At 42.5% G+C, this 144,179-nt stretch overlaps 2 long non-coding RNA genes across 8 annotated transcripts; both read right to left on the bottom strand.

The window, feature by feature from the left end:
• Positions 1 to 23,267: 23,267 nt before the first annotated feature.
• On the bottom strand, positions 23,268 to 107,258 carry LOC128846356 (uncharacterized). 6 transcript variants are annotated; one of them, XR_008446769.1, is made up of 10 exons: positions 107,165 to 107,258; positions 53,105 to 53,256; positions 40,366 to 40,450; positions 37,245 to 37,317; positions 35,782 to 35,934; positions 33,968 to 34,005; positions 32,900 to 33,191; positions 31,811 to 31,941; positions 26,231 to 26,378; positions 23,268 to 24,826 (listed from the first exon to the last, which is right to left on the bottom strand). It is a non-coding gene; the product is annotated as an uncharacterized LOC128846356 (long non-coding RNA). The 6 variants fall into 6 exon arrangements; XR_008446768.1 differs by having other exon boundaries at positions 23,268 to 26,378; XR_008446770.1 differs by lacking the exon at positions 107,165 to 107,258 and adding an exon at positions 60,807 to 67,930 and having other exon boundaries at positions 23,268 to 26,378.
• Position 107,259: 1 nt separating this feature from the next.
• On the bottom strand, positions 107,260 to 111,107 carry LOC128846357 (uncharacterized). Of its 2 annotated transcripts, none has more exons than XR_008446774.1 (3): positions 110,939 to 111,107; positions 110,468 to 110,626; positions 107,260 to 107,328 (listed from the first exon to the last, which is right to left on the bottom strand). It is a non-coding gene; the product is annotated as an uncharacterized LOC128846357 (long non-coding RNA). The 2 variants fall into 2 exon arrangements; XR_008446775.1 differs by lacking the exon at positions 110,939 to 111,107 and adding an exon at positions 110,824 to 110,932.
• Positions 111,108 to 144,179: the final 33,072 nt, after the last annotated feature.

A 144,179-nucleotide genomic window follows, 5' to 3' on the forward strand; every position in this document is an offset into this window, starting at 1 on the left:
CAAGGAGTGAAGTCATCCCAAGCTGTCTCCTATACATTTGGCAGAGTTTAGATGTCTTTGTCTCTGAAAAAAGCAACAGAGAGTCCTGTGGCATCTTTAAGACTAACAGATGTATTGGAGCATAAGCTTTCGTGGGTGAATTCGTCAGACGCATGTAATGGAAATTTCCAGAGGCAGGTATAAATATGCGGGCAAGAATCAGTCTGGCAATAACGAGGTTAGTTCAATCAGAGAGGGTGAGGTCCTCTGCTAGCAGTTGAGGTGGGAACACCAAGAGAGGAGAAACTGCTTTTGTAGTTGGCTAGCCATTCACAGTCTTTGTTTAATCCTGATCTGATAGTGTCAAATTTGCAAATGAACTGAAGCTCAGCAGTTTCTCTTTGGAGTCTGGTCCTGAAATTTTTTTGCTGTAAGATGGCTACCTTTACATCTGCTATTGTGTGGCCAGGGAGGTTGAAGTGTTCTCCTACAGGTTTTTGTACATTGCCATTCCTGATATCTGACTTGTGTCCATTTATCCTTTTACGTAGTGACTGTCCAGTTTGGCCAATGTACATAGCAGAGGGGCATTGCTGGCACACGATGGCATATATAACATTGGTGGACGTGCAGCTGAATGAACCGGTGATGTTGTAGCTGATCTGGTTAGGTCCTGTGATGGTGTTGCCAGTGTAGATATGTGGGCAGAGTTGGCATCGAGGTTTGTTGCATGGATTGGTTCCTGAGTTAGAGTTGTTATGGTGCGGGGTGTGGTTGCTGGTGAGACTATTCTTAAGGTTGGCGGGTTGTTTGTGGAAGAGAACTGGCCTGCCTCCCAAGGTCTGTGAAAGCGAGGAATCATTGTCCAGGATGGGTTGTAGATCACTGATGATGCGTTGGAGAGGTTTAAGCTGAGGGCTATAGGTGATGGCCAATGGAGTTCTGTTGGTACCCCTCTGATATTTGTCTCTGAAGTAACTTTTTTCTCAGTTCTCACTTTGTCTCACTGATACTTCATCTGTGTCTTTGCAGTTTCTCTTCCTTTTTTAGTGCCAGGTTTTTCCTCCAAAGATAATGAGAGTATATGTAATATAGAGGGTACAGAATTCAGGGGGAAAATACATGAGACGAGAATAATAGCAGCAAAATGTCATTGCAAAGAAAGATCATATTTATGATTAAACACCCTGCAAAATAAATAACCCACAGAAGACATGTGGGGAGATAATGTTTGTGTTTTTGTGTATTTACATATGTCTGAGTAGGGTGGGCAATGTCATCAACAGTCCCTGTCTATGCTGTTTTCTGATAATTCAGAGGTCAAAAGAACATCCTATCATGTAAATGAATTGTAAACATGGGATGTCTCAGTATTCATCTCTCTTTGAAATGTACTGTGAATGGTGGCGGAACAAGTAAATGGCCTTATGTTAATTCGTATAGCTAAGTACCAGTGATAGACCTCCTTCAAAGTCATCCTAATTCCCTTTTGTTCCCTGAGGAATTCCAACTTGTCAAAAGACATAAAATTGTATAAAAGATCCTTGAGTCCTGATTTTGTCATCTCAGATCTGCTTAGACTTCATCAGGGGAAGTTTGAGTCACAAGACTGAGGTCCCAGTTATGCTGGTACACCCTGAATATGAGGTCATAGAGAAATTTCTGACTACCTTTGAACATCGAGGTGAAATTCACCATATCCCAGAGGATCAGCGTATGCCTGTCCTGCTGACCAAATTAACTGGGAAAGCCAGGGAAGCGTTCAGTGAAATGGGTATGAATGAAGTCTTGAATTATGTAAAATATAAAGATACTGTGCTAAAACATTTTAAGTTTACCTCTGAAACTTACAGGTTGAAATTTCTAAATTTCTAAATGTCTAATGGTATTTCTTATGTGGAATGTGCTCATAAACTGTTAGGTTTTGTGAGGAAATGGATGACTGATGAGAAAGCTTGGGGTAATTTTGAACAGTTCATGCAATTAATTACACTTGAACAAATGTTAAATTTGGTGCCAGATGAGGCCCGGGCTGCTATATGCAATGGAAACCCAATTCTGTTTTGCAGGCTGCTGAAATTGCAGATGAATTTGTGCAGAATTGAAGTCATGACAGAAGTAAGCCCCCGGGAAAGAATAATCACTATTCACCCCAGTTTAAAAGAAAGGAAGGGTCTAGGAGTAAACCTAACCCCAACATGGATAAAAAAGCTCATGGAACCCCTGCTCCTGACTGCCACTTGCCGCCCCATCCAACCCCCCCTCCTTTCTGACTGCCCCCCCCAGGAACCCTGCCCCCATTCAACCCCCTGTTCCCTCCCCGACCACCCTGACCCCTGTCCACAGCCCTACCCCCAACTCCCCTGCCCTCTATCAACCCCCACCCCGCTCCCTGCCCCCTTACTGTGCTGCCTGGGTAAGCAGGGGAGGGGACAGCAGGGGAGGAGCCGGGGGCTAGCCTCCCAGGCCAGGAGCTCGGGGGCCGGGCAGGATGGTCCCGCGGGCTGGATGTGGCCCACGGGCCATAGTTTGCCCACCTCTGATGTAGGGGAAGGACAGAGTCTCGTGAATTATGTCAGAACTGAGTCTTGGAAGGGTAGTGATGAGTTTATTAGAAACGCAAAGGTGAATGGTGCGGATTGTCGTGGTTGGTGCGACACAGTGTCAGACATTTGGTTAAGGAGTGTTGTGTCCGAGAGAAGGACAAACTGTCAGGCAAGAACATAACTAGACGAGTTTCCTGTAACTGCTCCTTTAGTTAAGATCCACCTGGAGTGGGGGGGATTTTAGTGGTGAACTGACGGTCGGCATTCGAGATAAACTTCCAGCAGACGTTCTGGTAGGGAATGATATTATGACTAAGTTTAATATGGTTAATGTCATAACAAGGTCTCAAGGGAAGTATGGTGCTGACGCCTCTAGTTTTGCCTGATGTCAGTGAAAAGAGCTGCAAAGGGGAGGAGATGCCTCCAGCTGGCTCCCCACTAGGACCCCGGTCACACCTACTAGACTCTTTTCTGTATGGCTTGATCATTTCAGCTCATATCCAAATGTATTTATTAACTTTTGAAATGTAGATGTACTGCACTCAATCACGCTGTGTCTTGGCAATGGGTTTTTAAAAAATGTAAAGCCCCCAAGAGTTGGGGGAATCAGCTTAAAGACGCCTGTGTTCTACCTTGAGCTCTGCCTTAGCCTCACTGTGGGATTTTGGGCAACTCTGTGCCTCACATCTAACCAAATACAAAATGAGGATAATAATGTGGCCTCTTCTTTCAGCACCAACAGTGTCCCACTGTTGCCACCAGTGCTGCCACTCTGCCAAACTATAGCAGAGTTCTGGGTCCTTGCAGGCCAGCTTCCTAGTGGAGGAGAAATCAATGACATGGAGTCTGGGTATACTCTGGTTGTGACGTGCTTTATTTACACCACGGGCAGTTGCAAAGAGCATGTCGGCTTTCTTCTTTTCCAGAAATCGCAGCCACACACCAATGCCTGGGTCCCAGGAAGCCTCTCTCTCCCAAGAATGGCCTCCAATTAGACAAAATAAAGCATTTTGGGTTCTGACAAATTGACATATTCATCGGAGAGTTCCCCGCCAGCTCTAATCATAATATACATGATTCAAAGCAGCTTTGGCAGAGAAAGGATGATCCCAGGGCCGGCTCCAGAGTTTTGGCCGCCCCAAGCAGCCAAAACAAAACAAAACAAAAAAACAAAAAAAACCCCAAAAAAGCCGCGATCTGCGGCGGCAATTCGGCGGGAGGTCCTTCACTCCCAGGCGGAATGAGGGACTGTCCGCCAAATTGCCGCCGAATACCTGGACCTGCCGCCCCTCTCCGGAGCGGCTGCCCCAAGCACCTGCTTGAGAAGCTGGTGCCTGGAGCCGGCCCTGGATGATCCTGTAGGGAAGTCACTGGAACAGCACACAATTCCCAGCTCTGCCACTGACTGTGTGTGTGATCTTTGGCAAATCACTTAATTTCTGTACTATGGAGAAAATAACCCTTCACCACACTGAAGAGCCTCCACTATCTACGTGAAGTAGTCTGACTCTACTGTGATGCCATCTTAGTGATTCCACTGGAAAGCACACAGTATTATCCTAGCCAGCGAGGGATAGTGGACTCCTTTAAAGGCATGCGTTTGTCCGTGAAAAGAGCTTCCATGCAAGAGCAACAGTCTCAGTGTAACAAATGAGATGCCCTCCTTCAGAGTCAGCAGATCATATGGCGTTAGTCACATGCAATGATTACTGCAACCCAGATGCAAAATGATCCAAAATCCCCTTAATTATTAATTATTTATTATTAATTAATAACTCTTAATTATTCCCTATTTACTCCATCAATCATTTCCTATCCCAAATGCCAAGTCAGGAGTTGGCCACCTGCACAAATAGACCCTGCAACCACCTGAGATAGTCTTGTGAGCGTCATGGTAACCATGTCAGCCTGTGCGGACGCACAGGCATCACCTCACCATAACTGGAGGCAAAGAGAGTTTCAAGGCACCTTAGCACCTCTCCAGAACTGTCCCTGGTGCAATTTAGAGCATCCATAGGGCTACACTAATTAGGGTGACCAGACAGCAAGTGTGAAAAATCGGGATGGGGGTGGGGGTAATAGGAGCTTATATAAGAAAAAGACCCAAAAATCAGTACTGTCCCTATAAAATCAGGACATCTGGTCACCCTAATGCTAATGTACACTGGCTAAAATGTTAGACCCGCAATAGAGGTCTCCTTACGGGATGAGGAGCAAGCAGATACTGGACACAGTGTTGGTATACAATACTCTACATGCTCTTTATTGTTTACAAAACAAACCTTACTCACTCCACATTCACACCCCAAACTATACCAAAGTCCAAAGGTCAGAATGGTCCCGATGGCTAGTCGAGTTTCCTTCTGTCAGGATAAGATCATAAGATGTGGGGAACCGGTAAAACCAGATCTATATTCACATGGGACTCTGGATCAATAAACGACTCAGACTTGCAGAAATCATAGGCATCTATTTATAGTCCATTCCGTTGCGTCATCGGTTCTTTGCCTTTGCTTCCTAGGCCTTCTACCCGCACAATTCCAAAGAGACAATCCTGGGCGGGCCGCCATGATCCAAGGCGTGCCATTTCCTCCAATTCTTATACAATTTTATACCAGCCCAGCTGGGGTTATTTCCTTTTTTTTTGATGATGATTTTTGATATTTTTCTCAGAACATAAGATTGTTTTTGCACAAAAGAGTTCTAATAGTCCTTGACCTTAAGTCCTTGTTTCGGTGGCTAACTTGCAACGCACACATTCACGTCAAGCATGCATCATTCATACCAGGCCTCAATGACCTGTAACGTATCACATGGATATATAAATCACAATGTGTGTGTATATATATATATATATATCCCAACAAAAACAGTCCCCTAGAGATCAGTCCGCTGGTCAGGGATCAACGCATTGTGTTGTCCCTACGGCCCAGGCAGCCTCAACATGCCTCCTCATCCTTTCCACCCCTCCAAGGTGCTGCTCTGCCAGCTTTACGCCTCCAGAGCACTGCCTAGCTTCATGCCAAAAGCATGGGAAAATATGACCATGTAAGATGGCACCGAGTCTGCAGATAAGGCTTGCGAATGTGAGCTACCCTTTCAGTGAACTTGAGCTCCAAGTCTCAGGTTTGCAACAGCACACAAAATCAGATGAGCGTCACATGGCGTTGGAATTTCATCGTGATCACACAGGAGCGATGAAAGGTGTATTTTGGGTGTAGCACAAGGAACCGGATCTAAGGATTTGGGCTGTTCCAGCACGAGGCTAATCAAAGAGTTTATGTGTTCCTCAGCTAGTGATTCAGAACGTTACCTCAGGTGTGCATGTGTCTGCCTGGGAACTCCATTCACCACAACGCTCTGCATCAAAGGGTTTCCCTTATTCAGTGCAAAAAGACCACTGTGCTCTAAGCCGTTCTGAGAATGGCTCTGGCAGCCCTGTCCTTGAGACCAAGCGGTGAAAGCAGAGGCTGTTGATAAGAGGCACTAGAGAAGGAAATATTATTAAGGCTCCTGGACTTTCTGATAAATAGAAGTTATTCATATATACATGAATAGGCAGGAATGCACATTTCAAACATGAATTTCCCTGCTCGCCCACCCTCCACCCAAGGATATTCGTCTGATTTTTGGTTTTATCCAATAAATACTGATAAAACACCCCCCAATACAAAGAATAATAATAATAATAATAATGAAATCAGTGTTTATCCAATAAATGCCAGAAAAGTACTGGAAATGTTAACTTGTATCTAAGGGCTTGTCTACAGGGAATAGTAATACAGACTATGGGGGTGTGATTTCTTATGCGCACTTATGTGTTGAATATTAATTGGTCCATGTAGACCCTGCTGGGGCACACTAAAGCTACTACAATTGCTTTAAAGCATACTAGGGAACTTTATAAAGAGATCTCTCATTACAGTATATAATATACATTACTTATTGCCATATATATAAAGAGAAAACCCTTCATCATCCCAATGTTTTGTCTACATAAAACTAAAAAATAGCTTAAAAATAAACCCTGAAAAATGAAATTAACAAATCCTGAATAACAAAAGCCTTATTCATAATCACGTTTTCTGAGTGCAAATGAAACTTGCTTAAAATATCAGCTGCACAAATGTGTAGCAGTCCTAGGCAGCAATTTTTCTTTCATAACTATGCACTCCTGCAGATACACATTCCCTTTCCTAAGTCGGTGGCCAGCAAAATATGCATAGCAGTAGGGCAGGAAATTCACGGAATAACTGGATAATCAGCCTAAAGGGTGAGTGGAGCCCTATGTGCTTCTCTGATACCTGTGCAAATTACTGACGCGTTCCAGCCAATAAGGCCCTCTTGGGTACTTTTCTCAATGCTCATCTCAGCTAAGATTTTTAAGGAAAAAGAGGGAAAGAAGGAAACAGCAAGTCTCACTGCTCCACCTAGTGGAGATGAAAGGGAAGTTGATTCATTCGAAAACAAGCCTAGCTTTTGTGGCGTTTGGGAGAAAAACCAATCTGGAATGCTCTATTTATTAACTATTAATTATTAATTATTAGTAGTATTAGTAGTAGTAATAGTAATAGTTCTGAAGTGTTAAACACTTTCCTGCTTCTGTAGGCTGAGTTCATTGTGCATCTCAGGGGCTCCTTGCATTCCTCTATTCTCCCACTCAAGCTCCCTGTGGGTCACCCTCTATTTCAGGGACTCCCTGAACCTCCACCCCACCCCCCCCCGATCCATCCCTTCTCCTTCCTCATGCCAGGGGCTTTACCCTCCTCCCCACATTTGTTCCTTCCCTCATGCCTGGGGTTGTTGTTAATTATGGTTATTATTATTGTTGAGCCTAGAGGCCTTAATCAAGACTGGGACCACCATTATGCTAGGTGCTGTAAAGAAGGTGAAGAGCTTTCAGGAAGCAGTGGAAACTCCTGAGAAAGGAGCAAAGTGCAAGGCTGACAAGGACCTGATCTCTTATGGCAAATTGCAGGCTCCAGACTTCTTAATGAGTTTTCCTGTTAGCTGTCTCATAGATCTACTACCTCTCCACAAATATATGGGCATCCCCTGTTCGAGCAGTGCTCTGTAAATGAGAGATGTCTGCAAATAGCTTATAGGTAGAGTGCCAGTAGATGGAGTTCAAGAATATGTTCCTGTTTTTTTGTAGGACTTATTGACATTTTTTATTTAGCTCTTTCCACCCGGGAGCCAGCCTGGCTATTCAACAGTGCTCCATGATTTACCTTAAAATAATACCCTCTACTTTTCTAGTTTGGTTTATTTGGTGATCTGATGGTGCTTCGCAACCATTTGTTGACTACTCCTCACTACACAGCAGCCTGCTTATTCAGACAGCTGCTTTCTGCACCAATTAGAAACCTCCATCTTGTCATCCTCCAAACTTAGCCCTAACCAGAGCGCAGTACAGTGGATTACCCTGGACTAGCTCAAGCAGATGTGAGGGGTACGATCCACTGTCAAGTTTCTCACCCACATGGCTATGCTGATCATGATCACTCAGGAAATCCCACCTTTTGAAATATCACATCCTGAAATAGCTTCCTGTTGATTCGACATAGGATTTATTCAGAAGAAATGACTAGGGGACCACACGCATCTTACTCAGGAAATTAAAAGTCAAATGTAGAACCCTGACCTTCTCATGACATGTCTATGTCAATTCAATTTAGTAATCAGCCATCCTGGACACACTCTCACACACACCCAGTTGGAACTCCAAACATGCACACAATGTACCCTTCTCTGTGAGTCATTTGGTAAATTCAACCTTCTAACGTTACTCAGTTACAATGAAAGAACATGAACGCAGTCCAGGCCTTGACAGAACAATCCAGGCCAGTGAGGGAAGTCTGCAGTCAGCTGCCTATACTTTGTAAGTCTACATTTGATTTTAATGCAGCCGGTGGAGCCCTGGAAACCTATTTATCTTTTCAGGTTACGACGTTTGCCGAAGCAGAGTGGTTAAGCCACAAAGGGAGCAGACTATTCTAGGCCACATCACAAAAGCCAGAGTGGCAGCCTCCTTCCTCTTTCCTGTTGTTAATATTAAAAATTATTTATGTAGCACTGTAAATCTGTGGAGTGCTTTACCAATAGTCAGTCACCTGATGTGCCCTGGAAGAGTCTGTAATCTGTGGACCTCATCCTGAAAACGCTTGTCCACATGCCATTAATTTTTACTTGTCCAAGTACTAAAGAGAACAAAATCTGTGATGGTGGTGAGAACATTAGACATGGCTAAATCTGGTTAGCTAGAATGAGAATATGAACCAAAACAGACCAAAGAAGTTCTTTTCAGCCAGGCTACTTGGATTCCTAGGGACACTCAAAAGAAAATAGTAAAAATATATTGATGGACATGGGAAACCACAATCTTGATTCCAAACCTTTAGTCAGTAGGAGCCAGGGAACAGGGCACTGGGCTACGAGTCAGGAAGCCTAATCCTGGCTTGGCCACTGATTTGGAAAGTCACCCTCTCTGGGCCTGAGTTTGCCCATCTATAAAATGGAGAGAATGATGCTTATGCAGCTTTTCGAAGTACTTTGAGCTCTACAGACAAGAAGTGTTAAATATCCTTATCACTAGACTGTATTGTGTCCAGACCCTGTTCCATTACTTTTTTGCTTGTTTATTTTCAGATACAGATAAAAACCATTTGTATTACAATCGTTATATCCTGAGTGCTAGGTCAGGCCAATTTCACCAAAGACCCTTTTCTTTACACAAATAAAGATGTGTTTTATAGATAGGAATATACACAGCGCATTACACCTGCTCTTCTATTATGTTTCTACTTTCTGTTAACAGAACAAGCGGTCACTGGTAAAGACAGGACCCCTCATCAGTATTTTGTTATAATCCAAACCCTTCCAGCCACTGCCACTAACAATTTAGTGAGCCCTCTGCCTGCTGCTCAGAGTGTGAGCTTGACTTACGTGGCAAGTTCTTATGGACAAGGATCATCTTTTTGTTAAGGGTTTGTACAGCATGAAGCACAATGGGGCTTGCTTGATGTCTGGGGTCTGTCACAAGACAGCTGGCGGAGAATTAACCAACCTATGACAGGCTCCACTAGGGAGAACGAGCCAACCCAGATCCCCCTCTGGCTAGTTAATTGCCTGGGCCTAGGAAAGGATTAGGAGGGCTCAGTCAAGAGGAGAGGGACTTCCCAGAGGACCTGGTTAAGAAGTTCACTGTCACACTGTCTGGAGTGGCTCACGACTGTGGGTGCCAACCTCAGGGCAGATGGTCAAAAGGCAGGGCAGACACACCAAACCGGTTGTGTGTTCTATAATTAGGTTCCAGCAACCTAGTAAAAAGCATGAACTCCTAAAGCACTATAGCAATCTTACCATGGAGACACAGACAGTCCCCTTGGGCATTCCAGTCTATCTTGCCACACAGGCAAGCTGGACTATCACAACAATTTCGGGGTTACTCCCAGTCCCAAAGGACTGGTCACTTACCCCAGGTCTGTTGTATGCAGATCTCAAACCAAAGACAACACCTGTCGCCAATCCTGTAATAAACTAAAGATTTATTGACTAAGAAAAGAAACAAGAGAGTTATTTACAAGGTTAAAACAGGAAACATACATACACAAATGAGTTACAGTCTTAGATTTCAAAAGGCAATATAAATTTCTATAATAAGGAGCTCTATATGTCCTTTAGGACTGACCCAGGCCAAGCAGCACGGGGATCTCTTGCTTATGTTTAGGAATCTTTGCAGAAAGAGACCTCAATTTCTTCTGGTTGGAGATTTTGATTCCTTCCTCTTCCCCCCGCCCCACACCCCTGTCTGCGCACACACTCTCTAGAGTCCAAGCTAATGCTGCAGGGAATCTCTTCATGGGTGGGACGGGGGAGCAACTGACAAAGTCTTTGTTTTCCAGTGGCCCATGATGAGCAGTAGATAACACCTCTTCCGGTGAAATAATATTTCACACTTGGAAATGCTTCTCCCCTGACGGTGGGGAATTTACAATGTTAACAAACATTTGTATAGTTATGGAGCAAACATTTCAACATTACCTGAGAACATGGACTAAGCAAGATTAATACATGAGGCATTCTACAAGCATTTCATAAAGTCTAAAAATTAAACACATTGTTATAACTCTAATATCCATTCTGATAACGTCAACGCACAGGAAAGCCAGACTGGTTTCCAGCTATGCATTCATAAGTGTTCAGTGAGGCCTTGGTATGAGCTGGCACCTGGTCTCCCAGCGTCATAGTCACCAGGAAAGGGAACCTAGGAAGGATACTCCTAGAGGGCAGAGGTTCTGAAGGGGGAGAGCTACAAGTGCCAAGCCCTACGGAGACCTGGTCCCAGCAAAAGGTCCTTACCAGCTAGCAGCATGTGGTCCAGATTGTAGAGGAACTACACGCTGCTCCGGAGAAGAGCTGCAGTGATTTGACCTGGGAGGGGGCTGAACCCAGAGAGGGAACACATCCCAGGTGGTAGCAAGAGGCTTGACTCCAGAAGAGGGCCCGGATCAAGAGGGCTTTGCTGGTCACCCATATAGACATGCGCAGATACTGAAGCTAGCCATGGGAAGGGTAAGGTCAGAGGATAGGGGGATATGTCACTGGATAGCTGGCCCTCTGAGGGGTCTGGCACCCAGCCTACCTGTGACAGGCTTTGTGAAGGGGAATGAGCCAACCCAGATCTGCCTGTGAGTAGCTAATTGCTGGGATGAAGACTTGTTTGTGTATCATGTTTTGGCCTTCAGTTAAGTAAATTAAAACCTCATTGAAACCTACATTAAAACCTAGTAGGGGAAACTGAGACAGGGATGAGTGGGCTGCCAAGGGGTACTCCAGCTGTCTGTCATAGCAGGGCCCTTAGGGGCTCATGCAGTACAAATAAATAATAATAATAATTAATAATGATAGCATTTGTTACCATTAATTCAGTCGTTTGGTGAACAGTCCGAAGCAGTGGGCTGTAGCCCACGAAAGTTTATGCTCAAATAAATTTGTTAGGCTACATCTACACTACAGGGGGGAGTCGATTTAAGATACGCAAATTCAGCTACGTGAATAGCGTAGCTGAATTCGACGTATCGCAGCCGACTTACCCCGCTGTGAGGACGGCGGCAAAATCGACCTCTGCGGCTTCCTGTCGACGGCGCTTACTCCCACCTCCGCTGGTGGAGTAAGAGCATCGATTTGGGGATCGATTGTCGCGTCCCAACGGGACGCGATAAATCGATCCCCGAGAGGTCGATTTCTACCCGCCGATTCAGGCGGGTAGTGTAGACCTAGCCTTAGTCTCTAAGGTGCCAGTCTAACAGTTAAGCTCTCCTACTCCATTAAAGAATGCTTTAAATATTCCTCGATGCCAGAAGAGGGCACCCTTGACTACAGATGGGCACATCCATTGCTAGAAAAAAATATACTTCAAGGGCACCCCAAGGAAAGCCCTGCCTATGAAGCACAAGACGTGTTACCTGGTCCTGGCAAAATAAAACTAAATAAAATAAAAAAATAAAAAATAAAATAAAAAAGCTTTGAAGAACTTGCTGTAATATGTTTTCTCTCCATTTAAAAGACACCTATATGGAAACCAGGGGCTCGGGCAGCAAAAGCACTGAAATAAGGCACCTCACTTTCAAAAAAGACCAAGTCGTTGACATGGATTAACTACGGTTTAACCCAGAGCCATGAGGAAGTTTGGTAGAAGGATGTGATTTATTAGATTGTGTGGCAAAGATAAACGACTACCTCTGGGATGTTTTTCAAAGCTCCAAATTGTGTAATTAAAAAGCAAGACTCTTTCAGCTGTGCTTAAGATATAGAGGGATTTCTCTCTCCATTTTCTTCTGAATTTCTGCAAGCCTTTGTATTAGGAGGTCATCATAGAGTAATGACCCAAACCTTTTCCAAGCTCCTTGCATACAGGCTGCATGTCTCTCTTCTCTCCCTTTTTACTTGTCTCCTCTCTAATGCTCTAAACAGTCACACACTCTTCTCAGAGAGACAACGTGGGTGAGGTAATATCCTTTACTGGACCAACTTCAGCAGAGTTGGTCAAATAAAAGATATTACCTCACCCTCCTTGTCTCTCTAATATCCTGGGAGCAGCACGGCTTCACCTACACTGCACACAACAATCAATTCTTGCATGGAAATCTCCCCACGTCTCTCATGCTTTTGTCACCTCTCCCTGCTCTTCCTGATCTATCGTTTTTGAGATAGGGTGACCAGAATATATATATTGTAATCTCTTATTTCTCCCATCATAGTGGAAGGAAAAAATAAGTGCCTGTACAGAAGAGAGCAGATGATCACTGTATACGGTGATGAGGACAATAGGTTTTCAAGACTTCACGCTCTCTTTCTCCCCTTCTGTCTCTAACCCTTCTCTGAAGAAATTCACAGGACAAGACAATATGAATAATTATAGCTAGAAGTTTAGAACCTTTTAGTCAAACAGGACAGGCATTGAGAAATCAAATTGCTTCTCCTATTGTGTTCACAGTCCGAATCAAGTGTTTGTAAGGTACGTAGATATACAGCTGGGCAGAAAACTGTTTTCCTGTCCTTTGAAAAAGGTTCAGGATTTCAATTTTTTCCTATTCTGCATTGGGATGAAACCAAGGCTTTTTGAAATTTTCCATGAAAAATGTGAGCCCCCCTCTCTAACAATAGCCAGGTGGTTAGAGCACTCAGCTAGGATGTAGAAAGACCAAGTACGAGGCCCTGCTCTAGCCTGATTCATTACTCTCTCTCTGTGGCCTAATAAATATTTAATTATTCGTACAGAGTGGAACAGCTCCCGCAAAAGAGATGGATTCTATTGCTAGGTGATTAGGATACTGAATCAGGCAGAGCAGGGATATGAACCCCTAGATCCCCGACTGGGACATTCTGGGGTGGGTCTCATTGGTTCTTTCTTTCCCTGGCTTTGAGCAGAAATTCCTTCCTGGACCCAAGAAACCTTCCCAACATGTTTTTTCCTCAAAAAATTCCCAACTGGCTCTTCTCAGATGCCACAGAGACAGGCACTGTATGAAACACTACACAGACAAATATGCTGCTCCTAATAGGCTGCAAGTGATTGGAAGTGTAGGTGAATTCTTATCAAACATTTCAATAGTAAAGAATAATAGTTTAGACTAAGCTTTTAAAAACTGGAATCCTTTTGGAATTGTGGGTGTGATCAGGCACGTAGACCTCCAAGCTGACCCGTAACTGTACCTACTTTGTACTTGTAGAAACAAAAATGGGGGGTTAGTTAAGGCCAAGTTGAAAATTGCATTTACACAGTGCCTATCATTCTGAAGATCCCCTGAGTGTGTCATAAATTACACATAATTCTCTGGTTCTGCATGTGAACGTCTTCCTCTAGTGGCCAGCCCAAGCAACTACAACAGCCTGCTACAGACTTCCAGCTGACGTGGGTTGCTTTTTCTTAGCTGATGCATTAGAACTTTGCGATTTTGGTGTGATTCCCTATGGTGGCAAATATCTGTCTTTCCAAAATGGCACCTCATATGGGACTTAAACTCCCATGGAGCTTAGGTTCTTGGGATGAGCATTTCCTAAGAGAGGACGTATATGATGAACTGGCTTAGTACTTACAATCATGTCTCTGTAGTTGGTGGATAAGACCATGCTACTTAATAACATTTAATGGAGTTGTTCCTTTAATTCAAGTGGCAGGAGCTTGGGCTTTTAGTGCAAATGGTCCTGAGTTCCGTCTCTATGCACACAGCTGTAGCATGTTATATACAACTGCACTGAAATGCAGCCACCTCTGGCCGGGAGCATGACCACTAAGCAGCACGCAGCAAGTGAGAGGAAATTTTGCCAGGGCAAATGGCTGCTGATGAAAAGTTCCAGAAAACCTCCCGTCTCAGTCTACACAGAGTAGAGTCTTTTGCAAGGTTTCCTGCGGACACCCCTCCCCCTGCCTGCTTGCTCCTGCCCCTTTCCGCCAGTGGGCCCACAGGGTCAATCTTACTGGGATTCTAGTCTGTTTGGTTCCAGGGAGTGTAGGGAATTCCAGGCCTGGGCTATAATAAGCAATTGATGTATCCTCCACAGTCAGTGGGAATAGCCACCATTTTACCATTTCATGCTGTTTTGTATATGTGTCCCTTCTGCACCATTTACCTGGCCAGGGAGGAAGGGAATGAAGCTATGAGGGGTGTATGGCTATTAACCTTCTGCCTTGGACTGGCCACATTAGCTATTCCTCTAGGCCAGGTGAAATGGCACCTGAAACATCCTTCATGTCCATCAGCTTGAAGGTTTCAGGGACTAAATCTGGGATCTCCCCATTTCCACTCTCGTGTCTGTCATTGGTGCCCATTGGGCAGGAGGGCAGAGCTAACACAGAGATGAAATGAGGGGCACATAATAAGGGAAGCAGCAAACCCGCTCTGAGCCCTACACTGGCAAGGACCCTTAGGAGCTGGCAGGGGTCCCGAGGTGTGGAACACTGCAGCCATGGTTTAATGGCCTGACTAGCATCGAAATGCAGAGTCATAGTGAAGTCAGTGTGGCAGAAAGGACTGGCAGCCTAGGCAGCTGTGTCCAGGGACTGGAGCTCTGCAGAACTGGTTGGGGTTCTGTAGGGCTTTGGGCCAGAATTTCCCAGAAATCCTGAGCCCCTTCAGCTCCACCGCTGTCCTTCCTACCTCTCTGCAGGGAGGGGGCACAGATCAGAGCACCTTAAAGCCATTGGGAGCTTACAAAGCTGAGTTCTGAGACCTTCAATTCCCACCTTCCCTGCAGGGGAGTTCCACTGAAAAGCACTAAATTCCAGCAGAAAAGCTACACCCTCACCATAGGTTAGTGGGATTTTAAGACCCCTAGAATCAGATTCATCCACCACTGGTAGCTGTCATGGAGCAACTTGTATCTGTGGGGCTGGAGAATATGACTTGAGCATCCCTCCTGCCGCTGCAAAAAAGGCAGGGGTAGAGCATGGGAAGGAAGCCCTGGCCATCAGCCCTTCCCTTCTCTTTTTGTTTCAGAGACACAACACTCTCAGAGCATGCTCTCCTCTGTCTTATGGAAGCTTCCCATGTAAGTGGTTCGCTATGGGCTAATCAGGGTTCATGCTGTTTTTCTGGGGCCATAACATGTTTTTCCTTCTCCATCACAGCTTTTCCATTGGCTTTCAAAGAACATACACGTGTAGTGACACCAAACTCAGACGTGCTTGCATTAGGTATACATATGGAGGGTGGAGCAGCTGGCGTGACCCAGATGAGATGATTCTGATCTTGGACCTCTGGCTGATGGAGCTATACAATCTGTTTGAACATCCCTCCATTTGCCGGGAAGGTGTGGAAGTAGCTAGATCAGTAACAAATGGGATTCAAACTACATGCTGGCAATCAAGAATCACAAGTAATGCTATAGCTGTGCTACGTTGTTTGGGCTGCAAAGAAAATGAGATGCTGTTTTGCTTGCCAGTAGAGAAGACACCAATGAGAATTATCTTCTCCCTCTCCAACCAGCGTCATATAGTTTCTTTTTCAGTTGCTGCTGACTTGCTCCCAGTGTCCAGCTTTTTGGTGAGGATAATGTGATCACCTGGGAGCTGTGAGGTTCCCGGAGAGAAGCGCCAAATCCACAGATCAGGATTAGCGATAAATGCATGGAAAAAAGGACTTTCCTGAAAAAGCATGTGAATGCTCTTACTGTGTGACTAGCTAATGAAGATCCTCTTAGTAGTCTCTGCACATTCTTCAGCTGCAGGGTGTGTTCATTGATTCTGTGTCTCCGGCTACTTTAGTCTTCTTTGCTTATTGCATCCAGGTTAAATTAAACAGACAAAAGGCCACTGCTGAAATGCTAAGACCCAATGGGGATTGCATTAATGGTCACCAATTCCAACTGGAAAATTGGTGCTTAGATTTTTTATAGCCCACCGCGTGGAGCTATTTCATCCAGCAGCAATAGGTAGGTCACCTCTAATTACCAGGGGTGAAATCCAACTCAGTGCGCCTTGCTCTGTCTCATTAATAAGGAATGAATATGAAAATTCATGGCTGGGAGTTTTCTCTTGGGAAAACACTTAGGCACACATTTCTATGGTTTATTACAATTCCCTGCTAAATTGAAGACTTTGGAGTTATAAGCGTGTCGATCCAAACTCTTCCCAGGTGAAGCTGGTGCTGGAGTACCCCAGCAACGAGTTAGTAACTAGAGCGGGTGGAGAAAGGTCGTTCTGGTTCACGGAGGATTTTCGATAGGTCAGAATCTGGTTTTGTTCGGACTTGGAATGCAAATCAACAGGTTTTAAATGATTGGTGAAAGGGAATGGAGCTTTGGCACCAGAGTCGTCCATCTGGAAGGCTGCCCCAGAGACGCGGACCCTTGAAGCTCTGGGCGTCTGGGCTGCTGAGGAGCCGCAAGCCTGGGAGCTTGGGAGTCATGGCTACCAGGCATGGCACACCAAGCGGGCTGCCAAGGAGCCAGGTGGCTGATCTAGCAAGAGGCCAGGCAAGTTTCATTAGGGGCCTGGCGGGCAGGGCTCCATCACATCTTCATTGAAATGGAACCGTCTCCATGGAACATTTCGATTATGACAAATCAGCAAATTCAGATGAAAAAAGGTTTCAGTGGCATTTTTTCACCCAGCTCTAATTATTAGTATTTGTATTACAGTAGCACCTAGAGGTCCCAACCGACGGCCTGAGTGTGTGTGGTGCAGTACATACACAGAACGTGCTAAATAGGCAAAGGGTGCGAGTGGGGAAACAAAGAGGGGAAGTGACTTGCTTTAGATCATACAGCAGATCAGTGGCAGAGCCAGGCCTCTTCATTCCCACTCCAGTGCTTTGTGCACTAGGCCACGCTGCCTTTCCTTCGGAGTATGGTTCTCTTTATAACTGCCTACATGGATAGATTAGATAGGTTAGCCAAAAACATTAGATAGGCCGCTCTTCAGGGAACAAACTGGCTCTTTGTATGTGTTTGCACAGCTCCTAGCACAATGGAGTCCCAATCCTAATTAAAGCTCTGAGTGCTAAAATAATATAAATATTAAATAATAAGACAGATCTCCTAGAATTACACTAGGGATGAATTTTGATCCTTCTGTGGTATATCGAGAGGCTCATCATCTTTGCTATGTAGACTGAATGGCTGCTGATACAGGGGCTCTTTGACTGGTGCCATTCAGGTGAATGCATGGCTATTCTTAGCTTCACTTAACTCAGTAATGGAGAGATGTGACTCATCTTTCAAACTGTGTTGTCCCTGGTCTATAATTAGTTCACCAATAAGTGTCATGTGCTCTATTATAGTTAGATCATAAACTCTTCAGAGCAGGACTCGTTGGAACATTGGGCACTGGGCACTGTCTAGCTAATCATATTTGGACCCTTTTCTCTGAATCAGAGTGATGGCATCTCATATTGAAGAAAACAGGAATCCAATGCACTCAAGGTGTCAGATCTTTCATTCTGAAGCAGTTATTCACTACCCGTTAAGAACACATGAGCAGATCATGGAAAGCTGAGGGTGGCCAGGGCAGATGCCTGTGAATTCTGTGACCGGCACTGGATATTTACTTCCTTTTTTGGCCAAATTCCTTCCTCTGCCTTCTGCAGAAGTCTCACTGCAATGGCTGCTGCTTGGTTTTTATTGCTTTGCATCCCATTTTTTCAGAGGCAAATCCTTTAATCATCAATAGTATCAATGTCTGGGTGGGTGGGGTTAGTTCAGGAACTCTTAACACACCTTCATTTCTCCTGCCATGGTCATCTTCAGTGTGTGTCTCCACTACTTTCTCTTACACTGCAGAGCTGCTGTTAGTGCCATGCTAGCTCTGTCTGACAGCCTCTTCTCTGCTATAAACCTCTACTTTCAGGGGTTTATAACTCAAACATCAAATACTGAAGCCTAGCTCACAATTTTCCCACTTGCAGGAGTCTATCTCAAAGCCATATATTTCACCCTGTTTTTATTACAAATAGTACTTAGCACTCAAAGTATGGCTCCAAATGCTGGGCACTGAGGAAGAGATGGGAGGCAGATCTTGAATTCAGTGGAAATGAAAAGGTTAAGATGGATGTTACAAGGATGGACCGAGTTCAGAATAAATGAATTAGGGGAAGTGGAAGGTGGTACCTATTATAGACATGAGGGGATTCTGGCTTTCATGGTTTGGGCCTGGGAAAAGAACATCAGAAGAATATATAGGAAATAGGGTTTTAAACTTAGAAGTGGAGGGTAAGAGAAAGGTTTGAAGACCCAAAACTGGATGGACAGATGTCATACAAGAGGATTTTGATTACCTGCGGAGTTTCCGAGGAACTGCTTCAAGACCGACTGGAATGGAGAAGGAGGACTCGAAGAGCTGACCCCATAGAGATGGGGCTAAGGCTAGAAGAAGAGGAAGAAGACTTAGCACTCAAAGTGTTCTACAGATAATAACTAATTAAACCTCACTGCTACCCTGCTAGGTAAGAAGGTCGGTGTAAGTATGTTCCTCCCATATCCTAGAACTTTGGATGGACACACTGTAGGTAAACTGAAATAAATAAAATACCCCGATGGAAAAGTTGTATGGATTTTAATAGGTATGCAAGCAATAGAGTTCAACAGAAACATGAGGCCCGGTTCTGCCAACTTTGTGCATGTGGGCTGGATCCAAAACCGACTGAAGTCATTGGAAAGACACCAGTGGGCTTTGAATCAGTCTAAAATTGGAACATTTCTATGGGCCAGGCCCAAAGCTCATTGAAGTCAACAGGAGTATGTCCATTGACTTTCTAGGCTTTCAATGAGGCCCTTATACAGAACATGATGGTAAAGCTACGACTTTCTATGAAACTATAGGATGGTCAAAAACAACATACAGAAAAGTTATTCTTTTCTAATTCTATGGGATTTTCCCTACAGGAAGATAAGGGATATTAAAGGGATCAGAAAGGTTAAAGGACTCGTTCTTTATCTTTAAGGTTCCATGGACTTGACCCCTCAGTGTGGTTTTATGCCAGTCCCAGCAGCTAGGCTGCCTCTAAAGATATCCTGCGGTGTTCACCTTAATGGCCTAATCCTAAAAGTGAGCCCTTTGGACTCAGTGCAGGCCAAGCAGGCACCGTCATGACTCACAGGATCAGGGCCTGACGTTACTACTCTGATCTCAACCCGTGGCATTCTCTTAGCCTTTAGCGGAGACATTTCAAAACAGCTACTAGTGAGCATACCTTACTGCACTCTATTTCTTATGAGGGAGTGAGGGGAACACTTTCTCTTGATAAACTCGAAAATATGGGAGGGGTTAAAAAAAAGTCCCGGCAAACAACATTCGAAACGATTTAGAACAGGCAATCCATCGTTAGTGACCAAGCAGTTACTTAGACTGTACACTCCTTGGGCCAGGGATCATATGTGTATGTACAGCGCCTAGCACAATGGGGCGCTGATTCGCAGAGGGTGGCTTGTGGCTTCCACTGCCATACATATAACATATAATTATTATTAAAAGTTCTCTTGAATGTATCACCTCTAAAGAAGAGTTTCCATTTCTCCTGCCTCTCCTTTTCTCAGCTCCTCATCCTAAGGAGACTGCTCCCTTTTTCTAGAGAGAGGTTTTCAGCTGCCGAGGAAGCTCTGGTGAAAGAGGTGGACAGGTGCCCATGGCAACAGGATAGCTAGTGGGCCTGACAAAGTCCTGCTCCATCACAGAGCAAAAGCTTCTGTAATCAATTATCAACAAGCAATCATTCATCTGCAAGTCTGGCACCTACCCTTGAGAACTGACTTTCTTCTCTGAAAGGATTTCCTTTTTCAGAGGTCTCCTCTCAGGACATTTATAGTATTTTTCCCTTTTCAACATCAGGCCTTGTAGGATACTCAGGCTGTATTGAAGGGGCATTTGCTTGAAAGACTAATTGTCAGCTTTATGCTCCGGAGTTCATCTAGCCAGGCTCTCCCTTGCTTGTTCCCTGATCCTGCACATTTCTGAATTGGATTCAGATTTCAGCTCTGGCCAGCTCCTCCAGATCTAAACCAGCCACATCCCATTCATGTCTCCCCAGACCCACTGCTTTCTGCTCTCCTGTCCCTGCTTTGGAATATCTCGGTTTTGAGCACATTCACTCGTCTTTTATGTAATTTGTCTTTCACTCTCCGCAACCCGTTCTGATAGCTCTGACCCTCATGGGCTCTGTATTCCAGCAAATGCCTGGCTCAGTCCCCTCAAGCCAAAAGGGGTGCTTGTTTTAACAATATAGCTTCCTCTGCAGCCCCAGCCATTCAAGTAGAGTCCATTTCCCTCCCGCTTTCTTCCCGGGTTGCTTTTCCTCGTCCAGTGGTTTTCCTTTCCATTTTTTCCGTACAAGACTCATTGTTACCTCAGGCATCAATAAATGCTAGCAGAGGTCAAGGAAAAAGCCTTCTACAGGCCTGGTAGCCAAATTTGCTCTATACTAGTTATTCATGTTTCTCTGAATTGTTCTGGTCCATCCCCCCACCCCGCCCCCCAGGAAGCTGTGAAAGGTAGAGGCTGTTAGCTGTACCATGCTGGGCTGTGAAACTCCACAGGGCCAACCTGTGGCTCTGGAGCGACATGCAGCTCTTCAGAAGTTAATATGCGGATCTTTGTATTGGCACCGACTCCAGGGCTGGAGCTACAGGCGCCAACTTTCCAATGTGCCGGGGGGTGCTCACTGCTCAACCCCTGGCTCTGCCACAGGCCCTGCCCCCACTCCACCCCTTCCCACCCCCTCCCCTGATCCTGCCATGCTCTCGCTCCTCCCCCCCCCCAAAGCCTCCTGCACGCCACGAAACAGCTGATCGGGAGGTGCGGGGAGGGAGGGGGAGGTGCTGATTGGCGGGGCTGTCAGAGCGTGGGAGGTGCTGGGAGCGGGGGGGGGAGCTGATTGGGGGCTGCTGACGTATTACTGGGGCTCTTTGGCAATGTCCATTGGTAAATTCTGGCTCCTTCTCAGGCTCAGGTTGGTCACCCCTGCACTAAGCAGTTGAAATCCTTAGCAGAAAAATCTGTCCTGCACATGGCTGAAAATGCCTTTAAAATTGATTATAAACTCATTGGACCAGAGCCTCAGCTGACGTAAATCAGTGTGCTATTATTTATGTGTTTCTTTTTGTATTACCACAGCGTCTAGGAGCCCTACTCGTGAACCAGGACCTGACTGTGCTAGGTGCTGTACAAACACAGGACACAAAGATGGCCGCCCTCCCAAAGATCTTACAATCTCAGACAAGAGACAGACATGGGAATCCAAGAAAACAATGAGGAAAATATTGGTCCACAGGATAAACAGTGGTGTCAGCACACCAGCCACCTAACCATTGTCAAGTTTTTTGTAGGCCTCATGGCAAAGGTGTGGTTCCATTAGCTTCAATAGAGCCAGGCCAATTTATACCAACTGTCGCGCTGGCCTGCTGTTTTTAATTGTGTTCCCAGCTATATGATATTATTCTTCACTAAGGATGAGCTACACACATAGGAACACTGGTTCGTTTTGCTGGGTTGGTGGCAAGTGGTCGAGGTGCTCCAGTGAATCTGGCCCATCATGCTTAGCCTTCCAAAAGAACAAAAAGCACCATGGAGCTGACACAAAGTGAGGAGAATTTCAACCCAAAGGGAGAGTTTCTGGGAAAATGTGTTAAATATATTCATTAATGAACTGGAAAAATGGAGGGGAGCAGTAAGGTAGCAAATGAAGAGTGAGCTAATATGGTTAATTAGCTACAGGATCAATTAACTAGAAAGCCTGCAGCTGCAAATGCTATAATATACAGAATGGTGTGCTTACCGCTGTAAATATATAAACCTGCTGTGTAAGGACTCACTCTGCCCTGGGGCTGATCACTTTCAACTCCCGCTGTGTATAAGGACCTTGGCAGTTCTCAGGATCAGGACCCAATTACAGCTTGACACAAATAACTTTGCCATTTCTAGTTCATCACCAGTCATTGTTTCCAAAGTAGCAGCAACTGTAAGCGAAATACCCTTCGCTCCCCCTTCCCCGCACTTAGCATCAGCCAACTGGGATTCATTTATTTGGCATTTCACTGTTAATTCAAAGATGCAACCACTGGAAGTGTTAGAACTTGGAAAACAAGCACTCCACGGGCTTTGGCTTTGAAGATGGTTAAACACCTTACGCATGTAACAGGTTACACCTCTGAGATTTCTCAAATCAACTGCTATTTAACAACAGCGTACAGAGAGGGTGAATACTAAACCAGGCTCTCAGAAGGAAAACAGGCGACAGTTTTCAGGAGGCAAAATCTGAAGTAACATTTTTTTAATTGCGTATGTGTGTGTGTGCATAAGTTTGTGGTGTGCATGTGTACGTATGTGTGTGCGCGCATTCACGCGTGTGTTTATGTGGGGAAACCTCTTCTTGTCTTCGGTGGGGGCAGAATCAGCGCTAAGGTGTGTGTAGCAGGACATTTTCACTGACAGCTGGGCAGATGTTCAAGGTCCAGGTGCTTACAAGAAAGCAGCTGCCAATAAAATGAATGCAGCCTGTTGAGGAGAGCAATAATTCTGATTTCACACAGTTGTGATCCACTGGTTGGATGTTAAAACAATCGACCCCTGATTCTCTCTGTGGCTTGAGTCTAATCGTTTTGTTTTGTTTTTAAATACAGTAACTAAATTAACGAAAAGATATGCCACTCGTAGTATGATTCCAGCAGGGGAAAGTCTGGCAATCCTTAGGAGGAAAAGCTATAGGTATCGCAGGGAGGATAACCTCAGTAATAATAATAATCCCGAGATCTTGTACAGCATTTTAATGAAATAAGACAGCAGAGAAAGGATCCTTTCCTTTGCCTTCTCCATGTAGCGCTTAGGTTCTTCAGTGCAGGAATGTCTGTGCTACAGCAGCACGGCAGTACTCCAGTCATGGAAGGGCTGTAGAAAATCCACTCCCTTGAGAAGTTGGGGGTTACACTGGGGGTTGGGTGGTAATATCAGGGCGTGATATTTTTCAAAGTCCTGAGCAACGTAGCTAGGTTAACTAAAGTTTTAGATATAGACCAGGCCTAAGTGTTTGTACAGTGCCTATCATAACGGCCTAATCACATTTAGGGCCTCTACTAACCATTAAATACGACGAACAATTCTGTCTATACAGAGCTTTCGGTGATGACAAACTACAAAAGTCCTCGGGCAAGTCACTTAACCATTCAGTACTCAGTTTCCACATGTGTAAATGGGGACAATAATACTTCTTATGAGGCTGAATTAATTCATATTTATAAAGCACGCTGAGCTTAGATGGAAGATGCTATATAACAGATACACAGGCAAAGATTATATATTAATGATGCATTTTCAGTGGTCACCAACAGTCCTTGGTACAATTATTCCTTCTACTGTATCTCATTGCAGTCTCTCTAGTCCACTCTGCTTACATTCTCTGGTGCAGTCTAATGGTCCTTATTTGCTGTAGCTACTCATAAGTCCTTTGCTATCCACTCTTCATTTATTCTTACCCCCCTCAGTAAACTGATTAGAGTTTAATCGTTTGCTCACCAGTTTTAAGTCACTAAGGAAAATGTTGTTATTACTCCACCTCTATTTTATGTTCTTTTAATTATTTCCACCTCTGTGATTACTCTAATTAGCTAACTGGTTTCTGATGGCTGTACAGTAGCTGGGATTATATTTTCATTAATCACCGTGTTAAACCCGTCCATTTAGAGTCTGTGATTTTGTGCATTATGATTTGAAATAAGTCAATACCAAAGTAATCTGAAAAGGAAAAAAAATCCATACAAATAGACATTATATTAGTCAGCAGGTTGGCTGAGAGACTAATATATTTAGAAATGTTATGATTTACAAGCACAAACAAGCCATTTATTTATCTCCTATAATAAAGATAAATCAGAAGTCTCCATTCATACCTATTTAAGGTGACTTCTTTGATCCAAGTCAGATGATTGACGGGTTAAACTGGGATCAGAAATAAAGAAACTGACAATACATTTCCTTTATTCCAATAGAGGCAACAAAGAACTGGGCTTCATATACAGTTTCTCTTTGTCATGTGAGAAACACAGAACTGCAGAAATGAAAGTGTATTCTTCATCATTGGGAGACTATTTCTTCCCAGGCACTCCAAACATGGAGTTTGTGAAACCAACATTCACAAAGTAAATTGATATTTCATGATAGTTTACAATAATCAAAACAAATCGAGGTTGCTTGACCTTCATTGTTTAACCATAACTATGAGGGAATATTCCTCTCAGTTGTGAAAAGCGACATAATGAGACTTAGTACGTATACAGCTCTCAAAGTCCTGGACCAATGCTGGCTTGAAACACCCCTGTGAAGTAGGTAGATAATTATTATTAGCTGGAGACATTGAGGCAGAGATAAGGTGAGATGCCCACAAAATCACAGAGCAAGAAGCAGAACTCACTCTTGTAGGCCAAGCTGCTTCTCATGGTTTGTTAACATAGCACTGCGCTGACACAAACACCACACATTTAATTTCACACTTATGTTCTACGGGTGGAAGCCTGGCTCCATTAAAGTCAATAGGAGTTTTGCCATTGTCTTCAACGGGGCCAGGATTTCTCCCAATATCTCTGCCATAGACTTGTTCTGTCACCTTGTGCAAGTCACTTAACCTCCCCACATGTCAGGCCCCCAGGCCCACCTCTCTTCAATATCTTTGAAATCCTCAGATGGAAGGTGCTATGGGAGTGCAAAGCTTTGTTATTATGGATACCCACATGGGGATCACAAAGTGCAAACACTCTGAGCTCTTCATAAGGCAATGGAGACACAAAGGAGAAAAGAAGAGAACTGTGGAATTTTATAAATCAGAGCTATTTTAGTTTCCAAAGGCTGAAAATTGATTACGCTCTGAACTAGCAGAGAAACTACAGATCTGTTTAGACTTTAGATTCTCTCCCTTTCTTTTTTCTAGGCCAGTCCTGCATATCATCAGGTTCACTGAAAAGCAATCTCCTTACGTTTAGCATCATTCAGTCTGTTTGAGGAATGATACTCACTGTAGCGAGCGTCTGCCGTTGCTGCTTGGCGGCGATAGGATCGGGCAGTGCAGCGGCTTGGGCTGAACACAAACACCTGGGCTGGGTCCAAACCAGGCAAGTGAAATGGAAAGGGACCATTTTCTGCCTACTTTCTGCACTACCCAGAAGCATCTCCTGCAAAACAACCTATCCCTGTTTAAGTGGGGGCATAGAGGGTAATGTGCTCCTGTTTCTTGTCCGCCACACAGCATCAGGATTTACTAGAAATGTCTCTGCCCAAGGCAAAGCTTCCTATCTGTTGTTAGGGAAGGGCCAGGCCAGAACTAAAACCTTGAATCCAAATCCCCCTGAACTTCAGGATAATGTGGCCCCTGGATCCGAATGTCTGCTTGGGATCCAGCCCAACAGCTGTTTGCTGTTCTGCACAGATCTTCAAAAGATCTTCTTTATACCTTCGACAAGTGTTTCTAGCCACGACAGACAACTGGCCGGCATGATATGTATTCCCACACTCAGCCCGTTAGTGTAGTAAAAGATAGCTGATCTTAGCGCAAAGCGGAGTATATTACTCTCAGTGTGTCACTAAATGAAATTTCTGGGAGCGGTTGTATTTCTTTTCGGCTCTTTTCAAAAATTGCATCGGTTCTTTTTCATGGTGGCGCGGACAAAGAATGTAATGTGTTTTGTAAAATGGGAATGGATATGAAAATCTTGAAAGAGCTACTAACCTTTTATAAGTAATCCACACAAAATGGTGCTTCTCTTCATTTTACCAGCTTGTATTTCTCTATGCCAACTCTTTCCTGAATTATAGTTCTGTTATCTGACTTTACGGTGATGGGTGTGTCTTAGAGGAAATATATCCTTCCAGTTAGTCTGCAGGTAAGGGGAAGACTTTGCATTAGTAATAATAGAGGCTACTGTTTTAAAAAAGTGACTTTGTATAGAAGTTTAGGTAAGATTCTCAGTTGGTGTAACTAAGTGTTGCTCCACTGACTTCAGTTCAACAGAGCTTATAGGTATTTACATCAGTTGAGACTCTTTCTCTTTATATTTAAGTCACTAGTCTAATAAGAACATTTTCAAGATGCACAGGAGAAAAAAAATGATTAAATAATGTTAAAAACTGTTTTCCATAGCCGTCTCTCTCCTCCCCCTCCCCCCCCCCCCCCCCGTTGGAATAACTGAAAACAATCCAATATAAATTAATCAAAGCCTGGAACACCAAGTAACTGTAAAAAGCTGTTGTCTGTTTAAAGCTAGCATAGGTATTACAGATGTTATAATTAGGTCTGGTCAAAAATTTTCCATCAAAACTGGGTGTCAAATTGAGGTTTTGTGTGAAATGTCTGCTTTCTGCAGAAAATTTTTACTTTTGGCAAAAAAACGGAACAACTGAAAACTTTCTGGTTTTTGTCCAAAAACGGAAAAATTTCAGCTGAAAACTAATTAATTTCCATTGGAAATTTCACTCCAGGTACCTCATGGGAATTGGAACTTGAGTGCCTCATGTCCCCATTCTACTCTATGAACCAGGCTACAGTCTACATCTTCCACATCTTCCACAATGCACCAAATCATCTCACATAGATAGGATACCATGGTGCATCATGGGAAATGTAGTCCAGGCAGGGAAATCTAGCCCATAGAGGAGAAAAAAATTCCAACCAACTCTAATTACAGTAAGCTAGAAGGCTAGTAGATAAGCTAGATCCTGATACTCCAAAGATTGACATGAAGCTGGATTTTAAATATTCTTCAGTGATCAAGAATGAATCCCTCACTATTTGCTGGGAAAGTTTGGATCTGGATGCACACTTGATGCCTTGGCCAGTTCTAATATCCTCAATGAGGAGAGAAAGCAAACACAATCAACCAAAGTGCCTTTGACTGAAGAGAGACCATCTGACTGGAACCCAAATGCTTTACATGCCAAGACAGCATAGCTTCTGACTCATTAGTCCTTTCATCAAATGGCTGTCCTTTTTCTGCTAACTACTCAGGATAGGCCGTTTATTAAAATGTGCATACAGAATCATGTGCAGACTGGAGAATGGACTACCATACCACTTTTTAAAATCATCTATAGACAACATAGGGGAATGCTTTCTAAAGCCAACAATATGGAGTTGTGAAACAATCTAGACATGTCTAGTTTAATAAATTGGCGTGAGTTGTTTCCTGCATAATCTTGTCAGATTGTTTCAGGCTTCCGTGGTCTCCATTTGTCAAAAGTTATGACCTTTTTGTATCTGAAATATTTCAGTCTTTCTACTTACCTAGACGCCAGTTCAGCAAAGCACTTAAGCACATGCTTAACTTTGAAGTCAACGGGAGATAAGCACATACTTCAGTGATTTGTTGAACCGGGTCTTAGACAATAATTGCAGTATCTCCACTACCACAGTGGGATAACTACTGGCAAATGTTGACTTTTTAATGGTGCCTCTGTATCTAGTTATCTCAGTATCCCTTAATCTCATACCACAGAGAATCAATCTACAGTATGGGCCGACAGCTGAAGAAGTGCATCTAATCTGTGTTATAAGGCGAAGTCTTGTTCTAGGTTTCTCAGAGTTTGGATAGAGTGAGAGGGACTTTGAAAGAAGCTACAGTAGAGTCACTACTTAAGGAATTAATTGATTTAAGGCAATATTTCTGTACAGTGTAACTTAATGAACCACGTAAGTAATGCTCATAACTTTTCAGTGTAAGGGACAAAAACCAATGTTGCATTTAATTTTTGGTCTAGATGGGCTAAATCAGTTCCAAAACCAGCAAGTATGGAAATTAAATTTATTCTGGTATCCAGGACCACTTTCCTGTAATGGCTGGGTCAGCTTTGTCAAAGGGTTTAAAATAATGCTTTCAATTTGCCTTTGAAGCCTGTGATTTTTTGATCACCTTCACTGCTTGTGTTTGGCTCCGGCAGAGATGGGAGAAATGGGCAGTTATTTCACATGAGAGATTGAGAGGATGAGGGAACTGACATCACAAGCTACCCTTCAAACAGAGACAACATTTGGAATGAAGTATTTCTTCAGGGAAACATCTCAGCTTGCTTTAGCCCCAGATTCTGATATTGTACCCCAAATAAAGATTGCACAAAAAGGCATTTGCAATTGTGCAGTTGGATGATACACACATGCAACTAATTGCATTTGCAAGGGGGAAAATTAGAGGACATGCCTAAAAATACCTCCAAAATCATTTGAAGGTACATTTTCTGGGGGTGAGAGGTTGAGCTTCCAAGAAGAGTGAGCTCCTTGGGCTAGATCTGTAACTCTTTTCAAGCATGCTTCCAAGGTTCATTCCCCTCCTTTTGTGTCTGAGTGATGGTCACCATCTTAGCCAACACCCTGGGGTCTGAATTGGGGAACCTCCAGAACTAAAAGGACGAGCAGCCTCAGCTCTAGCTCATACTGGAACAGAGTTGTATCTTCTGCAAACTGGGCTCGGGGGGTGGAGGGAGACATGTAGCTCATGCCAGTAGCTTACACATACAGTGGATGGCACCTGCATGTGTGGGCAGATGTCCGTTTCTCACATACCCGAGTCTGGCAGTTTATTACCTGCTGGTGCCTGGAGCCGCCCCTGACAAATGTAAAGGTAAACTGAAGGCCATTTCAAAAGATAGTCGTTAGAATCTCTCTGCAGCTAGCTGCCCAGAAGGGAGAGGAAACCCTTTAAAAAACAGGGTTGAATCTAAACCAGTCATCAGTAATGACACCAAATAAATGTAGGAAATAGCTCCATAGACAGTTGAGATGTGGAGCTCTGAGAAAAAGAAGATCCACGTTACCATTATGACTCATTTCGCTCTGTCTGGTTGCTTTTTCTTCCATCTCTTCTATGACATAGTGTGTTTCTTTGCTTCATGCTATAGCACCAGTGCTGATAAAACAACACTTAGTCCAACACCCATTACTCATCTTCATCTCATTTTTGCAGGTGTTGAAATACAACTGTAATTAATTCAGGTGCAAGGCAGATTGAGTGACTCAGCTATCCCTGGAATTTTTGGTGCAGTTTTCAGGTCAGTACCAGCTTCGCTCTACTTTATATAACTTATTTTCTCCAATGTTTCAATTAGGGCTATCAATTAATTGCAGTTAAATCAAGCGATTACGCCAAACAAATTAACTAGATTTAAAAAAATAGTTGCCATTAATTGCAGTTTTAATTACCCTGTTAAACAATAATAGAATACCAATTTACATTTATTATACATATTTTAGATGTTTTTCTACATTTTAAAATATCTTGATTTCAAAGTAGACAATGCTCACTTAATATTATTTTTGATTACAAATATTTGCACTGTAAAAGAGAAACAAAAGAAATAGTATTTTTCAGTTTACCTCATACAAGTACTGTAGTGTAATCTCTTTATTGTGAAAGTGCAACTTACAAATGAAGAATTTTTTTTTACATAACTGCACTCAAAACCAAAACAATGTACAACTTTAGATCCTACAAGTCCTCTCAGTCCTACTTCTTGTTCAGCCAATCACTAAGACAAATACATTTGTTTACATTGATGGGCGATAATGCTGATACCTTCTTATTTACAATGTCACTTGAAAGTGAGAACAGGTGTTCACATTGCACTGTAGTAGCCGACGTTACCTGCCAAATATGCTAAACATTCGTATGCCCCTTCATGCTTCGACATATAGATTGCATTATCCTTTTAAATTATTTTTTACAGTGAAAATATTTGTAATACAAAATAAACTTGAGCGCTGTACGCTTTGTATTCTGTGTTGTAATTGAAATCAATATATTTGAAAATGTAGAAAGACATCCTAAATATTCAGAATACATTTAAATTGGTATTCTATTATTAACAGTGTGATTAAACCGGCGATTAACGGTTTTTATAATCTCGCGATCAACTGCATTTATTTTTATATCCTTTGTCAGCCCTAGTTTAATCAATGAGAACTCATCTACTTTGATACAACCATGTCTAAGAAACAGTCTCAACTTATGATACACAAAGAGCCTGAGTCTGATCCAACTGACACCAGTGTAAATCAGGATTAACTTCAGCTACGTCACTTTTGCCCCAGTGTTGAGTATTAACATGCGACTCAGATAACAACATACGCAGATTTGGCTTAGCTGTGCAGATAATTACCTCTTTTGCACATGCAGTTCTGGTAATTAAATAAGCGCAATTGCATGTGCATTTGCACCTCTAGTTTTTTTGTTTGTTTGTTAGTTGTAAATCTGGCTCTAAAAGCACTTAGAAATGTGATCATCTCCCCAGTCAGCTTTTATATGTCTTTCACAGTGCTGCACTTGCGATATTACTTTCAGGAAACAACCTGCACTCCAATCCATTGCCCCGCCCGCCCCCTTTTTGCCCCCCGCCCCCTATAACACACACGGAGGAAAACCTACTTTGTCAGAAACTAAAGCGTTTTGTGAGATTAAAATGTAAATGTTATACTCCACTTTTCAAAATATGTTTTATATTTTACTTTTGACTGCGTGAGGAAATAGAATTTTTATAACCCTGTGAAATGATTGCCACCCAGACACTTTGGCAAATAACTAAAAACCTTAATAAATAAATCCTCTGTCAGCTAGGGCTGAAAACCAAGTTGCTCGTGGTTTGCCGGAATATTGTGAATTACAAAGCAGTCTCATACAATTGGACTAGTAATCACAGGAGCACGTATTGGGCTGACTTTGGTTTCCCTAGTTGGGAGAGGGAAGGGTGAGTGTACAATGGCTCATTCAACAGGACTAAAAATAATCAGTGTAAATTAATTTTTGGTACATTTGCTGATTTGAAAAAAAAAATCAGCAAAAATTAATTTACAGCAAGTATTTCTAGTACCAGGCCAGCGGCAATGCTGGTCCGCAGAAACTGGAAAATAATTTAACCCTAATATGTAGCTGGCACTAAAATAAATAGGTACTAATATAAACAGGTTTGCAGTCTATCTGCATCAGTATATTTACAAAGGTAGATGGCTGATGCTGCAAAGTAAGTCCCTGGCAAGGTAATCGCTTTGACATGAAATTACTAGCCCTTCCTGTCACTGAAAATATCATGAAGTAGCAGGATAAATTAGGTAAGTACCTTGGTAAATGGACCATATGATTACAGGATAAATGTATATGAAAAAATACATTAGTCCACCACCATCTTCAAATAACTTCAGGTATTTTCAATACCTTTCAAGATCTAGTTTGAAATGGCCCTCATGGTATCAATAGGGTTTCCATAGATTCCTTCCACCCCTGTCTTTCTCAGCTATCCTCTCCATTCCCTCTACTCATCTAATACCTACCTCCAAATCTGTCACTTCTGATAATCTTCTCATTGCTGGTGCAAGAGCCTTCTCCTCTGCAGCTCCTACCATCTGCAGCTTCTGCCTCACTGAATCTCAATCATCAGAGGGGTAGCCGTGTTAGTCTGAATCTGTAAAAAGCAACAGAGGGTCCTGTGGCACCTTTGAGACTAACAGAAGTATTGGGAGCATAAGCTTTTGTGGGTAAGAACCTCACTTCTTCAGATGCAAGATGAATCTCAATCATTATTCATTATTTGCTAGCTGGAGTAATGAATAGTTGGCATAACAGTTTGTAAACATTTATATATATCTTCATCCAAATACTTACGAATGAAAGCATCTGAATAAAATCAGGATCAGTTATCCAAGATCTTGCTATGCAAAAAGAGGGCTAAATTCATAGCCCAAAATATTTCAAAAATGATCATGATTTTGGCTACCTACATTTTTGGGTGCCCTTTGGCATACTTTTCAGAAGCCTAAAAATTAGGTCACTTGAAGCATGTCTGAAGCTGGGTACCCAAACTAACCGACACACCCCAGCTCACTAGTGACTTTTGAAAAGCTTGCCCATAATAAATATTCATAGATCTGCACATGTTTAAGGCCAGAATGGACCATTAGATTATCTAGTCCGTCCTCCTGTATAACATGGGCCATGGAATGAGTATTAGGACTGAACAGTTTGACCAGCTGTGCTCACAACAGATTGCTCGTGCATGATGGGCAAATCAGGAATCATTTGGTGAACAGTTTCAAAAAAACAAATACATACAACATAATAAACAGACAATTCACCAATAGCCAATGAGGCTGACCTGCGAATTTAATTTTTTACTATGAAGTATTCGCGCAGTTCTATCCACTAAATAAGCTATTAATAGGGACATGTTTACAGTGGACTTAAACAACCATGGTGATGTATTTTATATCAACAAACTTGTCAGCACTTGAGTGGAATCCTACAGGGCGTACAGTACCAAAACACTGCAATGATAAAGACCATGTGGCTAATGAGGCTTGGTGAGCTGTGAGCCAGCTGAATATCTTGCAAATGAACGAACATCGGCTAAAATATGGGCTTACCATCAACTTAGGATACTGCTTTATTGGCCTCAGTCCTAGCCCAAGGTCGTTGACTGAGACCAGTCTGGGCTTTTCAACGCCCCTTGGCATCTTTAAACATTCCCTCCTTTCACCAGCTTGGAACTTGGTCAGTTTCATTTTGATGCCATTTGCTACTTCTCTGCTCTTTTCTCCAGTGAGGTCTTTTTGTTTGTTTTTATTTAATGGTGTAAATCTCATCAGCTTCTAGACCTTTTCGCTGGCCTGCTCTCCCAGCAGTGCTTCCTACGGGATCACAAATGACGTATTGCATCTGCATTAAAACAAAATGAGTTCATCCCCATTTTTAGATAAGGGTGTCATTTGTAAATGCTTTATTCATAATTAATGAAATTATTACTGGATGCAGCCACATTCCTCATCCGTGTATAATAAGATACTTTGTAAAGTGCATTAGTAAAAAGCTTACAGATGAGGTTATGACAAACCTACTGTGAAACATATTCTATGGCGTACTGCAGCTTTTGTTCAAACAATCTATGTGCAAGCTTGTGAATGATCAGTCTGGCTAGATGGTGATAGATGGTGCAAATGTTAATTAATAATAGGCTAATGTTGATAATTAATAGTAAATCATGATGATGGGATTTTGTTAGTCAGTGTTATGATAATATTCATTTCACAGAATCATATAATCATAGAAGTTAGAGATGGAAAAGCTCCATTTAGTCATCTCAGTCTGTCTTTCTGCCAGTGCAGTACCATTCCTTACAGAGCATTTACTGCTGGGTAAAAAGTCTTGTGATCCCAGATTCATCCAACCAGGAAATATGGAGAGGCCTATTAATCTCAATGCAATTTTTATATAGTATTTATGAAAACCCTGATGCATTGTTTGACTTTAGAACATGAAGAATGAGTCATACCTGTCCTCTCACTAAGAGCTATCAAGAGGTTATGGTGATAAGAGACCTATGAATCCATGTAACCTACGGTAAATATGTGAGGAAATAACAACGTAAAAGGTGTCTTCACACATATGATACGCGGCTTCCTCCAGCAAGTTCAAGACGACATCATACCTCTTACCTTTGGTATAGAAAAACTTCTTGTACTGTTGTAACAACCTGCGATACCAAATAACACAAAGAGAGACACTTTAGAAAACTGCATGTACTTTAGAAACAACAGAACAATGTTTCCAAGTTTTTCAGCTGACACTACATTTTCCTGCCTTATATATACAGGACTGCATCACTCCCGGCACTACATCATGTTGCATGAAGTGAATGAACATTTGCCCTTGGGCATAGGCTGCCCGGAGGAAAGAGGAAGTTCCACGTCACTGTACATTATAAAATCTGATGGACAAGGCGAGCAGTATCATGCAATGACAACTAGAGATGGCCACTTAACTCTCAATTCAAATACCCCCAAGGGAGTCCCATCCCATTTATATTGCTGCTAGCCGCTTGTGAGGCTATTCTTACAGCTGGCAGATTTCCTGGCTGATTGGATGACTATCACACAATGGTATCATGGTGTATGGAGGAACGTGTTGGAATTGCAAGCTATCGCTTTAAGAGTGTGGGAAGGTGGGGCTTCCTGGTCCTGCTTGCAGACTCAGGGGCTCTGTAGTGAAGTGTGCGATCAGAGCAGTCTAGAAAGAACCAGATGGAGTGGGCTGTGCCTCTCTGCTTTAGAGAGAAGCCTGCTTTATCCATCTCTCGGCTTTTGGTTACTGTGGGTTATTATTCTGGAATCTAAGAATAAAAGTAGTGATACATTGCACCCTTCCAGTAACACTATTTTAGATACGGGGTATATATATTTTTAAGCTAACTTCTCTGTGTGTATGCCAGGAACATAACAGGTAAGTAGGAGCCTAACCATGATTGGGACTGACACTGCCTGTTAAGACATGGTGCAGTGGAATTTTCAGGCTGAAGATAAAAATGGGGTGACTTGAAGAATTGCCGTTCTTTGGAGAAAACAGATCAGAACCTCAAGAGACTAAATTTTCTGCCAGCCTCAAGAAGGGCTGATTTCACATGCCTTGTTTTGCATGCACAACTGCACCATGCAAAATCCCCATTGGCAAATACGTCAGTGCCCTTATCTGTCAGCAAAAGTGGCTGGTGGGTAAGCAAATACAGAGATCCAGGGCTGAAAATTGAACCATGAGTGACATTAAAAATGAACAACAACAAAACACAGCAACTAGAAAAGACCCCATCGTTCAAGTCATTTATAAACAGATGGGATAAAAAATATATTGCAGGGAACAATTCTGGTTGGCCTATCAGGACGGGATATATTTTCTATGCTAAGATGTAGGCTAGTTATTCACTAGTACCCAGATATTTCATAAGTAATCTCAACCAAAGGCATAAAATTTACCTAGCTCACTGCCATCTTCCTATAAGCAGGATCTCATGTGTTGAGAGGTACATTACATTTTGCTGATCCCTTTCGCACAGCTCTGTTACTTACCACCTTTATTAAAGTCCTAAATCCTTAAACCGTGTTAATACCTATACAGCTTTCCTGCCTCTTGCAATCCACGCATACAGCTTATTGACTAGAGCAAGAATAATGTTCACCAAAAGCTAAAAGAGACAAGTGTTAATTCTGGAGTTCTCTTGGTAAGGAAATTAATAGTAAGGCTTTCTTTGGACAGTAGAGTCCTTTGAACCGATACACAAATGACCTCTGCCCCCCTAACCCTTTCTTAACTTTGTCTTTGTTTGGTTTTTAACATTTTCATTTCAGACAAATCTGAACCAGGATTCAGTCCATTGTGGCCTCGCAGACAGACCATCTCTTATCTCACTTACGTTAGTAGCAATTATTTACAGCAGAAATGTTTAAGCATGAAAGTGGGATTACAGACAAAGTTGTACCTTTGCTACGGCAATGTGCATCTTGCATTGTTTTCAACTTCCTCAACCGCTGGGCTATTTGCCTTTCCCCATCCGGAGCCATTGTCCCGCACTTTGTTCCACCTTTCAGGCCTTCAAGGTCAGAGCTTTCATTGGGCACTCGTGACCCGTGTTCTTTGCAGATGTTAAGAAGTAAATAATAATAAATAATAATGGAGATATCCCATCTCCTAGAACTGGAAGGGACCTTGAAAGGTCATCGAGTCCAGCCCCCTGCCTTCACTAGCAGGACCAAGTACTGATTTTGCCCCAGATTCCCAAGTGGCCCCCTCAAGGATTGAACTCACAACCCTGGGTTTAGCAGGCCAATGCTCAAACCACTGAGCTATCCCTCCCCCCCAGTAGGAGCAAGTTGAACACTACATGAGGCGAGGGTGGGGTTCAGCAGTATTAATACTTGGTAATAACATAGCTATTGCGACAGCTTTTAACACAGTGTTTTCTATTAAGGGTTCCTTCTTCAGTTGTAAGTACTCTTGAAATTGTGGAATTTATAGCATTGACCTAAGCCAGGCACAGATCAGGCAGGCACTATGCAAGTTTGCTCCCAAGATCAGGATCAGCTAGTCCCAGGATCAGGGGGTTGGGAGACATAAAGGTGGCATATGCCCATATTTACCTACCCTGCATGGATTTTCTGCTCTAGCTTTGCAGAACCTCTGGATTGGGCCGAGGGCATTACCGTAATTCCAGCCCTGTGGCCCTGTCTATATTACAAAATCTCTATGCACTCAGCATGTCAAGCATCTTTGTTCCCAGTAGCTTGGGCCTTGTCCTTAGAAAGGAAACCCGTGTTTGCCTGTAATATTTGATAATCTCTTATATTACTGAGCACATAAGGGATTTGCAGATGAACAGTATTTAAACATGAATAATTAAAATCGGAGTTAAATGAAGATATTGTACAGCTCAGTGCAGTGTAAATACACTGACTACCTGGGCTCCATTCAAATATATTCATTACTATGCCACTTTGGATCCAGACAGGTAAAAGCTTTTACTTTCATTACTAACTACACCTGATTAAAAGTGATTATGCTCTTGACAAATTTTCTTGTGTCAGGCACTAAATTAAGGGGGGGAGACGTATTTTTCCAGTTACGATCAATATTGTTCTGATAAAGTCCTTCTCAAGTCAGAAAAGTTGTTCTCTGCTTAGGTTAACCTGCTTAATAAATGGCATAGGGTGTTCTCAGCTCAGGAATTATAGCACAAAGCAGGTGGAGCAACCTTAAAATCTTAGCTGCAAAGATCTCGTCACATATATTGCTTGATCCCAATGTGAGGATACAATCAATAGCCACAGGGCAGAGACCAGCAGAAGTGAAGCATGCCAGGGAGTCAGCCTGCTGGGTCGGTGTATGACAATTCAGTTCGGGAAGAAGGCTGTTGGAATGCTTCTACTCTCTATGAATTTTCCTTACCTTTAAGACCGCAGTCCTAGATCCCCTGACCATAAAAGATCTGACAACTTTTGGTTTCTTCTGGCACTTTTTACTGGTGAAAAAGTTGGGGATGGGTTGGGGGCGAGAGAAAAAGAGAGAGAGAGGAAGAAGAAGAAGAGAAAGATTGTTTTAATTTTGACCTCCTGTGACTCACTTCATTAACCCTGATTCTGCTTGACCCTTTTACAGCCCAACTGTTTATTTTCTTCATGAATCTAAAACCAGATCAATCAACTCTTCCTCAAAGCCCTTTATGAAACCTTGGCTTCCAGTCAAAGTCCTGCTGCTAACAACAGACCTGATGCAAATTGAATCTCTGGGAAACAGGATTGTTCAGTGCAAACACCCATCAAACCTCCCCGTTCCTTTTTCTCCTCAAAGCCTCACAGGTCAGTCCACTGAAAAGTGTGTGTGTGTGTGTGTGTGTTTCAATAATCATGTCTTGCTGAGGATTTAAATATTAGTCTTCCAAAGCTAGATCTGTAGCACCAGATTTATTTGTATGAAAAAAACCTTCCCCTTCTTGCTTAAGGAAAGATATTAATTATAGATGCAAACCCATAAATCTTTGGGCTTTAGGTGAGGCATTTGCTGGATTATAAATATAAATTGGATATAAGGGTCTTGATCTTCATATTATTACTATTATTACTTACTGTTTATTTATTTTTTTCATACGATCAGGATCTTCAGATGAGTCAAACATTTCTGGGGAATGGCGAGCAAAGCTTTCCAAGGGTGCAAATGTTGAATTCATTAAAAGATTTTCCTTTCTAACCTGGCTCTCCACTGCATTTCACAGTCCAGTGAGTCATTAAGCATCTCGTTCAGATTCCTCCTCCTCCACCCCACCCCGGTCCAGCTCCAATACTTGATTTCATTATATTGCTTCTGCCAGATCATATCAAGCCTCCTAATGTTTATTAATAATGTCCGGTGTATCTTATTGACAATGTGCCATTGTTTCTCTAAAGTCCTGCTTCCAATACAAGCCTTTGAATGTAGCTTGAAAGGTCCGCAATATATCCCAGCTCTTTGTTGAATGTGACAATTTTCTTCTCCCTTGTTTATTAGAGTAGACCCGTGGTGTCCAGCACTAAGCCACAGGGCCTCATCCAGTAAGGTGCTGCGCATCCTCGACTCCCACGGAAGGCGTTTGCTCCACTGCACTTGGCAGGATAGTACCAAGTGCTTAGATGTGGCAAGTATCGATAACTGGGATCAGGGCCGGCTCCAGGCACCAGCCTGGCAAGCAGGTGCTTGGGGCAGCCGTTACAGTGAGGGGCGGCACGTCCAGCTATTCGGCGGCAATTCGGCGGACAGTCCCTCACTCCCGCTCGGAGCGAAGGACCTTCCGACGAATTGGCACCGCAGATTGCGATCGCGGCTTTTGTTGTTGTTGTTTGGCTGCTTGGGGTGGCCAAAACCGTGGAGCCAGCCCTGACTGTGATGTATATATATGTAACTTTTCTGCCAGGGGAATCAGCAACAACAAGGGTGGGTTGAATATCTAGGGGATTCCTCTTAACAATACAAAACAGACCCAGTTCGAGCCCCCACCCAGGAATCTGGGAAAACTAAACACCACCCCGAGGTGCCTCGAAGAGGCAATACTTCCCCTCTCACAAGCACTGAGTCTGTATAATAAAGGGAAAGGGAACTCAGCATTAAGTTGGGAAAGCACCACAACCACTTTCAAAAGCATGTGACTATACACAAACACCCACCCCTCAGTACGTTGAGCAGTGAGAAAGTCTGAACAAATGTTCTTTTAACACCTCTTTCCCCCTCCCCTCTGCTGCACCCCACTCACAATTGGTCCTCCTTGGTCAGCGAAGACCCAGAGTTCAGAGGTGCATACACATGGGTCCACCTTCCACCCCTGAGTGGGGCCGGAGGGGAGGATGTCGAGCAATACCTCCACTGCAGCTGCCACCTCTGCAACTGACACACTGCCGCTGCTATCTCTGGTGCTGCTCGACACCGTTATCTCTGCCACCGCTGGCCGCTCACTGCCACCTCCGCCACTGTTATCTCTGCTGCTTGCGGCCACATTCTGAGCTTCCCCCACTTAGCCCAGTTCTTAGTAACCTCAGAGGATAGCAGGGAAACTCTGTGCTGTCTTTCACTGCTGCGCTGTTCTCATCCTAGGTCTAAGGCTTAGCCCTAAACCTTCTCATCAGTGAGCTCAGCTCTAGTCATCACTGGGCAGAAACAAAGACTCCCAGTTGAATCCAAACAGCTCTGTCTTTAAACACTAGAGAAAGGAGGGTCAAAGGGCATCTGGGATTCTTTAGACAGCAGCCATACCATCAAGTAGGAACCCCTGTCCTCATCCCCCTCATCTTCAGTTGGATTTGGCATCCCTACCCTCTGCTTAGCTAGCGAGCTTCAGTTAGGGTGACATCTCAATCCGGGCATGCGAAGTACAGGTCTGCTGCCCTTTACTCCTACAGGACGGATAACAACATTTCCTTACCCCTGCGTTCGATACTAAAGTGAATCGTAACCCCAACCCAGCCAAAACTGATCACTTTGGCACCGCAGGTCTATCTGCTAACCACCTAGGTAGAGTAGGGAGGGAGGTGTGTGTGTGTGTGTGTGTGTGTGTGTGTGTGTGTGTGTGTGTGTGTGTGTGTGTGTGTGTGTGTGTGTGTGTGTGTGTGTGTGTGTGAGAACTCAGTCAGAGCCTGCTTACATCTTCGGGGGATCCGACAGGATGCACCGCGTGCAAGGGGAGCTGGGAGTGCTCAGCACGATCTCAAGAATAAGGCCCATTGATTCTAGCCATGTGCTGGAAGCTTATAAGAGCTCTTTTTAAATCGATCATTCAAAAAATTCAGTTAGTTGCAATGAATCTTCCAGCCATTAGTGCATACAAACATTCAGTATTTGTAAAACATCATTAGTGCGATAAGGGCTAAGTATCATTATTATTACATTGAGTCTAAATGTCTGGCTTCCAAGCTCACTGCATTTTTCACTGAACTCTGAATCTCTAGTAGACTCTGAAGCTGCGGCTCAAATCAGTTTCTTTATGTCACATCTGGGATGACCAAGGTAACAAAATCATGTCAGAGACAATGAGCCGGATGCTCACCTGGAGTAAATCACTGAAAGGCACAGAGCTATGCTGATCTACACCAGCTGCGGCTCTCCAGGTGACCGTTCACTGCAGCAACAGCCTGATGCGACAATGCAGAGAATTGTTAAACAAAATGAAAGCATATAAAGAGCTTTAGAACGAAACGCATCGAACGCCTTACACGGATACTAACAGGACATTTTACACTGGCATTGTGAGCACAGCGCATGGTTCAAAGTCTGCTTTTTTGAATTAGACTCTCTTGCTTAAATAAATGGAGACTTCAGTATATTAAATGATTTAATGCAGTCTGAGCTTTTGCCAGGGATTTCTAATGAAAATGCTGTCCAATATAAAATGCTGGCTAAATTAAACTGTGAAGGGTTTTAATAAACAGCCTGTTGTTATGGTGAACTGTATTAAAGTAATATTTATCTTCATGGTAATGATGTTGCCCTGGGTTTAAACATTTTTATTCGGTTTGAGTTTTCAGATAAAATAGAAGTATTGCATTTAATTTGTCCAGATCTGCAGGGTATGTTCAATGATTGGGCCCAGCCTTTTGCTGGGCAAGTCAGTGGAAGCCTTGGCATTGATTTCGCTGGGAGCAGGATTAGACGCGGTATTTGTTAAGCCTTGGCAAAGAGTTCAGCACTGTGCAGAACACGGAGGGAAATATAGTCCCAGCCTAAAGGGGTGCACAGAATGAGCTCCCAGTCCTGCAACTGTGTCAGCAGAGACCAGTGGTCTCCAACTTTTTGAATTTAAGGGCAACCCAGGATCTACCCTGCCCCTTCCCTGAGACCCCGCCCCTTCCCCAAAGTCCCGCCCCACTCACTCCATCCCCCCCCTCTGTCACTCGCTCTCCCCCACCCTCACTCACTTTCATTGGGCAGGGGTTGGGGTTTGGCAGGGGATGCGGGCTCTGGGCTGGGGCCGAGGGGTTCACAGTGTGGGAGGGGGCTCTGGGCTGAGCTGGGAGCAGAGGGTTGGGGTGCAGGAGGGGTGAGGGTGTAAGCTCTGGGAGGGAATTTGGGTGCAGGAGGGGGCTCCAGGCGGGGGCAGAGTGTTGGGGTAGGGAGGGGGTACAGGGTGCTGGCTCTGGGAGGAGGCTCAGGGTTGGGGCTTGGGGTGCAGGAGGGGGCTTGGGGTGCTGGCTCTGGGATGGGGCTTAGGACTGGGGGTTGGGGTGCAGCCTCCCATGGGGCAGCACTTACCTCCGGTGGCTCCCAGTTGGCGGCACAGTGAGGCTAAGGCAGGCTCCCTGCCTACCTTGGCCCCATGCCGCTCCTGGAAGGGGCCAACACACTCCTGTGGCCCCTGAGGGGTGGGGTGCAGGCGGTACATGGCGCCATGCACTACCCCTCTCTGCAAGCACCACCCACGCAGCTCCCATTGGCCACAGCTCCCCATTCCCAGCCAATGGGAACTGCGGAGGCGGTGCTTGCAGGCAGGAGCTGTGTACGGAGGGAGCCCTCTACCCCGCCCCACCCCTCCCCTGGGGCCACGCTGGCCACTTCCAGGAGTGGCATGGGGCTGGGGCAAGCAGGGAGCCTGTCGTAGCAGCAGCCCTGCTGTGCCGCCAGAGATCGTGATCAACTGGGAGATCCTCTAGGATCGACTGGTTGGTGACCACTGGCATAGATGGCTCCTCTTGTTGAAATGTTTCATAGATTCAGAAATTCCAAGGCCAAAAGGGCCATTGTGATCATTTAGATTGGCCTCCCATATAACACAGGCCATAGGACTGTCCCAAGATAATTTCTAGAGCAGATCTTCTAGAAAAACATCCCATCTTGATTTAAAACGTGTCCATGATGGAGAATCCACCAGAGCCCTTGGTAAATTGTTCCAGTGGTTAATTACTCTCACTATTAAAAATGTACATCATATCTCCAGTCTGAATTTGTCTAGCTTCAACTTCCAGCTGTGTTATACCATGCTCTGATAGATTGAGGAGCCTATTATTAAATCTTTGTTCCTTGTGTAGGTACTTATAGATTGTAATCAAGTCACCCCTTAACCTGCTCTTTGTTAAACTAAATAGATTGAGCTCCTTGAGTCTATCACTCTACGGCATGTTTCCTAATCCTCTAATCAGTCTCATGGCTACTCTCTGAACCTTCTGCAATATATCAACATCCTTCTTGAATTGTGGATCAGAACTGGACACAATATTACAGCAGCAGTCGCACCAGTGCCATAAAATAACCTCTCTACTCCTACTTGAGAGTCCCGTGTTTATGGATCCAAGGACTGCATTAGCCCTTTTGGCCACAGCGTCACGCAGAGCTCACGTTCAGTGGATTATCCACCACAGCCCCCCAATTCTATTCAGAGTCACTGCATCACCCCAGGATTGAGTCCCCCATTGTGTAAGTAGGGCCTACATTCTTTGTTCCTTGATGTAGACATTTAGGGTACGTCTATACTTACCCGCTGGTGCGGCAGCAAGCAATCGATCTTCTGGGATCGATTTATCGCATCTTGTCTAGACGCGATAAATCAATCCCGGAAGTGCTTGCCATCAATGCTGGTAATCCTGCTCCGCGAGAGGAGTAGGCGGAGTCGACGGGGGAGCCTGCCTGCCGCGTGTGGACCTGCGGTAAGTACCTTTAAGTTCGAACTAAGATACTTCGACTTCAGCTACGTTATTCACATAACTGAAGTTGCGTATCTTAGTTCGAACTGGGGGGTTAGTGTGGACCAGCCCTTACATTTAGCCATATTAAAATGCCTATTGTTTGCATGCACCCAGCTCACAGAGCAATACAGCTTGCTCTGTATCAAATGCCCTGTTCTCTTCATTATTTACCACTCCCCCAATTTTTGTGTCATCGGAAAACTTCATCAGGGAGGATTTTATGTTTTCTTCTCTTTTAACATTCCTGTTGTGTGGATCATCCCACCCAGTTTCAGAAATGCCAGGTCAAATTTATGCTCATCCATAAGCAATTCCAATTCCTCTAGTTTGTTACCCAAGCTCCTAGCATTAGTGAAGAGGCAATTAAAGAATTTCTCCTTTTCGTGTTCTTTGGTTAATGTTGGTCTCAACATCTCGATTTCGATTGGCATGGAGCCACACTGAAGTCAGCTGGGCATTTGAGGGGCATGAGAGTCTCTTTGCGTTGTTCCAGTTGCAAGAGCAGGCCCAAATATTTTTTACATCTTCCTTTTCTAAGGGCCACACCTTAGAGCAAGGGCTTCATGGTTTGGCCCTATGTATATAAGCCAATAATAGTGCAACTCAAACAACTTTAATTGGTCCTGATTTCTAGGGTTCAAATCTTATTTAGCCAAATGTATCTGCCATAATAATGGTTCTTTTAAAGAGCAATTCTTTCATTAACTTACCTGTATATTTCTGGAATAACTACCTGGCACTCAAAGAAACATAGGGGATGGGTGGTTGGTACCCATAGCAACTGGAGACACACTCTTCCACCTGGCATGAATGACAGAGGGGATGAGTTGGGGAAGGGCTGAGGGGGGGATTGGAACCAGACTGTGAACCCCTTTGCTCACATGAGAAGTTAATGGGACTGTCCCTATAATTGCTTGTCAATGCGAGTAAGGTGCACCCAGCCTGGTCCTCAATTTCTTACGTTGTTAGTGCTGCTTTGTGCAATCACCTGGTTTCTGCATTTATGGAAAGAAAGCAACATTTGCCATGGGAGCTGATAAACTGGGTATCTCCCAAACTGCGTAGCTGAAATGCTGCAGACGTGCAGCAAAAAAGTGTTTGACAAGCTTGACTGTGTGAGATTCTGATGATCACTCTACTTCCATCATTTCCAAGGTGCCTTATCGAGATATTTTTTCACTTACTGTTTTAGGGATTTTCAGGTGATACAGATGAGTCTCTTCCTTTCAAAGTCCATAAAAGTCAGGCATTAGATTGCCTGAGGGATTGAATATAGGATATAGAGCCTTTAACTCACAGACTGGGCTTGGATTCAGCTAGCGTGAAGCAGTGTGGTCTGCTGGCACCTATCTCAAGCTGCTATCTTCTCCAGAATTTCAGCCTTTTTTCTCTCTCTCTGTCTTTAAGGCTACCTCTACACTAGCACTTATGTCAGCAAAACTTTTGTCACTCAGGGGTATGAAAAAGCACACTACTGAGCGACATCAATTTTGCCAGCATAAGCACTCGTGTGCACAGCGTTATGTTGGTAGGAGGCACTCTCCTGCCGACATAGCTACTGACGCTCGTTGAGCGGGTTTTATGATGTCGACTGGAGAGCTCTCTCCCATCAGCATAAAGTGACTACATGAGGACTCTTACAGTGGTACAGCTATGCTGGCACAGCTGTGCCGCTGTAAGCCTGTAAGTGCCGACATGGCCTAAGTGTCTAGCTGTTCTGGTTGTAAAGGAAACCTTATAAATGTGAACTGAGTGTAACCAATGCAGAGGTATCCGGGTGAGTCTGCAGAGAGCCTGGAACAATAGCTCCAAGAGGTGTGAACTGCCATAATTCATCTCAGAGAGGTGTTAACTGGGATGCCTAGTGATGGTCACTTACATGGCAAGATTGTTAACTCTTTCAGAAGGAAAGGAGAGGGAGGGTCACCAGCACCTCCCCCTCTCCTCCAGTGCCTCTCTCCTGCCGCCATCAGCTGTTCTGCGGTGTGCAGGAGGCGCTGAGGGGGAGGGAGGAGGACTGAGAGCAGGCTGCACTCGGGGGAGGGGGCAGAGTGGGAAGAGGCAAGGTGGTGTTGGGGCTTTGGGGGAAGGAGTAAAGTGGGAGTGGTGTCTGGGGTGGAGATGGGGTGAGCACACTCCCTCCCCCCGGAACATTAGAATGTCGGCGCCTATGCACAGACTTGTGTGATTTACTGTAACCGACTTCTCATTTTGCTGACAGAAATGTGTGGTACCCTTGGGACATACCACCACTTGCTTTTATCCCCCGTCAAAAAGGAGCACATGGGCACATTCCCGCCCCAGAGAGGGGAAGCCAAGCCCTAGGAGGCCAGTGGAGCCCAGTCCTATTCTGAATATCTGCACATACTACTGTGAGCAATATCTCATTTTGATGACTCACCTGGGCAGAGCTGATTTTTGTGGGTGGAGCCTGACAAATGACCTGTTTTTCCCCTCAATTACACCCCGGCTCATCAGTTTGAATCCTGGTAGACTCAACTGCTTTACCAAGCGGTGGCTGTCCGGTGGCCTCAGGGAAATGAGGCTGGTGAACCCAGTCCAGTTCCTAATACACACCTACCCACAGAATCATCACAGAAACCACCATCGCCATATGTACCAGCTGGCATCTGTACTGACTGTCTAAGCAGGGAACCCAAACACAGAATGGACGTGGAGTCTAATCTGTCACCGAGAAATCACAGCTCCTCTGTGTCACAACTGAGGCACATCGACAAAGAGGTGTGGGGAAGCTGCCCTGCCCCCGAGGGATCTGTGGATAAAAAGATGATCCTCATCTGCAGTTCTGCGAATCTAGCACTTTTCAAGACCGCAAACGGCAGTGCGGAGGGGTTACAGTCTGAAGTTGCAGGGAGCAATTTTGTATTTTTCTCCAAGAAGATCTTTGAAGCAAGTAGGCAACTGGTGTGGATGGTGCCTTTTACCTTTCGCTCTCACACTTATTATCTTGTGTAGATTGGTATCCTCTAAGTGAGTGTATTGAGCCAATGAAGTATTTGGAGGTTCGACTCATTAAAATAATCATTTTGTTTGGGGGCTGAACTACGATGATTTTAACAGACCCTTGTTAAAAAATTATAGCAATTCTGTCTTTTTGTTCTGTGTTTGTACAGCGCCTGGCACAGTGGGGTCCTGGTCTCTGACTGGGGCTCCCAGGTAGAATGGCAATACAAATAATCATCATTATAATTCTGTTGCTGAAGGTCACAAACAGTTTGTGGCCAGGGCACGGAACAAGAGGCTTTATAGATTTTTTCATGAAGCTGATTTATTAACAGCTGGATTGCATGTAATATTAAGCTAAGATGATGCTCCCGTACTCATATAGCAGCAGCAGCAAAATAATACAACTGTCCAGATCCAACCCTGTGAGCTGGGTGAGTGGGCATTTCTCACTCGTCCCTCTCTCCTCAAGTAAACATCTTCTTTTTCATTCCAATATAGTATTTTGGGGAGAATGGGAAGAAGAGAAGTACAAGAGAACAGGACCTACAATATGTAAAATTAGTTACACAATGGCCTTGGGCTGCTCTAAATTATGCATCTTCATTTCTGGGAAAATGTTCAAGTTTGTCTTTATCCTTGAACGACTCCTTTGCAGCCTTCTTCCCTTTCTGAGATGCCTCTGCTGTGAGTTTATGGGTTTCCTCTCCTTGCTTTATGTCATTCTCTAAACAATTTTGAGGCTTTTTAAAATCAGGACACTATGGGTGAAATCACTGATGTGCAGAGGAAGGATTTGGGGCTTCCATTACTGTGTTACCTGTGCACTTCACAATTTTTAATGTAATTATCCTCACAATACCCCTTTGAGCTAGAGCAGTGCTGTTAACCCCATTTTACAGCTTGAGAATTGAGGCACAGAGAGACTAAGTGCCTTGCCTAAAGAAGTCTGTGGTGGAGCAGGAAATTGAAAGGTCTCCCAGGCCAGCACCCTACCCACTAGATCGTTCTCTTCCTCTACTGGCTTTTTTTCCCAGGGAGAAAACTAAGCTATTATGTGAGAGTTTCTTCTACATGAGCTTTGTAAGTGGTCTTATGGTTTTGACCAACAAAGCTGGGGAGGCAGTATAAATCAGACCTAAACCTATCAGAAGTGAACTCTTGGTGAGATCAGTTATTCTCTTCATCTCTAAGCTCGAATGTGCTCGGCCATAAGAAATGGTAAATGAATTTATCAGGATGGCTATGACCAATTCCAATGGAGGGCTGGGAATATGGACCCTGTATTCAGTGGAGACCCAGTGCAGAGAATGGAGCGCAGAGGTGACATGTTTGTGGCAACTTATGCAACTCAGCAGGCAGACTGCTGCATTTTGGCCCAGTTCACAACGCATCTACAAGATCATGGTTTGTTTGACTTTATTATTCATATTTACCCCCTTTTGTCTAAATGGGCCATTAAGGAATATTCTAAATTCAGACTGGGTTGCTTAGTGTGTTTCACCAGATAAGTCACATTCTGTTCCAGCATGAATACCGACAGTCACATGCACACCTGGAGGGGCCCCATCATGTAGGGAGCTTCGAGAACTGGGGGAAGTCACCACACTTCAGGACATTCTGAATGCAGAGCTCACAAGACTTGTCCACTGGAAGTAGTTGTAACTAAGGGTTTCAAAAACTGAACCTAAGAATACTAAAGCAAGGCTGGGTGTCCCTTATAATCCAAGGAACTCACTGGCTCCTACCATCATTATTTTGTTGTTCCTTTCGTTTTCTTGCTATTGTTATTCTGATCCCATTAAATCCATTGTAGTTAAATTACAAGACTTTATTGCCTGATTGGGCATTGAGACATAAAACACAGGAATGAAATGGCTAAAGTGAATTCCTTTAAAAATGCCACTAAGGGTCTATCTTCACTACAGAGTCACCTTGTGTTATCTACACTCCAGTTACTCCTGTCCCAAGGGGCCACGCTGCAAAATACTACTTGATTTGGTGTGTCTACACTGGCGCTACGCTCGCTTATGTGTGGCAGTTATACTTCTGGGGGCATATCCCATGATTCTTTTGTGCGGCAGTAAGCTGAGCTGTTCTGTGAATCCTTTCCCAATGAATTGTGGGAGAACGTATCTGTCCTTTCTGGGTGCACAGAGAATTATGGGAAGGCACTGGAGTACTAGTGGGACTCAAGTGGAGCTAGCCTGTGTCCACATTTCAGAGTCATGTTAGCAGCTGAAGAACTGTGTTAAATCAAGCTTTAGGCTATACCCTCGGACAGGCCAGCCAACTGGAGTTAAAAGCACCTCCACACTTGACTAAAGGGGTTGTGTGTTGCATACGGGACTCAAGTGCGGGGCAACACTTGAGTTGTAACTCGAGTTAACTCTGCAGTGAAAACAAGCACTGAAAAAAATAGTTTGCATCATTCTCTCAGCTCCAGTTTCCATGTCCAAGCCCTGAACTAGACAGACTTCCTAAGGGTTCAGATTCTGTTGCAGCTTTCAGGTTCTGGGGCACCCGGTATTGGCCACTGTCGGAAGACAGGATACTGGGCTAGGTGGACCTTTGGTCTGACCCAGCATGGCTGCTCTTTTGTTGTTTTTAGAAGACATGTTTGCACACTAAATGCAGATCTGTTTGCATCCCATGTGTAACAGATGGGAAGAGTGTTTGCAATTCAGACAACAGCGCTTGGCAAAATCCCTCTCTCATTCCTAGAGAAGATGGGGAGACAGTACCAAAGATGTATAAACCTTGTGTCCATGTTCAGGGTAAATCAGATGGATCAGCACTGACCTTGCTTGATATAGTAGCAAATGTGATAATGATATTAGCCTTTTCTTAATTAAAACACTTAAGAATTCTCTAGCATTTTCCATCTTTATGACACTTTCCAGCCATTAACTAATTGATCCTTACCACACTTCTGAGAGGCAGGTGTTATCCTCCATTCAACAGAGGGGGAAATTGAGGCCCAGAGATACATAAAGTGACTTATTCAAAGCTACAATGAGGATCAGCTTTAGCGCTGGTATTAGAATTTAGAGGCTCCTGGCTCCCAGGCCTGTACTCAGCTCCTACAACCAACCCCCTTTCTCTTTTTAAATTGTTCTTACTCTTTTTGAAAATGTAACTTTGCTTCTGTGAGCAGCAAACCACATGTAAGTGTGGGCTCACACCCCTCTAGGTGCTGCAGTAGATCTATTTGCCAGCAGCAGCAGCTACTAACTTTTTTAAATAGTTAAAACAACAACTCTGTCTTGCGGGCTAAGGGAATAAACAGGAGATCAGAGTCTATTTGGGTAAGGATAAGGGAGCTTTGAAATTAAATCCATAACACTAAGTTGTTATAACTTCTCTAGATACTATTAGTTCTAAGAAGAGCACCTCAATTTGGATGGGTGGATAGTAGCAGCTGCTTTAGGAAACAAAATACCCTGGTGGCCTTAATTTATAGGGGTGCAGGGAGGGCATAGCTAGCAACTGCACTCTGCATTGGTCAGCCCATGTATCAGTCTCTCCTGTGCCATGCACCATAGAGTTGAGCAAGGTAGTTACAGAGGATTGCTGGAGGATTGGGAATTCTCCAATTGCAGTAAGGACGGGGGTGGGAATCCATTCTGAGTTTTTCCAATTGTGCATGTTTATATAATGCTTCTAGCAGCCCTTGGCATTCCTGCGAGTATAGCTGGTTCTTATATGAGGAAACTTTGTCAGATAAAAACAATTCAGTGTGACTGGGTTGTAATTAAAATATAAACCATTTCATGGTCTGAATGGTTTCTTCCTTAAGCATGGGTATAAAGCCCCAAACCCAGGCTGACCCCACCAATTTGTTTTTAGAAAAGGTGGGAGGGGAGTGTCTTTATTAGATGTAAAAAGGGTGGGGGAGAGGGATAGCTCGGTGGGTTGTGTACTGGCCTGCTAAACCCAGGGTTGTGAGTTCAATCCTTGAGGGGACCATTTAGGGATGGGGGCAAAAATCTGTCTGGGGATTGGTCCTGCTTTGAGCAGGGGATTTTGCTAGATGACCTCCTGGAGGTCCCTTCCAACCCTGATATTCTATGATTCTATGAAATTAGAGGTGGCTAAAGTATCTTCTGCAGAGCAGTTGCTGCTGGTCTGTGGAGAGCTGGCTGGTTGCGTGACTCCTAAAGTTTACAGGTGCTGAACTTCAGCTGGGGGTGTGCGGATTCTCAGCACAGCTGAAAATCAGGCTTCTGAGGCTATCTATCCTCCTTGTTTGTAGTTGAAAACCTGCATTAAAAAACTCTAATGATGCCTCTTAAAACTTTCCTGAGGCTTTTTATCCATGTAGGCAGTCCCTGGAGTCAGGGCTGGTATGTAATTAGAACTGGGAAAAGAGATGGTCCAAGTGACTGTGAGCAGGCAGGGAAAGAGCAATACTACAATCTCACTATGAAGATGGGCACGAAGTCTGAGAGCCCTGGCTCAAGTGCTTTTTGCTTAATTGATATGATTTGGTGTTTGCCATCGCTTTGTCCATGAGGGCCTCGTTTTTCATTGAAAACTTTTTTTTTTTTTTTTTACAAAAGCCTTTAAATTTCATTAGTTTGCACTTAAAAAAATAAATTTGGCATAATCAGGGAGCTTTTATGGTCTGGCTGCGATAGCGTGACCTGACTGGCAGCAAATCAGCACTTCCACAGACTTTGATGATTAGGAACTTGGGTTTCAAGTTTTAAAAAAAAAAATACATGAGTTGACTTTCAATGTAATTCCTGCTTCCTATTCATTTCTGAATCATGAGTCATTAACCATGTATTTCTACGGCTGACAATTTTTCATCGGGCCTACCCTACTGACACAACCCTGTATTGTCATATTCCTGGAAGATTCTGCCTTTGTTGACCTACGCACACTTCTCTGCGGTGTGGGACATTTGTATAGCATGGGTCTGGGATTCTCTAATTAGGCACATCCAAGTTCTTCACACAGAAAGGTCACAGTCTTGAGAAAGTGTGACTAATGGCATATAAATGTCTCATGAATGGTGACTTATGTCATCTTTTTACATTAAAGCATCTCCTTGTCTTATATAATATTCAGGTTTGGTTTTTTTCCTCCACTCTTTTTACCATTGCAGACAGCCAAAGGTTAAAGTATGGCAGGATCCAACCATTTGCTCAAGTACCAGTAGGGACTTAAATAAATGCCATTTATTTTCAATTTAAGGTGAGCTTTCGCTCAATGTGAAAATACTGGCAATTTCAATAATAAACCTATAGCCAAGTAAAAGAAAGTGGAGTCAATTCTGTTCTCTGTGTAAATCTGGAGTGACTCTGTGCCCTGTCCTGGGAGGTGCTGAGTTACTTGTGCTCAGCACTAATTGGGGAATATGGGAAAGTTCTCAACAAACACTCATGATGGCCATCAGTCCACCATCTTGAAAAGCAGCCCAAGCAGGGAGGCTGCTTTAATAGGCTTCAGAGTCTTATTTATATTCCCTTTGAATAAATGCAGCTGATACTTAAAATCGACAGATTTAATGACAGCAGGCTGGCAAAAGGCCAGAACTGCAAATAGTGCCACTAAAAGTCTTCACTGCTATAAAATTTGTTTAATGTAAGAAATCATATTGGGCCGTTTTTTGCCTGGCATTTTTATAATTAGCAGGAGAAATCTTCATCTCATCCCTCAGGAGCAGCCAACGTTTTATGGGATGCTGCTGTCTTCCAATGAGAAATGGAGGAACAGATTTTATTTTATTTTATTTTTAAGGGGAAGAGGGAATGTTAAGCACAGCAACTTCGGAGGAGCTTTAACCATATGTCTTTGCCCAATCCCCACACTTTTCAGGGGAGGTTATGGAAAATATGCTCTTACTTTACATCCCTATGTGATTCCATGTGAATAGCTGAAAATATCTGCAGGAAGATATTGGAGTAATGGCACTGGAGTAATTCCATTTACACTAGAGTAAATGAGCAGGGTCTGCACCATAAACATTGAACCACATGCTATGCTAATCATTTTCAGTGTTTTTCCTTTTCTCCTACTTGCCATGTGTAAGAGGGGTTAGTTTGCAATCCTTTGTGATATTTCCTCCCTTCATCTTAGTTATGCGCAATGTGCCTCAGGGGGCACGAGACCAGGATTCATCACCCAAAGTTCTTCCGCTGGTTGGATCATTCGTCTCCCCTGGCTTGGGCTGGGTACTGATGGGGAGTGCAACGTGAATGCGGATCCATTTCCTCCCAGTGCAGCATTCTATATGGCGGCCATGCATCATGCTGCTACTGCCAGTGCTTCCCCTGAGCAGGTGTGTATGTTGTGGCTTCATAGACTGAGTTAATTGCACCTTCCTTTGGATTGCTTTTCCGGTGTCCCACCCACCACCTCTTGGGATCTACCCCTGCATCACTGACATCAGTGGGAGCTTGGCCATTTATTTCAGTGGGGGCAGGATCAAGCCCCTTGATATGTCAATAACATTCCTTTTGCCCACTCACTGAATGCCAAAGCCGTGCGTGTAACCACCAGCCCCATCTATAGTATGTCCATCATGGGTCTGATCCACTGGAGTAAACAGCAAGAGTTCTATTGACTTCAACGGGCTTTGGATTAGGCCATTCGAGACCAGTTTACATTCAAGCTGCATTTAACCACTGCAAAATTTGGCCCATTGCATGGGTGATAAAACACCTAATTCATTAAAGGGACCATATCACATTTTTATATCTATTCCTTTTTAAAAAAATATCTCCACTGTATGTGATGTCATCTGAAAACTACCTATAACAGGTACCTAAAATTGCCTATTTTGTGCCTTTTTCAGATTTTTTTTCTTCCTAAAATGAGCCCGGCTGTTTTGTTTTTCTCTAAATACAAGAATGATAAGTTCCTCTGACAATATATAGTGCAGCCTATTGCACCTTGTGGCTCAGAATCATCGGAGAGCTCCCATACCATATCCCACAGGACCCCCATCTTCCTCTGCAATATGAAACTGGTCCCAGCTATGCGCTTCACTGTTTTTTTAATAAGAACTAGTTCATCCATCCCTAATGTCCATTACACAGACCCTTGTCTTTCCCTGGCTCATTTGATCAAGAGCCTGAACTACTTGAGAGTCCTCCATTAAACTGAGCTGATGGTTGTTAGCGCTACTGTGCTTACCCCTCTCAGGAGTGGCAGTCACAGCCTTGCAACCGTGGGGAGGCTGATGGGTCCAGAGTTTCTTTATATATGATGATGCGCAGGCATTCTTCGGGGTCCTCTTGTTGAAACAGCTTTGTCAGCTGGGTGCCACACTTCAGGAAAGAGGTGGACTAGTGGAAGGAGAGCAACAAACATGATAGTTCTGGATTTCTAAACCCTTTATGAGGAAAGACTTTTTAAAAACAGGGCATGTTTAGACTTGAGAAGAGAAGATTGAGGGGCGGGCCTGAAAGTCTTCACCTATGTTAAGGGCTGTTATAAAGAAAATGGTGATTAATTGTTCTCAGTCTCCAGTGAAGGTAGGACAAGAAGCAATGGGCTTAATCTGCAGAAAGGGAGATTTAGGTTAGATATTAGGAAAATCTGTCTTATTATAAACATGGTTAAGCTCTGGAACAGGCTTCCCAAGGAGGCTGTGGAATCCTCATCACTGGAGATTTTGAAGAACAAGTCACCCAAACACCTGTCAGGGTAATTTACTTGCCCATGCTCTTTCAAGACATAGGCACCCTTGTATGCAGAAATGGCAGAGTACACTATATGCTTTTTACTGAAAGATATGCCAGTTGACTTAGGGCAGACTTCTCAGGATGTTGGATTGAGCAAGGTGATACATGCTGTACACGTGGGTTGGCCCAACCCAGTCCTTAAGTAAACATCATTTACATTCTACAAAATGTGTTCTGAATTCCGAGTGAAGACGTGCTTCTCGATGTATCTTATGCAGAGGAGCATGGGTGCTAATTCCAGCAGCAATGCAACAAGCAGTCCTGGATGTGGCTTATGAAGTTCATTTAGAAGTTACAAAGATGGAGGAATTTCTGCCTAGTTTTGCTTGGTGGCCAGGGCTGCACTAAGACATTGAGCATCATATGACGTCATGCTTAGCCTGCACAATGCATAGAACTACTGTTCCTCTGGCCCCTTTGAAACTGGTAGTCATAGACAGCCCATAGCAGAGAATTGCAGCTGGGTACAACTGGCACCTTGATTGTTGACTGTTACCCCTTTGCACTCATAATTTCACAAGGCAGCTCAAAGGAGCTCATTTCTCGCCTAATCACTTTATTTTCTATGTTTGGCCTAGCAGAGAGCCTTGTTTCAGATAATGGGATACCTTTTCTATCAGGAGAGTTTGAAGGCTTTCTGACAATTATTGATACAGTACATTACAAGTCTGCTGTGTCCATACCTAAGGAAACGGGATAGTGCAGAGACTGCATGGGACTCCAAAGAAGCATGTTGCTTGCATACTGGAGGAACATCGAGATACACCTCTCCCTCTTGCATGAAGTTATGCTTTATATGATATTCAGACTATACCTTATGAAAATACTGGAGAAACCCCATTCTATCCGTTCCTCAGCTGACCTGTGAGGACCAAATTGTCTATGCTGATGAACCTTTTCCATCGCACCCCTTTGTCATCCTTGAAGCCTATTGCTTGAAGCCTTGATGTAACTAGAAAATATGTGAGTTTCAACAAGTATATCCATGCAAGACTCCAGGCATTCTATCGTGTACAAGCAGGGGATGTTAAGTGAGGGCCTGGAAGCATTTTTGATACTTGAGGTGCAATCTTGTGGGCTGCAGGGTAAGGCATGTGAGGACAACAGCAAGACATACCGCCTACTGAAAGAAGAACAGGGAGCAGGAAGATGACAGACACACCAATCTTCACATATGCCCAACTGCTTTGTTCAATCGGTCCCTAAACTCACACCATTTATTTTGTTAAAGCAGAAGAAAAATGGAGTAAGAGAAATAAAAATATTTAACTGGTTTATGATAAAAGCGGGGGGTGGGGGAATGCTGACAGAAGTTTTTCTCTCTGTCTTTTGTTCTTTCAACTCTTAGTCTTTCCTTTTTTCAGATACATCCCCCCCACACACACATACACTCCCCAAAGGAGCATGAAAAATTGAAAGCCTGGGGAATGCAATATCTCCCCTCAGACAGAAGTGAAAAGTACAGATGCAGACATTTATTTACCGAAACTGGGATAACTCGATCATAAAAAAGTGAGTGTGTCTTGTTCAATTGCCTCAGTGCACACTGGGACCTGGAAAGGCACAGGAAAGCCAATCCTTTGATATAGTTTTGAAATCATATCTGATGCACATGATGTATGAAGCTGCACAAAGAATCTATTCCAGTGGATGCAGGCTGCTCCCACAGCTTAGCTGCACCATTTCACTGCGGAACCATGTAGCCAGCATGCAGAAATTGCCTGGGCTGTGCTTTCCCAGGGTCAGGAGAAAATTAAGCCTATAAAGACAATAGTTGCCATTTGTCCTCTTTCAGGGTTATAACCAAGTCTTGTGTAAAAGAGGCACCTTTGTTTGCAGTATGTGCGTTTCGACTTGTATTTCACCCTTCCTTCGTTTTAGGCTTCCCCGAAGGCTCCTTTGTGCTGCTGTGGAGTTTGACCTTGCAAACTGTTTGCGGATGTTTGTTGAGGAGTGAATCTGAAGGCTAAGTATCTGGCTACAGAGGTTGTGTGCAGCTGCACTGTGCCCATTGGGACACTGCGCGTGGAAACAGCAAAGGCCAAGGTCAGGTTTAAAAGGATTTGGGGGAAAGGTTAGCATTGCTTAGATGCAGACATTTTTTTGGTGGCATCTAGGAACAGTGCCCCTGAACCTCTGAATTAAATTAACCCTGTGAACGAACACACACACACACACACACACACACACACACACACTGCACTATAATAGAGTTGTATGGCTTCTCTTTTTACCATCCCTCTTCAAAGCAGGAATTTCTTACTATACAATTGTAGTCTATGTATGTATTTCTGAAAGTAATAGTATATGCTTATTGCTGAATTCCAACCCTGGAAAGGACCTTGAGATGATCTGGCTAACCTCTTTAATAAAACAAACAAAAACCACAGGGCCAAATTCAGGACTGCAGAAAAGCAGGTACAATCCTGTGCACTGAAGCGAGTGGAATTGCAGCCACCAGTTGTCTCCCAGCTACTGTTGCCAATGCAGAAGTTTGGGTCCTTGGGTTTGGACTATGTCGTTGTTTGGGATGGGGCAACAATGGTTTGATAATGATACTGTCTGAGATTGTTCAGATCCAAATATATTAGATTCAAAGCAGTCAACATTTCCACTCATTTTATTCCTTCATGATAAAAAGCAACCTGCCAGTATTTTGTCACCTTGAAAAATAGCACAGGCAACATAAAAGGTGTTCAAGAGCTTACAGGAGCCCTGTTTTGTGTGTGAAGGTGAGGGAGGAGACTGGCCAAGAGTCATAGGAATTTGAGCTCTCCCCATCCTTTTCCAGGATAGGCTACAAACCAAAGTCTAGGTCATGTGAGGGCCTCATGTTTTCAATCTTGCTTTCATTCTAGTACACCTCTACCTCGATATAGCGCTGTCCTCGGGAGCCAAAAAATCTTACCGCATTATAGGTGAAACTACGTTATATCGAACTTGCTTTGATCCACTGGAGTGTGCAACCCCGCCCCCCAGAGCACTGCTTTACTGCATTATATCCGAATTCGTGTTATATTGGGTCACGTTATATCGGGGTAGAGGTGTACCACCAACATAGGTTGGTATGTCCTGTAAATCTCTGATTAGCCAGGCTTGCAAATGGCTAAGGCTAGCAAAAATGTTCCTCAGCTGCCATAGGAGTGCTATTAGGAAAGATTGCCGGAAGCTCATAGATGTGGTTTTTCAAGGAATTTCAATGGGAACTAGATGCCTAGCTCCCTTAGGTTCCTTTGAAAATCCCAACTTACGCTTCCTACTTCCAGAGCCCAAATATTTTCCTCCTCAACCGCCTTAATGCAGCAGAAGGAATGTGGGGTGTGGAGAGGTTGGGGGTCCCTTGAGGGAGGCAAGAAGACTGGATCAGACAAATAAAGCTTCAGTAATAATATAAACCATATAAACAAGTCACTTTGATATGGGAAAGTTTGGTTGATTCTAGTTCCGCAGCTGTCCAGAAAATGTGTGTCACTGGAGCTGTCTACCCGTATTTTACAGCAAGAACACAAAACTGGCCTTTTTTTCCTTTCCTTTCCTTTCTAGTAACCTGCTCCTATGGACCAAGGAACACTATTGTGCTGTAATATAAAAAGTGAAGAATTGCTTATTGAGTGCAGAGCCAGGTGAACAATGCAACACTCTATTAATGAATATTCAATCCAATTTGAATGGCAATTTGATTCTGTTGCAACCCTTTCCGTGAACGTTTGAGCATACATGATTTACTACAATGAGGATGTAAATATACATTCAAAGCAAATTCTGAATTGCACAATTAACTGATAACAGTGAATTTTTGAATTGTGGATTTCAAAGTTTACGCTTGAAAAAGCAATTTGAAATTGAGATTAGTTACATACAGCAAATTGTCCAGTCGGGGGAAAGAAGCCATATCATGTGAGTCATGGAAGCAATTGAAACAATGTGAATTTCTAATAATGACTATTCACAATGCACAAACAATCTGCAGACTAAGAATTATTTGCTAAAGTAGTCAGCAAACAATTTAGAACAATGAATACATTGGAGGATTTCGCACTGTGCTTGCAGAGAATTCACAAACAGAAAAGGAGGTGAAACTCATTGAATAAGGTTGAAACTTTTAAAGAGGCCCAAATCTAATTGGCCTAAATTATTAATTACAAATGATTCATCCAACACTAATTGAATGTCCTGTTTTGCTGAGCTAAAACCAACTCTATAATGTCCTGTTAACCTACTGGGCTCATCTCCAGAGCAAGTTGTACTGTTGTTTCCTCTCTCATTTCTCCACTTCTCTTTGAGTCTGTCTTCCCTTATTCTTTCTTTACAGAGAGAGAGAAAGAAGGGGATTTTCAAACCAGAACAAGTTTGAGGATTTCTTTTTTTCCTCACGTATTTGATATGAGAAAACTAAAGAACCTGAGCTACAACTGAGAATACTGCTCAAATTATCATATAATTGCTTGAAGAAAGATTTAACAGGTAGTTCTGATTGCAGGTATCTGTACCTGTGACAAATGATTTCTGAAGTTAGATTCAAGGAACATCAAACTTTCAAAAGGTCACTTATCTAGGGCTTTTATTTTATTTCCATATGCAAAAGAAAGTTGTTTTTTTTTTAAAGTTAATTTAAGGCAAAATATTCATGAGAGAATTGGAAAAAGATTGAAGTGTTTTGTTTTAAAAGGACTGATTCTTGAAGCCATAAAGTATGAAAGAGAGGAAGGAAAACACTTCAAGGGGAAGACCCACAATATCATCTTAGACTTTAAAGCTGTTCCAACAGGCTAAGCATTTGAGGGAAAAATAGAGCACAAAGCTGTTTGTGATAAGTTGCACCTCTTATCGGCAAACTGTCATCTGTCTGGAGTGAGAACATTTTGTCCACCCTACCAAAACGAGTCAGAAAAATGGGATAAAAACAAAAGTATAAATCAGAATGGAAGCTGGACACAGAACTTAAATGACAGCAATTGGCCAGCCAGGATCACTGTACAACTCAATGTCAGATGTGACAGAATTATATTGTCGACTTTAGGTTAGGAATCATGTGTGAGCATATGTTGGACATAAGGACAGGCACCCAGATGCATTTCCACATTCGCTACTCGGTCAGCTAGAGGTTGGGGCCTAGGCACCCATATACGTGGCATCTGTAGGACCACAGAACGGTACCATGTTTTGGAGCGGAGGAAGGTGTTCCTGGGTATTTCAATTGGAAGGTACCTTTCAGCACTGCAGGTTGTTTTATGCCACGGGCCCACAGAATGTTGTGTTCCTTTGCAGACTGCAAAGTGGTACAAAGGTCAACAGTGCAGAGACAAACTGCATCCTGCATTGAGCCCAACTCTGCAGCCTCTGCATTACATAAATCTCCCCTTGATTTCAGCTGGAGCTGCATGGGTGCCATCGCTGCCAACTCAGGCCCTTTATGTTTACAGAAATAAATAAATAAATAGACGTTCTGAGAGATTCTTTAGTGCAATTTCTGAGGAGGGAGTGAATTGACCTGCTGCAGTAGCCCTCTTGGTTGCCGTGTCTCCCTCCCTACACCCCCCCTTCCACAGGACAAATGGTTTCCTGGTGGATACGCACAGCCATGGATCCATTATCCTGCCCATCTCACCCTGCTTCCAAAACCACCCTTTGCACTGGGGTGCACAGAGCCCTCCTGGAGCTGTGCTCACTGAAATGCAGGAAGTACAGGTCCCTGGAGCAGGATCTTCATTCCCCACCGTGCACGTGTGCACACATGCACACAGCAGAATATTGCATTGGTCCCATGCCTTCTGTGTCTTCTATGAGAAGAAGCCTTCTGGGGGTTGTGGGAGGAAAACAGGGCACGATTTATTCCCATGGTTTATTGTCCTCCTCCATCCATCCTCCAGGAGTTCTGAGCCTTAAAGGGGCCAGTGGTTGGATGACCCTGGTCAATAGCATATTGTGTCATGTAGAAGATCGTGGGGATCAGGCTACGTGGAGGCTACCACGGTTATATTTGTGCTTCTGATACATGGAAAAATACCTCTGATTCACAGACATGATATTGTGGTAGCCTCTTGGTATTTCAGCTGCAGTGCAAAGCAGTCGCTCTGAAATATCACTGGGGATCAGCAGTATTAATGCTCCCCCAAACATAACCCATGATCTCAGCAATACAAAACCACTTATAACTGGAGGCATGCACCAAATTTAGAACTTTGGAGCAGTGGGTTGCTCAAGCCCCTTAGTTTAGATCCAGGAAGGATGAAAGAGACAAGAAGGTGCAGAAGATACTGGCACAGTTTGAGAGTCTATTAGCCAGATTGCACCTGATGTTCTTAAGTGCTATCCTTCCTCACTTCAACAGATTTAACACCGTGTTCCAATCAGTCAGCAAAGTACACATTGCCATAAGCAAGACCTGGATCACTTCCTGAAAAATTAGCTATTCAGATTCATCAAGCTCCTTGTGCTTTTATCAGCATTTAAGCCACTTAAACACCTAACTACATTTGTAGACACAAGAACAACGAGGGTAGATTTTTATGGTGTCCTCATAGGGGGGAGAGCCTTTTTAAAAGGCACTTAGGGACCAAAAAAGATTTATACTGGAGAGGAATGAGGAGTCTAATCCATAAGGTCCCTCTTGAAGATCTGGTAGGCATCCATGATGTTGAAAAGCTCTGCAGTCTGATGCTAGAAACATTAAATCTATACAAATGTGCCAGGATGGAAACCTAAAGTTTCACTTGTGAGTTCCCCCATGTGAATGAGGGGTTGAATGATTGGAAGAGGAAAATATTGAAAAATACCAGGGAACTGTTCATTATAAAAACAAAACAGCACCTACCAGTAGACTGGCAGACCTTCAATGTCATTGTTCAGAGATATTCTGCAGTTCAGCACAGGGGCAAATTGCCATACTGTTTAGTTAGGGGGGCTCGTTTCAAGGCAAACTCAGAAGCAAAAGTCAGCAGTCACTTGCCTGTGTTTTAACCCCAATGGTAACAGGTTGAAAGCCAAGACAGTCTTTGAAGACTGAATACGAAAGAAAGCATGCAGCTAAGAGAATTCAAACACAGTAAACCATTTCATACCTGGCGTCACCTCATTGGCTTCGGGAATGAACTTAGCTCCATCATTATAACATCAACATTTGAATTAATTAATTTGATCTATCTACTCACATTAACGAAGGGCAGATCTCAAGCAATTCACTCCCTATGACTCCCCGGGGTCCAAAATAGCCTCAGTCTGATGACATTCAGGTCACACTGCAAAGCCGTCTTCTTCCCCAGGCATTTGAAACAGGAAGGAATGGTAAGAGTGAGGAACCATTGGAAGAAGGGGATTTGAGATTCTGAGTTGGCTGGTTTGCTGCTGCTGGATTATAGTATTTGTTTGGATATTCATTTTGGGGCAGTCTTAGGTTATGGCTGGGGCATCTAGAACACAGAGAACGATACTTTTTTTTGAGGGTGTGTGTAAATCTAAATGAATAAATAATATCCAAGCCTTCACTGTAGCCTCTCAAAGGGTAAAATCAAAAACACAGGGCCCTGAAGCTGAATTGCCTGGATTAAATACGACACCGTTAAAAATATTTTGCCAAACCTCAGCACTTGTGTCCAGAAATAAGTTCTGCTTTCAGAAAGACTAACCTGTTGTCAGCAGCAACAGTGAAGGGCTGGGATAAGTGATAGGAATTTACTTTCCCGCAATTGGCTTCTGCTGGTGGGGCCCTGGCTGGAACCCAAAGCTGCCCATTTCAGACAGAAGCCAGGAAGAGGATGGTGGCAAATAACAAAGTGTCATTCCTTGCATGTCCTCTTGTGACAGCAGGGGTTAATCAAGTCTATGGTGTGTATAATGTGTCTCTAGCATATATGCAGCAGTGTGTATAGACATACAGCGTGTGCTGGGAGAGTGGGAAGGATACCTCTCGAGGCTATCTTCTCTCAACGTTATGTGGAGTGGGGTGCCACGCAAATTCTATTAATGACTTCTCTGGAAATCTGGGCAAGCCCAGGGGAGTCGGCAGTTAATCAGCTCTGTACTACTGCACACCCCCCCCGCAGGTAATGGAGCCTTACTGCAGTCTCGGGGAGACGTGTGGCAGCGTCAGATCATAAAGAAATGCGCTATCCTATGCGCGTATGCACTTCGTCTAGTTTGTAGAATGCTAATCTTCTCTCTTAGACCTCATTTGCATATTTAGCCCTTTCTGTGTGAGGGATTCCTGGGCTCACTAATTAGACTGTTTGTTTATTTCAGGACCATTTAGAAGCCCTTTATTGGCCTTTTGCGTTCTCATTTAGCTTTGTGCACTAATCTAGCATTTTTTACTGAATAGTTTGAAGATCAAACTAAGGTCATGGTCACCGTGTCTTCTGCCTTTCTCAGCCTTCAGAGACACTGGGGAGTTGAACTTATGTTTTTTGTTGTTGATTGGTTTGGGGTTTTTTTTTTAATAAGCATTATCATATTCTATGCCTACTGACAATAAATCCAAAGGAACCAGGTCCGGAATTTTTAAAGAGGTTTACCCAAGGGAATGTCAATTACCTCTCCCTTCCCACACTGCAGACATTCCCTAGCACTTACAAATTCAGTTTTTGTTTTGAGACATGCAACCAGCTTGGCTACAGTTATTCGTCTTGCACTCTAAGGTGAGCAAAAAAGACTTTAATCAGTAACCGTTGAAAGACAGGGGATGGGAGTGCAGCACCGTGGTCCCAGTAATGGAATAAAATTGTGGATTTCAAAAAGAAATTGTGTGTGTGTGTGTGCTTTAAAACACAGTGGGCCAAATCCTAAAGTCCTCACTCAGGTCAAACTCCCTTTGGCTTCATCTGGAGTTTGGCCTTGCTTAGGAGTTTAGGATTCGGGCCAGTGTTTGAGAAATTAGTTCCTCCTTCACATTTGGTGATTGCCAAGACCTGAGTCCACATTTCTGTGTCCCCTCTTCAAGAGCTGATTACATCACTGGCAAGCACTAGGAGCAGGACGTTCCGCCGCACTCCTTGTTCTGTGGGAGAGGTGTTAGTGCTGTCCTTGGATTTGAAGGGGAAACACAAGGACCCTGAATTCAGGCAGGTGAAGGAGGAGCTTTTTCTAGTATTAGACCCGGTTTATCCCTGTAGCTGTACTGAATCCAGCAGAGTCACCAATGGGATGAATTTGGCCTATGTTGCCTTAGAGCGAAATAACGTTGCCTTGAAGCAGACGCTTTTATTCCTGATCAAAGGCGCACCCGAGCACTCCGTCCTCCACTCTCCTCAGCTCCCTTTTCGTACAAAACATCTCTCTCCTTGTGTGTTTGATGGTCTTTCTTTTGCATTTAGATCCACGGCCCACGTTACCCTAAGCTAGCCCAGTTTTTAAATGTGGACCTGTAACAAGGTATATTAACCTTTAAAGAGTAGAGGGGGCCAGAAGACCCAGCTCCAGGGGTTGGAATGAACAAAGGCCCAGGAAATGTCCTGGTAATGGAAGAGAAGAAGGAGTTAGGGAATTAGGAGTTGGCTGAGGGGAAACCTCAGGATGCTGTTTCTTCAAGGGCCCAGGATTGGAAGCCCTGTGGTTTAGGATGGGTCAGGGCTCCCCTTATTCCAGCCAGCCTGGAGAGGGGCAGTACGCAGACCGCCCTCGCCCTCAGAACACGGGAGACACTGGCAAGAGCAGGCAGCTAGAGCCAGGAGGCTAAACGGCAGCTATGAAAAGTGACCCCTGTGATGAGCAAGCTGTGGCAGGGGAAGAGCTCTATGGAGATGGCAGGAGAGCCAGAGGTGGTGTATGAGCCTTTGGATTGCAGTGATGGACTTTTCTGGTGGGACTGTTTGGCACTGTTTGCGGGCATGAAGCCAGCTCCAAGTGGAGGCCGGAGGGATGTATAAGAAAGGCTCTGGGGAATCTGTAAGGGCCCGGAAGAAGAAGAATAGAGGGAGATTGCTGCAAAGAGAACTCTGGCCATGAGGGACCACTCTGGAAGAGACAGTGCTGTTGCAGGCAGCCTTACTGGGATGTGAAAATCCCACTGCTCAGACGGACACACAAATGCCCTTTTTAGGCACCCAAGTGCCAATGCGAGGATCCAAATGCAGAATTTTAACATCCTTTGAAAGTCCAACATCTAGAAATTGGCCTAGGATGTCCTTTAAATCTTATTTAGCCTTGTTATTTCTCTTCAATCTCTTTTTGTTTTCTTCCTTGGGGATTTTTCTGTTCCTCTAGGCAATAGAGATCTCTGATTTCCTTCTCTCCGCCCTCTTTCTGGGACCCCTCACTTCTCCTTTGGCTCTAACTTTCCCACTTTCTGGCTTGTCAGTTTCACACAAGTCAAAATACTCCGAAAGCAAAATCGAAGGAGATTCTTCACTCTCCCCAGATGACAATCCAGACACAAATAAAAGCTCCGGTTAGAAGAAGGATGGAGTTAGTCAAAGAGATTTGTCCACTTTTAAGAGAAACATCCTGGTATTCTAGCCCTAGTGCAGAGTTATACTGTCAAATGCACACATGCAGCTGAGCTTATCTATGAAGACTGATTTAAGAGAGGTCTGTTGGCTGCTAAAATGCTTAACTGGTGCTCTTGATATTCTTTCATCATATTCCCAGACAAGCTTAACTCTGGATCCTGAAGCCTGCTGCTTTTCAGAGAGTGGAGGGCCCCACGAGGAGACATGATATGGACAAAAAGAAGCCTTCCGTTCATAACACAACACAGTATGCCCATTTAATTTCTCCCATTAAAGTTGTTGCAAAAGCACAGTTTTTTCCACACTTTTGATAGGAACAATTGGCATTCTGCAGACATCTTTATGTAGGCAGCTGGCCAGCAACACGTGTTTTGTAAAAATAGATCTGCTAATGTTAAGTTCCCACTGAAAGCTTCTGCATTGGGGACTCTGCATGGATTTTGGACAATCCCTGCAAGATTATTGTTCCATTTGAAAAAAAATAAAAAGTAATCCTGTGACACATAGTGCAGCTCTTGTGTTTCTTAGTATTTGAAAGGAAAACATATACCCGTTTGCATCAGCCTGTCTCAGGGCAGGTCTTCACTACAGCGGGGGGTCGATTTAAGATACGCAAATTCAGCTACGCGAATAGCGTAGCTGAATTCGACCTATCAGAGCCGACTTACCCCGCTGTGAGGACGGCGGCAAAATCGACCTCCGCGGCTCCCCGTCGACGGCGCTTACTCCCACCTCCGCTGGTGGAGTAAGAGCGTCGATTCGGGGATCGATTGTCGCGTCCTGACGAGACGCGATAATTCGATCCCCGAGAGATTGATTTCTACCCGTCGATTCAGGCAGGTAGCGTAGACCTAGCCTCAGTCTGAAAGCTCAGAAACTAGGTGCTACCGCTCAGCATGAACAAACTTCTATCTATCCATCAATCTAGCTTTCTATAAGTACATAGGAAGAGTAATCTGATACTGTCTTTGGAAATGTCAGATTTCATGGGTGAGTAAAATAGTTTGTTTTCTTCTGTTTATCAATATTATGTGAGAACAGATTTGAAATTGCTTATAAATGGATAGTATCCAGTGACATGCAATCCATTTGCTACCCGGGCATATGCCCAGCAGCACATGCATGCATGCACACACATACATACACACAAACACACACACCGGGATGGTAGCCACAGCAGACATACGCATAGTGCATGGGAACAGTGTATGAGAACTGAGTAATGGAAAAACCAATACCAGACATATACAGAAAACAATGGTCTGAGATGCAATATAGTTTGCATTGATCACTCTGCAGGTACCTATCTATGTCCATGCACTCTGGTTGATAGTCCGGGTCTTGATATATTGGCCTCAGTAGGGGAAAGATCAAGTCCCCAAGAATCACAACACATGAAACAGATAAACCCCACATATAACAGTTCAGCCATCACCATATGTACGAGAACTTGTATTCCCCATATTATGGTTAATGTCTGTACCCCAAGGAAATAGTGAGGCTGGGATATTGAGATATGGTTGTGTCCTAACACTTAAGGCATTTTGAATGTTATAAAGAGCATTACTTGCACATTTCCTGAGCTAAGCAGAGTTTATTTCGTGGCAGCCTGGAGCCCTAGGCATTCATGTTATACTCTTGAAAAAGTTTTTTCTTTTTTCATCATCTTTGAACACCCTCAAAATGCAAAACACATGCTAGATTTCTGGTAGCGATGGGCATCAGCAAAAACCTTAGATCTGAACATTCCCTGAACATTGGGAACATTTGACATCCAAGTTGGATCCCTATCTGAATTTCACACGTGGCCTGGTCTGAGACAAAATCTGACATTTGAAGGGTTTGATTTCTGGATCCAGACTAACCAGTTAAATTCGGTTCTAGTCTGGAATTTTGTTAGGTACCCCAGAAATCAGATCAGGTTCGTTGGAAAGATCATTAGGGCCTATTTCAAAACACGTGGGGCTGATTGGTGGTTTTGCATCAAAATCATTCAGAATTCATGGTTTTGATGGAAAATCAAGTGAAAGTCAGTGATATGACTGAGTTTCACTTTGTGATTTGGGGTTAATTTGAACCCCAAACTAAAAGCAAACCTCTGGGGGAGTGAAACTCGGATTGAAACTGAAGAAAATATTCACACAAAACCCCCTGTGAAGGAAAAAAAACTACTGAGCTCTACATTTATCCTTGTCATGGAAAGTCCTGTTCAATCATGTACAGAGTTACACATAATAGATTTCTTTAAACCAGTTAATGCTATATTTACTTAAGTGTCAGAATTGCCATCCAATAGAAATCTAAGCCAGGTCAAAATCAAGGACCACTTTGATGCAGGAGAGGATGGATTCAACATGAGTGGAAGAAAATGATTTCTGGAAGGAATTTAGAACAGTAGTGGATGAACTTTTCAGATAAATAATAGCCTAAAAGAGATGAAACATTATAGTTTCAATTACAATTGTGCTCAACCACCCAGGAGATAATTCAAACAAGAAAAAAATCGCTGGATTGCCATCCTCAGTACAGACGTACAATTTAATTCCACTTACTGTAGGTTCACTGCATGTATTTTGAATGAGATACATTTGTTAGTGTGCAAAGATCTGAAAAATGTGTGTCCCTTTTATCAATGTGACAGCAAAAATCTAAAGGAAAACCCCCTTATCTTTAGATCAATCTGCCGGTATTGAGTTTATTTACTGTAGATATTTCTTATTAAATATTTTTGTTCACCAGGATCATCTCTTGAGATGTCCTGTCTCATTTTTTCAGGGGATACAGAACACATAGCCAAATCCACTCACATATTCCATTGTTCAGACTTAACAAATGAATTACACAAATAAGTTAGGCACTTTCATTAGAATAATTAAACCCTTAGTATAATTGCTACATCTAATATATAATATTATAGCACAACATGTATCTAATTAATTATACAACATAAAAGGTTTCACATCCAAACGCTGTCTATTTTAAGGGGACACACTGTCATTTTTCAGATTATTTGGGCCAAATTCTGCCCTGTGAAATCTTAATGAATGCACTTGAATTTGGCCCAGCAAGAGGAGAATTTGCCACAACTCTATTTAATCTGAAAAATAGGCAGATTATGTATTCTGGAGAAAAAAGGAGTATATCTTCACTGAAAACTAACTCCACCATAAAGTATGTGGACCTAATTTGCACAAGTGCAGCTGAGAACAGAATGCAACACTATAATTCCAATTCCAGAGACAACTTCTCTATTGCCAATGCTTTCAAGCCATTTGAATCATCTGAGAATCATCCCTGGGATATCTTAGCCCAACCTCTGACATAGTTGTCCTCAAAATAATATGGCGGCAAATGAAAGAGGATTTCTATTATTTGATAAACCCCTCTCCTCTACACAGCATTTTCCAGTTTCTGAGGTTTTTCTTGAAACTGTGGAATACATATTGGCTATTAAAAGACCCCTAAACCATCCAATCACACTTAGTATTTGCAAACACATTACAGACAGGTTATGAGGCATATAGACAATGAGAATCCTTCCTTTCAGTTATCCCAGTGTTGAGAATTATCCAGAGTTCTTCTGGGCCCCTTAGCACTTCTCAAATTTTAGCCCTGAAGTCTTTGAGTAAGAAGATGCAGCCTGCCATCATTCTAACTAGAGTGGAATATAGGAATGTTTGCTTCACCTTCCGCATCCAGCCTTTAATCCAGGACTCTTCCCAGTGGCCCAGGAGGTGTGGTCCCTAAGTGTGAAAACTTGATGAAGAAAGCAAGAGTCTTTTTCCTTTGGAGGCCAGGACTCAAGTCCACCTGACTGGCCAAATGAATTTGTGGTCTCATTTCAGTCCCTCGTGTAAAATAATCCACATCACAACGCTTCCCCCCTCCCCCCCCCCCCCGCATAATTTAAGAAGGATGAAAGTTCAGCAGAACACAGAACTAAGGTGAAAAGGAAACCAAGTAACCCCTCGGCCCAAAAGACACTTATGTTCCTAAATCAGGGTTAATCTCATAGATGTGGGGCAGCGTGAGGAGGGTGAATTGCGTCTGCTTATAACAAAAGCAGCCAGTACACAACTAACTGGCCTTACTTTCCAATAGTGCTTCGAAGCTGAACTTTCCTCAGTACAGAAAGTCAGCAGAATGTGAACATTAATTAAAAAAAAAAAAGGAGAGAGAGAGATTGAGAGAGAGAAAGGACCAGATGGTACTTTGGTTCCTTCCCATCCTGGGAATAGGACTAGCAGGCCCAGCCCCTTGAATGCCGGCATAGTCAGAATGTCTCAGTCCCAGCACAGTCCCAGTCAAGTGCCTTAGCCACAAAAACATCCTTCCTCTCATGGGCTTATTGCAGCTAGACAGTTTCAAATTAGGAAGTTCCTGAATCAGGCAACAGAGTTTCCTTAATTTTATTTGACAGTTGGCAGCCATACAGTATATCTGTGCTTTTCCAAGACAAGTTCAGTTTTGCTATCCCTATAGTTTCAGCTGCATAAGGTGTTCACTTTCTTTCCCAAGCTTCTCTGTTTTGCTGTTGTGCATTCTATTGAGTTTCAGTCCTGAGACAGCTGTATTTCAGTCAACGAAACACAGTGGATGGGCAACATGATTCTTTTATATATGGTTTATGAAGTGCATTTGGATCCTTCTGGAAGAAAGGCACTGAACAAACATAAATTGTCACTATTATTATTATTATTGTTTGCAGTGTTGCTTTAGCCGTGTTGGTCCCACGATTCATAGATTCATAGATTCATAGATTATAGGACTGGAAGGGACCTCGAGAGGTCATCGAGTCCAGTCCCCTGCCCGCATGGCAGGACCAAATACTGTCTAGACCATCCCTGATAGACATTTATCTAACCTACTCTTAAATATCTCCAGAGACGGAGATTCCACAACCTCCCTAGGCAATTTGTTCCAGTGTTTAACCACCCTGACAGTTAGGATGTGAGAGAGACAAGGTCGTAAGTAAGATATTATCTTTTGTTGGACCAACTTCTGCTGGTGGAAGGTCCAAGTTTTTGAACTACACAGAGTTCTTCTTCAGGGCTGGTTATATCTTACTGTGTTGACCAATATTGCTTTAGCAAGGAGGCACTGGGATCATTGGCACCTGGCCTAAAAATATATGCCACCTTTGCTATGGGACCTATGCTCCTCCAGAGAGAGAGGCTCATGCTCCCCCAGCTTCACAAGCTGTAGATTCATAGTTGAATATTTCTGTGCCCAGAGCAAAGTTTTGCAGTTTTAAATTGTAGAAAGCTAATTTCGTGTTCCCAACAAACATTCAGTGGCACAAAGGACCACAGGAGCCTCCAAAAGAGTATTTCAGTGGGGACTTCTCAGTCAATGCTTTATTTAAAAAAAAAATACTGCTTACCGTGGGACACAGTAGCAGTTCAAGCGCTTGAACTGAAATATCCTTATGAAGTCCTCATGATAGAAACTGATATGTGCTGCAATGGATAATGGATGAGTTTTCTTGGACAGCTGATACATGGAACAGACCATCCCTAATTTATTTATTATGATAGTGTGCAATGGTGGGTGACTTAAAAACAAAAGGGATGGGGGAGACTTTTTCCCCTATGTAGATGAAGACACAAGTTCTGTTATTTATGATGATTTTATTATAGGAGAGCCTAGAATTCTCAACCAAGATCAGGGCTCAGTTGTCCTAGACACTGTACAAGTATACAATGACAGACAGTCCCAACCTCCAAGAGCTTATAGTCTACATAAACAGGACGGGTATGAGCGTAGGAAAAGTGACTTGCCCAAGGTCACACAACAGGTCATTAGCGGAACCATGAGTAGAGAAGTCTCCCAACTCGCAGTCCAGCCTGGTCCACTGCCCCACACTGTACTGTAGACTTAATATAGCTAAAGTATTGCCTCATGCATGTAACATGGGGGGGAAAATAACACCAAATCTTCCAATATATCCAGTTTCTGAGACCTATAGAACTGGTGTTGCATTGCCTGATCTGGTGAATTAAAACAAACAGAAAACTGGCCCTAAATGGGATTCTGCGATTTGGGCATTTTGCAGAATTTTATTTGGTAGACTTTTTTACAACGGCATAAAGATGATGGGAAAAACTTTGTGGTGCTGTTCTGCTTTTCTACGCAAAACCTAGCTTTGTCTTAAGAATAAACAAAGTAGCACAGCCCAATTATGCAAACCTTCCTCAAGTTTAAAAAGAATGTATTACAGAAGAGAAATGGACCTTTTCATGAAACTGCACTAGCCCCTTTGATCTAGTTGAGATGACATTAAAGAGCATATTGTTCAGATATAATTTCACTGGCTCCTGGATAGGTCATCTGACTGGAAGATGAAATTTTTAAAAGCTTTTCTTCTCCTGCTATTCATATCATTGCAGGTCACATTTCCCTAGAGGTTAACTCTGTTGGCTCAAGGACACAGGCGTGCAGTAGAATGAGGGGAGTGCATAGGGAATGAAGGGGCAGTTGGCCCTTGACATATTAAATTGTTAAAATATCTAGAATCCATTTTGGAAAGATGGTCTGAGGCAATAGCTATCCCAGTGCTAAAATAACTCCATGACATGAGCTGATTTCAAAAAGTGGCTGTTAGATACAGGGCATTCTTTTGCATGCACTAATACAGGTAATTAATATAGAATAGGAGTCAGTAAAAGTAAGTCATAGTGGAAGGAATATTTTTGTAAATACTACATGACTTCACAAAAAATACTTTTAAAAATTAAAAACGTCCATGGAGGGCTGGATTCTGCTCCCATTACATTCCATCTCAAAGCTCCCATTGATTTACTGGGAGCAGCATTAAGCACTAGTTATCTTCTTTTACTGTAGCTTCTGCTGAAGAATCTTACGAAGTACGGGCTTTCCCTCACCCCATTGACCGGGGTAAGTCTGTTCGCCTGTAGAAAGGACCTTTTGTCACAGTGTCAGGATTTCAGGGGCATATTAGCTGATCTGTGGCTTTTTATTTGTGGCTTTGCTCTGAGCCATCATTTTTAACTGATATTCCCACCTTGCGTGCCTTGGCTACAGCTGGGATTGTAGACTGCGCCATGCTAGTTAGAGGGGCAGTAGTGTTCCCTGTGAGACTCCACTGCCTCCCTCACCAGAGAGGAAAGAATCTGAGAACAGTTCCCAGCCTCAGGTTGCTTCTCTACTCAGTAATTAAGCAGCAGTATCCATTAAACCACACCACGTGCCCCCTTGTTAGAGTTACTTGTCTTACTATGTACTCCTAAGTTATTTATATTTCCAGCAGCTATAACTGAGGAGTCTCTTTCGAGCTAGAAGCAGAGATCTGGAGAGCTATTTTACACACCTCATTATAGATTACTTCCCTTCCCTTTCCCTGCTAAATCATTAAGGGCTAATCCTGAGAACCGGCTAAGCACCCTGAACTCTCATCACTTGTCTTCACTAGTGTTTTTTTACCCTGCAATAATGGATTGCCAGTTAACTCAAGGTCATTCACGCCTTTGCAAAGTCTAGTCTGGACACTCCCCAAATGAAACAGTCAGGCAGGTGGATGGAATTTGAGGGCGCTTATTTCATCACAGTCCCAATCCAGCAAAGCACTTAAGCATGTGCTTCAATCCCATTGAAATCAAGTTTAGTATATTCAAGTCCAGCACATATTTAGGTGCTTTGCTTAGTAGGGACCTCGACTCCTTGCAGAATCTGGTCCTAAATGTGTTCCATTTCTCTTTAATTTGGGAGTAAACCCTGCTCACCTTGCCGTTGTGAGTAATCCCATGGGCATGAATGGTGGTTTTGCTCAAAGATGATGAACAAGATTTGTCCCTCTCTTGGGCATTTAGTCTCAACATTTAGTATGTAATTTTAAGCCTGAATTTCATTCGGTATCAACAGAGGAGCAGTACCAGCTTTTATAAGAGCTTTACATAGTGGGAGGAGTGATAAAGTCCAGCAAACCTTACTCTTACGTTTGCAGGAATTGGACAGGAATATTATATGTATTAGTGCTAGGTTTCTGCTGCCAGCATGAACAGCACTTCCCGTGATGTATGGTCCTATCAAATGTACTGTAATACATGCATCAAATACGCTCTCAGAGTAAATAGATATTGTCTAAAGTACATTACCTCTGTGCTTTCGTGTTTAATTTAATGTAAGTGAATGGCCTTAATTTCTTTAAATTGTAATAATAATCATAATGCGAACAGTGACATTACTAATAATTTATTTTGCACGTCATTAATCAACAATGAAACATTTTAATTACCTGTTCAGAAATGTCACACTGTAAATTAAATCTATGTAATTATATATCTGAATTCCAAGGCTAATTAAAACGAATAAACAATCACAGTCAATGGATCAGTACATTTGTAAGGGGATCTGCTCCTGCCCTGCGCTTCAGGATAGTTATGCGGGTTATACACAGCACAAGAAGAATTAGACTCCATTGCTTTGCCTGAGCCACTTGTATTCCTTAAACAGTGTGTTACTAGGTTAAAGTAGCAAATTGCATGGCCCATGGGGTACAAAGAGAATTGCATATGCACAAGTCTGTAACTAATGTGAAGTTGGGTGTAGATCTTTGATGATTGTTTCTCTTTCAAAGTGCTAAACACAAATAATTTTGGCTTTTAAAGTGTCTGTCATGCAGGCACCTCAGGGCACACTGGAAATAACACAAACATGAACTAGAACAAAATCAGAAACAGACAATAACACTTTCACAGTAATTAGGTCAATTGCTTTTTGGGGACAAGTGCATCAAATTACCAGCCTGAGTGACAGCTCAGATTTTCACGGCAGTACTTAGCTGCAGTATTCTGCTTTCCTTTTAGGTCATCATTTCCATGGGGGATGGATAGCTTAGTGGTTTGAGCATTGGCCTGCTAAACCCAGGGTTGTGAGTTCAATCCTTGAGGGGGCCACTTAGGGATCTGGGGCAAAAATCAGTACTTGGTCCTGCTAGTGAAGGCAGGGGGCTGGGCTTGATGACCTTTCCCAGGTCCCTTCCATTTCTAGGAGATGGGATATCTCCATTAATTATTATTATTATTATTCCACTGACATGGGAGTAAGAGGTTTTACTTTTAAGAAGAGCCTGATATTAAGATCTGTCAGTGCACAATGAATTTTGCCTCATGTGGGCCAGCTTGTGTCCACCGTTACAAGCTGATGTAAAAAGCTACACAATGGAAGCAATTTGTAATGTATTGGTCCTATAAAGCCCAGAAACTATGCTAGGTATTCTTGAGCATCCTCTACTGCATCTTATCTATAACCAAGCTATTTACATAGGTACAAACATCGGACACTCTCGTTAACACCTGCTGCCTTCCATTCAAAGGTTGCGCTATTGAGGCTTGAAGGTGGTGAGTGATAAAACTCCATTTGCAGCTGAAATGAACGTGCGTGGTGGATTTGCACTGAGGCCCAGTCCTTTGGCTCCGGTCACTGAAGTCTGGTCCTGGAACATTTATCAGTGGTTTTGATACCTGCAGCAGATCATTCCTTTAACTGGAGTTTATAGAGAAACAAAGTTAGCCTTGTTGGTGGGTGGGGAATTGCAGGCGAGTGAGTTCCTAATTGAAGGGTCGAAAGTGCGGCAGACCTAATGGTTTATAGAAGCAGCTTTGAGAACAGGATGATAAATGAGAGCAATGTCATGATGAGTACAGCAACTAAGTAACGAGACCTTTATTTGATACATAAGACCACAGGGAGCTTCTGTGCAGAGAATACAAAGAATAGGGCTAAGTTTTGCAGATTTTGGAAGGCATTAGTAAGGGGGAAAGGAATGCTGACACTGCAGTCAAACGCATGGATCAGGATTTTAGTATTTTTCAAAGTAAGCATGGGACATAATAATTTGCTCATATATTTTCAGATGGCGGACAGGTATCCTGACTTTTGATTTACTATGCTATGTTGCTGTAGGGAATGTTCTGGGTTTAAAATGAGGTGTCCAGAGCCCTGATTTGATCACCTGATCGCTGAGTTCCAGCTGGGAGATGAGGAAGTCATTGTACACATAACAAGAACCTCCAGCCAAAAATTTCCTCTGTTTTCAATTGAACTGGAAGAAGCTGCTGATAGGTTAGGGCTGGATGTCAGAAACACGGCAGTTAATGGTAAAGATGAATGAGAGATTGAGAGGTGATAACTTAGAAAAATCAGTGTGTCATCCATATTAAAGAGACAGCTTTCCGTGTGTTACTGCTGGACAACACGAGTGGTGGTTCATATATGTATACTAAACTACATTGGTCCTAAAGATAAATCCCCAAGAACCATAAGAAGTAAATCCAGAAACCCTTAGTAAAATCTGATGCACATTGTATAATCTGTCACTGTACACTATGTTCTCCATATAACTTCTTAAATTTGTGAGACAATTGTAGAGAAAATGATACTGCAATCTGTAAAGCAGTTTCTGTAGTGGTTTTATTCGCAAGCTCAATGCTATGCATAATCATGGCCAGAAACCTCTCCAGAGGTGTGTGCATAATAGAGGAATATCAAGTCAATGAGTCAAGACACCAAAAAATAAAATTCAGATGAACATCACATTCAAAAAATTATATAATCTGTCATTTAATGCTATCTTAAAACCTCCTTATTGAAATAATACATCTGATCATAAAGCAACCTGGGGCATCAATACCATATTGCACTGCATTCAGAATGCATGAAGAGTCACAACATTCTGCAACTATAGTTTGCTGCCAAAGGATGATGGTAACTAACTTTTTAAATCTTGCAATGATCTTAAAATGAAATTCCACAATGCACATGAATTGTTCATAGCTGGAAAATGCAGAGATCTGGTAGGGATGCATAGAATCTTTTGTCTTATGTCCCCTGTTCAAATCCAACCTGGGTTGGTAGTCACCTTACGGCATTATCAACTGATGACTTATGTAAAATAGGTTGTTTCTTAATTATTTTAATGTTATTCCCAGATGTTTAAGTGACCAATTGGGGTAGTATAGTGGAATGCTTTACATGGCTTAGATTGCAGGAGAGATGACGTATTGTACCTCAAAAATAAACAGCAAGAGCAAGTCAGTCCAGATCTTTTCACCAGCACTACATTCACTGATGAAAAAAATGTTTTTGAACAATTGTATAAAGCCCTGAAGTGGCATCTAGAATCTTTTACGTTCCAATATATATGAAGAATTCTATTTTTATTTAGTGGCCCAATCCTAACTGTGTTCATATATGAGTAATGGACTTATGATCCCCTCTAGATTTAGTTACAGATCTGAGGAACTTACATACAGCAAAGGTCAGACACACTGGTGTGGTGGGAAATAATGTTGTTTCCACGCACACTAGTTCCCAATAAATCTGTTGTCACAAGGAAAGTATCACAGAACTGTTTTTTAAATTGGTTCAGTACAGGGATGCTGGAACAATTTGTATAGTAGGGATGCTGAAAGCCATTGAACCAACTGTAAACCCTGTATGTGATGGAAACCACTTCAAGCCAGGGGGTGCAGTAGCACCCCAAGTTTCAGCAGCTATGGTTAGGCATGCAATTTTATATAAGTAGTTCTCATGGTTGTGCTAAAAAAACAGGTACTGTTGTACACAGTTATCTGATCTGCATGGACAAACAGTAATTTTAGTTTGCCTAGACATATTAAAATCAGACCTCAAATGTTCATTTGACTGATTGCTTAGTTAGGATATTGAAAGGGAATTGATTGGCAGAGGTGGGTTGGGTGTTGTTTGCTTTGTAGACTTTTAAATCCATAATTAGATTTTATTTTAAAGGCAGTGTTCAAATACAAATTTCATTTGTATTAACTGAAACTACATTACCTTGGGTTTGATTGTTCATTCCTAATGCTGGCAAAATGCTCATTGATATGAGAATTTTGCATGGGTAATCCACTGGGTAAAACTGCAGGATTGGGTCCACTGCATCTTTTAAAAGTGTACTGTAATTTTCATGTGGCATTGACTGTTATCCTCACCTTTGTGATAAACAGGGGCCAGAATTTGGAAAGAGCAATTCACAATATGTACGGAAAACGGAATCTTGTAATAGCGTTCTGGAGAGATTTCATGAGGAATAAGGAAAGTTCAAAGAAAACATTACTGTTCTCTTTGGAAACTTTTTTTTTATTCAAGGTTTTTTACATATTATGTAAAATCAAAACCTGCTGTATTGTATAAACGATAACAAACAGTTGGCAAGTTCATTAGAATTTCCCACATGCTCTTGGTCCTTTCTATTGAAATACTGGTGTTTTGCTTCGTTCTTCTTGGAGGCTATACACTACATGCCTGGCTACCTTATACCAGTTCTGATTAGCACTCTCCTCACCTTAGTCTGGTTCTGATTCTCTGCAGATCCAGTCTACTGTGGGCCAGGCAAGGGTACATTTCAGATTTATGGTGCAGCCTGCAGGGAGAGTGAATGCTTCTTAATGAGCTTGAATTGTACAAGTGTAGAACAGTGAACAATGAGCCCCTCGGCTGGAAGCAGAATCAAAAACTTGGGCAAGCTTTAACATTTATACAACAAATCACTGGGGTATGCACGAGTGTTCATTTTTCACTGGAGAACACCAGTGAAACTAATGCTGTGATTGCTTATCTTGTCATCACTCATCATTATTTCAAATACCTCCTTGCCCTTTGTTTACTTCGAGAAAGACTTTTTGTTGAATATTCCACCTCTCTAGTCCGAAAGGAGCTTCATTTTGCTCCATAAAAGCATCATTTTGCTCCCCAGAAAGATATGCTTTTCCATCATTCACATCTAAAGAAATGCTTTCAATCCTTTAAAGAGATAGTCTCCGCTAAAAATCAATAGCCAACATTGTCTTTAAATAGTCTGACATTTACCTTTAACATGGCTTTCATTTCTTCTCCTGGTTGAGCAAACGTTTGTATTATCCATCCACATTTTTTATTTCTCTGCCTTTAGCTATTGCTTGAGTACTCGTCAAGATCACAATTCTTGTGTCAGTGACATCGGCTATCTATAGAAAGCGTTGTAGCAATATACGTTAAAGGGACTGGAACTCACTAACAGAAGCATTGTTCACTAATTTACGGAAGGCATCAAGTCAGAATAATTACAGGCAAAAGGGTAGTGTAAATCCCTAGGGGAAATATATTTTGGATGCTTGTTTTACTTACAAGCAAATCTGAATGCTAGCCCAAAGGTCAAAAATAAAAGACCATGTGCTTTATTCCTCTCAAGTCATCCACCTTCCTTTCTCTTCTCATACATGAAATTGTCTAGGGGTTCATTTCGAAAACTGTATTTTGAGAGCCGGGCTGTTTGCAATCTGGGAAAGTTAAGCAAATTAGCAGAATTATTAGGAAAAGAGCCAATTCTCTACAGCCTGCAAAGCAACCGTTTGTTAAATTGGCTGTCATGAGAGAATTGCATTGATCGAATGATGGTTGCAGTGCTTTGGGAGGGAGAGCTATGCGGGCCTTTTTGGCAATAATATTGCTGTATAATAAATGAAAAATAAACAGGGAGTCTGTAGATTCCACAGCAAAACTTTCAGTGATTTCTTGGAATGAGAGAATTAAAACGTGGCTCTGCTCTGCACACACATTCATTTTATGTCTGCACCTTGGGGGGGGGGGTGGAGTTTGCTATGTGTTTCTAAAAATAGAAAGGGTGGCAGGAGGGCTGACTTCAAGAATCACCTCAAACCAGGTGGCTGGTTACACCTGTTTCCCCTGTGACATCGTGAGGACATCTGCAATTCTGCTAGCTCACCCTCCTCGCTCAACTTCTGAGTTGAGTTTTTTTGGAAACAGAAATCTGAATCCAGTAAAAAGCCATTTAAAGAGATTGCTCTCGCACTGTTTCTAATAGCTCATCCTCATTTTTATATACCATTTTGCTATTGATTTGATATTTTTATACATTATAAGGGGCACTTAGCAAAGAAAGAATGGATTAGCAGATTAAATATGCTTTATTAGCGGATATCTGTTGGGAAATTATGTCCGTTTTCCATTTAAAAGATGCATCAGATTTATTCAGTTATTGAATCAATTTATTCATGCTTGAAAACCTACTAACGCTCCACTTAACTATTTCCAATGTCAGGTTTAATACTGGAGAACTGCGCTTAAGGAGAAAAGCTAAAGAAATGAAGAAAATGTACAGCAGGGCAGTACTTTGCATTTCTACCGCAGATGGGGAATTAAGCATGTTATATATGTCACGATAAGTGAAGCGAGGGTAGGAACTCTGGGCTTGATTCTGATATCTCTGACATCAGTGTAAATGAAGTGTTACTGTACTGAAATCAGTGGAATCCATGTAGCATTGTTGCAAATGAGATGGGAAGCAGGGCTGTCTTTTTTCCAGACACAGCCTGACTTTTCAGAAATGCTGGAAACACTCAACTCCAGCTGAAGTCAAATTATGGGTGCAGAGCACTTCTTAAGGTATGGGCCAATTCCCCATTAATTGCAGAGTGTAATATGGCAAAATTTCAAATCTACACATGAAAGGGATTATCTAGCAAGGGGACTGTCGTTAATATTGGCCATATCCTGCAATCATTGTGCCTGCAGATTGATGTGGAAGGTTCAGCATTGTTTATTAGCACCAGACCTACTCTTCGATTCTGATACAGGTAAGATTCCTATTGACGTCAGTGGAGGTGTTTGCCAGCATGAAAACTCCAACATCAGGCTCGTTATATTTACCAAATAAACCCTTTGAAATTACCAGAGAGCTACATTTTGGTTCCTAATAGCTTTCCATAATTGTTCCTGGAGTCACATTTCTATAGTATGTTTCACATTCTGTTCTGCTCTTTTAAAAGAAAAGGACAAAACATTTACGCCTGTAAGATGTCTGGTTTTGGGCCAAGGACATTAGGCTCAGTAAGTTCTATTAGTTGATTTTGTTATTGTGACTTTATTGACTCAAATGTCAGCCATAACGGATGGTACAAAATGTGGTAAGAATCTATATCCTTTCTCATATTCATTTCAAGTGAAATTCACCCGAACACTCCCCTTGATGAACAGTTACGAGTAGGGGAAATATACTAAGACTGCTGAGATGAAATCTACCTTCCAATCCACCGCTGGGGCATGGGGACAGCCCAGTTGCAACTGCTGCTTTTGCCCCTGGGTTAAAATAGAGGGCTGTGTCCCCGACATACACCTTATGTGGGGTTTTGTGGCCAGTGAATCTGTGTAATCGTAGCCCCAGTAGCTATCTCCATGGCCTTACCCCTACCTTTCCTGTGAGTAGGGGATGCAGATTCCTCTTAGCGCTGTCCATCTTTGTCTACAGCAACAATGGCAGAGCCACACTGTAAGGGACTTAGGCCGCTGGGTGAATTTCACCGTCAGTGAAAAGCATGTATTAAAAATAGAAGCTCGGAGTTTGGATAGTTTTGTCTACGAGGCCTTTCTTAAGGGTTGGATAAAGAATGTCAGGCTTAGACAATATGAATGCAAAGTGAGGAGCAATGTGGAAAGAGGATGGAAGCAATTTTATTGAGAAACAATCTGTCACATGAGTCAAACTCTTCTGATATTTTCAGCATGTTAATTCCATTTTAGTTACTTGAGCATTCAGAAAACATCATGGAGCGCATCCTGCAAACCCTCATTCGTGCTAGTACTGCTCTTTGTTTCAGTGGAGCTCTGCATGAATACACACGTTTGTACTGTAGGGTCCATCTCCGCGGTCCCTTTCATTTCTAATGACATATTTAAAAATCCTGAGTTTTAATTCCAAATGGTTATAACATAGGTCTGTCCTGCAGCTGTTATCCCCGGCCAATAGCTCTGCAGAAGTAAATGGGAGTTTTGCATGCCTAGGAACTTCAGAGACAGAGCCCCATATGGGATTTCTGCATTAGTAATATCGTAGATGGTTGGGAAGAAGCCCCTAAGAAATTTTAAGTACAAAAAGAATGGAAAGGCCTCAATTTAAAGAGCTCCTACCGCCTGTTAAAGAGATTTGATTCACCAGGCTTGTGGAAAAACTGGACAAAGTTCCAGTGCTCACCCATCATAACAGCCAACGCCTGTAGTCAGTAGTGGACCAGATCCCCCATCTGATATAAACTGACCTTGAATTAATCTAGCTATGTCCATTGACACCATCTGTTCCAGTGTATCCAAGGGTGGCTCTGGTACATGGGGGGCATGCAATGAAGTTATTCTTGGAGCTTCCTCTCCATATCATTCTTCCCTTCCCCTTACAAATTTCCTCTTCTCCTATCACCTCTCTCCTATTTACTCTCCAAGAGTCTGATCCAGAGCCCAATGAGTCAATGAGAATTCTTCCAATGGGCAATGACTCACGGCTTTAACCCCAACAATGGGTCCTTGCCCTCACAAGCTGGTCATGGTTTTTCCTTAGAGGAGGCCAGCCAAGAGCAAACCAACATTTGCTGGTTCTCTCTAAGACTAACAGGCCCCACTGTGGGGTTGTCTCACCTCCCTCATGATTCAGGGGTGGGTTTTTTGAGTTACTAAACCCATCGCAGAATGAATGTCTTCAACACGAAGAAAAGGGCGTGAAGTGACTCGTACATGAAGTGACTCGTGCCCCCTCCAAATGTAAGATGATGCCCATGCTTTCTCCCTGCCCCTTTCCTATTTGTGAAATAGCCACACTTTCTTGGGTTCTAGGGCGAGCTGGCTCCTGTCACTGCCAATCAGTAAAAAATGAGCGATGCTATTAAACCTCCGTCTATTTGCATTTCAGAAAGAAAGAAAGAAAGAGAAAATGACAGATGACCTGGTAGGAAATTCCTGTTAGATAGCCAAAAAGTTACATCATTAGAAGGTTCTGAGTCATTGTCAGTCAGATCCAAAGCAGTAAGAACACAGTATTAAAAACAAATACGCAGATTAGTGTCCGAAAAAGGTAAGGACACAAATGGACATGTGACACCCCTCCGCCGCCCCCGTGCAGGAACCAATATTGTTTTCTCTCCAAGTTTGAGATTAATTTTTGAATAAAACACCAAAGACATGAGATCCAGGGCTTTGGCTGCTGAGCTTCTGAGTGAAAGAGATTAAAAGAAAAACAGGGCTTTGGTTTTAAGAGCTTTTGGCTAGCCTGTCACAGCCCTCACTCAACTGCGCAGGGGTGTATGGCCCTGCACCCTGCTTGGCTCTGCTTAGATTGTGACTTCAGCCATGGATGGGTGGGGGCAGCAAAAACTAACTGCTCAACTCTCCTCCTTGGAGCAAGTTAGATGGGTCGCATCCTGCAAACCTGTAGGCATGCTAGCACTCCCCTTGACTTCAGTGGCATTGGTCAGAGGTGGGAGGAGCCCTGTCTCTGCATCCCATCCCCAACTCACCAGCAAGAGTATCTAGCTAGGCATAAGTGGGGAGAGCTGACCCACAAAAAGGGGTGAAATAATGTACCCCTTCCTCAGCACAACAGGACATCAGAAGTTGCAATTCATTGTTTACTGCTGGGCCATTGCTGCTGGGGGCCATCCCTTACTTGGGCAGAAATGTTAAGTCACAACTGAACCCGGTGCATTTGAAAAATCTTTCTTTCTTTCTTAGGAAAAAAAGCTATACTACATGTATTGTGTAAAATGTTTGGAGGTTTTGGGGGTGCAGGTGAAGGGGCAGGAGGCAGAGGTGTTATCAAGGGAGGAATTCAAAGATACAAAATAACTGCTCCACATTCAGGTGATGCTACAATGTTCAGACCTCCTCAGCTTTGTGGTGGCAGGGGAAGGGGCAGAGGGCACATGCCTTATTATTTATTTCGTGATGATGTTCTATTATGAGAGGCATCTGTAGCAGGTCTAGATACCCTGACATACATTAAAACATGTACATAAAAGTATTAATACAGAAAGTCCATCTAGTCCAGTCAGCCCAACCCCATGATACAAGTCAATACAGACAGGACCTGACCCAAAGCTCCTTGAAGTGGATGGAAGTCTTTTGATTGACTTCAGTGGGCTTTGGATCAAGCTCATAAACAGGGCAAATAATCCCCCATAATATCACAGAGCCCCATTTGCTCAGTGTCCTCATTCTCACCAGATACCTAGAAAAACCGATAAACAACCTACCCAGAAAGTCAATAGATTCATGCTATGTCAGACCAACGTGGGGAAGTCCAGAGTCAAGGAAAGCTTCCCATGAGCTGCGTCCCCATCCATCTACATGGAGAGGACTCCAGTTCCAGCCCCTCTGCTGATCACAAGGGAGGCAGAGAGGGAGAGGACTAGACTCTCCAATAGGCAGGTCCCAAGCTGTGCAGCCAAGCTGAGCTTGTGGTAATAAACTGAATGAGTTTGGTTGATCTCGGCTCTCTATCTAGTGGACAGAGATCAACATTTCAAAAAATCACCATGAATCGTTTGCCATCCCATTGTATATTGGTGTGCATGGCAGCTTTGTACCGAGCCGACGAGTCCTTCCTTAACCCTATGGGAATCAGATTTCAGTCATGTCACTGGATAAGATTTTGCAATGAGGTGGTTTATGAGAACCAAGAAATCTGACCACATACATTATGATCTCACCATGGTATAAATAAGAATTAACTGCCCTGAAGTCAATGGAGTTACATCCATGTTAAACTGGAGTAAATGAGAATGGGATCAGGCCATTCAAACTATCAAGATTTAGGGCTTTTATCTTTCTCGTCATTTGAAATCTGGTTCCTTTCTCAAGTCAAATTTGCAAGCACTTGAACAACTCCTGGTGCCCAGGTTAGACCAGAAAAGTCCCACTCATCTGGCTTTGAGAGGACACTTGCTGTTCTATTATTTTATTTTTGTTCTCTAACACTCATGAAACAGGGATTTGGTGTCACAGAACAAAATGGAGGGGAAATGCGGTTTTATAAGGTTCATTTCCTATCATAGCCAGATAGGGCCAAATTTTCCAAAGGGCTCGACTCCCATAGTGAACAGTGGTAACTGCTGGGTGCTGAGCTCTTTTGAAAATTGACCCACAATAAGGTAAGGCCAAATTTGGTCAGCTTTACTCACTTGGGGTAGTACCTTAGTGCCCAGTAGTTCTGTTGGAGGAGAGAAGGAGCTTAAGGCAGAAGCTAACCTGAAAAATCAGGGACATAAATGATGTGCCTGATCCTGTGTATATATATATGACAATTGAGGGATTCATTTTGGCTTTGCCACGAGTTCGAGTACTGCCCTAGGAGCAAATGGAGAAGCAGATGGAGACTCAGAGGGTCATCACAATCTGTGTCCCAGATCCCACCTGCTTCAGGGGTGGAGGAGGGAAACAACGCCCACTCTAGCCCTATACCTAGTACAGTGCCCATGCCTCAGCAAGATGGCACTGCCCATGCCCATCCATATGCAATGATACAGATGTTCCTTGGAGGCTGCTGTCTCCCCACTGCACGGCCCCATATGTCCCTGCATGAAAGTGCAGGACGTGCCATAATATGGCCCTGAATAAACTGCAAAAACAACATTCCAGGGTATCTCACTATTTATATTTAACCAGTTTATGTATTATTATTGCATCCATTTTTACTTACAGCTTGTGTCAATATTATTGACTTTTTAATTGTTTTTTTTTTGGCAGAGGGAGGTGCATTTTTCACTTCACTAAGGACTCTGCTCCTGTGTCTCTTTCCTGCGAGCTGGCTCTGGCATGTCTGATGTACAGAATATCTGTGAGTCTTATTAAAAAGAAGTTCTTAGGTTAGTACTGAGTCCATTCGGGGTCTCTACACAAGTACATGGTGAAGACTTAATGCAGCACCGATCTCAATGAATGCAGACATGCAAATTCTTTCCAGCCCAGTGGAAAGATTTACAACCCTTTTCTAAGTGGGATATTTATTATTTAGCGTAACAAAACCCATGGCAGGACCTTGCAAATGCCGGCTATCCTGAGACAAGAGGGATGTTCACTAGCCTGCTGGGAAGTGAAGTCAAGCGCTGAACAGATCACTTGTATGATCAGCCCAATCATTGCCCTCAGTGATAAATAGCCCCACAGGAACCATAATTCATCCAGGAAGAAAGATGCAGGCAGCCCATTATATTTACTGGTAATATTTTTTTTTAAAAGAAAGAGTCAATAAAGACCAATGAGAAAAGACCTGTTAGTTACATATACATATATATTTTTCATGTATCATTAAAATATCTTTGGCCAGAGAGCTGTAATCTGTATTCTCTTTTGCCCGATACATCAAAATACATCTTCCTCTCGGATGATGTTCTTGGTGTAGACGGTGCGCACATCGTAGAATTTTTAATGTCTTTAGCCATCTTTAGTTTTGGATTTGAGAGCCCCTTCAGGCTATATGTCAATGCCATCTGCGAGCAAAGAAAGAGTAGCTTCTGCTCAGGCACTATGGTAATGTAGCACTCCTGGCTGAAAATGGGCTTCCATCGCTTGATGAAATGTCACCATAGAACAGCTATATGCGGGTTCCTTCCCCTACACCCCCACTTCTCTTTTTTCAGAAGAGCTATGTGAAAGAAAAGGACAATCATGATAAAAATCCATGGTCAAAATCTGACTAATTGGATCACTGTACCCAACAGTGATGGCACAGATTCAGTCACCCCCGGGAAGAAACAAACCAAGCCACGATATGAGTGATGGAGCTGGGTCCCACGCAAAAATGCACGGCCAAATCCAGATCCCATTTTTCCTCAGTGCTCAGGGGTGTTTGGATCTGGGGTTTCTGCTAGGGATTCATTGCTGATAGACACATAAAAGATTAAAAATGTAGAGCTCAAATACAAATAGCTGGAGGTCAGGCCCAGTTGCCAACATTCAAGGTACAATTCAAAATGGTCTGAAGTAGCCAGAATCTGATGACCTTCTGAACACATAGCAAAGCTCGTCTTCTGTTCCCCCTAGATATGTGCAAATGGGGGAGAATTGTAAGAGTGGGACATTGTTGGAAGGGGAAGGGGATGTGTGATTTTAAGTTGCCTAGTGGTGGGTTATCTTAAATTGTATTGCACTTAGCATGTATTTTTAAATTATGTTAGGGGGACCCCGAGAGCATGGAGAGATGCCCTAAATAAAATATCCCAACATACAAGATTCTTTTTTAATATAATATAATTCACATTAGCTTAATTTTGGCCACCCCTTCCATTGCCATCTTCCTTTCCAAAGTTTGATTGATACACACTGGGAGGTCTTTGGGTCATGGAGTGTGTCTGGTTTTTATCTCTGTTAAATCCTATATAAATATTGTGGATATTTGAGCATTAGGGTATTTAGGATGATCTGTTTAGCAGATTCAGGTTATGAACGGCTGCTCAAAATAACACTTGCATTTCCAGACAAGGGTCTTTATTACAGCAGAGGTCAAACGTAAAAGGATTATTCTTGCTAATTATTTAATATTTACACAAAACGCCTGGGGGCTGAGTTCGCAGGATTGTCTTGTTTGAGAAGCTAATTGGTTTCCAGGAAACTAGCATTATCTGGTTGAATGTGTAAGGGGCCTGTCGTTTGGAAATGGATTACAGTTCTATCTGATATATTTAGAAGCCGATTGGCTAAAGGTTTAATAATGACTATTATGCGGTCCAACCCTGCTGCCTTTGAAGTCAATGGCAAAACTACCATCCACCACTGCGGCTTATGCAAAGCACAATGAAGTGGATTGATTTTTCATACGTGTTTAAAAAACGAAAAGTCCGTGCTGCTGAACGAGGTATGGTCTTTAGCGAGGTATGTGGCACACACATGGGGGAATTAAAGACCGTGGGGAGCCTCTCCCACCACTCGCGTGCTCCCCAAATCTGTGGCTCTTTCTTGTTGCAGGGACCTTGCTGTGACAGCTCTCCACACCCCCATTCTGCTCTATGGCTTCTTTTTTAAGGCCATCCTATGAGTCTCACCCTCTTGGGGCTGACTAAGCAACTGCCTGTCCATAAAGCAGGAGGTTCAAGCAGCTGCTTGGGAGATGGTAGCCAGGGTTGGGAGTCTCCGATGGAAACCAATAGGTGTATAGGGCCAGGGGTATATTTAGCCCCTGCGTTCCCCCTCCTTGGGTCATATGAGCCTGTGGCACTGCAGAGCTTCTTGTCCCCCTCCCCCATGCCCCAGTACACTGGAAGGAATTCCTTTGGGCTGCTGTAGCCACAGCCCACAATGTCCCACAGAGTGCATGGTACGGGAATCCCTTCTACTCCTCCCTCATATCCGAATCACACTGGCTCCTGCGGGAGAAGATGGGGACAAGATTTTACCCTGAGTAACGGCTGCCGAGTTGGTGCAGTCATGGCGGGAGAAGAGTGGGTTACGAAGACAAATGCTCCCTCTGGAAAAGCCACTCGGGTCTGTTCTGCTCAACGCCTGTTGGCGTTTCTTTGTGGTTTAAATCTGTGCCTGGAGCGAAGAAAATCCTGCTGCTCTCTAAGCACTAGGAAATGTTGCCCGGCTAGTGAGAGACTGTGCTTGCCTCCTCGTAGAGAAAGAGATCTGAACGAACATGTGCAAGTAACACCAACGAGGGCCCTAAGCCATGAAGGTTTGTTAAGAAATAAAGAGAGGCCCCCGTGGAGCCCAGGACTGTTGCAGGGGGTACCTCTCCTTAGTGGCAGAATTGTTTGCTGCATTCTGCACACAGCACATCCTCCTTCCCCGGCTGAAATCAAGCCCAAGCCTGAGTTGATGTCAATAGGAGCTGAGGGGGCACGGAGACACCTTTGAAAAGCACATGGCTATTCTGGGGTGGAGTCAAACTCTTTTTATATCCCATTGAATGATTGTATTTCCCTTTTGATGTGTATTCGGGGACCCTGCAGGGAACCAGGCCGACAGCCCAGGTGTTCTGTTTGGCCCCAGCGCAGGCACAATCTGCGCTGCAGCAGGGCGTGGATGAACCTCAACCCCGACCAAGTGGAATTATCTCTAGGGGACAACAGGATACTTCATTCTCTATGGCCCATTCAATCCCTGGCCTCTGTACGGACTGGCTGCAAGGGAGCCAGTTAATGCAAATTGTGCTGCACTAACTAGGTTTAGAAAAAGTGTAACTCTAGACAGAATGGCGACCGAATTTTTGACCCAGTCTTTATCTTCTTTGCACACACAAGAGGGCCCTGGAGGATTTCCTCTGCCCTGTCTGGGTGGCATAAGACAGTTTTAGCAGCTCCTATACCTCTCTCCTTCCCGTCTCCTGAGGGAGTCAGGAGACAGCCTGCTTGACCAGGGCATCCCTATGTCCCAACAATCATTAGCTGCCAGAAAGGTCCCTTGGAAACCCTAGGCAAGCAGCATAAGTAACTGCAGCCCACGGGTTACTATGAATCAGGCCAGCACAGATCAGGGGCTTAAAGCCATCTTTGTCAACCTGGTCCTTTCCAATTTTGCTTGTCCTGACTGGAGGATCTGGCCCAAGGCTCTTGTCATCCATGTATTCAGGGAGGGATATTGAGCCTTGGCCTGCTAAACCCAGGGTTGTGAGTTCAATCTTTGAGGGGGCCATTTAGGGATCTGGGGCAAAAATCTGTCTGGGGATTGGTCCTGCTTTGAGCAGGGGGTTGGACTAGATGACCTCCTGAGGTCCCTTCCAACCCTAAAAAGAAGAACAGGAGTACTTGTGGCACCTTAGAGACTAACAAATTTATTAGAGCATAAGCTTTCGTGGACTACAGCCCACTTCTTCGGATGCATATAGAATGGAACATATAATGAGGAGATATATATACACACATACAGAGAGCATAAACAGGTGGGAGTTGTCTTACCAACTCTGAGAGGCCAATTAATTAAGAGAAAAAAAACTTCTGAAGTGATAATCAAGCTAGCCGAGTACAGACAGTGTGATAAGAAGTGTGAGAGTACTTACAAGGGGAGATAGAGTCAACGTTTGTAATGGCTCAGCCATTCCCAGTCCTTATTCAAACCGGAGTTGATTGTGTCTAGTTTGCATATCAATTCTAGCTCTGCAGTCTCTCTTTGGAGTCTGTTTTTGAAGTTTTTCTGTTGTAATATAGCCACCCGCAGGTCTGTCACTGAATGACCAGACAGGTTAAAGTGTTCTCCCACTGGTTTTTGAGTATTTTGATTCCTGATGTCAGATTTGTGTCCATTAATTCTTTTGCGTAGAGACTGTCCGGTTTGGCCAATGTACATGGCCAAACCGGACAGTCTCTACGCAAAAGAATTAATGGACACAAATCTGACATCAGGAATCAAAATACTCAAAAACCAGTGGGAGAACACTTTAACCTGTCTGGTCATTCAGTGACAGACCTGCGGGTGGCTATATTACAACAGAAAAACTTCAAAAACAGACTCCAAAGAGAGACTGCAGAGCTAGAATTGATATGCAAACTAGACACAATCAACTCCGGTTTGAATAAGGACTGGGAATGGCTGAGCCATTACAAACGTTGACTCTATCTCCCCTTGTAAGTACTCTCACACTTCTTATCACACTGTCTGTACTCGGCTAGCTTGATTATCACTTCAGAAGTTTTTTTTCTCTTAATTAATTGGCCTCTCAGAGTTGGTAAGACAACTCCCACCTGTTTATGCTCTCTGTATGTGTGTATATATATCTCCTCATTATATGTTCCATTCTATATGCATCCGAAGAAGTGGGCTGTAGTCCACGAAAGCTTATGCTCTAATAAATTTGTTAGTCTCTAAGGTGCCACAAGTACTCCTGTTCTTCTTTTTGTGGATACAGACTAACACGGCTGTTACTCTGAAACCTTCCAACCCTGACATTCTATTTCATAGTAATCTACTATGTTTAAGCCTTACTCTTGAATCTCGTATTTCCTCTAATAGACTGTCATAGGCTATATTGTTACAGAAATTCCTTGTTAAGTGAATTGAATTGCCTGTTCTATAAAAATGCAATCAGTCAATAAAAATACTGGCAAAATTTTTCAAGCACCGGTACCTAAAGATAATCATCAGAGCATCTTTAAGCACCTAAATGAGTGGCTTAATTTTCAAAGGTCCTGAACACTCCCGTGGCATAGATTTTAGTGGGAGCTGCAATTTTCCAGCACCTCTGAAAATTTATATGGACTTACACACTTAACCTTAGGCATCCAAGTTTGCAAATCTTGGCCAAAGTGCTTATATACCAAAAAAAAAAATCTATTTGATAAGTACATTTTATAAAACTAAAATATCATACGTGTAATTTTTATATGTAATTACACGTGTGTGTGTGTGTGTGTTTGTGTGTGTGTGTGTGTTTTCTTAGGTGTACATATGCTAAATATTGTTATATGCACATATACAGAACAATTCCTAGAGAAATAATGCCTTGGGATAAATGGATGCTTTACAGATTGTCTGTGCAAATACATTTGTATAATTATGCCATGTGTTGCTTCATGCATTTTCATGTGTTAATTGCAGAAAATCTGTCCAAAAAGTTAAAAGAAAAGTCAAATAAAACCAGTTGCAGTTGATGTGCTATTATTCAATATGGCAGCTTTAAGAAGAAAAACACTTAAATTCATTTACATTCTGTGTTTTGTTTAAATTATGATGCCTCCAGCTTTCCCATTTGACATTTTTTAGCAACTTAATTATTATTACCAAGGAAGAATTTTAATAATGGTGTTGTTTACACTGGATGCATCCCATGGGAATTAGAGAGAATTACCCAGATTGAGAAGAGAGGGAGGGAGGGAAGTAATATTTTGAAAACCCAGTACACTCTTTGCTGGAAGCATCTGTTCTTACTCTCTCTTTTCTTTCTCGAGTCTTGATATCATTCACAGCCTAGACTGTCTGCAAACGGGGACTAGTTTTGAGGATTCCCTTTCCCTTCAATATTCCTTGTTGTTGTTCTTCCTGTCCTTCCTTGTTTCTGAATCTGTGCTCCTTGCTTGGCAGCAACACAGCCTTGAGGTGATGCTAGTAGATGTTGAAGCAGGGTTAAATTACTGTTTCAGTGGCTACCCTGACTGAGTGGCTCTGGGATGTTGTGAAGGCAATTCAGAGAGCTACATTTTCAATCAGCCTTAACCACGTTTCATTCCTGCATCTGCACAATTATCTGAGGCCCAATTTGAGGGCTCACTCGGGTGTTTGTACATTGACATTAATTCTAAGTTGCAATGCAAATGGCTGTTGGTGGAAAAACTGTGGACACAATTATTTGTGTCTGCAAACTGAAGGTACAAAGATGAAGGGCAGCATATTTTGCCTAGGGAACGGCTGGCATTGCTTAACTCAGTTTACAATCCAGTATAGCCTGGTCACTTCCCATTGAGCAAACTGCTTACCCAGGGGTGTATGTGTGATGTCTCCAGCCACCAATAATAGGATGCATAAGATCCTGTTGTTTTTCATTACTCCATAGGGAAATCCTTTTCTGAAGCATTTTCATGGTATGTGATCTTGGTGTTCTGCAATTTGTTGCATGATGAAAAAGCCTCTTTTTTGTGTGTCTTTAAAAAAACCTAGCTCACGTTATGAGGATAAAAATGTTCCTATTTTTGATGCATTGCTTTATATCTTTTCATTTTAAAAAAATAAATGTAAATATTTCTAATCAGCTCTGATGCACTGTGTTATCCCTGCTGGCATATTTGCTAATAATTACCAGCTAATTGCAGGGGGCGGACGGGAGGGGAATACCAAACAAGTTTATACCTACATTTTCAAAGTGTTTCCATGGGAATTTAGTTTCACGACACCATTGTCATTTCCAGTATACAGCAACCATCTCTAACAAAAGATTACCTTATTGCAGAACATGTTTTCACTGTATAGCCGCTATATCGTTACTAGTCATGTTTAGTAAAATTTGTTATTGTTGCCTTTTGACCGGGCTTTTCAGAATGTGAGTCAATCTGGCTGCTATTTTCCAAGAAGGTTAGCTGGAGGATCTAGTTTTCTCTACCTGTTGTGAGTGGTACTTCAGTTTAACTGATTTTCAAAGAAGAAACAATGGGTGAAATCCTGAGCCTATTGAAGTCAATGGCAAAAATCTCATTGAGTTCAGTTGGGTCAGGATTTCCTCGAGTATCTTTGAACACCTCCAAAATGCTAACAAAATGGGTCTTTTAATAATGACAGAAACAGAACTTTGCTTTTTAACTTGAGGTGTGGGCTCTAATTTAATAACATTGCTGCCTAATTTCTCATCATATAAAAATACACATGAGTTTGAACGTAATTTACAAATTAAGGTGAGATTCCAGCAAACCTCCCATTGGCTTCTGGTAGATCATTCATGTAGGTTTCAGAATCTGGGCCTAAATCTGGGCTAAAGCGAGTCAAATTCTTTCCTTGTGAAAGCACTCAAAACTGCATTTAAATCAATAGCAGCGCACTCAATTACGGCAACAGAGAATTTGACCTGAGTATCCCAAAATGAGGAAAATATATGATCTCACATCAGAATTTGGGTATTAATGGCCCATTGCACCAGCAGTATCTGTAGCTTGTGATAGTCCTGTAGATTTATGATAAAGTTTGGAAAAGCTGATGCTTGGCTTACTTTCTCACCCATCATTATATTAGCAAGTGAGTGATTTTCTTTAAGTTATTAGCATAACATCAATGCTCATTATGGCCAGATTGTACTTTATATCTTACACCAAATCCTTAAGAGCATGAGGTCAACTTAAAGAACAAAGAGAAACAAAGGACCATTATTGGATCATATTTGTTTGCTCCACATCATAAACTCTCAAACCTAACATGTGGCTGCACTGATTATACAAGCTGTGGATATTTACCAGTCTGAGGACATTGAGAACATATCTTTTATTTTGTAGCTCATTTCTTGCATCTAGCTGCATTGGCCATATAGCATAAGTTTCTTCGAGAGCCTGCTGAATGATCAGTTTATCACACAGTACAAAATACCGACAAGGGAACTTAGCATCCAAATGTTTATTCATCATCACAATAGATGGACCATCAAGGCATGGGGCTCTATGAAAGGCTTCAGTGCATACATGTGAAAATGCAGCATTTGCAGTTCAAATATACAGTTCTGAATTACAGCTCAGATCAATACAGTGGGAAGATTGAGATTATCAATCTCGAGGGGGTCTCGGTTACACAGAATTGACTGGCAACCGCATAATGACTCAGGTTCAGCCCACCAGTTTAGAGTCAGGGGGATAGATCTGCAGGCGCCAGTCATCATCATTTCCGTATCGACAGGGTCCAGGTGGCCATTTGTCTTCTGCTACCTTAGTTGTCTTGGTCCAGTTCAAGTACTTAATCCTTCGAGCTGCGTCTGAGTGATCAATGCACAGCTACAGCTGGTTGAAGGGGACCAAATCCATTGAACAGTTGATTTGGTTCCATTTTACCAGCTTTAGCAAAGCATTTGGCCTCATGGCTCATGGAAAGCAAAAAGGGCGATTCCTCAGGGCTCTTTCCTTCACAGCCGCCTGGACCTCGTCTGGTTGCTGCCCTGGTTCAAACAGCTTCGTTTTCAGGCCGTCGGGATTTATTTAAGCTTCTTAGCTGCTAGGTCTGAACAGTGGGTCTGAATGTAATAGATAATTTGAAGTAGTGGCCTTCCTACTCTGCCATAGTAACCTCCGGGCCATCGCACTTTTAAACCCATTATTTAATTTCTTCTTCTTCAAGAGCTAAAATACTATTAGGCTCCAACATAAGTAAAGGCCATGGGCTTAATCTGGGTATTTAAATCCCCCACTTTACGCTTTCTTCCTTTAAACGTTTTATTGTTTGCTGTTCTCCTTTCTGTTTTATGCTTTCCTGCTCACAAGGATGACCTGTAGGTACTGGCTACAGAGGCCAGTAGAACATGTGCAATGTCACTCACTATTGTGAGTCATCCTGTGATTGAACAGTTTGGGGTTGGATAGGACATCTTCTCTCAGGAATGTTCCTCAGCAGATGGGCCTAAACATTTCCAGGGGTTAGCAACCTCTGTCTCGGTACCCACCAATCCACATTAGCTTGTAACTTGGCATTAAAGGCAGGATTTTCAATATGTTTAATATCTGCTTGAGACAAGTGATGGGGCGGGGTGGCAGGGGAGTTTGGCCACCTGCAACTAACCAAAGGAGAGCAATGAAAAGGGAAGTAAAAAAGAGGAGCAAAAAGGAAAACAGCTATTGTTTCATGGCAACCTTCTATTCCCTTTGATTTGTTGTTTGAAAAGGGGTAAGGAATCAGGATGGGAAACCAGAAATAAAGCAAGTTCTGAGGACTATACAATACTTAGTGCTGGTAAACTCTGTTTGCCCAAATTGCAAGCATGGAAGTTATGTTTCAGCTACCTGAGAGAGATTTGTCTCACAAGGCTCTGCAGAATTAACAGTCTGTGATGTGCTGTACAATAAAATCAGTTTTATTGGGGGGGGGAGGGGTGTCAAACATGAATATTGCATATGTCTTTGTCTAACATACGTAAAGAATTTTTAAGCTTAGTAAGGGAAAGGTGACGTTGCAGCAGTCCACCAACTGTGCAAATTGATAACAGGAGAATAATGCCTGTGCTTAGAACCACTGCATGTAGAAATATAACAAATGGGCCAGCATAACAGCTCACCAATACAGGCTTTGGGTTGTATCTGTAAGTATCACAGATCACTTAACTGCTCAAAACCGTTACTCTAAGCTTCCTATAAATAAATGGGAGGGGGGAGAGGGCGGAGGAAAGAGAGAATAGCTTTTAAAGAAGAGCTCTACAATTAATTAAATCAAGTTATCTCTAGGAACCATTTTAAGAGATAATCAAGTCAAGGAACTAAATAAACGTAGACAGAGAAGACATGGAAGTATTAAACTCATCCTTTGGCTAACTGTAGTGGTGGGGGAAAGGAATTATTTACTGGTGGTAGAGTGGGGAGGAAATGCCTTCAGTTAACAATGCTTCAAGGAGCATGCAACCTAAATCGTGACAGGCACGGGCATTATGTTTCAGCATGCAACAAACTGTGTGAGCTGTTGACAGCAGCGTATTTAAGACATGCTGTGCTACTGGCTGGACCCGGTCCGCCCTGACGTTCCACTGATGTTATGGGAATGTTATCTGAAAGCAGCCATTAGAGAAGAGCTGCAGCGCTGGATCACGCATCCCTTGTATTGTTATCCCAGACATTGGCTCCTCTGCTAATACTTATGCTCAGGAGGGTACACAAATGTACCAGCTTACAGAACCTTTGATACTGAGGTGAGTGTCACCAGGAGGTAATACAAAAAGATCTTCTATCTTGAAGAGCTTTCTGCCTTTGTCTCGATAGTCTAATACAGATGTGTTATAGATAGCACAGGGAAGCTCAAGAATTTATCACAAATTGTCAATATTCCTAATGAAGCAGAAGATTCGACATGCAATAGAATTAGCCTACATTGAACCATTGTTCTGGGACCATCCTTCTGACTCTAGGAGTGAGCCTGGCTACACTACTGGATAGTCCAGTCTAAACCCCTTTTGAAAAATGAACACCCCTCAAAGCCATTCTCATTACAAGCTAAAAGGCCAAATGAGACAAAGTACTGTTGGTCTTCATCTGAATACACAAATCATTTTTAGATCAAATGCATTAACAATTTATCATTCTAAAATCCAATCAAAAGGAAAAAACAACAATACAGAACATTGATTTTCTACAGCTTTATCTTAATGAAGTGCACATCCCCTTAGTAATTAGCCTTAGAAGATTTTTTTCTCTCCCACAAGTTAATGTGTTATTTGATTTCCATCCAAATGTTGCTAAATCTGAAGGAATTTCCCAAAAATGAAATGCCCTTTGATAACACAGAGAGCCTCTTATCTCTCACTTTGTTGGTTTTTCACCAAAGGGCCCATACCTCTACTGCAGATGATTCAATTTGATTGCATTGTATCTTTGCAAGGATGTTTAAATCAATGCCCCAGTTGCTGTATTCTGCACAAAGTGTAATTTGCAAGCCATAAACTATAAACTAACTGGTTATTTTTTCCTTACAGCTGTCAAATATTAATCATATTATAATAGATTTAAATCACATATAATAGAAAGATTGTACTGTATTTTCTTAACATCTCTTTTTAAAATGCGAGTGTACAACCCCCAAAAGTACAGCACAGACAGGGCACATGCATCTTCTGCTTAGATTTTATTTGAACTTATTAAAAAGCACTTGGGGGGACTAGAGTAGTTGCAGACATCTCACTTGCTATGGAGTCTTTCAAACCAAGACTATTACCTGAAGTTAATAATATGTATATTTAACTTACACATCTCTGTAGAACTCACCTGTCTCCCACAAACACAATGAGGTTTCTGCTTTTGGCTAACAAAGACAGCAAAGCAAGAACAAACTTACCACAACCCCATGTTTAACATTGTATCTCCAAAACACAATCACTGTCAATTTTTATTATATGGAGATAATTATATACCTCATAGAGCTAGAAGGGACCTTGAAAGGTCATCAAATTCAGTCCCCTGCCTTCACAGCAGGACCAAGTACCATCCCTGACAGATTTTTGCCCCAGATCCCTAAATGGCCCCCTCAAGGATTGAGCTCACAGCCCTGGGGTTAGCAAGCCAATGCTCAAACCACTGAGCGATCCGTCCCCCTAACTGCTCTATGTCCCAGTAATTAATACCAATATACAAATATACTCCAAGCTTGTTTTGTGCCTATAGGTAAAAATGTACAACACTGACAATACTTTGCTGAGATGCCACCTCCCTTCCTTCTCTATTCTTTGGGCTAGAGAGAACTTTAAAATCCTATTTCTGCAATGATGCTAAACAGAGGACAATTGTTTCAATCCTGCTGCAGTGGTTATTTGCTTAAATGCAATTGATAATTTGAGAGTCCACATTTATTTGGATGTTACACCTTGTTACTATGGTATATATCAATTGGCACCATGAAGAATAAAGCAAACAAAACCTACTATGGAAAAAATATTAGCCAGTTTGTCTCTCATTAATGTTTAATACAGAGATAGACCTGAATCAAAATCTTGCATCTGAATATCCAGATCTGGATCCAAATTTTGCTACAGAGCCCAGTGTAAGGAAAGGGCCAAATTCATACGCAGAGCTAATCCACCCAAAAAATGCAAGGAGTTCACAGTCTGGATTTGATGCAAATGCTATGTTTCAGATACATCTCTAATGTAAGAGAGAGAGTAGCAGCAGTGCCCCTTCTACAATGGTCATATTTCTCTGAAGTGTTCTGGTGCCTAAATACGTAGACCCTAGAAATGTAATGGAGAAAACTCTGAAGTCATTGATCTGAAATGCAGCAATATGTATGTGTTTCCTGAAGCTGCATCTGTTGGATTCCGCAATTGCAATACTATTCTAGGGTACTAAAAGAGAACGAAGCTGGTCCCTAATACACTTGGTGCATTTTATGAACCAAACAATTAAAGAGGTTTTAAAATATCTGCTGATTGCGTAATCCTATCCAGGGCAGTGTATTCAGCATTTTTAAACAACCACTGATACCACATACGGCTGTATACTACAAAACACCAGCAGTCCTGTTAAAATCAATAGAAAATTAGATGCTATGAAAATGCAATATGTGTCCAATTAGTTATAATTGGAGCAAATGGTGATGTAGATAAACTCCCAGAGTAAGATGTATTTGCCCAGAATACGCACTGCCTACTTTATGCACAGCACAATATTGGCAGTCCCCCGCTCTGATGTATCCTATAACATGAATGACGATCTATCTAATACACATATGTTAACTCTCATCTAATTATGGAGTTGCACAGAGCTTTTAGGATTGCTTTGGTGCACTACTGTGTGTTGTGACAAATGATTCTCCGCCACACAGAAAACTCCCTGTTATACTTGACAAATTATTCCAGCAAACCTGTTTAAGGACTGAAAAATCCTTGAACGCTGTCACAGGTAAAGAAATATGCTGTTTGTGAGATCAGAGGGATTGTTTGTTGGTTCAAAAATTCTGGTTTTAAACTATACACTTACTTCTTTTCCTCATGTCTTTTGTTTTGTCAGTTCAAAAACCTTCATATCAACTATTTTTCAAGGCTCTTTCAACATTTAAAAGCTCGGTTGCATGACCAAACAGAAACTAGGTTATTTGATTCTAGTTTATTTTTAACACTGTTTGTGCAACATATTGGGTCCTTCCTCTGTTAATCTTATGACTAAAGTAAATGAGCAAAGTTCCTATATCATGCAGCTATGCCCATAACATTACAGTACACCCATAGACAAGAGATATCAAGCCAAACCTGGTAAAATTGGTCTAAGAAGTTTCACTGCATTACTAATACATTTAATAGAGACCCAGTTCAGATATCATGGGGTATTACGATTATCATTTGACTTGTTTGCATTTATTGTTTAAACATATAAATAACCTCATGTTTCTTGTCCCAACAGAGTTGCCTCAATTCCCAGGAAGTGGTGATTCCCTGAGAAATGGATGTTTAATTCCAATTTTTAGTGAATTAGTCACATAAATAGCAAAGAATCACAGCCCATCAAGGAAATATGTCTGCGTTTATCCACCCCCTAATCTGTTTACCATCATCAGACACTGTTACTTACGTCGTTTAAGGAAGGGCTCGTCAGAAAAAAAAAAATAGATAGTAGCTTGTGTTTACTGTGCTGACTCAGCCAAAGTATGGCACAAGAAATGCTAAGGCTCAATCCATAACTAGTCAAAGAATGCATTCTTTCGCAACACTGATAAAAGTTTAATACACAGTTGCCCGGGTTTTTAATAAACTTGTCACCAAACGAGTAAAGGAAATTGATGGGGGCTTTCCTAGGAATAAATTCGGTTTCAAATAGACCAAAAGAACATGGGGGACAGAGTGCGGGGAAAACAGCCAGGCGAGGGCTACTTTTGCTGTTCTTTGCAGAAATGGCAAGATAGATTTTTTTGTGTCTTAGGACTTCAGTAAAAACCTGGTTTCATTTAGAGAAAGAAATATGTTTCTGCTCACAAGTGCATCAGAGCCCTGACACCAATGAAGAAAAAGAGAAGGGACAAACACTATGTATTAAATTAATAACTAACACATTCCTAGATAAGAAAATACCATTTCACATCTAAAGGGTATTCAGGGATTTATTTTTTTCTTTCCCTTACTGACCACTTAGGGTTATGCAATGTGTGCTACTGAGAGGTGTTAATTTTGGTATATCTTCATCAATGCATTCTCTGACAGTCTTTTTTCATGTGCTAAATATTTCAGATTGAAAACAAGAGCATGATATTCTTTGCTGGTTATATCATTGAAATAATTATATAGTCTAAACAAAAGAAGGGTAAGAAATCTTACTCCTTCTCCCCCAACTTATTCTGCCTTTACATTCCCCAAGCTCATCCTTCAACAGAATTACTCATGAACAGACTGACGAACATTTCAGTTGTGTCTCCCAAATGCATCATCTACATAAAAATCTCACCCTCTAAGCCAGCCCTCTGTGTAGCCACGTAAATTCCATGTCCCTCATTCCATTCAAACAGGCTATGGACTCCAATCCGAGTCCCATTCAAGCAAAAGTCAGTGCTTCCTTTGATGACCTGGTTAAGGCCCCTACTGCCTAGATTTATACAAAGCAATCTGTCTGTCTCATACTTACATATTGTATATATCTATATCTAGACATGACTATATTATAAATCAAATCCACAAGTGCTATTAATTATTTTCCATTTATCTTGATCAATTGGATGCCTCTAGATTATTATTGCTGTTATTATTTATTTATTTATTTATTTATTATTTCTTCTTTGGGATGGGGAGTTTAAAAATGTTGCTTACCAGGACTAAATTTAAGATTTAATTCAAAACTCCCACAGACTTCAAAGGGAGCAGGACTGGACCTCTTAATGGGATCAAATGCCTTATTTTGTTTACTTCAGTAATTACTTACACTGTTTCAGTTTCTGCTGTGTGAGGGTTGTCCCTTGCTCTCTCCCTGCAAGTTTAATTTAAACTCAATGGGCTAAAAAGGGAAAGGCAAAGTCATGCCTCCCAAGTAGAAAGAGTGACTTTTTGAGATTGACAGTTGGTGTCCTAGCCTTCAAAATGAACTTTATTCTTGGTTGCTGTTAGGTCACCAGATTCCTGCTCCTGTCGCATTAGCCGACTCCTGAAATGCCTGTGTTTTACTTGCCTATGTAAGGCCTTCGCAGGAGTGGCTCGTGTTCTTACAGCTGTTTGATCACTGATCGCATTGCACGTCTGCGTTTGGTTATCACGAGGAGGCCTGCACTACTTGACTGCCCAGATGACATCTGAATACAGTTTCACTAGAAGGGCAGCTGAGAATGAGGACTATTTATATCAGCTGTTCTGTAGTCCCCTTGGACTCATCAGATGGCCTCTGGGCTTTTTTAGATAGCGGCACACTTTCAAATACTGGCCATATCTGGGCATGGCGAACAACTTGCAAACACAGCACCGTGCTTTATTTAAAAAAAAACCCTCAACAACAATAAAAAGCCCTGCATCTGTTCAGGATGTCAATTGGCCTGACAAAATATTATGTATCCCCTTCCTTCAGAACGCTGTTGGTGAATGATCTGATTGCTGAAAACTTCTGCTGTTGACAGGTTTCAGAGTAGCAGCCGTGTTAGTCTGTATCCGCAAAAAGAAGAACAGGAGTACTTGTGGCACCTTAGAGACTAACAAATTTATTAGAGCATAAGCTTTCGTGGACTACAGCCCACTTATGCATCCGAAGAAGTGGGCTGTAGTCCACGAAAGCTTATGCTCTAATAAATTTGTTAGTCTCTAAGGTGCCACAAGTACTCCTGTTCTTCTTTCTGCTGTTGAGTTCCCCTTGAAAATAGTAATTCCTTCATTATTAAAATACATTTGTTCTCTGCATCAGCTCCATTTGTGCATATGTATAAAAATTACATACACAATACACATCTGTCATTTACTATGTGTATATACTTACCATACGTGTACATATTGGAGTGGGTGTTGAAGCTCTACATAATTAATACTGCTAAAGATAGGGCTAAAATTATAGATTAGATTTAATAGGACTTACAAAAAACCTTTTAAAAGTATGCTACTTGAAACAACATATCTTTAGATTGAATGCAAGATAAAAGAAGATGTGAATTGATCTGCATATGCATCTATATCTGTACGGTATAAACACCCTAGAAGTTATGTGCTGCAAGGCCATGGAAAGAAAGCACTTGCATTACACAGACTCCTTAGCTTCAGAAAAATCACAGGACAAAAGCCACGTTGCTCTGTTGCACACAAACTGGCAAGAGGCACTTGAGAGTCTGAAAACTGGGGACAGATAAGGCGGCACAACTCCAAGTGCATAAGCTTCATGACAAAAATCGTTGCTCGCTCTCTGAACTGCTTTGCGAAGTCAGCGTTGGCTCCTTGCGTTCTCTTTCTCCTGCAGCAATGGAATTCTTCCATTAGACACTAAAGTCACACCCGACTCTTTGGATCATTTTGAACAACCCAGGCTATGTTGGGCCTACTCTCCTTCCTGTGCATGCTGAGCCATTTCTAGGAGCCATGCCAGGCTTCATGCCTGTGTAACACCAACAGACTGTGGGCGGGATTGAACCAGGAACCTCTGGAGCTGACAGCAGGATCGAACCGGGGACCTCTGGCACTTAGTGCATGAGCCAAAAGCCAACTGGCTGTTAGCTAAGGCTGTAGTGCAGACTCATTAATCTCTTTCTCTCTTACGTGGTCTCAGTGCCACTAGATGGGACAGAACACCACACCCGGGAGGTGTGTGGGTTACACATGCACTACACCAGCTAGATGTGGTTAGTACAGGTAGAAGTGAGTCAGATGTCCCATAAATGGCTTTGTAAAATCACTACAGACAAGGGTTTGGGCTTATCTTTAAAAAGCCTATTGTCCTGGAATGCCTGTGTATGGCTAATGCTACGCTGGATAAAATCTTGACTCCACTGAAGTCGATGGGAGTTTTGCCATTAATTTTAGGTGGAGCCAGGATTTCACTCTCTGTTTAACACAGTGCCATGGTAAACTGAAACATGTCAGTATATCATATATATTGTGGATACGTTTGTGTGGATGGGTTTGCAGTAGCGGTGAATGATATTTTACATAATAATACTTAGTAGTTAGCTATGCAGTGTTGTTGTAACCATGTCGGTCCCAAAATAAAAAATAATGGGAGATATTTAGATAATGGGCCAAATTCATTCGTGGGTCTACACACCATCTGAGTTAATGAATTTATATCAAGGACAAGTTTGATCCATTGCTAGTTAAGTGCTTAAAATACCAGCTCAATACTAGAGAGAGAAGGTGGGTGAGATAATATCTTTTATTGGACCAACTTCTGTTGATGAAAGAGACAACCTTGTCTCTCTAGTATTGAGCTGGTATTTTAAGCACTTAACTAGCAATGGATCAAACTTGTCCTTGATATAAGTTCATTAACTCAGATGGTGTTTAGACCCACGAATGAATTTGGCCCATTATCTGAACAAAACTTCAACAATTCTACAGAGATAAGTGCATAAATGTTATTCACCTTGTTTTGCAGATGGGGAAACCGAGGCAGAGAGTTTTAAATGACTTGACAAAGACCACACACGTGAGAGTGTCAGAGTCGATGATAGAAGTCAAGACTTCTAGATTTCCAGCGCCCTCCGTTAACCACTAGACTCCATTTCTCTATCAATAACCTTGTACAGTCCAATGGAAATACTTTTTTTAAATGTAGCTGTCCACTTTGAGAACCACTGCAAAACCAGGCTGCAAAGATTAACCCTACTATCATTCACTAAAAGGCAACAGCAACTGGTGTATTTAAAAGGCAGTTCTAAGCTTTCAGGGGGATCAAACAATAAGCAAATATATTTATCCTGACAGAGCACCCTCAGTCACTATTAGATACATGATGTGGTGGAACTATTTTTTTTTAAAATATATCCTAAGCAATTCATGCCATTTGCATTTGTCCTCAAACCTATGATGGGAGGTCCTGCTAACTGACCGAAAAGAGTAATTATCAGCTTGGGGCTCACAAAGGTTTCTTTCTTTCTTTCTTTCTTTCTTTCTTTCTTTCTTTCTTTCTTTCTTTCTTTCTTTCTTTCCAGGGCCTTCTCTTGCTCTGGGCCTAAACCAGTCCTGGGAAACACAAGGGAAGCCCTGCCCAGCTAGGCTGGTGTCAAAGGAAGGGAGAGATACTGCAGTGCAGTACTGATCTTTTCTGCAATCAGACGTGCAGACTAGTCCAAACCCTGAGTCAGCACAATTTCTTTTTTGATTGGTTGATCTGAGTAACATACTTTCAATTTATGCTAAAGTGGCAGCAATTAATACATTTCCCCCTCTCCCCGCCTTGCAAAAAACCTTTGAATCAAATGCACAAATCTCATCCCCAAAGTCACGCTCTGGTCCTAAATATTCTAAGGCTCTTTCATTTTTAATTTAGGGCATTAAAACAAAAATTTGCAATCCAGGCTATGCTCACTTTGATCGACTTGTGCTGCAGCAGCTAAAATATCTGTCCTGCAGGTCAATCTAATCATGCTTAATAGCAGTTTATTCTTCAACGCACCATTTTTCACATTGGGTCGACAGTTTTAAATGAGATTGCTGATGCACCCCTTTACTAATGCTTTTACCAGGGCCAGCACATGCTTTGAAATACTTGTGCAATAAAATGCTTTATTGCGCTTGATGAAAGCACTATTAAACTTGAATTGCAAACAGACTTTTTTTAGAAGGGGGTACTGAAATTTATTTGGCCACCTGCTCTAAATATATAAAATAATAATAATTATAATCACTTGCCATCAACATGAACAAACAAACAAAACCTAAACACCCACTGGGAAAATTGTACGTCACAAATCGTCCTTGTGCTCTCTTGAGTGTGTGCAAAATAGCCATTTTATACCCGGGGATGGTTTCGCTTACATGCGGAAAATTCATTTCTAAAATGGCTGGATTTTGTGAGGCATAGTATAGGAAAATTTTAACTAATTTGGTCCACTGGATTTACGGCTTTTATAATTCTCAAAGCTACTGTTTCCACAACTGGCATTTCACAATCCTCAATTTGCTATTTGGATGACAGCACCTGAATTTCCCATCTGGTTCCAATAGAATTACTTGCCTAACATGAACTGCGGAGGGATTCTTAGGAACAAACTTAGATTGGACTGGAAAAATGGGAACAAATCTCTCTTGTATAGAGAACAAAATGGAAATTACGTGAATCTTCATTTCAATTGATGAGTTCTGCAGGGATGGGGCCTGTTACAATTTTAATTAAAGAAAGAACTATCAACCAGGCAGTGAGAGTAGCCTAATGTTTTTACAAGGACCTGGGGCCCAATCCGTCTCCCACTGAAGTTGATGGCAGGCTCCCCCTTCCTTTAACTTGGATGGGCACAGGACCGGAGCTCAACTTTTGATGTTCACTCAGTACCATATGCTTTTCATTCTCGTGTGCTCTCCATGAGGCTGTGTTAAGAAGCACAGAGATGGAATCATAGAATCAAAGGGTTAGAAGGGACCGCAAAGGTCATTTGCATTGTTACAGGGAAGCAAGTGGGGACAAGAGGGAATTGTAATGGACGTCAGCAAAGTTAAGATCCAGATTTGGGCATTTAGCAGAGCTACAGCAGAAGGCCTCATCGCTGAGCTATACTCTACCGTATGCTGCTCCTTAAAGCACATCACCCCATGCCTTTATCTCCCCTCCACTCATTTTCCTTCTGCCAAGATATTAAAATACCGCAAAGACGTCGCTTAAAATTATAGCTTCCAAAATATTTACATAAAAATAAATCTGAATGCTTAGTTACTTCCTAATATTAGTAATTCCATAGGATTAACAAGCCTATTAATTTAAAGAGGGAAAAAGTAGGTAAAAATGGTATTAGGAATGCAGGTACCTATTGTAAATCAGAACCAGTGTCCCTAAGCACAAGAGCAACACTAAGCATCGGAAAAGTTTTAGTGAAACCTGAGCTGGGAGGAAAATGGTAGCAATAGAAAGGTAAAATTTGTTTTCTATCTGTGACACTGAGAATCTCTCTCATTTTTAATTCCGTGGATCAGGATAATGTAGGTGATTTACAATAAGGGGAAGCTGCAACCAAGCCTATGATCTGTAGTTTTACTGCTCAGTTAAATATATTTTCATAACACTAGTGCTTTTATTTAAACATGCAGTGTCGTTGTAGCTGCGTCAGTCCCAGGATATTAGAGACACGAGGTGGATGAGGTAATCTCTTTTATTGGACCAACTTCTGTTGGTCCAATAAAAGAGATTACCTCATCACACCTTGTCTCTTTATTTAAACACAACCTCTTTAATGTCAAACATGGACTTTGTCTGGGGAAGGAGCTGCTGCCTCTGTGAGATGGCTTAGCGGGTTCGGATGTCTTCCCCGTGTAATTCCACCAGTGGCCGCTGCCTTCGTTGGTGGAATTGCAGACTAGGCAAATTTTGTCAGGACATTGCTTCCCTGCTTACTAAATGATTTGGTGTTTGGGGAATGATGGGCTCCTCCCCACATCTACTGCAACAAGGGAAATATTTTTTTAAAACGCGCCTGGTTAAGCAGCTTGGGGGCCCCTAGCGAAATGCATATCAGCAGGTGAAGAACATGAGTCTCCTCACTCCCCCTCCCCATACAGGGAATCTGTCATTCATGCCAAAAGGTCATCCCTTCTGGCAGAAAAACCATAACAGTTTATTGTGGGGACTTGCACCTGTTGCAGGCTCCCAAGGGCCTGTCAGGAGTGGGATTCTCCTAAAGAGCAAAGATCACATGATTTAAAAAAATACCAAGGCCAGAAGGACCACACCCCTTTGAACTATAACAGGGGCTCTTTCTGGTCCCTTACATGTATCTCAGCCCTACACGGTGGAAATGAAGTTAGCTCAGTTTCACTTTCATTCAGTGTAAAGTCTTTTTTTTTAAGGAAACTTTGTCAATAAAAAGATTTTCACTTGTCTTAGTCAGCTACAATTAAACCCTTTCTGCCTTTCTATAGCATTTACTATTAAAAAAAATTAATATCTACTGAATAATATATGGTATAAAACCTCAGTGGTATGCAGCCTGCCTTTTCTAACCAGTTATTCATGAACTCCTGCTTATAGTTAAATCCCCTTTAGCATACATATAACAAGTGACAATGGTGCTTGCCTTGAATAGAATAAGGACTTTTGCAAAATCCAAATTCAGTATCTCGCTCACTCTTCTGGGCCATTAGAACATGCAACGCTCTACTAATTCCAAAACCAAATATCTGTTGGTTGCTTGACCACCCCCAGCCTATGGATAGCAAGTTGCCAGGACTCTATCAAAGGAGATGTTAGCAGTAAAGCGAATCGAAGGTGGTGTTAACCAGCAGGCAAATCATTCTATTAAAGCAAAATGTTTCAGGTTAATTTCCAATAGCACCACTAGTTGAGATTTGGTTAACTTTGGGGGAGGAAAAATACTTTTGATGAAGTTTAAAACAAAACAAAAAATCTGTGTTAGGCACTTTTGTGGGGAGGCGGGTTGGGTTTGGAAGTGCGAGGATACTTTTCGAATGAAATCGCTAAACAAATAAGGGATTACTTCTACATATGTCCAATATCCAATATATAGCGCTATTTTCTTTCGTCCTGATTCACTTCTTAAACCATTATTTCAGAAGAGCAGAAAAATAACCAAATGCATTTTGTTGTACAGTGTAAAAAAAAATGTTTAAAAGCCTAATAAGACTTCCCGAATTCAAGCCTGCTAATTTTATTATTCTTTTGGGGGAAATATATGCACATATTTAGGGCTGCTTGTGCTTTAGCTACGTTTAAATTGTTTTGATGGCTGTTAATTGAATTCATCATAAAGACGATTAGGATATCTTTTCCTGCTGCTTTTAAACATGAGAACTTAGTTTGTACATTAATGTAGAGCTAAAATACTGCACAGCTAAGGCAGAATCATTGTATTCTCTCTCTCTCTCTCTCTCTCTCTCTCTCTGTCCCCTCTATTCTCCTATCCAATCCCTTTCTCTCTTTTCTCAATTTCAAGCTCAGTCTGCTTTGCTGGCATCTAGTCTACTTTTTTTGAGGTGGGGGGGGGAGGTACAAACAAATAAAAAACAGCAGTTGGCCTCTACCCTTGTTAAAAAACACAAGTGGACAGCAAGCTTTCTTCTGGCGTTGCCTTTCAAAGCCCATGCCGCAGTCAGCATATTGAATATTTAATGTCCTGATGAGCATTTCCACCTGCTGACACAGGCAAAGTGACAGAACAATACACGCACTGGAACAAGATCATCAATAGACTCCCCGGTCAGTCTGCCATGTCAGGCATTTAAACAAATTTCTGTCTGTCCTTCTCCCTTTTTTTACATTGGGTCACACATTGCTCCACTGAGAATGATCCCCACCTGAAATACATACTTCTTTACATTCCATAGCTTGCCAGGTTCATATGGGCATATAAAGAAGTATGTCTCTCAAGCAGGTAGTTTCAATATGTGCATTTATATGTTCACAGGAGAAAACAGCGCTGATTCAGAATTCACATCCCAAGAGTGTTCAGTTAAGGCTCAATTTAAAATAGCAGAGTTTCTCTTTCCTCCGGCAACACACACGCACACTTTCCCCACCTCAGACTAATCTCCGATCATCCATAGCTGCTCCCCTGCAGGTTTCTGATTTTTTGTCACCGAGAATAGAAATGGACACTACATTGGACAAAAAGTCTGAGCAATCTGGCAATTTGCCCCGGACAATGCTTCATTTTCACATAAATGGGATGGGGGGCTGTGGGGGGAAGCAAAAGAAAACAGAAATCCCATCCAGTTCACCTGAAAAGTAGATATTTCATTTGAAATCCGAAACTTTCAACTACGAAAAAAAATCAGAGAAATCTCTCTCTCTCTATATATATATCTTACTGGAGGGATTTCTTTTCTTTTTTCTCCAAAGCCACTAGAAAAAAAAACCCTGAATTGTTTCCATCCCAGGATTTAGAAACAACCGCAGCCAATTTGGGGTATATACCACCCAAAAAAATCAGATGTCTGGTAGATAACTTACAAATCAACACCAAGCTTGCCTGTTCCATTCGCCAGGGTTAGAAAAGTCATCAGTTACAGACAAAGAATTGCTTTTATCAATTAGTTGGGGTTAAAACATAAGAAGAAGAAAGGATCTTACCTAGAGACTCCAGAGATTTTTCCTTTGCAGGTCATTGTAAGGGAAACACTACCTTGCAGATACGAAACCCCGAAAAGAAATGACATGCCTTTTGGGGCTTTAAAAATTTTTTTTAAATGTCATCCAGTTGAACTCCATGACAGCTGAAGATGCCTGTAACATACCTGCAGATATGCAAAATAAAAAACAGAATGGGGCAGCCAAAGGTAGATGCCAGAAAGCATAGGCCAGAGTGGAAGTCTGCAAGTTACTCCTCAAGCAACTCCTCTGCATGCGTGTGGGGTGTGTGTGTGTGTGTGTATGGCTCTTTCTCCTGTTTGCATTAGTCAGTCGGTCTCTTTTTTTTTCTTTCTCTCTCTCTCTCTCTCTCTCTCTCGCTCTTCTCCCTCGTTGCCTCACAGCCACTCTGAGCTTTAAAGCTCCCCTAACAATGTGGTCCGAGTGGCAGTGCTGAAAATGATGATTGTACTGAATACGAGACTATTATGGGCAGGCTTTAGGCATCAAGCAAACCAGGAGGTCACACGGGGCGCTTAATGCTCATTCAGCATTGCTGTAATGGTATGCTTAGCTTGTCCACTCACCTGCTTCATTTGACTGCTACCCCTAGCCCGAGCCGGCAGATCAATACCAATTTACAGGCAAATGCAGAATGGCTGCCTTAGTGTTAATGAATTTTACCGTTTCTCACAGTCTTCTAATGAACCCTTTAAAGAGGGTTTAAGTAAACTTAGCAAGTGGCAAACTAAGCACTTTGGAATACTTAATTGTATCGATGTTTTTCCACTGCATTTTAGAATATAACTGTGAACTGGGAAGTAAATATTTCCCAGTTCCCAGTCAACTTGTATCACCACCAAAAAGAAACAGAGCGGTCCCACTATGCCAGTGTTTCGGAAGGTTAATTACTGTGAAGCCCTGGAAGTCACTTTACTCCTGCCGTGTTACACTGCTCACGTGCTTTAGTCTGATTTTGTTTAACATCTTTTTTTGATTCCTTTTTGTTTGTTTGACTTATCACTTATTGTTATTTGTCTAATTTAAAGGCAAATTTCAACCTTTTGGGACTAAAGAAAAGAGAGATGGACCTGTAACACTATCAGAATGCACAACTGCAGGGAAATTAAGGCAGGAGAGAGAACTAGACACACCAATAGTGTGAATGAACATCTGATTGCTCTGATTTCAGGAAAAATCAGACACTCAGGGAGAGTTTTCCATGGCCGAGACATTCAGTTGAATTTTGTTTTCCCTTGTCCCAACAACAGTAAATGTAAGTGTGGGAAGAAGGATGGTTACTTAATTTCTTCGATCTCTAAAACATTTGTAATCGACATATCATTAGCTTTCCCTAAATAAATGTTGATGTATGCTCTCCTGTACAGTCCCAAACTTTTGAAGATGAATTGGACACCAACTAAAGGATAATAAGGAGAATCTTGCATAAGGTATTTAAAAGTAATGGGTTTAAAACTAAAGATTAGGAAAAGAACCCCTATCTAATGACTTATAAAAGTCAAGGCAAGTTTATCCAGTCTTGCTGAGGACAGCAAGTGGCAGTTGGTTTTATACTAGTAACACCTGGGTGGAAGTGTATTTCATTTTTGTTAATTCACTTTCAGGGTCTTCATGGAAATTCATGTTTTCCAAAAATGCCCTTTTTAATTTTTTTGGCATAGTAAAAAATATCCGCACCCCTGTTTTACATTTCGTCAGGTCGTGTTGTGTTCCAGTTACCCAACTTTCCCTCCCTCATCTGAGCTGGTTTAACTGTCTGTTGATTCATTCAGAGTGGAAAATGTTGCATGCTGATTGGGGGCATACAAATCTTGGGAAAGGGAAATCCTAAATTGTTGGTGTCATTTGACAAAAGAGGAGTGCAGAGATGAGGAGCTGATGAAAGCAAGGAAGACAGCCTGAGCTAATGGAAGTGAAGTTAAATGTGGGAGGGGAGAGTACGAAGGGGGGGGAGGGATGACATGTGTTCATGCTCACAGGGCTTTCCTCCTTTGCCTCAGACTCTATGTATTTGTCTAGTCATTTTACAGAATTCGGTCTGCAGCTGGACAGCACCGAACTTTTTGGAGCTGCAAAGAATGGGAGATGCAGGAGAAGGTCTTTATTCATGGGGGCAGTGGGGAGAAGTGAGAAAGGAAGTTGAAATGAGGTGGAAGTTTGTGTTAGTTCCAGCCAAGCCCGCCCGCAATCCATTCTGAACAGTTTAGATTCAATTGAGTCACTTTCCAAAAAATGTCTGAGGCATAGACGATATCATCAGTTCAGGAGAAACCCAGCAATTAAAATGACAGCACAAATCAAGGATTTCTGACTATACAATTACACATGATTGTACGTTCTTCAATCTCTAATACACACACACACACACACACACACACACACACACACACGTAGGCATACTATATATACACAGATATAATATATATTGTATTCACATAATATATATTACATATTACATATCTTTATATAATGTGTATATGTAGTATATATATACACACACACTATGCAATATATCTCTACTGTGCGTATATATATAGATATTTATCATTATATGTGTGTGCATGGGTGTGTGCATATATACACCACTATAATAAAAAATGTAATGACCACAGTCAGCTCTTTGCTTCAGAAGCAAGAATAGTCAATTGGCACATGAAGTGTAACCTGCATTTTAAATTCCTTGCAGTGAAAATATAACTTCTCTTCCTCTGACTTTCCTTTTCTGATTGTCCATAACCCACATGTCTGTAATTAATACTCGCTACTCAGCATTTCAATGGTTAATCACCGCAGTGTTGAGATCATGGCAACTTAGGGTAAGTTTAAACACATTTCAGCGTTGCTCTTGTTGGTATTATTTCAGCTCGCAGCTACTGGGTATTAAAAAAAAAAGATTCCCCCAGGTGTCATTAGCCAGCCCATATCAGTATTAGGCATTTAAGGCTGGTTTAACCTTGCAAAATGATTGCATGTCCAAGTTCTGACATTTCAGTTCAGATTATTCTAGTCCAGGGCTTTAGCTTGTGCTGCAGTTTGTTTTTTTTTTAAAATGCGGAGTATGCCACAGCAGAACAAGAAAAAAAAGGTCTCCTAACCCACCCACATATTAAAACACACATTCTGTACACAAACACACAGTCAACAGAGCAGAGGCACACATTGAAGTCCCTGGGCCAGTTTGATGGGCACCGAGTCCTGCATTAGCCAGGAAAGTGTTTAAAAACAAGCTGAGCTGGTGCAGTTAAAAGAGAGACAGATAGGAGAGGGGGGGAAAAAAAGACATACCAGTTAGAAGATTCTGTTGCAGCAGTGGAGTCACCAGAGCACTAGCTGAAAGCTGAATCAGCTTTCGAGAGTTAGGGATGCATAGAGGAGGGTCATGGAATCACAAGGTAATAATGCGCTTCATGCTGCAGCCGTCAGCCTTCTCCTTAGAGCCAATCTCTAATGCAGGAAGGGAAAAAGAGAGCAGGCCCCGTAATAGTATTAGCCCTCACTTGGAGAGAAAAAAAATTATGAGGCAACCCCCCCCCATACACACCCCCTCCAACAAGCACCACTACAACTCAATCCCTCCTGCTGCATCGCAGGCTTGGGGGGGGGGGGGAGGGAAGGGAAGGAGGGAGAGCTTTAAAGCTTACAGCTAAGGCTAAGACACAGCGCTAGAGAGAGAGAGCACTGAAGAGCACAGGCAGAATAGAAGGTTGAAGCAGGAGTTAAGGAGAGGCAACCTTCCATGCTCAGCTTGCCGCACACCTTGATGCATAATGGCTGTGTCTGCAGAAGTCTCCCATCTCCCGCCCTTCCTCTCTTCTCTCCCCCCCCCCCCGTGCCCCTCCAAAGGGTCAGCCTGAGGTAGAGGTCAGGATGCAACCAAGAGCACGCATGCAAAAAAAAAAGGGGGGGCTGCTGCACAGAGTCTGGGGGGGCGGGGGGAAACCTCTGATCAGGAAACGAGTCCACCTTTCCAGTGCTTATATACCCAGCTAAGCATCTGAAACATGCACTCCCAGGCAAGTGGCCCCTTTTCATGCCATTGCCTCCCTGACCATATTTAGTCAACCCTGGCAAAAAATAGCCTGTCAGCTGGAGACGGCCGAGCAGGGAGTATTTGGAGTTCAATCACTTCTCTCAGCCCATTGACTACGAGTCCTGCAGGGTCCTGACTCTGCCCTTTTCTTTTTTTTTTTTTTTTAACCCTCAGCTATTTTTAGCTAGGCCAAATAGAGAGCCAGCTCATCTTACCCCTCTCTGCCTGTCCCAAGGTTTCACCAGGCCCAGACTATGTATGGTAAGCGCTGTTGTTGAAAGACAGAGACAGAGACCATGTCCATTCCGAAAGACCTTTGTCTCCCCTCAGGGTCTTCGGTTGGGTTTGGGGGGGAGGGGTTGCCTCTCTTTCTTCGGTTCCTTTTTTTCCTCCCTGGCGGAAACCTATCCGGAAGAGGAGGTGGGGGAAAGAAGTTGAAAGGCTATTGATTCTTACCTTAAAGAGAGAAGAGCCGTGATTCAAAAGCACCACATTAAGACAGACTCCCCGACTGTGAGATCCCAGGCACTTCACCGGCTGGCCGAGTCTCTCTCCATTCTGACCCTTTCCGGGCTGCTGGCCCCCGGGGAGCGTGCACTATCTGTTCCTCACGTTGGGGAATGTGAGTAAGCTCAACTTTAAGCCGGGGAAAGTCAACCACAAAGGGTGCCCTGTTAATGCATGTAATAACTGAACAAGCTGGTATCTCTCAGGGTTTTTGTTCATGCTAGTTTTTTGGCCCCAATGAAAAGTCATCATCCTCGTTAATTGAAGGTGAGGTACTTACACAAAATGTGAGCAGGTTGCATTGACTTGCTCTCCTGAAGTGAGGGAAGCAAGTGGGTGATCTGAGATTTCAGGGCCCCTTATAAGATCCAGTTTTTAAAAAGATCAATATGAGGATAGGACCAGGTCACCTTGGGGAGAAAACATAAATAATGATAAATGTGACTCTGCCTGTTCCTAATGAATCTGCCTTGTTTGTTTGCAAGCAAAACCCCAAATCTGGACTTTTCACTCATCTAATGATCCTCTTCCTCCTCCCACTTCCCCCATGCACAATTACATTTCACTTAGCAGCTCTGTATAATTCAGACTTGGCTCTAAAGGACATGCCACTTTTTCACACCCGGAATGGATCATAAAGGCTCCTCTGGGATCAGTCTCCGTTGTGTGATTTGGAATTGAATTTGATAACATCTCACATGAGTCGAACCCATGATTCTGAAAACCATCCATGAAAAAACAGAAATGTACCTGTACCTGCAGTATGATGGGCCCGATCCTGCAAGGTGCTGAACTCCCTCAGTTCCCATGGCAGTGAGACGGCTGGCACCAGGCAGGAAGTGCTTGGCACCTTGCAATGTCAAGCCCCATATCCTGCCATAGGAAAAAGGGAATGAGGATCAGGTGACTTACTCCACCTTTTATTCATTATCATAATAGCATCAGTGGAGATTTCTAACCTACAGGTAAATAAAAATATATGCAATTAATAGTACCCCGTAACGATCTAACAACTTTAAAGGTTGCTTAATAACCCATTTAATAGAAGCAGCAGAAACCCATACAGTTATGCAGCAATTGTAAATGCTTTATATTATTGATCCTAATAGATATCCTCAATTGATGTTGTTGATGAGAGGCTATAAGAAAATACTATTCAGAGACTGTTGTGTTTGTAGGTAGCTGATAGCTTTTAACCTACCCTGCACTCACCTGAACTGATATGAGGTGCTGAACATCTGCTCTGAGGTCCTGAACATACCTCCATTCCTATTGACTTCAATGCTTGGTAATGCTCAGGGTCACGCTCAAAAGCATTTCTTCCTGAGGAACCCAGCACATTTCATACAGAGATGAATTATTAGTTAAAATTTGAGTGATGAGCTACACAGGGTCAAATTCTTCTCTAAGTCACATTAATGCAGCCTCATTGCCTTCAATGGCTTGTGCCGTAAAGGTGAGATAATAGGAGAGAGGCCAAGACTAACATGTGTGGCTGACAAACCACATCTGACCCCTGTCTCTTTCTCTTAGGCCCTATGGCCCACCCTCTGGCTGCCAGCCTGAAAGCTGCCCTAATGGGGCAGCTAGGTATTGCCCTGGCATTAGAATATCCCTGTGTGATATAAAGCCAGTATAGTCAGTTCATCACCACCTGCTTCCAGGCTCCCCATGATAGAGATATGGGGAAGCAGGAAAGGAGCATGACCATAGCATGCTGTATCCTGATGATCCTGAGATGGCAGAAGTCACTACTATCAATGTAATGTAGAACATCCCAGAGGCTGCTCTAAGTTATACCAGGGGCCAGACCTGCCCCCAAGCCAGCCACAGGATTCGGAGAGTAGAAAGGTAGCTTAGAGGCACCTTTCTCTCACCTTTCCTCTCAGGTCTTGGTCAAAGAGAGCTCAGCAGGATGTGAGGATCTGACCCCAGAAGTCTAAATTCTCTCTATGTATATTAAAGGTTTCACCAGTCTCAACAGAGTGCTCATTTAACTTGAGAATTGCTAGCAATACTCAGAGAAGAGGGATTCCCAAACCCTCCATGCTCCCCTTAACACATACACAAACACACACACACCGATCGTCTGTGGGTAGATTTGAACTTGGAGACACGTTTTTAGATGCCCCCAGCTGCACAGAAGCTTCAAAAGCATCGTAGGAACTGTATGGCGTACATATCCAGTGCACAACCAGTGCATACCCAGGGCACAACCAGTGTAGACCTTCCAAAGGAGGATACAACACAACTCTGTGAGCTGTAGACATCTCCTGGTGCCTCTCCTGAAGTTGCCAGGGAGAGAGGATATGGGCAGTCCAGGGCCGTGCACAGCAAGAACCACTAGGCGAAAACACATGGGTTTGTTAGGACACAGGGGAGTGAGGGAGCTAAATCTGTTGTCTTTCTCCTTCCTCTTCTATTATCACATAGTAGCATTCACAGCCTGGCAGCATATCACTGACCAGTTGGGTCTAAAACAACGTTTCTCAAATGTGGCCACCGTGGCCGCATGCGGCCACAAGTGACTTTTCTTGTGGTGACAGCCTCCTGGGCAGTGATTGGGGGAAGGTGCGGGGGGAGCAGAGGGGTCAGCAAAGCAGCGGCCCCCTCCCTCAGGGCCGCCAGCAGAGGTTGGGCCCTGACCACCTCTGGAGACACAAAAGCTGGAGGAACAGACAGCCAGTGAGTTCCCCACCTTCCCAAGGCTGGTGGGGTCAGGCTCCAGCCCTGGGATGGCAGGTGGCAGGCTCCAGCCATGGGGCTTCAGGCTCCATATCCCTGCCATACAATAGCGGGCTCTGGCCCCAAGGTCACTCTCCCCCATCACCCCTGGACTCTGCTGCCTCCATATCCACCTCCCCATCCAGGGCTTAATTTATCCCTAGGCTTGCCAGGGCTGAGTAAGTCTGCTGTGACAAGTGATATTTGTATGTTTCTTAATATCACTTTTCAGAGGAGACTTAGTAACTAGGAAGTCTAAAAAAAAAATAAAATAACAAAAAAAAAAACCCCCAAAAGCACAAGACATAACAAGAAAAAAAAATCGGAACGTGCAAAGCACCTTATTTGTGTTTCTATTCTGTTTAGGTTCAGTAAAGAATAGAGACAAGTGTACATTATTTTTATTATTGAGTCTGCAAAAAAAAATCCTACATAAATAAATTACAATGATATGGAAATGTGAATGTTCATATTTGTTTGTTTTTCCTAAAGCTAATTAAGTATTTTTGGGGAAATTGTCAGTGCAACCACTAGCAAGAGTTGGTGGCTGCACTCTGAGGCCACCAAAAAAACTGTTGTGAGAACCCCTGGTCTAAAGGATGTTTTCCCAGTCATGGCCTTATATGAATAAAAGCCATTCCTCCAAAGAGGAAACCAAAGAGATTTTTGTCCAAAACTCCAACCCAAACTGATATAAGGTTTTGTAAACTCTCAGATCATTTTTGCCACCTGATATCATTCATTTCTGTACAACTAGGATAGGTGTCACAAGTGACAAGAAAGGTTGTTCTCTTGCTGTTTTCAGCCCACTGCAGAAGCATAAAATAGACAAAATTCCATGAGAGAGACTTTAATCAGATCTCCATCCTAAACTTGCAGGCCCATCTACTATTAGTTCCATGTATTCTCCACTAAAAGAGCGGAGCTAAGTTGTGGAGCTTTCTTGAAGATTAGTGGTTGTTTGGTACCTGAGGCCCAGTAATACCATCTGTTGGCTTGAATCAGCTGTGGGCATACCACTAACAGACATCTGAGGTTGAGAACACACCCTCATGCCATGAACTGCAGCAATTATTTAATGGAGGTGGGCCCCAGTCAAATCCCCAGAGCAAAAGACACATGTACTTTTGGAATGCACACAATCCAAACGTTGATTAGGATCTGAAGTTGCACATGGCCCTCTCTTCTTGTATAATGGACAGAACCAGAATCACAGATCCAATCATCCTGAATGATACGGTGTTTGACATCTGGATCCAGAACCAAAATTGGTGGTATGAGACCATCTCTTTTCATACGGTTCTGGTCATACATCTGTTCCATGCATAGATAATGGTGCGAGTTGTGTGCACAGAGTGCCTCCAGAGATACGGACCTGAATGTGCAATATACTGTGCTGCGGTAAGTTATAAAAGAACCAAACACTTTCTGTGTGTGTGTGTGTGTGTGTGTGTGTGTGTGTGTGTGTGTGTGTGTGTGTGTGTGTAGATACACACATTAAAACTTCTTTAACCAAAGAAGCTTCAGTGAGATAGCAGAATGTAAAAGTGAACATATTCAGGACTTTATGTGAGACGTTCCAACATTCTAAACAAAATGCAAGATGTAACTTTAAAAGAAGCAGAGACTGGCAGTTTTGAATGTATGATTTTGTCTCTTTGATACTGTTGTGTGTGGAGAATCCAAAAGAGCCTAGTAAAAAGTTGCAAACATTTCCTTTGGAATATTTACAAACCTCTTTACTTCTCCTTGCAGCTCCAAAGCTGTTAATGGTTTGCTTCCTTTTATTAATGGCAGACTGGAAAAAAGACAAGAATAAAAAAAAAAAATCCCTCCTCAAAGCATGTGTGAAGTGACTAGTCAGGTAATAACAGCTCCTTTGGAAGCTTTTATAGTACATTAGGCAAACACAGTGCATGTTTATAGACTTTTTAAAATGCTAATTATATAAAAAAGCATTTATAGCCTTCTAAAATACTAAGCTACTGTAATATAAATATTCTTAATCATCATCATCTAAAAATGCAGATAATTGACCCAATGAAAGCAAAGATTTCTGATTCTGAAATCTGTGAGCCAAATTTTTAGCTCTAGCCAAAGCAGGGAAAAGGTGTTGTTCTTTATTTTATGAAAGAGAAAAACTTTTATTGGTTGTGTTCTTTTTTAATTAAAAAGAAAGGCAACGGTTTGGCTTTAGAGTCACATATAGAGGTCATCTTAAATAATATGGGCCAGGTTTAGATGCACAGTTGTATGCGAAAAGAACACCTAATTTGTGCTTGGAGTTAACATGCTTATATGCACAAACCAGGACATAGTATATGCCTCGTCATTTGCACATTGAGCTCTTCAGTTTGCATGCACAGTCACAATAACTGCACGTGCAAATTAAATGCACAACTGCATACCTACTGGCTTTACTCTGGCATTGTGGATTTGATAATGGTTATTGCACAATCAAAAGATTGCTTTGTCGCTGCATCCCGGAGAGTCCCATCTCTGCGTGCACTCAGCACACTCTAAAACTCCCGACAGTTTGCAAGGATCTCTGCCAATAGGATTACCACCTGGAAATGGAGTAAGGACAGCTGCATGCTGATTCTCTCAGAGCATCCCACCAGGTGAAAACCAAGGGGTCCATGACCATATTGAAATGCAGCTGTGCCTGTAAAACACATCTTGGAAGTTTCTCTTCACTTCCTGGATGCACCTTCCAATGTGTGTGCATATATCAGGTCTTCTGTGAAACTCTTTGAGTTTTGATTTACATGGAACTGGGGAGCCAAAGCTATTAACCCCTCCACCCCCTTTGGGTTAGCCTGAGTTTGGTGTTTTTCAGAGAGGATAAAACAACTGTTAAACATTCGTTAGTGCTAGTCACAATTATTAGTAGTCATATTCATGACACTTAGCTCTTCACAGTGCTGCACAAACACTAACCCATCCTCACAAAAACACAGGGCAATAAGTAACTGTATAGTATAATACTCGTTTTACAATTGAAGAGTCAGAGGCAGGATAGATGATTGTTTTGTCCATGACATCACAGTGAACCAGTGTCAGAGCTGGGATTAGAACTCAGGTGTTTAAAGCCAATGCTTAGGCCATTAGATCATGCTGCCTCTGCATCTTTTAAAATATGTTTTATAGATTTGCATGACAATCAGCAGCAGCTTTCTGTTGGCTGATGGAATTGTGACATTAGAGATATTGAACAGCTGACTTTGAGTCATTCACATGTTGCAATCATTTTAGTTAATACGCTGAAAAAGGATTCTGGGGTTTTTTTCTTTACATTTCAAAAGTCGTGAAATTCAGACTTCTGATGATATCATAACTGTGAAGTAAGACTTTCACTAGCTGGCTGGAAGAGATTTTCAGTATCTCTATACATGCAAAATAGCATGTCGTTCCAGCATATATAATATAATTCTCTTTTCTTTAAAAGATATTTCTCCTATACTAACCACCTCAAATCTGAACAGAATTGTTTTTCAGGGTTTGTTAGTTGTTTGTGTGGTTTGTTGGTTGTTGGTTTTTTTGTTGTGGGTTTTTTTGTTTTTGTGAGGGCCAGGGAGGGAATGTTTTGCATTGTACGAACAGTTTTAACTATGGGCAAAACATCAGCAGAACAAAGGATTTGTATAGCAGTTTATCTATTTAGGTATTTATCAGACACCAATCACTTACCTCTTACTATAGGTTTAAAATATTATTACACCATCATACTATAAAACAGTGAACAAATACCGCTCATAAATATAACTGAAAAAGTATTTTCCAATCTGTGTGATCTTTCTGAAACCTGAATCCTCTTTTGTGTTGAGACATTTATCTATTTTCCAATGCCCTTCCAACAACAAACACTCCAGCAATAGAGATCACATTATATATTGTGGTTTTTGTTTGTGGGAGAATGAAATCAAATGAGAACATAAATTACTTTGGTGTTGGAATAAAGAAACATGAAAAGAGTAGTTTTTAAAAAGCAGCCAATTCCCCAATAGAACTAGTTAGATTTTCTTAAATCATGTGCAAATTAAAAAGTTCAGGGTTCAAACACATTGCGCAAGCTAAATCTCTGCCTTATTTTGAAAGGACAGGTGTTTGGGAAGATGCATTTGGATTTATACAAGAACTCTTAATTGGCTTCCTGTGTCTTCACTCAGAAAGGGCTCTTTTCATTCACTTTAACATCGTCGCTGCTTAACACCGAAAGGATATTCATGCCTTAGCAAATGGTACAGAAATATCTTTTGTAGTTAATGGAGCACTGCACCGTTCCACTGCAAAGACCAACTACCTAGAATAAATTCATATCAGAAATGCAGCGATGCCCTTTCCACCTTCTAAATGCAGCCTGATACAGAATACCAGGCCATGGCAATGTTTCTAAGAACAATAAGAAAGCACTTGGTATCCTTGTGGTCAATTACACCACTGTGTCAGGAAGATCGGTGAAGATAGAGCTCCCCTTGGGTCCTTCTGCACTGCTCCACTGAGCACTAACGTACCGGCAGACTTCTTATCAGGCTTCTATACTGTAAATCTCAAGAAGGGAACATTTGGGGTCACAGCTGATAACTGACCATCGCAAGGATTCTTTCTTTCTTTCTTTCTTTCTTGGGGCTGAGGAGTGGCTGCTTCTGAACTGAAATATGAGACACAGAGTATGATGGAGAAGACTAAGCACTAGCAGGGACTTGGAGCGTTTTTTGCTCTCACACATCTTTTCTGCGCGTACAGTACAAGGTAACAAGAAGAATGATTTATTTAGCTCAGCGAAAGCAGCTGTTCAAAGGAAGTGAGGGATATTTTAGAGGCTTGTATTCAATTCCCAGCGTCTTCCAGGTACAAACAAAACACCCATAGCTTCATTTTCTCCTCTTTTTTTTTAATGCTATGCCTTCTGTTCAGCCCATCTTTCTAATTCTTTTCTTTCTTGCCATTTCAGCTTGTCCTCATTTCGAGTCAACACAACTGGCTTCAGCACATCCGAGACAAAGCTCCCACTACTGTAGGCAACATGCACACTTTCAGTCTCCCCTATCCCACTCAGACAACTGTCTCCTAATGCTTTGGTTTACAAACCCAAAGAGTCAAAATCTGTCCTCGCTTAGGTGACTGTTGAAGTCAATGGGACTGCCCGGTTTTGAGGAGAGAGTTTATCATCCTCCCACTGCCGAAGCCATTAAATGGCTTGATATGACTAGCAATTTCCGATCAGAAGAGACCCGGCGCTGGAATGTCAGGGCTGCGGCAGGCAAGCGGTCTGGCACTGCACCCATTGAAGTCAATAACAGATCTCCCATTCGCTTCATTGGCAGCCGCGTGAGCTGTATTGACAGAGTGTTGGAGACATGATGCTGTGCATAACTCTGACTGGTGCTGAGTGTATGCGGGCACACCAAATTCACCCATTTTTGAAAGCTCTCGATTTCTGAATAATAGGGTTTTACGATGGACCTGTGGACAGAGCTCCCATCTCCAGTACCATGAACACATCAGTATGATATTTACATGAACAGTTGACCATCATCCTCTATGTTCCTTCTGTCCAAGAATGGGAACAAAACTTCCTTATTTAATTTTGAATCTTTGCTTCAACTTTGCAATTCCCTTTGATTGCCAGCTTCTCTGGACTATATTATCTGGAACTGGCCTTGCAAAAAGCACCACATGTACCATAAGCCATTCTGCAGAATTTCTAAGTGGTCTGGAATGAACTGTTCTCCTGCAAGTAACTCACTAACAGACGTGATTAGCAATTAAGAAAAACATTATTATCTATCACATGGGCTCAGAGAAATATTCATGGTGAGCCTTGTGCGTAATAGCAGTAGGAAAGAGGCCAGGAGGGCTAAGAAAATATCAGAAAGCCAATGTCAAGGAGGTTATCAAGGGCAAAGAGATGATGGTGGTAAAGGAAGCCAACAATATGATCCAGGAAAAATGGGAATGAACAGCACTGCAAGCCAACAGTGTATGCACTGCATAGCACTTACAGCAGTATGTAATTTATCATTAGATATAGATAAAAGTTCTCTTTAAAGATCTATAAAGCCTTTGATACTGCTAAGAAACAGCCAGAAGAAGGATGTTTTAGGGAGGAAAAAATGGATGTAATGAAACAAAATGCATACTTCCTAGTGTGATGAACAACAGAAAGGAAAGCTATTATTCCTGTCTTTAATTTTGCACAAAGGCGAAAATTTGCTGTCAAAATCATAGCAGCAAATGAAGTATTTTGATATTGCCCAGGGCGTAATGTTTAAAGAGTCTTTAATGTGATCACACAACCGCAGGCAATAGGAACTCATTACTGCTGCCAGCGTTGGTTTTTTCACTAGGGGAGAACTACCGTCTCACCACAGCTATTCACATGCAGTGGGATCTCAGCTTTCTTGATCCAGAAGAAGCCACACATAGGGAAAACCCTACTTGCCTGTTATCATGGCATCACTTACAAAGTAGAGATGTTCATCCTTCTGCCAATGTAGGATTGTTTCCTACAATATATTTTCTAGTGCTTTGTTATCCTTAAGCTCAGCCAAGCACTCTGTAGCCTGACATTATAAACAGGGGGCCCACGGAGGGAACTCATTTTGCTTATAGAATCACAGAATCATAGACATGTAGGGTTCAAAGGGACCTCAGTAGGTCATCTCGTCCAGCCACCAGTGCTGCAGCAGGGCCAAGTAAACTTAGACTATCCCTTACAGGTGTTGTCTAACCTTTCTTAAAACCTCCAATGATGGAGATTTTACAACCTTCTTTGGAAGCCTATTCTAATACTTAACTATAAGTGTAGCACCCAAAACGGGACACAGTTCTCCTGCTGACGACTCACCAGTACCAAGTAGAGTGGGACAACTACCTCCCACATCCTACCTATGACATGCTCAGCTGTGACTTGGGAGCATAGTCTAGCTAAATTGTGAGTCGTGTAGTTGTATAGAAAGCAACTAGCATAGCTGACAATCAGATTGGTTACAATTGGTTTGCAGTAAAGTTATAAATGATCCAGAAGAGATAAGGGCCTTTCCTTAAGCACCTTATCCTGCAATTCTTATTCGTATGCATAATTTTTACTTATAACTCAACAGACTTCAGTGGGGCTGCTAGCAGAGGGATCCACTTGGAGGAAGGAGGCTGGATTGGCCCAGATATTCTTTATAATACTTTTGATTGGTTCAGTTTTTAATCATAGAGCTATCTATGTCTGCCACCCATAACATTTCCATTGTGACTTGTCTTTGTAGCAGTAGCTGCCACTAAAAGCTATTCTGAAAGGTATGTCACTGCAGGCCAGATTTTCAAAGGTATTTAGGCATCTAAAGAGGCAGCTAGGTGCTTGGTGGGATTTTCAAAAGCGGGAGTTAGGCGCTAAATCTCCATAGGCCCTTCTGAGAATCCCACTAGGCACCAGCCACATCTTTAGGCACCTTGCTATCTTTGAAAATATGGCCCCCTGTTTCTTTGCCTAAAGGGTAATGGGACTATATATATACGAAAGAAGCCACCTGTTTTCCTTGAGGTGCAATAGCTACATTACTTATACTGGGGCAGGGTGTATAGGTGTATAGTTGGAAGCACTGATACACCATCAGAATTGCTGAAGGCGAGCATACCTGGTAAGGGTTATACAAGTAACAGCTAAGGGTGATTCTGACTCACATGTAAAGAGTAAGGCTATGATTATGTCACGGAGGTCACGGAATCCATGACTTCCATTGACCTCCATGACATTGTCTGCCCCGGACTGGAGCTCCAAGCCAGCCCCTTCCTCTCCTTCCCCCCCGCCCCCAGCTCACAGGCCCCGCACGCATGGGGGCACCCTGCAGCTGTCCAGCTGGGAGTGTCGGGGGCCCTGCAACTGCCCAGCCGCGGTGGGCGGTGGGGGACCCCCTGAAGCTGCCCAGCTGTGGCGAGTGGCTGGGGGACCTTGCAGCTCCCAGCCATGGTGAGCGACCCCGCAGCAGCTCAACCCCACTGGCAGGAAGACCGCACAGCTCCCACGCCCCACAGCAGTGGGGGAACCATGAGCCCCAGCAGAAGTGGGTGCTAACCCTGTGTCCCCATTTTGTCAGGGATATTTTTAGTGAAAGTCAGGGACAGGTCACAGGCTTCCGTGAATTTTTGTTTATTGCCCAAAAACAACAAGGACTCTGGTGGCACCTTGCCCGTGACCTGTGACTTGCCCGTGACTTTTACTAAAAATATTCATGACAAAAACTTAGCCTTAGTAATGAATGAAAATAACCACCATAGCCGAGGTCAGAAGAAATTTCCTCCTCAAGCAGTTAGCAATGACCTTTTTTGTTGTGCATTAAGTGCTGTTCCAAAGCTCATTAAAATCAATGGGCTTTGAATCCAACCCTAAGCAGGCATTGTCCGTTAGAGCATATCCCACATGATCAATTCCTACACAATGAATGGGCAGCCATTGGTGGACTTCACCCCATTCCTGTCTTCCACCTTTGGGGTGTTTATTTAGCAGTAGCTGATTTATTAAATTGTTACTTAAAAACCAATTGACTATAACAAAATATTTACTGAAGTTTAACACGTTTGTAGAAGGTGCGTATATTAATCCTCATTGTTAACTGCCATTTTACATACAGTCATTGTCTTTTAAATATTATATTCAACACAGATTTGAGATGACTAACTTACACCTTAACAGAATATGTTTGTCACATTCCCTGATCTGTCCTCAAACAACTCTCTGTAGGAGAACCTTGCAGATCCCAGCAGACAGCTTCATAGCCCAGCTGAAAATGAGTCTAGTGAAAGGTTAACCCGTGGCCTGTAAGGCCTGTTTCAAAGCCCGTATAAGCCAATGGAAACACTCTCATATATTTCAGCGGGCTTCGGACCAGGCCCAATAGCATCGGTACAAATTTTTCAAACACATTCAGCCATTAACTATACATATGCTTTTGACCACATCTGACTTAGGTCTGCAGTTCTCCAATGCAAGCATGCACCGGATCAATCAATAATATCTGTATATAAACTGAGTGTGCATAAAAGTGCATGTGCAGTGAAGCATGCCCCTTATTAGAATGGGGACTATATGTATTGTTCTGCAGTAACTGCGTTAGAAATAATGGTAATTATGTTATGACTCACCTTAACGCTACCACATTATATCCTAATGACTGTTCCGTTAATTCATTTTTATTGGATGCATTCTGAAATGGAACTTGTGTGTATGCTGTTAATGTATTTGAAATTAAAAGAGTACACAGGATTATTAGATGATTTGTATCATGCAACTGCATTTGGTTCTCCAGGCCATAGGACAAAGGCTGGTAAGTGCAGCCAATCAGTGCAGGTGAAATATATTTTTGTCAAGACACTCTCAGGTACCTTTTTCCCCAAATGATTTTGTCATACGTCATTTAGCAAGTACAGTGATTTTTTTTCTCCCTGTATTCTGGAGGGCAACAGGTTTTAATAACAACTTCAAATTATACAATGTTGTCTCAGGCCAGTTCCCCTTATCATAAGGATCAGCACTTTTGCTGGCACAGAAAGTCAAACTTGTTGACTTTCTCAGCAGAGAGTCCAAGGACTGAATGAGCCATAAGGAATAAATTCCCGTCTTACCCTTAGCAGTGGTCCCTCCAGGTCATTTTTCATGGAGTGCTGATCCTGACCATGATATTCTGTGAAGAGAGGACTCCACTCTCGAGGACATTCACTACCTTTTTCCAAAAAAAGAAATGTTAAAACATATTATTCAGTGGAGTCTCATGACAAAACATCTTTTTGTGCTCATCAACGTCATCAATGATGACAATGTAGCTGTAGCCACAGAATTTGTTAGTGAGCTATTGCAAGAGACTACAGAGAATGAAGAGAAACAAAATGCATTTGTGTAGGTCCTATAAAAATAAAAGGCTATTGTGTTTTGCCTTTCCCCCCCCCTTTATTTAATTGTAGTTTTTAAAATTTCTCTGCAAGGGTGAGAGTCCGTTTTTTATTAAAAAATAAAGATTATGAACTCCAAATAAATGCCCCCATCTAATAAAAACTATTTGAAGGTAGGTCAAATTGTGGCCTAAAAACCTTGACAGTGTCCCTTTAATATATTCTATTATCCAACAAATGGTTTGATGTAAACTGACGTATATCTTTTAAAAGAGCAAACTGGGTTGTGACAGCTGATAATCTTGTTTTGTTGAAGGACTTCTATCACATTATCTTTAGCTAGAGGTTGAGGTATTGAGTAGAAATGCTCTGAAACAGGCCTATTGCTTAGCAGCAGTATGGAAAGGAATTTCTGGTCCAATATGATTTTGAACTTGTACAAAATTGGCTTAAGCACAATCAACGTGTGCTCAATGGGCAGAAGGGCATAGCTAACAATTTGAAATGTGTACACATATGGCCAATCAGTTGCTCTAACTGCCTGGACTGGGCCATACAGAGCACTTGCTGTTATATCTAATGAGCCTAATCCCAAGGCAGCAAAAATCAGCAATGGTCTTTTCATTGGCTTCAATGGGCCTTGAGTCAGACCCAACGTGATCCATAATGTGGAGTCAGATTTTCAGAGGCAGGCAGCTCCCAGTTAGGCACCAGAATAAGCAGCCAGATTTTCAAAAGAGCTCAGCTCTTGGGTGCTTTTGAAAAACTGACCCTTGCTGGCTGCTGTTGAATAAAGCTGGAAGGCTGTGTGTCATAAAAGGCCTGGAAGCTAACTGCCAGTTACCGTAAATAATTATTGAATCCTCTGGGGTCTCATCCTATCCATGATTATTGGTTTTACTTCCTGCATAATAATAATAATAATGTGCACAGGACAGGACCTTAGAAAATCAAGAATGTAAAATGGGGTGGAAAGCAATTGTAGAACCTCATTTGAGAACCAAAGAAGGTAATCTGAGAAACCCAGATATTGTTTTTACAAAAGGAAATATTGCGGTGGTGGTAGATGTCACAATTCACTGAGAGGATAATGCTGAGAGCTTGGATAAAGCCCACAAAGAAAAAGTTGCCTACTACCTCAAATTAGAGGAAGATATTAGGAAATTAACAGGAGGTACAAATATCCACTTTTTTGGTCTCGTGATTGGGGCACGTGGCAAATGAAGTGAAGGAAATGAGGAGCTTTTAAAAATCTTAGGAATTGAGAAAGGCAAAAATTTTAAGGAGAATATTTGTAGACTCGTCTTATATTCCACTGCAGATATGATGGCAATGTTCAGTGACAAGTAAAGATCCCGGAGCTCCATTCCATGTATCTTACTATGACTAAATTTTAGCTATCTTTTTCCATATTTTAAATTCATGGATTATTGGTAATCAATACCTCTATATCCATTGCTATTTATATATTTGTCCTTTCAGAGAATGGCTTGAATCTTTTAATAAATACTTAGACATTTGGATTGATATCCTATTTTAAATTATTTTTCTACTGGACTTGGACGCGGACTGGCCGCTTATAGTAACCAGGAAAGGGCAGGTTGTCACACCTGTACATAAGCCAGGGGGCAGACTTGAAGGGAAAACCAAATTTGTTTTCTTGGCCAACTTCACAATAGCCATTAAAGGTCAGAGGGAGCTATCAGGTGAGCCAGAGTCCCCTAAACATTCCCCTCTGAGCTCTAACCCCACACAACCAAGTACAAGTGCAAGAGTTAAGTGTCTGGAGTTCTGACTTCAAAGCCCCCCTGCTCTAACCACTAGACAGCCCCCTCCAGAGCTGGGAATAGGGTATGTGTAGATATCACTGGTGTGTTTGGGCAACCTGGCAGCAGGAGACAGTGGAGATGCAATAGCAGGAAGCCTTTTGCTGTTTCCCTGCCTGCCTGCCCTCTGATTCCAGACTCTTCAACTCTTCACTTGTTTCCTTTCTCCGTCCTGGCATACCCCTCACCAGTCACTACCATCTGAGGAGAACCCACCTTTCAGCCCATGTGGTAGAGGCTCATGCCCTAAGCTCCAAAAGCCCCAGACTACCGGCATCTGTTGGTGTTACAAGTGGGGGTTTGTCCAGGATTTCAACTGGGCTTCTAACACCAACAGACCCTGGTTGTCAGCAGGTGGGATCAAACTTGGGGCCTCTGGAGTTTAGTGCATGAGATAAAAGCCAACTGGCTGTTAGCTAAGGCTGTACAGCAGACTCATTTTATCTCTTTCTCTCTCTCTCTCTAAGGCTAGGTCTATACTACCTGAATCGGCGGGTAGAAATCGACCTCTCGGGGATCGATTTATCGCGTCCCATCGGGACGCAACAATCGATCCCCGAATCGGCGCTCTTACTCCACCAGCGGAGGTGGTAGTAAGCGCCACCGACAGAAAGCCGCAGAAGTCGATTTTGCCGCCGTCCTCACAACGGGGTAAGTCGGCTGCGATACGTCAAATTCAGCTACGCTATTCACGTAGCTGAATTTGCGTATCTTAAATCGACTCCCCCCTGTAGTGTAGATGTACCCTAAGTGGTCTCGGTGCCACTAGATAGGACACAACACCACACCCAGAAGGTGTGTGGGTGACACATGCAGAAGAGGACAAAGCACTCTCAGCACTGCTGTCCCCAGAGGAAACCATAGTGCAGGAAGAATGAGCAGAAACTGCCCTGGGGATCTGACAATTCCTTCTCTAGGCCAAGTACCAAGGGCACGTGTGGGATTGTGAATTGTGAGAGTTTTTCCCCCAGATCCCCGACAGCCCAGGGTGTTGTGAAAGTGATGCCCTTCATCATTAGAACATGCGCTAAGGGACAATCCATGGAATGATGTTGGCAGTCGATTTTGGCTAACATACACTGTGGGCACCAGTCACATGTACGGTGCTGCCAAACAGCAGTGTTTCAGTCCAGTTTGGCAAGCAGCACCTCATGGAGGAGAGGAGATACTTCTCTGGCTCAGCAGCGGATCTGTTTTTTCAAAATGATTATTTGCCTTTTGTAAATTGCTGATTAAATCCATTACATTATGGACACTGTTTAATATGATCACCAGGTAATACACTTGTTTCAGTGTTGGATGAACGCATTAGGCTCTGGCATTTCAACAGATGTATCCTTTTCAACATGGGATGGGTTCCTCTCCTATAATGAGGATATTCTGGGTTCACAGTAAAGGTACTAAGTATCTAAATGTATGAGACAAAATTAAAGTAAAACAAACCCCAGACTCTTACCTAAATTTCTCTATTGAGTCTCCAGCCAATACTGTATGCTTGTAGCATTAGAACAGAGTGTATTCTAGGCTAACAATGTTTCTATGCTTACTGGCAGATATATTACAGAAAAGCGAACATCAACCACAAAATGGTTATTTTATGAAATAAATATCCGAGATAAAGGGCAATTACAAATCCACATTGCTTCATCCACTGCCCCTTGAAGGTCTAATGGTTAAAATAGTGAATTGGGACTCAGTAGATCTGTGTCGAGTTTCTGGGGAAATCACTTAATCTCTCTGTGCCTCGATTTCCCATCTGTAAAATGGGGCTAATACTTTCTTTTCCAAGCTTTTGTCTGTCTTGTCTATCAATCTGTAAACTGTACGTAGCACAATAGGACTCTGATCTTTTGTAGATGCTACTGCAATACAAATATTATGCTCACTGTAATATTCTTTACTGGTACCCTGGGGAATGGGTGTGTGGGGAATATTCTTTTTGTCCAGTAGGATCACTCTGAATTAGGAAATATTTTTCCCCTCTTTGCTTCCCCTTATTAAGTTTCATTTTAAGTTTTACTTGGCACCGTACCAAAGATGCCGTACCATACAAATGAAAGGATGGTCAGCTTCAATACAGTCAATAGTAATTACAGGAAATCATTGCAAAGAATAACCTCTGAGGAAAATAGAAAGGAACACAAACTCTGGCAAGTCAAGTGTAAAAGTATAATTAGGCAGGCCAAAAAAGAATCTGAAGAGCAACTAGCAAAAGACACACAAACTAACAGCAAATTCTCTTTAAGTACATCAGAAGCAGAAGCCTGCCAAACAATCAATGGGGCCACTGGACAATCAAGGTGCTGAAGGAGCACTCAAGGAAGACAAGACCATTGCAGGGAAGCTAAATGAATTATTCGTGCTGGTTTTCCCAGCTGAGGACATGAGGGAGATTCCCACACCTGAGCCATTCTTTTTAGGTGACAAATTTGAGGAACTGCCCCAGACTGGGGTTTCAGTAGAGGAGGTTTTGGAGCAAATTTATAAATTAAACAGTAATTAGTCACCAGGACCAGATGGTATTCACCCATGAATTCTGAAGGAACTCAAATATGAAATTGCAGAATTAGGTTCATAACACAGTTACTATCACTTAAATCAGCTTCTGTACCAGATGACTGGCAGATAGCTAATGTGATGCCAATATTTTAAAAAGACTCCTGAAGCAATCCTGGCAAATACAAACTGGCAAGCCTAGCTTCAGTTCCAAGCAGATTGGTTGAAATTACAGTAAAGAACAGAATTGTCAGACACATAAATGAACACGAAGTGTTGGGGAAGAGTCAACATAGCTTTTGTACAGGGAAATCATGCCTCACCAATCTATTAGAATTCTTTGAAGGTGTCAACAAACATGTGGACAAGGGTGATCCGGTAGATATAGGGTACTTGGACTTTCAGAAAGCCTTTGACAAGGTCCCTCACTGATGGCTTTTAAGCAAAGTAAGGAGTCATGGGAGAAGAGGGTGGTGCTCTCATGAATCAGTAACTGGTTAAAAGATAGAAAACAAAGGGTAGAAATAAACAGTGAGTTTTGATAGTGGGGAGAGGTAAATTGCAGGATCCCCCAAGGATCTGTACAGGAACCAGTGCTATTCAACATATTCAGAAATGATCTGGGGGATTTTGAACTCTAAACCTTCTGAGATTCACCCACCAGGAACCAGATATTAATAATAAAAGATGGAGAGAGCAAACTGGAGTCATCGGAATTCATAATAACTTGCTCTAACAGCTTACTAGTGTCACAGCTTACTAGTGTCTCCCCTCTGTGGTCCCAAAAGGGCTCCCATTGTCAGGCTTCCAGCTCCCCAGCTGTTGTCTCTCTTGAGTGGAGACCTGCATCATCCTGGTCAGAAGGGAGTGAGTGATGCTGGCAGACCAGGTGCCAGCTTGTGCCAGAGACCCAGGTCAATACATTTGTATATGAGTATAGATCCAAGTGATTGTTAAATATATACGAGTGTATTTGGTGTTTAAACTTAATGAAAACAAGTGGGATGTTACTTGCATTGTTCTCACTTAGTTGTATCTCGTTATAATGTAGTAGCAAATATTTGCATTATGCATACCCCGGTGACTAAATAACCCATCCAACAAGGAAGAAGCCTTGTGGAATTCAAATGAAGAACTTTAACAGGAAAGTGCTAATTTCAAAGCAAGTGGTCTTTGTGTGTGATGACTGGAGGTCAAAGACTCAAAGTGCGATCCTCACTCAAAGGAAAAGCCCCCATGGGTTGTGACACTGTCAGATTGTTTTCTGTGAGCAGAAGTTATAAATGTGGATTCAAGGAAAGATCCTGCATCTCTAGACTGTCTGGACTCTTACAGGGAAGTGTACCAGATACAAAGCGGAGATCCCCAGAGACAATATGGGTACCCTGAGAGGACTTTTGGAAAACCGGCACCATTTGAAATTACAAACTGTGACTCACCTGTGCATATATTTTACCTGCTTTAACCTCTCAATAACTCTCATTTCCTTTTCTTAGCTAATAAATCTTTAGTTAGTTTACTATAAAATTGGCTACCAGTGTTGTCTTTGGTGTAAGATCTGGAGTACCAATTGATCTGGAGTAAGTGACTGGTCTCTTGGGATGGGGAGCAACCTGATGTCGTGTGATTTTTGGTTTGTGTGACCTTTTATCACAAAGTCCAGTTTGCCTGGGTGGCGAGATAGGCTGGGGAGTCTAAGGGGACTGTCCATGGTAAGACTGGTATAGTGATCCAAGAGTTCACATTTTTTTACTGGCTTGGTGAAATATAATAGAAGACACCACCAGCTTGGGGTGTCTGCCCTGTTTTCTGACAGTCCGCCCTGAGGCAGGCACTCATGGTCGTGAGCCGCTCCATACAGCATATCACAGGGTATGTCCAGGCTGACCAGTTCCCTGCCTTTACTGTGTTATTCTCAGCAAAGAAATTCTGCCTAAACGGACTTGTTTGCTTTCTCTGCAGAGACTGATAACCATGTGATTGTCGGAGATATAAGTTACTGCACAGTTCTTTCTAAGCAAGCTTACTTTATTCTTAAGGTAAAAAGCATGACTGAGAAAACATATTAAAAACAATAAAAGAACCTACACGCATACTACTAAGCTCCCCGTCTTTCAATGCTCCACCCCAGGGGTTTCCTTGTGGTTACAAGTTCATCAGCTCAGGACAAGCAGCCAGTCTTGTGGGGCCTCAGCTGGCCCAGTCCTTCCAACCCTTACCTAAGGACTGGGGATCTCCATGGACCAGAGGCTCTGTCTATTGGCTGGATCAGAACAAAGGCCTCCAGTCAGTTTAAACTGAGGATGTTTATCCAAAAGTCTTTTCTCTGTCTATTGGTCTCTGGAGAATCCAGTCTGAACCAGTATATGCATATCTGTTGGTGGTGGGGCAAAGGGGGGGCGCCTTAAAGGCTGATAAGGAAGTACATTAGCATCCCCCTCCCTACTAGAGGTGCATACAGTGCCACAATAACACATACACAACTGCATTTTAATACAATATACTCTGAAGGTATTAACCCTAATTCAGTAGGGTTTAACTTAATTCAATCAAGTTTTTCTTAATTCCATAAGGTTTGCTCAGGATATTGTCAGTCTGTCACAACTATCATAGGACAAGCTTCTAGCCACTCCCTGCGGTCCCCATCTCCTTGCATCCTGATTTGGTACCAGCTAGAATCCCATCCAAGAATGACCCCTTCCTCCCTCCCTTCCCACCTGAGGAACTGTCCGTCTGATGGAAGGGGAGGGACAAGTTGAAAGCAGGGAGAGCTAGGAGCTGGCTGGGCATGGAGCAGGGGTGATAGAGGTACCACTTTGGTATGTGCACCCTGTGTCTCTATGCGGAATTCTGGATATCAGAATTTCCGTCAGCCTATCTGACTCTCAGCCAGAGTTTCTCCTGGGAGTGCTAGCTGCAGACCCTTGGTATCCCCACCAGAACACAGCATCCCCACCCCCTGGCACCCAGGGAAGAAAACTTGTCCCCAAATTACTGTCTATTTTGTAGTTTATATGCACAGATCTGCTGCAGGGCTTCTTACTTCTCCCTCTCACTTAAAGGAGTTAACAAGGGACCAAATCAGGCACAATTAAAGTCAGTCCATTGGAGACCCTGAATATTATATTGTCCTTTTTGCAGAAAAGGAATTAAAGAAATGGATTTGGCCTTGATTCTTTCATTTGAACTTCTCTGCTGAGCGGCGCTTTTCTATTACCTCTGCAACTCCGCCTTCGGTATGTTATTTAAAAGGAAGTAATTTATGATTGCCAGTCCTGACATCTCTAATTATTTCTGGCTGTGTATCACAATTATTAACCCAAGAATCCCACCCTTTATTTAACAGAAGGAAAGGCATTCAGCCCTTTATGGATGAGTCACTCATATGTAGCCATGTATCCCCACTCGAAAGCCACAGTGACTAATGAATAATGGCACTTTCCCATTTATTTATTACTGGTGTAAGACAAACAGCAGGGCTTAAACGAAGTGCCGTGAAAAAGACTAGCACCAATCTCACCTGACCACTTGCTTGGGGCCAGATTTTGTTACCTTCCCTTATGCTGAATAATACTTTGCTCCATGAGTAGTCCAACTGAAATCAAGGGGAATACACGTGGAGTAAAGCGTAAAGAGTGTCAAATCAGGCTCTTGGAGCTCATCCTCCTCTTTTCCATAGATTGCAATGGCATCCGGTTTGTTTTGGGGAATTATTCAAGGTTTTGACTCTGATCCATAAAGCCCTATGCAGTTTGGGTCCTGGGAGATAGGACTGCATCATTTCAATGGTTTCGATCAAACAGAAAACCTCTTCTTGCACACCCTATATAGGACTGTAAGATGGGCATGGTGGCCCAACATTGTACTTTATTTCTTACTTATTGCAATAATTTAAAGTTGCAAACCTTGCCACCTACCACATTTAATTCTGGACATCGCCGTATTTACTGAGTGGGGATGCTGAGGAGGAGGACTGATTGGCCAGCAAGGTTCGGATTCACCTCCCATCTTGTCCAGACTGAGCCTCTGCTAGGTACTCTTCATTCACAACAAAACGCTGGGGAAACAGAGCGCCTGCTCCATCCTGATCCAATGAAAAGGGAGCATACAGTCAAATGTCATCAATGTGTGGATGACACTGCAGCCCCCAACCATTCACTCTCTCCCCAGCAGGAATGTGTGTTGAGCAGGAAGGATGATGGAACAGAACTTTTGCAGTGCCCAACACAAGAGAGTCCTTGAGGCTGTAGACTACTCAGTCAGTGTTTCCCTCTGTTAAGGCCCTAGGCAGGTCTAAAACCAGATTCAAGGGAGTCTAGGACCTCTGAGGACTCCAGATAATGGTAGGGATGTTTACTCCCAGCTTTCCAGTGCAAAGGTGATAAGTGAAGAAATTATGAGAGTGAAAAGATGGATTCTTAAACAGAAGCTCAGATACCAGGGTGATGGTTGTGGTAAAAGAACCTGAATAGAACAGAATATCTGCTGTACATGCTATTGCTTATGTAATCCATGCCAACATACTGCAGCTCTTTGTTGGGTCTAGTTGATTTAACTGCCTCTACAGGTTTCAGTCTGCTACTGTCTTCAAGTCAATTGGGCTGTTTCTTTAGCTCAAGCAACAGAGGCTCATTCTTTTCGATTCAGAGGTCCAGAGTTCAATCCCACTGATGACCTAGTTGAGGGTATCATGGTCCATACAAGGATTCGAGTTGTTGTGGACCCCTGAAGCTCAGGATGAAATTCCCCAGCCTGGGTCTTTGTCCCCTTCTCATGGGTAGACCACATAGAGGTTAATGGATCTGCTACAGCCTCCAAGCCAACAGATTTGGTGCTATAATTCAAGAAGAGAAGGCCCAGGCTTTTAGATCCAGTGGCCTGGGATTAAGTCCCACAGATGACGCACTCAGGAATGTTATTACACTTATGTATTATGTACACTTACTTGAAGATCTGCTACAGAGGCCTACTGAAATCTTCTGAAATGTGTTATATTATATTTATTTGTTATTTCTATTGCAATAGCACCTGTGAGCCCCAGTCATGGACCAGGACCTGACTGTGCTAGGCGCTGTACAAACACAGAACAAAAAGACAGTCCCAAAGAACTTACAATGGAAGTGTAAGACAAAAAGCAGCAGGGGGATACTGGCAGAGAGATATGGACGCACAAGGAAAATATATGCCAGTATTGCATCATTCGGTCAAATCCAGGGTTCAGCTATTAGTACAGAAACCATGGGAGTGCAGAGGACAGACAGCACATTCTATCTAAGTGGGAAAATGTTTTTTCCTGGAGGCTTTTAAAAGTAAATATTTAAAACCTTCACATGCCTCTACAGTTGTCTCCTTTCAGTCCTGATACAGGGATCTACTCTGATTTGCCAGGCCAATGACTGCAGTCAAAGAATAGGATCAGGCATGAACTTTTTTAAAAGTAAAATATTTTATCCAGGACTAAATGCGAAATGTTCCTTTACTGATGTTTGGTTTAGCTAACGTCTGACAAGGTGTTTAGTTCACCACTTCGTATCAGCAGCGGTTCCATTTTAAAGATGCATGTTATGTGAGTTTTAAAACTGCAGAAATCGGGGACACATTGTGTTAGTTATTTTATTTTAATCTAGTCCATAATAAAAGGGGACCGAGAAGGAGACTGTCCCTGCAAAGAAACTGACTGTAGGTACCATGATGAGCAGGTGAGGTGGAAATTACAGCCATTGCAATGATACAGGTTATAGTGGGCCACAATGATGATGCAAGGTCAACAGCAACCGATAACAGCTGCTGTTAAAAATGTGTCACCAGTCCCAGCAAATACTAGACTGATGCTGACAAGCTCCTTTCCTATTCATTTCAGTGAAAGCTGATGGCAACCAAAGTTCACAGAATCAGTATGTACTAACTTAGAAATAGACCCACCTGTGTGTGGTGATTAAAGCACTCTGTCCCACAGAAACACGGTGCAGAGGCTGAGTGGTTGAGGTGATCAGCTACACCCCTGCAAAGTATGGGTTTGTGCCTTGCTTGATTTCATGCTAAAAGGTCACCTCTAGTTCACCCAACTGCAAAATGGGTACTTGGTCCATTGGGTTGAGACAGTCAGACGTGAGGCTGGCCTCATCACTTCCTTGGGTAGGGTTGGTTATGAAACTGATGTGCTTTAGCCATCTCAGCGTGATAAGCCATTGGCTTGGGAGAACTTTGTCCCAGAGAACACATCTTTGTGAGCGAAGCCAATGTGGACTGCATTTTGGGTTCAACCTCTCATGTTTAGTTTCTATAACAACTCCCTTTGTCTATAAAGAACACCTCTTGTCTATGTGCTTTAAGATCGACTTTATGGAAACTCTAACGTTATGCCGGGAGGAAAAAAAATTCTAAGTATTTTGCATTTATAGTTATAGGTAGTTTTATTGCACAGTCAGTAAAAATCCCAGCTGATTATGTCATTGCTGAGTCAATCAAGTGCCAAATAATATTTTTTATTTCATCTCAGCAATAATCATTTTCGGTCTGAACAGTAGACCTAGTTATTGTTTCTTCCCTTATGTTTTCATTAATTAGAAGGAAGTGGAGAGGTAACAAATTACTCCCTGGATGCTGAAGTGTTCATTTTTCACTGTCAGGTTATAAGTGGCAATGGGCAAAGACAATATATCCTGTTAGACATGAGAGTACTTATTGTCAGCATGGTTCATAAAAATAGAAAGTGAGGTAGCTTTTCTGAATAGAGTTGAAGCTATCTATGGATAGAGTTTAATCTGACTAATTATAACTAAAGGCTTTGGCAAACAGTATCATGTATCTGGGAGAACCCTGAATAGTGCTTTTTTCTTACCAAGCTCGTGTGAATGTTAATGTATGTAAGTGTAAAATTGAGTTCTATTAAATCTTCTAAATTACCATGCACTTCTTCACCCACAGTTCTTCATAACCGTTCTGAAGAGTTACTGGTAAAAGTATTAAAACTCTTTGAAACAGTCATATATCTTCTGGTTTACAGGAAATGCTTCAAGTGAAGAAAAAATAATTTTTTCAGAGTAACTTTTCCTCAGAGCAAAGCCGTGAAGAGAATGATTTATTTTGATTCACCATGTCTGGCCAGGTTCTATTTGGACTAACAGTTCCTTAAATGAGCCACTCTTGGGGTTTGGGAGCTGTGGTCGAGAAGCTGTCTGTCACAGTTTCAGGATAACTGCACCTGTATTTCCCCCTCCAGGATCCCTGAAAGGCATCCATTTAAAAGTTTCTGGCTCCCAACCATCCCGTCTCCTGGGTGAAGACCCGCATCTCCCTCCCTTCTGGCTGGAGTTTCTAAGGCTGTACAGCTATCTCCAGCAAGCCAGTCTACCTAAAAGGCCAGTGCTTGAACTTTGCTTTCTTTATGAGGATTATGGTTAGTGTATTGCCTGCAGTTACAATGTACCACACAGCTCCTTCTAAGCAAGCACGTTTATTCTTAAGGTAAAAGCATTACAGAGAACATCTAGGTACAGAGCATCTAAAAACAGCAACAACCACAAAAAAGAAAAAACCTACATGCATGCCAAAAAGCATCCCTACCACCCCCAACTCCAATATACGTCTCTGGTAGGTATCAGTCCTTCAAACACCACAACTGGGTTTCCCCTGCAATTTCAAGGTCATAGCAGTCTTTAGATCAGGAACCACAATGAAGGCTGGGCAGATCAGCTATTTCTTTATATAGCTCAGGTCTTTGATCTCCAGTCTCCAGGGACAGGTATTCACTAGTCGATGGCCCTGATCTCAGCATATAGCTTGAAAAGGCTGGGTTTTTTTTCATAACCTGAGTTGTGGCATTACCCTCTCCCCAGGGATTCCCCAGGAAATCCATTTAACATGCATTGTCCCAAAAGTCCACGCTTGTCAGGTACATTTCAATATAGTCATTTGAACTCTTTATGCTGCCCAGGTGTCACCTCTGTCAAACCATCTTCTACTGGGATATTCACCAAAAGACAAATCCTGAGATCCTTGCTGTGCACCAGCTTGGTCTACAAGTTTCTGGGCTCTCAAGCAGCTTCCTGTGGGCTTTCCAAAGGCCACATGGGAGTGACACAGAGGTGCTCAATCATCAGGATTAGGCTCTAGGATTAGTAGTGGGGAGCTCAGCAGTCCAGGAAAACTGAGGATCCAAATCAAAGCAATCACTTAGTCAGGAAGGGTGTGATCCAGCATAGACTGAAGTTAATGGGAGTCTTTCCATCAACTTCATTGGGCATTGGATCAGGTCCTAAAATGAACAGAGCAATGAACTCTCATTATTGGCTAGATTCTCAGTACTGTTCAAGCACAGCCTAATTCTTGACTGCCCTTTAACACACTGATCACTAACAGAGCATGCCCCTGCTCCAGCCCAGCATCTAAGACCTTTCCCTGGAAGAGAGGCAGTGCTTCCTGGAGGTTATTCTACGAGTTGCAATTCTCAAGAGTCTTGCTGCACAGAATCACCTGCTAACAAACTTGCTGCAGAATATGGAAACATGCAAGAAAACCATTCAAGATTGTTTATAGTCTGCAGATGATGATAATTGCAGTTCTGTTGCTTCCCCGCACAAGGGAATCATGTGGCTTAATTGAATAAAGTGCTTTGAGATCCCCCCATCTCACCCGGCAGGTGGAGGATGAGAGAAAGAATGAACCACATGTGACAGATGTTAGCAGGGCCGATGAGGGGAGGGGGAAGCCAGTATAAATTACCAGGGCCCGGCGGTACCGGCTTTCCCGGCTTCCCCCCTCCCTCGTCAGCCCTGTTTAGCCGATCCGCCCTTGCTGGGGGGCCCGAAAAAATTTTTTCACTGGGGCCCGAACCCGCTCTCGGCGGCCCTGGATATTCATCACATTGCTTAATGCCCGTCTGATAGATACTACAGCGATTAGGGTGGTACAAGAACCTATATTGAATAGAATAGAAGGGTATTATTTAAAATGATTCTTTATTAAGCTATTTCATTGCTCAGAACAGTCTTATAAATATGGCTCCCGGTTTTCCATTGATAAGACATCCTAAAATTCTATTTCAAGGGCTGTGAGTACGCAGATCCTAACAGAGACAGGACGGCAAAAGTGTTACTTCCTCTGGCATCATTTCATTCAAATATTCATTGGTGGAGCTTGAGCTTTTTGCGTGTTTCCTAATTAGTGGCTAGTTCTTGCCTCTGAGAAGCTTACCCACGTTGCTAGATTGATGTGTAGGAATCCTCCTTCCTCGAACGCTCTGTGTAGGGAAGACAGTTACAAGGTCAGATCCTCAACATGCGTAAATTGGTATCGATCCATTAATATCAGTGGGATTACACAGATTTACACCTGTCCATATGCACTAGGCTAATATTTTTAGGGTAAGACTGTGCACCTTTCACGTCCTGGCTGATTGCTCCGAGTGTTTGCAGAGCCACAAACTGCAACGTTGCTGCTGCTTAGATATTGCATGTTGTATCTCCCGGCCTAGGTCTGAATCACTGTTTATAAAGGATTCTTAGATGTTTTTAAATAAGCACCAAACAATGTACATGAAATGGAAACTTACTTTAATTGAAAGGGGATTTTCTCTTCCATTCTGCTAAGTGTTAAAGGCTAGCAATGATACTATGCTATGAAAGGGAAAAGGTCGTGAATTTGGATATAAAAGAGACAGTCAGTAAACTGCAGCGGTTTCACATAAGAGCCAAATTCCAATGCAAGTAAAATCATAGAAATATAGGGCTGGAAGGGACCTCCAGAGGTCATTACAGTATATCTAAGGGGGTGATCCAATGGTCATTGACATCAATGGAGACACTCCCATTGACTTGAATGGGCTTTAGATCCCCATGCTGCTCCGCTAGATACGGCCTTTTAGATTATTGTGATGTGTTGCTGTCTTCTGTTAAAGAGAAACTGCTTGTCCAGTTTTGGGGAAATCCCTGCTATTATATTGTTCTAAGATACCTAGTCATTCCCAGTACTATGCTAGAATTGGTCAGCGGGCCCTATCATTGTCAATGTGATCCTGAGACACAAAATGAAGAAGGGAGGAAGAAAAAAGGAATGAAAGGAGGACAATCAGCACTGTAGAATCACTGCTTTTCCCAGTGTCTTCTTTGTGCGTCTCTTTCATAGTGCCTGCGAAGTTCTCTTTGAGTTGCCTTTGTGCGTAGTGTGATGTAGGTGTCAAAGAGCTCATTAGGTAAGTCAGGGCTATGTTCCCTAAGGAAAATCCTATATATGAAAAACATTCAGGATTGAGGAAACTGTGAGGTTATCATAATTTTCTTCACCAAGGACATCTTTCTTCAGATCCCCATCATTTTACACACAGAAGCACTTGGTAGGAGCAAATCATTGAGAGAAGATATTTTACAGTGACAAATATGAAGTCTTTTTGTTTGTTTTTAGTGGGGGTCTGTATGTTTCCTGGAGGTTATCCCATGTGAAAGGTGAAGACTTCTTCTGTTCAGATGTTCAGCTCTGCAGCTAGACTGAGCCCAAACTCGTCTGCAGTAATTAAAGGGGATTGTTTCCAAAACTGAAATTCCCCTTTTTGGGGGGTCATTTTTTAAATTGACTCCTGTAATAAATGGAATGGCCCCATTTAAACAAAAATTTATCTCCCTGGCAAAAATAAGCAGATGCTATTAAGAAAACAACAAGCCTGTTTTTAGCTCAAAACTTTACTACTAAATTGCATTAACTAATAACATAAAAACACCAACCATCTGGCTTTTTGGTGGGAGGACTCTAATTCCATTAGGACTTTAATAAATGTACTTCACTGTAGAAACATTTTACATTGATAGCCTGGGCAAAAATGAGTGGTGCTTACAAGATTAGTATATACAGCAGCACTGAGATCTCTTAGCGTGTTTACGTAGAGTTGCTCTCTAACTGAAATGAAGGAGACATCACTGAAGGACAGTGATGATGCAGAAACTTACAGGGCTGGTTATTGCGTTTTGCTCTTTAACACCATCTTGCTTCCCATGAGCTGGCACGCAGCTCTGTCATTACCCACAAAGGCAAAATGCCTGGATGGCTGCTGCACTATTGGCAAATCCAGGCTCACTAGTGAGCCAGTAACACAGACCGCATTCTGGCTCTTTTTAACAAGAGCTGAGGAGAAGGTGGCCGTGGTGCAGGAGAGGAAAGAATTGATCTGAGACAGGAGAAAGCAGGCTTCCCTCTGGAATGACAAGGTCACCCTTTCCAGCACCTTTCAGGATTCCAGTCTCTGTCCAGTGCAGGATTCCAGTCTCTGTCCAGTGCAGCTCCATTGTCTCTAAGGCTTATTGCGCTCCATCCTGTTCCTAGCCTTGCTATTTCACTAGTCTCTAGGCATGTCTACTAGGTCCTCTTGTTCCGCTGATGCTTTTTCTGCTCACGTATTTATCGCCTGATTTTCAGAGGAACTCAGCACTCGCAGTTCCCATTGGCATGGGTGAAAACCAGGGCCCGATGCGTTTAGAATGTTTAATAAATATAGAAAGCAGCTCATTTTAAGCTTTCTTACCTTAAATTGTCAGCTATTGCATTTGAAACATGAGCGAACACATCTCACAGTCCTCTACAGGATCAGCCAGGCTACCTGTGAACGGCCCCAGTTCATTATCCTTTTAATAAAACATTGTCAAAAAGTAGCCCTCCAGTGGTGCCATTCCAACTGCATTCGGATTTCCCACACAAGCCACTCCAAGGAAATCTTTCGTCTTCCATTCAAGTTCTGTTGGAAATGAACCTGTGGCATTGGAACAAATAGATTAGCAATACAGAGGCAGACAAAGAGCTTTTCCTTAACTCTAAAACTTCATTTCAGTACATTAGTTATAGATTTCTCTACTGCACGCCTTCGTTGTAGACCTTCCCTTTCTTAAAACTTTTTGCGGCTCATGCTCTCCATGCCCCCTAGTGACTTAATGTGGAATTGCAGTTCTTCATTTGTTAGAAATGCATTAGTACCGTACTTATTCTCAGGAGGATTAAAATGCACCTGCCTTAGCAGGATCTGGTTGACATCGATCTTGCTTCGGCATTTTAACATTTTTAGATTGTTTGCTTTTCACACCGAATGAAAAACTAGCATAAAAAGAATTCAATGTAATTGACTCCTGGTCAGCCCTAGTGGAAAGGGAATATGGGTGCATTTTGAGCATTGTTTATAATAGACTGTCAGAGTTCATTGAGAGGAATGATTTGTGGTGCTTACAAATCCCACTGTGCAACAATAATCTTTGTCACTGACCTTGGCCAGGTATTTGTAATATTTTCCACCTGCCTTTATCTTCCTTTGTGTATTTCACTGACGTATAAAGACAGGCATTTAATGCAAATTAAAAAGTCAAAAGAGACCCCAAACTATTATTTAGTAACCCTGGTATGAGCGAGGAAGGTCAAAGGGATCACTGAGTCCCGCGGTGCCCTAGCTCAGAGCATGCCTAAGAAAATTTCCAGTAGAAGCTTATTATTTTTATAACCCGAGTTATGATCATTCAGATGCTTAATGCCCACAAAATATTGACGTTTCAACCATTCAATTCCACGTCAATAAGAGGCCAACTCTTTTGCGTAGACTTTCTCTTCTTAAAAAACACCCTCAGCTAGTGTAAATCTGAGAAGCTGGGGGCCAGCTCTGTAAATGAACGTATAGGCTGTGAACAGTGTCCTTGCTGACAGCCGTGGAGGAAAAGCTGACCCCATTGAAGTCAATGGCAACACTCCGACCTCCTCATCTCCCCCCAGCACAGATAGCAGCAGGGTGAATCTAACTACACTGCCATACCAGTTTGCCTCAGTCTTGTTCTGAAGAGACCTTCTCTTGGTAATTCAGTCTTCATACCCATTCTGGCCTGGGCCTCTCTGCTGAGGCTGCTGAGAAGGTTGCCAATGAGAACCAATTGTGATGATAAGGGCTGGTTATTTAATTCATGATCATGATACCCTTCCCCTGGGAAATGAACAGATATCACCAACTCATTCCATATGGGCCATCCTATTTATCTGTCTAGCCCATTAACCATACGATCTACTTTTTATCTTTTTTCTTTTAGAAAGATGGCAGAACTAACCATTTGTTATTGATTGGCTAGTTCCATGCAAACTACACATTGATTGGATGAAAGGTGAAACCTGAAATATACTCAGTCACAAGCAAACAGGATTTTGAACTGTTTAAGCAACTAATTGATACTGTCATTAACTTCACAGGGATCACTGACAAGACAAGGGATACTCTCTGATTCTGTAACAGGAACCAGATCAAATGTTGCTTTATCCCATGCTTAAGTATCAAAAATATGTAAAGTCAAGACCTGATAGGATCACACCATGTGGTCTACAGAAAACTCATTCAGTACAGAATGATATCACCATCCCTGGTGTATTCTAGAGAGGAACTCTAGAAATCCGGCACCAGGCCTATAGCATTGGTGAGGTGATTTCATGATCTACTATTAGACTCTTACAAAGGTTAATTAATTTGAAGACATTCTAAGACATAAGAGAGGTTCTGTGTCCTTGTGTAGGGTTGAGCAATTAACCCAGTCTAATACATTGGTATGGTTTTGGTGCTCCAAGATTCCCTGTATGGTTAGCAAATATAATCCCACATTCTGAAAGTGTTAGGGTCAAATTTTCAAACAGGCTGCCCCAGCGGTGTATGCACATTCACACACAAGGTGAGTGATTGAGTAATTATTCACTGTGGAGATGAACATGAGCATTTTCCATGAGCACTTGATGTGTTGTGGAGCAGTGTATGGAGTATGTAGACCAGGAAAAGGGATGGTCTTGGCTACACCCACTTGCCCTCACCACACCCATCTGAGAGGAACAATCACTTCATCATTCCATTAGCCACAAGCTGGTGCATTTTACACTTACCAATAAAAAGAAAATGAAGCAACCACTGCCTCCCCCTTTCCAGTGCACCCTGCCCTCAGTAACAGAGTTTCCTGTACCTTCCCCACTAATCACCCAGCTGTACCTTCTGGCTTCACTTCCTTCCCACTGCCTCACCACACCTGCTTTATTCCAGGCTGGACAAAGTGTGTGTGGCTTGGAAAAGGGAGCGATAGCTTTGTGGAAGAGGGATGCCCAGATGGAGGTTTGCTTCAGTTTGGGCTTGGCTGGAACATGGCAAAGAAATGGAACTTGGCAATGAAACCGATAGAGCTTTCAAGTTGTGGACCAGTCAGCACGGTGCTTTCAAGCCAATCCTGGGCATGGAGATATAGCTCCTCTTTAAATAACTGAGTCCCAAACAAAGGAAATTACCAAATTAAAAAGCTACCTTAAACTGGAGCTGACGTATTGATGCTGGAGTAATCCTTGCACGGCCATTCATCTTCTTGAGCTGTCTCTCTGTACAAGGAAGTGTTTTTCTCATATATAAAACAGTAATAAGCAAAAAGTTTTTGATTATTTTTCAAGGAGAATCGATAGATGGTGTGGAATTTTTAAGACACCAATTTTTTTATGTCAGTTTTTTTCCACCGTCTATTTTCCTGCACAATTTTCCAGCGACGCACTGGAACCAAATTCCCCCTTTGCTCAGAGTTTTGAATCATTTCATTTGGTTATAAAAAGATGAAGGAATTGTTGGCGTAATTAAAGAATGTGGATTTTTTTAAAAAACAGGGTTTGCTATGTCAACAGTGATTTAATATCTGTCATGCTCGGGTTATTTTTAACAATACATATTCAAAATTGGTCTTAATGCCAGATGAACCTAACAATCAACTCATCACGATGATTACTGGAGCTTCTTAAAGAGGCAACCCCATACCCAAAATATTGGTGAGGGAAAATATATTCCCACATAAGGTACATTTGGAACACAAAGTCAATTTGAAGCCACAATGGTGGAGGAAGCTTTTAAAAAGTTGGATTTCTTCCAGATTTTAATTTATATGATCATTAATATGAATTTATTCCAAATATATTAATCATTTTAAAAAATGTTATGGCTCTGATTCAGGAATGAATCCCTAAGCACGTGCTTTACTTTAAGTCTTATTGCAGTGCCTAATGCTAAGCATTCTTCCTAAATAGGGATTTTTTCTTGTATTGGAGACAAATTATCAAAATGCAGATTCAGATACAGTATAAGTGCAGAATCATATCTGTGCCAAATCCCGAGCTGGTATAAATCGACATAATCCCATTGAAGCCAGGGGAACTTTGGGGTTTTATACCAACTAAGGTTCTGGCCCATAGGATCCTAGATATTAGAGCTGGAAAAGTGAACACCCAGCTGAGCTCTCTGCCAGTGCAGGATTATTCCTAAAGTACAATTTCTCTGGGATTTTCAGTTTCAATCCCTAAAACCCAAAATATCAGCATTAAAGCCAAATATTTGAGAACTGGTGTTTAAAAAAATAAAATACTGAAAACCATCAAAATTCACAGTTTTACGATGTTCATATTTTGGGGGAAAGAGTATACTGAGAATATAAGCTCTTTGGGGGTACAGACCATCTTTTCATTGAGTGTGTGTGTGTGTGTTTACAGTGCCTATTGCAGTGGGGCCTTGATTCCG

The sequence above is a fragment of the Malaclemys terrapin genome, chromosome 12 (genome assembly GCF_027887155.1).
Source record: "Malaclemys terrapin pileata isolate rMalTer1 chromosome 12, rMalTer1.hap1, whole genome shotgun sequence".
NCBI lineage: Eukaryota > Metazoa > Chordata > Testudines > Emydidae > Malaclemys > Malaclemys terrapin.